General features: G+C 42.8%; 2 protein-coding genes and 2 long non-coding RNA genes across 6 annotated transcripts; 2 read left to right on the top strand and 2 right to left on the bottom strand.

Annotated features, from left to right (window-relative positions):
• Positions 1 to 12,746: 12,746 nt before the first annotated feature.
• On the bottom strand, positions 12,747 to 51,092 carry LOC138759325 (E3 ubiquitin/ISG15 ligase TRIM25-like). 2 transcript variants are annotated; one of them, XM_069929544.1, is made up of 13 exons: positions 51,019 to 51,092; positions 47,774 to 48,357; positions 42,878 to 42,973; positions 42,548 to 42,778; positions 40,804 to 40,975; positions 38,254 to 38,316; positions 35,687 to 35,791; positions 27,281 to 27,382; positions 25,959 to 26,069; positions 22,823 to 22,908; positions 21,346 to 21,412; positions 17,805 to 17,935; positions 12,747 to 15,557 (listed from the first exon to the last, which is right to left on the bottom strand). In XM_069929544.1, the coding sequence occupies exons 2-13, from the start codon at positions 48,347 to 48,349 to the stop codon at positions 15,459 to 15,461; spliced, it is 1,839 nt and encodes a 612-aa protein (XP_069785645.1). In that variant the 5' UTR covers positions 48,350 to 48,357; positions 51,019 to 51,092; the 3' UTR covers positions 12,747 to 15,458. The 2 variants fall into 2 exon arrangements, with proteins under 2 accessions (XP_069785645.1, XP_069785646.1); XM_069929545.1 differs by lacking the exon at positions 51,019 to 51,092 and adding an exon at positions 48,786 to 48,816.
• A 61-nt stretch (positions 51,093 to 51,153) lies between these two features.
• Positions 51,154 to 57,161, top strand: LOC138759326 (uncharacterized). The gene is made up of 2 exons (XR_011354731.1): positions 51,154 to 51,345; positions 56,957 to 57,161. It is a non-coding gene; the product is annotated as an uncharacterized lncRNA (long non-coding RNA).
• A 1,896-nt stretch (positions 57,162 to 59,057) lies between these two features.
• On the bottom strand, positions 59,058 to 77,512 carry LOC138759324 (tripartite motif-containing protein 16-like protein). 2 transcript variants are annotated; one of them, XM_069929542.1, is made up of 6 exons: positions 76,726 to 77,512; positions 70,262 to 70,357; positions 68,585 to 68,818; positions 66,568 to 66,739; positions 64,821 to 64,916; positions 59,058 to 59,639 (listed from the first exon to the last, which is right to left on the bottom strand). In XM_069929542.1, the coding sequence occupies exons 1-6, from the start codon at positions 77,476 to 77,478 to the stop codon at positions 59,077 to 59,079; spliced, it is 1,914 nt and encodes a 637-aa protein (XP_069785643.1). In that variant the 5' UTR covers positions 77,479 to 77,512; the 3' UTR covers positions 59,058 to 59,076. The 2 variants fall into 2 exon arrangements, with proteins under 2 accessions (XP_069785643.1, XP_069785644.1); XM_069929543.1 differs by lacking the exon at positions 68,585 to 68,818.
• LOC138759327 (uncharacterized) lies at positions 76,744 to 104,601 on the top strand. The gene is made up of 4 exons (XR_011354732.1): positions 76,744 to 76,851; positions 80,375 to 80,449; positions 99,411 to 99,492; positions 104,484 to 104,601. It is a non-coding gene; the product is annotated as an uncharacterized lncRNA (long non-coding RNA).
• Positions 104,602 to 121,896: the final 17,295 nt, after the last annotated feature.

Genomic DNA, 121,896 nt, shown 5'->3' with positions numbered 1-121,896 from the left:
ATTACACAGATGGGCTGGCCAGTTCAGATTGAGATAGAAACGCAAGTTGAGCTTAGTCTAATTCAGTGGGCATGTGTTGTACAGATAGTCCGACAAGTTCAAATACAGAACGGTACAGTTAAACAAGAGTGAATTCACTCAAATATAAACCAAGCAAGATTAACACAGTCTGTTCTGCTGTACATGCCTTAGAGCATTACATTTCATAACTTTTACTTGTGTTCTTGATTTTTAAATGTTCTAATTTCTCATTCACTTTTTTTTAACTTCTGGTTGGATATGAATTACATTTCATGGGCTTTGTATCTAATCTAATCTAATCCTTTGATATTCCTTCACTCAATTTGTTTTTTTTTAAATCTCTCTTCCCCAAATCTGATGAAGAGTCTTTGAACAGAAACTTACTGGTCAATACAGTCCCTTTGACCAGAAAATACCTGTTTCTCTTTCCACAGATGCTATCAAACTTTCTGTTTATAGAATTTCTAACAGGTTAACTTAAAGAAGGAGCAAGAGGTTTAGAGGCAGAGTGTTCCAGGTAGAGAATTCCATTGGTTAGATCCTATAGATGAGGAGCAAACATAATCATGATGGTCAAAATGGCTAGAATTGGATGAATCTAGATATCAGGCTTTACGAGGTTACAAAAATGGGGAGCGATGAAGTAACTTGTAGGATCTGAAGAGAATATTAAACTCAGTTTGTTGCTAAGCCTGCAGACCGTTTGAGTGAGTGAGTACAGGGATGAAAGAGTATTACACTCAATATTTATGCATATGTTTGTAAGTCTTTCAAAACTTGTGGACAGCGTAATGATTGCATCCAACATAATCACAACACGGAACCATGGAAAGGTAAAGAAAGTCTTCTGTTTAAAGACTCTTAATCAGCATTAGGAAAGAGACAAAAATCATATTAAATACTCTCTTCCAGTATCATCTTAAAGTTCAGGATATCAACTGGATCTCTTCTATTTATTACATTTATCTTTTGTTGAACTGCAAAGATAATTAATCCTTCTCTGAAATATGCATGATGCATCTCAGAAGTTCATTGTGTGAATATATCATTCAGGGTGAAGCAGCCCAGAATTAGACTGTGGTTCTATCCCTGAATTGTTTCCGACTGAGGTTCCACAATCGCCTTTAGTACCTGTCGGTTAAGAAACAAAGATGAGTAATCCCATTAGGTCAGTGCATGGACTAGATGGGAGCAGGACCCAGGGTGCACCTCGGATACTGCACTGATTGAAAAGTGCATAAGGGCTGCATTTTGGTGCAAGACAAGCGACTGCAAATGCCAGAATCTGAAACAACGAAGCAGGATGCTGGAAGAACTCAGCAAGCCAATTAGCATCTACGGAAGCAGAAGGTGTAAGTCAACATTTTGGGCTGAGACTTTTCAGGGAAGAAGAAAAAGATGGCTAGTACAGAACAGAGACAGGTGGGGCAGGTGAAGGGTGGAATCAGATGGGGATGAGAAAATAGGCAGATGGTCCCAAATAGGGAAGAGACTAGGAAAGGTGATCTAAGGGAAAGATGGCTCAGGTGCATGATGTTGATGTTGATGAAAGTTTATTGTCATATTTATAAGTATAACAAACTTCTTACTTGCTGCAGCCAAATACATCAACTACAGTATTAATCAAATTACCACAAGATGCCAAGACAGAAAAAGGGATGATAAATATAAAAAGATAGGTAAATAGTGCAGACAGATCTTTTGGTGGTCCCAAAGGAGTTTAGAGTTAGGGTAGTACAGGAAGGTTCAAGAGCCTGGCAGATGTTGGAAAAAAGCTGTCCTTGAATCTAGAGGTGCTAGGCCTAAGGCTTCTGTACCTTCTGCCTGAAAGGAGCAGAGAGAAGAGGTTGTGGCCAGGATGATGGCGAACCTTTATGACATTGCTTTGCCTTCTTGAGGCAGAGCCTCACATAGGCCCATTCAATGAATGGGAGATTGGTGGCAGCGATGCAGCCCCTGCACACATTTTCACATCCACCAGAGTGCACGATGTTCAGAGGGCTACCTTTTGATTTTACTCCAAGGATTTACAAGTTCTTAAAATATTTGCATCAGTCAATCAGGAATGAAAGCATAGATGTGTTCTTAACCATTTCAATATTTTTCAGATGTGAAAACACCTGTTGGAATATAACCATATAAAAAGAGGAACTATATCCACACGATAACTTCCATTTTATACACTGATTATAGAATTTGTACTTGAAAGGACCCCATGAGTTTAAACAGCCCACCTCTGTCCCTCACCTCTAGACTGGTCTGGTTTTCCTAGCAATAAATCACACCAATTTTCTTAAAGAAAATAACATTTAGTCCAATAGATTGCAGCCAGGACATAAAAGACACCTCAGCGATTTATTATATAATAAATACACATCATAAAAAATGAGAATTGTTGGGAATGTTGTTGCTTTATTTATTGTCTCATTAGGTTTGGCTGCCTTTGTTCTTGGCATTACCCTGTGGCCCTTGTGGAAACCTGATACTTCTCTAACATCACTTCACTGTATGAATGCCTTTAAATAGAGCAGGTGTCACTCGCTGTGCAGGGGGTGATTTTAGTTATCAATTCAATGTGTTGGTTGTGTTCACTGCACAAGGTATGTCCATTTAAAGTCTGCATACAAATGGTATTGCATATATCAAGAAAACAATCAGTTCTATGGACTTCAAAGTTGGCATTAGGAGCTGCCCTGGTTCTTGTTTCCTGAGAGTCCTGAAATTGCCCCACCTGTCTCTGTTCTGTACTAGCCATCTTTCTCTTCTTCCCTGAAAAGTCTCAGCCCAAAATTGTAGCAACAAAGAAATGTTTTAGGAGTCTGGAGAAGCTTCTTCCATCATATTGAAGGCACCGACAGGAGTGGTTGCCTCCCTAAAAACGAATAGGCTTCCCTGCCTGGCTCTAGTGGTAACCTGCCACTTCTATGTCCAAGGGAATAGGTCCTTCTAGATCTCCCATCAGTATGGTCAGTCACAGTATCTACATTCATCAGCCAGATCCACTTAAAAACAAGCCTGCTTCTGACTCAGGCAGCTGCAGATCTCTTTAACTCACATTAAAGCAAGACAAGCAAAGAAAATTAGTGGTGGACCTATGAACACATTGGTGGGGTCCCAACCATCCCAAACATTCATCCTCAGTATATACAGCACTTGTCCACTATACTTACCAAGTATAAAGCGTGGGGCTAGGATCAGGCAGTATCACTGCAGCACCAGGAAGCTACTGCCAACAAGGCACATTGGAAAGCCTAAGTGAAAGGAAAGCCAAAGGTATACAATCCAGTGATTATTGGGGGATCAGAGGTGGAGAGGGTGAGAATTTTTAAGTTCTTAGCAGTCACTATCTGGGAGGATCTTTCCTGGATCCAACACACCAGTGGCATTGTGAAGAAAGCCAGTCAGCACCTCTACTTCCTCAGGAGTTCGCAGAGGTTTGGTATTACACCAGAAACCCTGGCAAATTTCTACAGAAGTGTGGTGGAAAGTGTGCTGACCGGCTGCATCATGGTCTGGTATGGGAACACCAGTACCCCTGAGCGTAAAGCGCTCCAAAAAATAGTGGACACAGCACAGGCAAAATCCTCCCCACTATTGAGTACATATACAGGGAGCGCTGCCGTCGGAGAGCAGCAGCAATCATCAAAGACCCTCACCACCCAGCACACGCTCTGTTCTCTCTGCTGCCAGTAGGAAAGAAGTCTAGGGGCCACCAGGTTCAGGAACAGCTGCCAACCCTCCACCATCAGACTCCTCAATGACAGACTCAATCAGAAACTTTTTAAGGACTCTTATTTGTACACTTTATTGATTTTCATTTTGTTCTCTCTGTATTGCACTGTCAGTTTGTTTACATGTTATCTGTTTACAGTTCTTTGTTTGTTCACATGTTTACATTGTGTCTTTTTTTTGCACTACCAATTATTTGTAATTCTGCGTTGCCCAAAGGAAAAAGGAATGTCGGGGTTATATGTGATGTCATGTATGTACGGTGACAATAAATCTGAAATCTGTTCTTTTGGACTGGATAACTGTAGCTCAATTCCACAAAGAGATTTAGTCATCGTCCACTAAATTTGGATTTACTTTTACTAAACAGAAACTGACATTTGCAGCAAGCCTTAATACCTAGACATGGACCATCATACGAGCATACACAGTCAATCTCGAGGTCAAGGTGACAGCAGATGTTGGAGTGAAGAATGAAATACAGAACTCAGCAGGCCAAGCGGCACCTTTAGATGCAAAACCATATGCCTCCACGGACGCTGATTGACCTGCTGAGTGCTTTCAGTTTTTTTGCTATTAATCTCACGGCAGCCCACTAATGTGAATTTGACATAAACCTTTAGAATGATGTTAAATCACTCTCCCAATGGGTTACTTCTTCATTGTCCCAGTCAAGGGGGTATCCATTTCTCAGTTTGCTTAAATTCTGTCAATTTACAACAATGAATGGGATACACATGCAGCTGAATTAACGTCAGGGTACTCAAGACATCAGGATCCTATTGGAGAATAGAGTAAGAAACAGATGGTTTCATAAACTCAAAGAGTAAAGCCAATTACTAAGTCACCCAGGCCTTGAGACTGGATTAAATTCAAACCCGATAGGGACTTTGATACGGTTTATATCTTTGGAGCTCAGCTCTTTCATTACCACTGCTAATCACTACCATTATGCTCGATATGTTATTTTAAGCAGTTGTGTGGTAGCTGGAAATAACGAAGTTGGAGTGTAACAAATAGGGTCAGGTGCCAACAAGAATGTGGGGGCGGTGGGAGGGGGGAGGTGGGCCTTCCTGAAAAATAATTAACTTTGCTCCAAAGGTCATTACAATGTGCATAATCCTGAAGCCAGGCAGGGATTCAAACAAACCATATTGTTTATGTTTTTAATCAATGTAGATCCACAATTTTCCTTTCCTTTTCTACCTCAAAAGTTAAAAAGAAAAGTAGATTTTAACCATGATACTAACTTCTGTAAATACAGTTGTAGTGATTATAAAAGGTAACTTAATGACAGAGCAGCTCAGAAGATCTGATAGCTATTAAAATATCTGGAGGTGTTACAGGCAACTAAACCCTGCGGTGTTGCCCAAGTGCTGACGACAATGAACTCCACATGGGGAGATTGTGCCACCTGCAGGCTATAGCTTTGAAGGACAATGGAAATGTCACAAGAACCTGGAAAGAACACAAAAGGGCTGGAGAAAACAGCAGGACCAGCAGTGTCCATAGGAGGTGATGATATATAACCGATATTTTGGGCCTGAGCTTTTCATCTCGGTATGAGCTAAAAGCAGCCAGGTGCCTGAAATAAAAAGCAGAGGGAGGGAGGAGGAAAGAAAGGGCAACGGGCAAGGATGGTCATGGATAGATGGGCAGGAGGGAAAAGGTGAGAATTGATCAGGGGAGCTCTGTGAAGGAAAGGAGACAGAGGAAGAGGGAATGAGAGAGGGGGGTGGGGCACTAATAGAAACAGTTGATGCTGATGCCATCTGGTTAGAGAGCATCTTGTTTCACAACACAATTTATAATGGAAGATGCTGGATGGAAGAAACAAGGATAAATGTAAAAAGAATGAAAAATGAAAAACAATGGCTGTATCTAAAAGATAATGGATACATTTAGAAGTGGAAAACATCATTGGTACATCAGAACCCTGGATCAGAACGTTTCAGATATTCTAGTGAGTACTTTGTTTTTGTGGATTATGTATTTAAACTTTATCAAATACGATCATGTTACTCAGTGTGCAGGTAAAACAAATCAGGATTGTGTTTCAGGTGCAGTGTATTTTCAATCTGCACTCAGATACTGTTAGACATACATTTTTTTTTTTTTTTCTTTGGCTTGGCTTCGCGGACGAAGATTTATGGAGGGGGTAAAAAGTCCACGTCAGCTGCAGGCTCGTTTGTGGCTGACCAGTCCGATGCGGGACAGGCAGACACGATTGCAGCGGTTGCAAGGGAAAATTGGTTGGTTGGGGTTGGGTGTTGGGTTTTTCCTCCTTTGCCTTTTGTCAGTGAGGTGGGCTCTGCGGTCTTCTTCAAAGGAGGCTGCTGCCCGCCAAACTGTGAGGCGCCAAGATGCACGGTTTGAGGCGTTATCAGCCCACTGGCGGTGGTCAATGTGGCAGGCACCAAGAGATTTCTTTAGGCAGTCCTTGTACCTTTTCTTTGGTGCACCTCTGTCACGGTGGCCAGTGGAGAGCTTGCCATATAATACGATCTTGGGAAGGCGATGGTCCTCCATTCTGGAGACGTGACCCATCCAGCGCAGCTGGATCTTCAGCAGCGTGGACTCGATGCTGTCGACCTCTGCCATCTCGAGTACCTCGACGTTAGGGGTGTGAGCGCTCCAATGGATGTTGAGGATGGAGCGGAGACAACGCTGGTGGAAGCGTTCTAGGAGCCGTAGGTGGTGCCGGTAGAGGACCCATGATTCGGAGCCGAACAGGAGTGTGGGTATGACAACGGCTCTGTATACGCTTATCTTTGTGAGGTTTTTCAGTTGGTTGTTTTTCCAGACTCTTTTGTGTAGTCTTCCAAAGGCGCTATTTGCCTTGGCGAGTCTGTTGTCTATCTCATTGTCGATCCTTGCATCTGATGAAATGGTGCAGCCGAGATAGGTAAACTGGTTGACCGTTTTGAGTTTTGTGTGCCCGATGGAGATGTGGGGGGGCTGGTAGTCATGGTGGGGAGCTGGCTGATGGAGGACCTCAGTTTTCTTCAGGCTGACTTCCAGGCCAAACATTTTGGCAGTTTCCGCAAAGCAGGACGTCAAGCGCTGAAGAGCTGGCTCTGAATGGGCAACTAAAGCGGCCCCGGTCCGGGCGAAGGGTAGACGGCGGCGGCCCCGATACGGGCAGGAGCAAGGGGGAGGCGGCGGCCCCAGTCCGGGCACAGGGAGAGCAGCGGCGGCCCCGGCCCCGGTCCGGGCGAAGGGTAGACGGCGGCGGCCCCGATACGGGCAGGAGCAAGGGGGAGACGGCGGCCCCGGCCTCGGTCGAGTGAGGCAGACGGAGGCCCCGGTCCGGACAGGGAGTGGGAGGCGGCGGCCCCAGTCCTAGACATACATAATAATGTCAAAAACCTCTGTGTATCTGAGCCACAATGGTGTGAACCACACAGAGCTGATATGTAAAAGGTGGTTTTATAATTAGACAACCTTATTTGGTCTGCTGAGACATTTATTGTCCAGGTAAGTTCTTTTCTTGGCTTACTCAGTTCACTGTTAAATACCCCTCAACACGAATGCCCCTTGACAACATTCCCATCCAGACAGCCTTCCCAGTCAATTCCTCCCACTGTTCTGGACCCAGAACCCAGATTCTGCACAACCCAAACCACCCCTGACCCCCAAATGAACTCCAACTTCTGACTGGAGTTTCATCTCCAAGAAACACAACCCTTTCCTATTTCTCCCAATTAGGTCTCCATCAATTCCGCCCCCCCCCCCCCCCCAGCCAACTCCAAACCTCTCAGATCCAATCCCTCCGCTCTGCTTTACCCCTCCCCACCCCATTGCACCCACAACTGATATGAAACCTAATTTATATCCTCCTTTGGTTTGGATTGGCAGAGCTGGTGGAAGAAAGGCCTTTGTAAGCACAACCGCTGGAGCGCCCATGCTTTCACATCTAATTTTATTTCAGCCTTGTGTGTGATTGAGCCTCAAACAAAATGACTCAGAACCCCTTACCTACATGTGCTTTAGGTCATGTACAGTTTTCAGCCTGAAAAAAAATCTACTTTGTGTTTCTGACCATGGAAGGATAAAAATATTAAACAAACCTAAAGAGATCATGGTATCAGGGGAAAGTTATTAACAATTGGTTATCACATCGATGACTCAGAATAAAGAGGGTTTTTTTTTCCCAGACACTGAAAAGGTGTACCCAGTGAAATGCCTCAGGATTCAGTTTGTGGTTTTAAACTATTTGTTAACCATATTAATAAGTTGGAAGAGGAACCAATGTCCAAGTTGTTGATGATACCATTACAATGAAGATTTGTGGCTTATGCAATGGGAGAGAGATAGGTTGAGTGAGCAAATCATGGTACATTGGTGTTTATAGTTAGAAGGCTGTTACAATGACAGTGTGCATTGGCATGGTTACATCTGGAGTTTGTGAGGAAGGATATGCTAATATTGTAGACATTTCCAAAGAAATCCTGAAGGCTGAGTACAGGGTTAATGGCCATATGCTTAACAGTATGGAAGAACAGAGGGACCTTGGGGGTCCTAATCCATTCATCTCTCAAGGTTGATAGGATACTTAAGAAGGCCTATGAGATGCTGGGCTTCCTAAATCGGGGCTCAGGAGTTGCAGTGATATTGCAACTCTACAAATCTCTGGTGTCACCACACTTTGAATATTGGGTTCTGCCCAGCCACATATGCAGCTCTGGAGCTTGTGACCTGCTGCTACTGTTGCGGCCTCGGGTATGCTGATCATCCAACTCATTGTCTGTTCCATTCCTGTGTCAGTTACGGGTTATCTGTCGATGAGTCATCTTCAGTGACTCAGGGGGTATCTTCTTCTCACAAGTTTTCAGAGCCAAGAGTGGATCCCCTTTCGTGCTGGATCTTGTTTCCACAGGAAGCTAGCCTGCAGAAGCCCCAATGAAACAATGTTTACCCTCGTGAAACATAAACAATTCCAATGACTGATGTTACATTGGTTCCATTGGTGAAAATGTCTCAAATCAAAGGAATCTTGATATATACATGGTCCACAAAGAAAATCCACGAGTCATTGAAAAAAGCATAGGACTTTTTTTCTTGCAAAGGATAGTGAATCTTTGAAGGTTTCTGCACCACTGGGTTGCAGGGTCTCAGTTTATTTTAAAGATATGGGAATTCAAAATTTCATCCAACTGGCACAAGACTGGCACCTGGGGCTATCAGCCACTATTGAAGGCAGGGCAGGCTGGAGAAGCAAGGTGGCCTGCTGCTGCTTCCATGTTTTGTGTGGGTCTAGCAGAACAAAGAGGCCAGAAATTTCCAGCAGTTAAACTGGTGAAGCTGCTCTTTGTGTCTCTGCCAGATTGGGTCTGGGGCAGGAATTAAGATCCCATTTATTTTCTAGCCATTTTATATTCTCATTGATTTCCTTACATGGCTGGGAATTTATCACTGCTATCTTGGCCAATGAATAAACCCAGCTAATCACCTACCCCATTATCGGGTTGTTACTAGTAGTGGAAGCTTTCTATGTAGCAACTGCCCTTTTGCATTCCTACTCTACAATAGTTCCCACAATTCCAAGCAGTGATGCCATTTTCCACAGGGCATTTAGGGGTGACGTGATAGGGATGTGAACAGTGATCAATAAATACATGACTCTCCAACCTCCATCGTTCCTCGTCATCTTTCTGTGTTTGCTAAACAAGCAAACATCTCTCAGGCATTGAATTGACCCCTAATTTGTCAGCCCATGGGTTGAATTTGACATAGAGTTTAAAAAGAAACCAAGATGAGATCGTTACATTCTCAGCAACGATTAACCCTTTGGCTTTTTCGAATAATGTTTTCTGAAAGTAGTTGGGATACAAAAGGTGGGAGGATTGTTCAAATACAGAATCATTGGTCTAAGTGATGGGCTTGAAACCATCAGCAGAAAAAAAAATCACTGCTCTTTGAAGACAATGCTGTATTTTCACTATTTAATATTTATAAATTCTGCATTTACTTTCAATTAATTTATCAAAGAGTTTAATGTCTCTACCTTGGATACGGCAGAAACCAAGGATTGTGGGTTTCTAGCCATCTTCTCTGAGCGAGTTGCCTGTTCTTGATAATCAAGCCAAGTTCTAAAGTCATCGTGCAAGAAAGCTGAATGCTATTACCACAACCTGTTGGATAGAAACTGTGTTACGTATTTGGTTTAAAGTTAAAAAAATATATATTGAACGGTATTCACTTGAAATATGAAGCGGATTGGTCTGATTGAATATAAATAAGCGTACAAGTAATTTACCATATCAAACTAAGACTATAAACTGTCACTATCTGCTCGGTCTGACTGTCTGCACTCTGATTTATACCATGAGTGGTTACAACATGTGTTAAGTACTTATCCCAAATAAATCATCTGTATTTACAGGCTGCACCTAAAACTGCAATATATTTTTTTACCTGTAAGCAGCCAAGATGTTTTTTTTGGTAATTTGGTGGTTTGTCATTCTGTTGACATTTTGTGTGACCAAGGAGAGAACTTCAAGTGAAGTCCACATTCAGCTTTTCAGTCTTCAACAGCGCTGAGGTTGCAACGACAAAGTTTAACTTCATGGATCTAAAACCTTGAGTGCCTTCAGGTGGCGAAGAATGGCTTTGAGGATCTCTGTGGATGATTTATTTCAAGTCACCAGAAGTCCTGATGAGCAATGATAGATCAGGGGAGTGACGTGTGGCAGTTCAGACAGCCATGGAATTGTTGATGAAATTCAACAAGGCTAGTTTGGCTGTGTCAGACTCGTGTCGAACACACAACTGCAGAGTATACGAAGACCACCAACAGTATCCAAAGCTGATACTCCCCTGCTTTTGCTCTCAGTTCTGGAGTAGGTTCATCCCTGTGTTGATCCTGGCAAGAATATGCAGAGTCTCTATTTTGAAGGGTCTTTTGATATATTTTATTCAGAAATAGCTAGATTTTATGCACAGAACATGGAACAACAGTAGTTGGCCTCATCAGCAACGATGAGTTGGCAGTACTGAGAACAAGTGGAAAACCTTTTGATATGGTGCAAAAGTAACAACCTAAATCTCAATGTGGACAAGACAAAGGAGATGATTGTCCACTTTAGGAGGACAAAGAATGACCATCCTCCATTACACATCAAATCTGTAGTGGAGAGAGTGGAGAGCCCCCAAGTTCTTTGGAATTCCTTGGACCTATTGTGGACAGACATCTCCTCACTGACAGGAAGGCGAAACAGCGACTGTACTGCCTGAGATGACTGAAGTTGCTAAGGCTACCAGCCACCATTATGTCAACCTTCTACAGGAGCTCTATCGAGTGTCCTGGCTGGTTGCAGTGAAATGGATTGGAGGTCAATCTACAGGACCCTAAGAGTGGCAGAGAGGATCACTGAAGTCTCCTTCCCCCATCGACATGATCCACCAAAATCATTGCCTGAGGAGGACATGCAGAATCACTGAGAACCCTTTCCACCCTGCACACAGCATCTTTCAGATGCTCCCGTCGTGGGAGATACAGGAGGATCAGAGGCAGCCCCGCCAGGCTGAGGAACAGCTTTCACCAGTAATAGGTTTGAGAGATTGTTCCTCAATGTCTAGTAATGTCTAGTAATGTGAGGGCCTTTCCTCATAGAGGCTTTATGCCACCTGTACAAAGCTTCAATGTACCTCTCAGAATATGGTTCTGTGCCTTGGAAGGTACCATTCAGCAGCATTCCATTGTGCTAGGCTTCTTGCTGTGGAAGGCCAAGTTTCAGGCAGACCAACCTTATTTTCCACCAAGGTGATGATCTGCCCTAGAGCAGACGGATGTTTGTCCTAATTTGCATCCCTGCTAATAGCCCACAGTGTGAAGAGTCTGGAGTTAAACAGCTGCTCGGGATGAACCTCAGCTCTGCAAGGCGTTGGTGTGGCACGGTCAAACTGAATGGAATATTCTGTGAGATGGGCATCGGCATGTAGGACCATTTAGTGTTCATGTACTCAGGTTCTATACACAGGTCTTTATAAAGACAAAGTGGCCAGCAGGATGAAGTGACCTTAGATACATTCTTCTTTTCTCCATGATCCCATGTTAAGGACAGGGATTGGACACTTACAAATCAAATCAAAGGCCCTTTCTAGTTAGAAGTAGGAGAGCACCTTGAACACCATTGCACACACGTACAACATGGGTGCACTGTCCAAAATGGGCTTTGGGGACAGGAATCCTTTGGACACAACCATTCTACATAGTCATCAATTGCACATAATGAATGGCTGGGAAATGGAAAACTTCTCAATCGAGTCTGAAGCCTGGCAAGGTTGTCCTCTCTCCTCCGTCTTGTTTGCATGCGCACTCAAAGCATTTGTCAAATCTATCAGCTGGACACGACCATCAGGCGTGATGGTGGGAATGAATCCTGGCCCTCGATTTCAGGAAACATTCCTCCATGAAGTTTAGTATTCCATTCATTGAGGAAGTGCCATAAGTAGCCTTTTTCCAACACTAATCAGCTTTGAAGAAATGTACCCTCTTAGGGATGTTGAAAAGTGGGACAAATACCCATTATTACAATAAACCGATCAAAGAATTTGTAGAGGAGCACCTTACACACCCCTTAAGGCATAAACCTGCACTGAGGCTGTGCCAAAAGAAGACCTGTGTTTGATGTCTTTATTAATAACCACCAAGAGTTTATTAGTTTTATTAATAAGTCCATTCCCCCAATAGTGAGAATCAAGCTGGGTGAAGTGAAGCTCCACAGTCTTGATGCATCTCAGAGTAAGGTGCACAGACCCAAAAAAAAGTGAAGCATTATTAAAAATCACCAATTAGTTGGGGTCCATTCACCACCTGGAATGCAGTGGTACGAAAAGGTGGCTCAATTCAATCTTCCAACCTTTCCGAGGAGATTAATATTAACCAGAGATATAGCAATGATGAAATCCTCACAATAGCTGGAGTAGGGAGGGAGTGGTGAATTGACATTCCTCAATATTGGTGATTCTCCTACCCAATAATGCATTTGACATTTTAAAATACAGATTTAATTTGAAAAAAAAATTCATGTAAACACTCCACAATGAACAACTTACAATAACATGAGCAGAGTCTGCTATACAGGTAAACTCCGCTTTACAAAAATTCACTTATATGAAGAAACCCATGTTTGCTTTTACCAAGAAATTATAATGGGTTTATAACAAGTTTTCGCTTTTATGAAAATTGCCTCCAATAGTCGTCTTCACTTCACGAATTTTCAGTTTCTGAATGGTTTCTCAAGAACACTCTGCTTTCATAAAGCGGGGTATATTACCTATATTCCCTTTCATTTCTATTGGCCTTTTGATTCACCACAACAAACTTTCATGGTTCATCTTGACCACCAAAGCTTGTGTTTTCCAGAAAGATTTGGTCTGATATTTTCTGAAGACTAACTCATAAATTAAAATAAAACACACTGTTAAGGGTTACAATTATTCATATCAAACTTTTTAAATATCTGTTCAAGGCATATAAAGACAATAAATGGTAGCTTTTTTATTTAAAATTGTAGAGTGTCAAGTCAATTATCAATTTGCACATCCTAGTTACCCAAAGTAATCAATGGAATGATCAGGCCATCTTATTTGGGACTCAGGAAGTCAGGACCAAATGGGTAAAACAGTTCAGAATTACAAAGTGAACTGATTATCATACACAATGGGACAGAACTTGGGCAGGTGAAGAACAGCAATTAGGGAAAGAAAATGACAGACATTCTTTTTACACGGTTATCAAAATAGCTAAAGATCACTCAAAATCCATTTTAATGTATAGTGAACCAAATCCTCAAGACCTTTCACTGCACAGCCACATATAACAAAGAATTTTTTTTTAAATGTCTGGAATCAAACAAGTATAAGGCATTAATAAAAATTGAAAACATTGGAAATACTCAGGAGATTGGGGAATACACAGATTTAATGCTTCAGGCAAGTAGGAGTAAATTAAACCTCTGTGTGGACAGATGAAGCACAAATAATAATTCTTCACATCCCATGACAGTACCATTACTTTTGTGTCTTTCAATATCCCTTTGTATCTACCCTATCACATACATTCTGTTTTCCCTCTGCCCCTCTGAAGATGTATTCTTTGTTCTAAAAATGAACAGAAATGTTAACACCTTCTTTCTCCACTGACGCTGCAGGATCTACTGAAAACTTTCAGCATTGTTTTGATTTCAGATTTCAGCACCTGATTTTTTTTTTTTTTTTTTTGCTTTTCAATCCAGTTCCAGTGACATAGATTCGATCCCCCAAAAGACTGAAACAAAAATATGTTCTGTGACAGCTGATACCATGACTCTTTATTGATTGGAGTCTTGTGGCAATCATGTATCTAATGCTTTCTCCAAATTCACTGAGGGATCAAACCTGCTCTCTCTTTCTCTCTGCAAAATATTCACCTTGTGTCAGGTTTAGCCAAGAAGTTCTTTTGACTTTTAGACTGATTTTAACACCCAATATTTTTCTGTTTGTTTCCATGAATAACTAATGTATAGCTTTGTCTTGGTTGTTTTCAAAGAGATTGGATTCTGATGTTATAAACCTGGACATCCAGCACATGGCACAGAAAATTTCCAGCGTATTGTCTGGTTTAAAATAAAATTCTTCATCCTGTGTACATAATTACAAATGACTTCAAGCAATTAAGCAGACTGTTGGCAGTACATGGGTAGTGAATATTGCCCAATAAAAAAGTGAAATTGGCCAAGAAGATATTTTAAATAAATGTCTAAGTCATGCTAGTCATATTTGGTAAAACAGGACCTAACTTGCCTCTTCTGAGAGGGTTACTAGCTGTGGTGCCAGCGATGTCACTACAAAAGGAACCCATGGAAAAAGTGACTCAGCAACTTAATTCAAGTATCCTTGAAATCGTTAGCAAACACTGAGGACTGGGGACAGCGAATAAGCAGTCTTTGGTGATCTGTGAAGATCATCAAGTCAGGCTTCTCCAATATTAGCATAATCTTGTTTTAAATAGAGGTGAACACAGGATGTGCTCCAAATTGCACAGAGATTGGTCCATGACATTTAAAGGCTCTATCTTGGTGCTCCAATTTTCATCAGTGGGAAAGGAAATGGGAATGTTATGAATAGTAGCATTATGGGTGCATCTGAATGCTGGAAAAATAAACCAGTACATTTTACACTGATTTTTTTTTGTGAAGTTTGTGCATAAAAACTAATACTGATCAAACCATTTTCTAAGCTTGTATGTACTGGAGAGTGAAGCAATCACCATCAATGGTTTAAAATACAACTTGTACATAAAACTAGAGGTGCAATATATTTCAGATATCTTCATTCAATTCCCACACTGTTTTTATGGTCTAAATGTAAATGGATTTTTTTTTAAAAACCCATCTCTAAGCCTCAGAAATGCCCCAAAATTACTGGACTCAGAAAACAAACTCTTTCTAGTGCATCAGGGCAAGAATTCCATGAGTCATCCTCTCAGCTTTTCTCATTATGATTGAGAATTCTGCACTAACCAGAGCTATGGGCAGCTGATGTGTGGTGTGCTGGCAATTATCTTCTATATTGGTTTTTAAATTCTATCCCAGCTTTAAAATACAAAAGTGACCACCCATTCTTTAGCCCAGGCTCCTACTATAAACTAACCACATGACAGCTGTTTGATACAATCTGTGCTGCTATAAATGGCAATGAAGGTCCTGTCTGCTTGCTGCTTCTTAAGTCTTCCATTTAGAGGTAGCTGTAACCATGTTTGTTCTCTGAAGCAAGTCCTTCTGAGCCTGATGCCTCTGTAGAACCTCAACAGCTTCATTGACCTATTCAGAACCACAGATCAGATATGGTAAACAAGGAGAGCACTGTTAACAACTGAACATATTTTTCACTCTTAACCTGTTAATTAAATAACTAATGTAACCATATACTATATATAAAAATCTGAGTACTGCAATTATGTCACCAAACATGCAAAGTGTAAATAACTGTTGCAAATCTTAATGAATATTTACCGTATTTGACAACATACAAGACCCCCCCTACTCATTTAAGCAGGGAATAGTATGATTTTTTTTAGTGTACTTACAGGTAAGCAGAATTTTTTTAATTCAGTTCTCACTCACTTCGCTGTGCGACTTCTCCTCAGCAGGCCGCCCAGCCCCAGGACCCGGCTGTTGGCGATGTTGGCGAACGGGTTGGGCTTCTCACCAACGGAAGTGAGAGGAAAACATGGCCCCACCAAGGGAAAGTGGCCCCCGAAGCTGCGGGCCCACATCCTGGACAGACGCAGCGCCTCTGCGGTTTTCTTGAAGCTGGGCGCATAGCCAACGACCTGCTCAGCAGCCATCACAGCAATGCTGAATGGACAGCGGGGCATCCCTCCCTCCCTGATACCAGGGACAGGTGACAATACCGGGTGGCGGGGAGGAGAACAGCAGGGGGAATCCCTCCCTCCCTGATACTGAGCCATGCAGTGACGGCAATCACCATCAACGTTACTCACCATTATCACCCGAATTTCAACTTTACATACAAGACCCGAGAGATATTTTTGAGCTAATTTTCGGGGAAAATAGTGGGTCTTATATTCCATCAAATACAATAACAACCTTTTATAGGAGCACAAGTGAGAGAGTCCTGGCTGGCTGCATCATTGTGTGGTACAGTAGCTGCAAAGCATCAGTACGGAAGCTCAGTACAGAGGATCATCAAAGCAGCCAAAAGGATGGGGTCTCCCTTTCCTTTATAAGACAACATTTACTGGAAGTGTTGTCTAAAGTGAGCTCAAAGAACTATAGACGGCCCTTTCCATCCAGCGCACAATATCTTTAACCCACTACCATCAAGAAGAAGATACTGGAGCTTCGAGATCACGACAGCAAGGCTGGGAATAACTTCTTCCCATAGGCTGTGAGACAGATGAATAATATCCTGTAACTGTGTAAATCATCCCAAATATTTAGAAATCTTTATTTTAATTATTTATGTGATCGTTATGGTCTGGAGAGATGAGGTTTTGTCAGGTTGTAAATGTACAATCGGTTGATAATAAACTTGAACTTGAAGACAAATTGAAGAAACCTGTGTTCGCTATCCAAAATAAATTTGAATGGGTCTTCGCTTTTACAAAAATAGCCTTCAATAGCAGTAAATGGGTCTTCGCTTTACACCATTTCAGCTTACGAAAGGTTTCATCGGAACACTCTACTTTCGTAAAGCAGGGTCTACCCGTCTAACATCAACACATAGCACATTCTTTCTCTCTGCCTCTTGGTCCAAGCTCCGGACATCACTGGGCGGGTAAGATGTGCACTACACAAGCTGAGCCATAGTACTGTGATAGATCAGTGTTTGCAGAGAGCCACATCCCCATTGGTACAGGGAGCCAGGAGTGTGTGTGAAAGATCCTGTCGATAAGGGTATGTACATTTGTGTAAGCTTGTAGAGAATAGGTGGTCACTGGTATTGGAGTCCAACCTGGGTCCGATGTGAATGTCTATATGGTTGTTTAGTAATACAGTAATTGAGTATTGTTTGACATTCTCCCATTTGTCTCCTGTGTGTTCATTAGTTACCTGTGATTGTAACCCTTGTGTCCAGACTCGCCTCTCTGTGAACCCACCAAATCTGATACTCTTCCAAACACAACTACCAGTTCATCAATCAAGTAATGAGATTTTAAATTTTTTAAAAATTAAATTTAGACATACAGCATGGTAACAAGCCCTTTCAGCCCTCAAACCTGTGCTGCCCAAGCACCCCAATTAACCTACAAATCCTCCCCACCCCGTACATTTTGAAAGGTGGGAGGAAACCCATGCAGACACGAGAAGAATTCGAATTGGAACCCGACTCACCAGCGCCGTAACTGCTCTATGCTAACTGTGCATTAATAAATTTATCTTGAAGAAAATAAACAATTTTGACCAATTTTGTTGAAATGTATCAGAAGTTAAAAAAAAATGGCAATTCTTTTTTTAAGCTAGCACTATCCTGATCCCAGATTCTAAATGCAAAGGATTTCACCCTTTAAGTTATTTTAATTTAATTTAGATTATTCCAGTTACCTTTGAGCAAAGGGACTCTGAACACTCCAAGTATTGCAGCAGTTCTGAGTTTTCCAGCTCCAACAGCATACCAGTGATCTTGCCCGCCAAGGAAGGATACAAAATTTGTATCAACTTGAAAAGTCGTTCACCTAAAAATAGGTAAGACAGAAAATAGTTCTGGAGGATGTCATCTTCAATAAGTAAGCCTGTCCAAACAGCTGAATAACTTGCTCTATCCTTCACACAAGGTGACCATTAGCTTCGAAATAACTGGAAATGATTACTGGCTGACATTCACGGTGCAAGAGAGTTTTGCCACTCGTTAGCCTCTGCATGAATGTTGTCTCGGTCTCACAGCATGAAGGCATGCATTGCTTCATTTCCCAAAAGATGCGAAAGGAACAAATCATCTGCAAATTATAACACATTCCAACCCATAATTGCAGGAAACAGGTGGGTGTAAACACAAAGTTAAATTCAATGAGCTTGTATAGTATAGAACAGTGGTTTTCAAGCTTTTTCTTTCCACTCACATACCACCTTAAGTAATCCCTAATCCATAGATGCTCTGCGATGGCAGTGTTACTGCTGAGGAGGACACGGGAAGCAGAGAACAGTGCTAATCCGCAGGGTCCAACTTCCCGGTCTCAATGTCGATGGTTCTGTACGGGCTTTAAACAGCTGGCAAAAGGAGCTGATGGTGTTTTAATTAAAATCCTGCAACTGAGGGGTCCGTACCCAGAGGGTGGCGTCTGTTCTCGACAGTGGCTATGAGGTGTTGCATACTCTGAGGGAGCAGCAGACCGGTGCAGGACACCAGAAATGGGGACATTGCTTCTCGTTGAGAAGGAGAAATGTAGATGATCCTATAGGCCGGTGAACACAGCAGTGGACCAGTGAGGGGTTCAGCAACTGAAGGACCCACCAAGGTTACAGCAAAAAGCTCACATAGGCTGGCTCATGGGAACCAGGTTTCAGAACCGAGATTCGAGAGAATGCAGAGGGAAAGAAGGGCTCCCGAAGGGGCTCTAGCATTAAAGGCTTCCCGATCGTATTGGAGGTCTGGATCTGGAGCTCGGGTTACTAATGGAGCCAACAGCTACAGAGGCTGCAGGAGCACTGGAGCTCTTTTGCTTCTCTTTCTCCTACAGTAAGGGGTACTGGGTAATACTAATGGTGACTCTTTGTCTGCCTTTCTGCAGGCAGAAAGAAAATGTGCATAATATTACATGACTTCTTCTTCAGCATGATGCTGAACCAAGCCATGAAAGACCTCAACAATGAAGACACTGTTTACATCCGGTACCGCACGGATGGTAGTCTCTTCAATCTGAGGCGCCTGCAGGCTCACACCAAGACACAAGAGCAACTTGTCCGTGAACTACTCTTTGCAGACGATGCCGCTTTAGTTGCCCATTCAGAGCCAGCTCTTCAGCGTTTGACGTCCTGTTTTGCGGAAACTGCCAAAATGTTTGGCCTGGAAGTCAGCCTGAAGAAAACTGAAGTCCTCCATCAGCCAGCTCCCCACCATGACTACCAGCCCCCCCACATCTCCATCGGGCACACAAAACTCAAAACGGTCAACCAGTTTACCTTTCTTGGCTGCACCATTTCATCGGATGCAAGGATCGACAACGAGATAGACAACACACTCGCCAAGGCAAATAGCGCCTTTGGAAGACTACATAAAAGAGTCTGGAAAAACAACCAACTGAAAAACCTCACAAAGATAAGCGTATACAGAGCCGTTGTCATACCCACACTCCTGTTCGGCTCCGAATCATGGGTCCTTTACCGGCATCACCTACGGCTCCTAGAACGCTTCCACCAGCGTTGTCTCCGCTCCATCCTCAACATTCATTGGAGCGACTTCATCTCCAACATCGAAGTACTCGAGATGGCAGAGGCCGACAGCATCGAATCCACGCTGCTGAATATCAAACTGCGCAGGGTTGGTCACGTCTCCAGAATGGAGGACCATCGCCTTCCCAAGATCGTGTTATATGGCGAGCTCTCCAATGGCCACCGAGACAGAGGTGCACCAAAGAAGAGGTACAAGGACTGCCTACAGAAAGCTCTTGGTGCCTGCCACATTGACCATCGCCAGTGTGCTGATATCGCCTCAAACCATGCATCTTGGCGCCTCACAGTTCGGCGGGCAGCAACCTCCTTTGAAGAAGACCGCAGAGCCCACCTCACTGTCAAAAGACAAAGGAGGAAAAACCCAACACCCAACCCCATCCCACCAATTTTCCCTTGCAACCGCTGCACCGTGTCTGCCTGTCCCGCATCGGACTTGTCAGCCACAAATGAGCCTGCAGCTGACGTGGACATTACCCCTCCATAAATCTTTGTCCGCGAAGCCAAGCCAAAGAAAGAAGAAGATGACTCTTGAATCCTGACTCGAATAATTCTTGACATTCCCAATCGCCCTCTGCCTTTGGACGATCAATAGAGTGGAGTTTAGTATAGAGGTTCATGCAAGTTTGGAGGATATGGCATGGAGGAGTATTTATAATCTTAGAGTGATGCAAATTGTAAAACTGGGTGGCCAAAACATTTTGGAGTCACAGGCCAAATAATATTAAATCCAGCAGTTTTCAACTAGTTACACTGCAAAAGAAACAGGGACTTTCGACCAGAAAACACCTGTGCCATTGAAGTTTAATTTTCTATCAAAGTAACTATATCACCCCACTGAATAGTGTAACTGTTGACATTATAGTAGTTTATTGAAGTGCTCACCTATTACAGTTGGTATTTCTGTATCTGCAGCTATTAAATTTAATTTAAATGAATAGAATAAAACTCTTTAAAAATCTCATTCAAAAAGCAATGTAAAATAAAAAAGACGGCTGCAAAATAAGAAGAGGAGAAAAGATCAAGAAAGGGACAAGGCCATCCCCAACATTCCTCCACAACTCTCAGTGAATACAGTTCATGGCCCAAGTGTCCACCTTAATGATTATAATGCAATGTGTAAATCTGTAGATAGGCTATTAATGACAAGCTATTAAATTAACAGATTCCTTGCAAATCAAACAAACTCCCCCTTGACTGCTGTGAAAAAGTATTCTTTTTCCCCACCGTGTCTGAATATTTTCCATCCTTTTGGTTCTGCCTCATTTAATCAACTGAGAAAACATTTTTAAAAAAAAACTGAGGTAAATATTTTAATCGACGAATAACATTGCAACAGTTGGTCAACTGCTCATAAGAAAATGGCAGCGACATCTCGTGTTGAAACTAAGAAGTGCAACGTACAATTTCTTCTTAGAGACTATGTTCTAATGGCCATATTCCATTTTATTTTCTAAAATTCACCCTGGGCCTCTTAAAGATGGGCAACAGGCTGCAGTTAGCCTGGAGTTGTAGTTTGGCCACCCCTGATTTAAGGTTTAGTAAATACTGGAGAATATAATGCAAAGTTGAGAGCATAAACATAACAATTTACTCTAGCACACTGGACAGCTTCTATCCAAATGATTTTTTTTTCTTTCTACCACATCACTTACTGTAAATGCAAGGCTTAATCCATGATTAACTGAATTTCACATACCTAAGATTTGTTTCTGTTCCTGGGGGCGGAGTCCTGAGAGCACCATGGCTGTGAGAGGCTCCTGCTCCTGTTGTGACAATACAGTGAGAAAGGTAAAGGAACAGTAACCGGTTGTTACATGGCCCATTGCACTCTTGAAAACTTCCCTTTAGCAAATGTCCTTTTCATGACCCTAACTTTTCATTGAAAAAAACAACTTTTATCCCTACTAGATTACTAGTAGAGATTTTTTTTTTTTTCTTTTCATTATTAAGACAAACAAGTAAAGGAGGGTTAAACTACAGATTATGGATCATATCATAAGGCAAAGGAGGAAAAACCCAACCCCAACCAACCAATTTTCCCCTGCAACCGCTGCAATCGTGTCTGCCTGTCCCGCATCGGACTTGTCAGCCACAAACGAGCATGCAGCTGACGTGGACTTTTTACCCCCTCCATAAATCTTCGTCCGCGAAGCCAAGCCAAAGAGAGATGGATCATATCATGATGATCACATCAGAAATGTTTAAAATATCTTATATAAGGGAATTTTACATGTATTATTTGCATAATTTTTGTATTCAATGTTATTTTTGGACATAGTAGGAGTTATGATTTAATTGTTTAATTATTATAATGATAGAATTTGATGTCCTGAATGAAATAAGTTATGTAATAATCATGATCATGCTTCTAATTTGTAATTGATACGTGATATGGCATATATGATTTAATTTACATTATCATTAATAAACCTTGTGTAAAGTGTTTTTGTTAAACTCAATAAAAATATTTTAAAAAGAAAAAACAACTTCTTCAATTAATGTTTTTTTTAATATACTTGACTACAGGTGATAATTCTCATCATTTTCAAAAAATATCCTCATATTAAGATTCCTCTATCGTTACAGACATTTTTTATCTACTTTTTTTTTAAAACAAAGGTTCCCTTACAGTTATATTTCTCTAAACCTCTACACGGGTTTACAGTGGAGATTACTGTAACGTGGGTTATGCAGTAATTCACCCTCTGCCAGAATTGATCCTGCACACCTCAATTTGTTTACCACTGTAGCTCTTCAGACCATATCTAATAATGCAAATGATAACAAATTAATTGTAGTGATTATTACGTGCAGGTAAAACACTAAAATAAGGGTTTCATGAAGCAATTTTTAACGGTACTGGAATCACATATGCAAACCCTGCACAGCATGGTTGATTACGACTCTGTCGGACAAAGCACATGATCCACCACACATGGGAGATAGAGGTCTGATCCATTACTGGCACACTCAACAATTATTTGTCCCTTCACAGGGATCCAAGGTGGTATCGCAATATTTTAGCGGCATAAATCCAAGCGACATGATTCATGTGCTAGATTTAAAGCTAAGGCAATTGGGAGCGCACAAGGACTACAGTTCCAAGAGACCAAGTTAGTAAATATTGAGGCAATAAAAGAACAATAACATGCTTAAAAAAATATTGTTCATACCTGATGCCTAATTCGAGTTAGTGCCTGTATTGAAGGTAGGACAGGTGTCTTATATGGAGCAATGGTACATCGGCCACTCATCATATCTGAGGTACAAAATGTTCACACTAAGTGTGTGCGATAAAATTGAAATTAAAATATTTTTGACTTATGAAATAAAGTATTTCTGCAAGTTATTAATGTTATTGGCTTCAATTTATATACTGTGTCATTAAATATGGGATGCACTTCACTCAAACATTTTCGGAAATCTATCATAATTGAAAATAGTAAAGTAGGGGTGGGCAACCTGTGGCCTGCGTGCCGGATCCAAATTTATCTGGCCTGGTTCGTGCCCCACCTCCCCGCTCTCGGTGAGTTGGAGAACTCTCCCTTCCCTCTGCTGTGAATACACACCCACCCTCTGCGCTGGAGAACCCCACCCTCTGCACAAGACTCCCCCCCCACCCCGACATCTGCACTGGAGACACCCCTGCCCTCTGTGCGAGATTCCCCCTTGACCTCTGCACTGGAGACTGCCCCTCCCCACCCTCTGAGCATGACTTCCCCCACCCTCTGCCCTGGAGACTCTCCCCCCTGCCCTCTGCGCTGGAGACCCCTCCCCCACCCGCTGCGCTGGAGACCCATTCCCCCGCCTGCTGCACTAGAGGGAATATCATGTCAGGCCCTGGGTATTTATCTACCTTGGTTCCCTAATTAAGTGATTAAACTAATTGGTATGGATTTCTCCCATTCATTTGAATTAAGGTTGTGACATTTAAGCTGGATTTAACTGCGGGCTCTGACAGCATCTATGGAGAGCGGCTAACAGATAAGATTCTAGTTTAGGCCTCTTCAGTTCTGATAAAGGGACTCATTCCCAAAATGTTAATGGTTTCTCTTCACACGTATGTTATCTGACCTGCTGAGATTTTCCAGCAATTATAGTTTGTGTTTTATTTTCAGTGCCCATTGTACCCTTGCCATATTTTCTTCATTAGACATTTATCCAATTCTATTTTAATAGTTTCTATTTAACATGAATCCATCATCCTATCATACTATAGACTTAAACTTTCATCCAAACTGTGCATGAAAACAAATCAATTCTTCATTTTGACTGGTTCTTTGCCAATCACCTTAAATCTATGCTTTCTAGTTATCAGCCCAACAGCTTTAGTTATTATAATACCACAATTCTCACTCTGAAATATAAGGCTCCTTCATGCTTGAATGCAATTATCAAGATTGTATATTATAGTGACAGATAGTGAGAAATTTCATGAGCTTTTAAGGTTTACCTAATGGTAAAAAATAAATTGGGCTTATTCGCAAATGCAAATAATCAGGTACAGTTTTTACCATGAATTAGCTCTGCAAAAAAAATGTACATAAACTCATGAAACAATGCAGCACCAAAGACCAATCTCAGACAACTGCTCTATGTGGGAACTACCCAACAAGATCGTTCAACTCCCATGTTCCCAAGTTCTCACATCCTTTTCCATCAGAGTGGTCATCTTACAATTTAACATTAAAAGTGAATGCATTACTCAATTGGGCAGATAAAAACAACCTTTTACCAAAAAGGTTTCTCCTTATAAGGCCACCATATGCTAAATATGTTCCCTCTTTCATTAGATCCTTCTGCCTATTGAACTCTAAGCTCAGCATTTGTTTTTCATTTTAAATATTCTTTATTAGAATTTCTCGTTTTATCCTCAAGGACAGTATGGCAAAGTGCACCTAGCTTAGAGATGATCTATGTGCCTCAAAGTTTTAGGATGTAAATCCAAAGGCTTAAAGACACAAATGATCTAGCATGATACTGAAAAGGTTCTCTCCTGTTGAAGGCACTGGATTTTAGATGGAATATTAAATCAAAGCTGTGTCTCTCTTTTCAAGTGCATATAAAAGAACTCAGGGCACCCATCCTCTAACATTACATCCACACCCTTTGCAATGACAGGGTGTTGATGCTGAACCAAGCCATGAAAGACCTCAACAATGAAGACGCTGTTTACATTTGGTACCGCACGGATGGCAGTCTCTTCAATCTGAGGCGCCTGCAAGCTCACACCAAGACACAAGAGCAACTTGTCCGTGAACTACTCTTTGCAGACGATGCCGCTTTAGTTGCCCATTCAGAGCCAGCTCTTCAGCGCTTGACATCCTGTTTTGTGGAAACTGCCAAAATGTTTGGCCTGGAAGTCACCCTGAAGAAAACTGAGGTCCTCCATCAGCCAGCTCCCCACCATGACTACCAGCCCCCCCACATCTCCATCAGGCACACAAAACTCAAAACGGTCAACCAGTTTCTCGGCTGCACCATTTCATCAGATGCAAGGATCGACAACGAGATAGACAACACACTCGCCAAGGCAAATAGCACCTTTGGAAGACTACACAAAAGAGTCTGGAAAAACAACCAAATGAAAAACCTCACAAAGATAGGCGTTTACAGAGCTGTTGTCATACCCACACTCCTGTTCGGCTCCGAATCATGGGTCCTCTACCGGCATCACCTACGGCTCCTAGAACGCTTCCACCAGCGTTGTCTCCGCTCCATCCTCAACATTCATTGGAGCGACTTCATCCCTAACATCGAAGTACTCGAGATGGCAGAGGCCGACAGCATCGAATCCACGCTGTTGAAGATCCAACTGCGCTGGGTAGGTCACGTCTCCAGAATGGAGGACCATCGCCTTCCCAAGATCGTGTTATATGGCGAGCTCTCCACTGGCCATCGTGTCAGAGGTGCACCAAAGAAGAGGAACAAGGACTGCCTAAAGAAATCTCTTTGTGCCTGCCACATTGACCACCACCAGTGGGCTGATATCACCTCAAACCGTGCATCTTGGCGCCTCACAGTTTGGCGGGCAGCAACCTCCATTGAAGAAGACCGCAGAGCCCACCTCACTGACAAAAGACAAAGGAGGAAAAACCCAACACCCAACCCCAACCAACAAATTTTCCCCTGCAACCGTGTCTGCCTTGTCCCGCATCGGACTTGTCAGCCACAAACGAGCCTGCAGCTGACGTGGACATTTACCCCTCCATAAATCTTCGTCCACGAAGCCAAGCCAAAGAGAAGAAGAAAAGATACAAATATAAATCTTTCTATGTGTATTTGTGCTGCTTTGCTTTCCAGCCTTACCCTTTAGATGATTGGCTGGAGGTCCTCTAAGACCATGAGCATTTGCAACTGAGACTGGTGGAGGCCATGACATGATCCTGTAAGCGTCGTTTGGCAAAGACTGGAAAGGTGCTGAAAAGCAAAATAAAACCAGCATTATACCAATGTTTCCTTTCGGTATGTCGCACAAAAATAGGGAAACAAAATAACTTTTTTAACCATTGGCTTCCTCAGGAAAAGTATAGTTATTTAAGAAAAATATCTGCCAAGGCCATGTGAAATACCCATAAATGACAAAGGTGACTTGGGCTGTTTAGGCAGCTTCAACAAAATTTAAACCAGAATGCTTCACTTCTCATTTAAACAAGAGAAGGAGAATCTCCTATATTTCTATGAGGCAATGATAGATTTTACACACAAAATTGTGAACCTGAAACCCATTTCTGGTATTTCAGAGACTAAACTTGTACTTCCTTTTATCTCTCTTTATTAAGACCTGTGCTGTACCTTTTGTATTCTTGAATCCATGTATGGCATCAAAATACACATTGTATTCTAAGATGCATTAATGTCCAAATCATTCTTACACATAAAATACTTAACAATTGAAAATGTACCCTAAAAACACACAAATCTCCAATTTCAAAGAGCTTAGTTTCAAAAGTATAACTCTCCTGTGGGTATTTTCCTATGCTACATATTCTTGAGTTCAACAATGGGCAGAATTTATTTTACTCATTCCAAGGATGAGGATTTTGCAGACCGAGTCTCCCCATCCATAATCGTGATGGTGGTAATACTACAGTCTAAGGTGTGGGACTACCCACAAGGCAAATAGGGAGGGAGAGCTAGGATGTTAGTCCAGTGATGAAGAGAAAAGTAATACATTTGCGTATCAGGAGAGGGTTTATCTTGGAGGCTAATAAATTGAGCCTATTTATGTTCTTCCATACATCTTACTGCTTTGACACAACTTTCTGTCTTTATTTCTGAGTACATTTCATGCTCTCAAAGTAAAGCTAAATGCCAATTTAACATCTTTCATTTCTCATTCCATAACAATGAGTTAATTTAATGTGGAAATAACAGCATTTGTTGCATGAATTTTCTACCCATGAAGGACAAAACCCAAATGACTGAAATTCACTTTTATCTGGAGTTGTTGAGATGCAATCAATCCTTGTATGCATCAAGGCACACTGGATTCAAAACCAGCTTCCATGAGACAAATGCTAACATCTTGCTGTTAACATGACCTACGATCATCCAACACTTGTGCTGTAACCTTGACAATATGCTACATGCATTTAATCACTTACAATCGTAACTGAAGACCTTCTTACCATTTAGCTGGGGAGTGACCACTGCCCAAAGACCTGATGATTCCATTATTGACTGTTGATGGGCATCTTGGTGAGGAAGATTTGGTAAGGATTGGAAATCACCTGCAACATTTTTAAAAATTATAGCCAATTACTTCATGCAATTACAGTAAAATCCCTGTTAATTGGAATTCAAGCAACCGGCAAAAAAATAGGAAATAAATAAATAATATCTCAGCTCGAAAGGTACATAAAAATAAACCAGAATTTTCTGATAGGTGTTTTAGGCATGGTATAGATGTTGGTACCTCTTTACAGGCCATCTGGTTATGCACAAAATCAAGACCCTTTTGGATAGAATTAAGGGAGGTGTTGACAAAAATTTTGGGGATGAATGTCCCTCTAGACCTGGAATTGGTTCTTCTGGGGAATTTGGCAGTTATAAAAGTTAACTTCTCTGGAAGTAAATCTAAATTTATTAAAATTGGTGTTGTCAATAGCCTGGAAATGTATTAGCAGTAACATGGAAATCCCATTCCCTCCTTCACATTGTTCGTTGGAACAGGGATATGCAAAATTGTATTCCCATTGAGATTACTTATAGTTTTAAGAATAGATAGTGTTTGTCAAAATTTGGCAACCTTGTTTAGATTACATAAATGCTCAGATTGTACAATTTATTTTGATATTTGTCAATTAGTATACTCCCATTTATAAATTTAATAATTTTTAAATGATGTTACTCTGAGATGTCGAACTTTGTTCCTGTTGCTTTTTCTTTTCTATTTTCTTTCTTTTTATCTCCTTCTGTTCCCTGCTGTCTGTCACCTTTTCTTTTGAATCTGGGGAGGGGCGCAGGGAAAAGAGGAACTCTCCTGTCCTTTTTGTTTTCTTTCTCGGACCTTATGAATGTTTTTCTATGATTTTATTATATTATTGAGTCCTATATTTGATATTTTCTTAAAACTTAAATATAATAGTCTACAAAAAAAAAGATAAATAAATAAAGATTAAAATCAATAAGAACAAATAAAAGTTTAAAATTGTAAGAGTTAATTTTCCCCAAAGCAACACAACCTGGTGGTGAAGATGGAAGTAAACATTCACCCATTGGAGCGCCCTGATCGTGCCTCACTCACAGCAGCTGTTTAAATAAGGTTTCAATAAAGTTGTGCTTGAATAAAATGGCGGTGCCCAAGATGAAGAACTGTCCAATACCACTTGCCACTGGGGTGACTCCCACAAAGTGCCTCCCTATCCCTGATTCTTTATCTTTATTAGTATACAGGTGCCTAACCTTTTATCCAGGATCGGGCACCTGCCATTGTTTGGAATCATTTTGATTTCCATCCATTTAAGCCCGACCGAGCCGCACTCCTGCATCCACCCCCCACCCCTTCCCGAGTCGCGCTGCCGTCTTTCTCCTCCACCCCTTGCCCGCCCAAGTCACGCAGCTGTCTCTCTCCAAGCTGCTTGGGGAATGATGGGTAGCAATGATGGCCATTCATCCATCGCCAGGCCAACTGAAAGCACCGTGATGCTGGACGGGTATCAGTATAGCCAACTCAGAGGCACTTATAAAGTAGCAGAACACGATGGGATACACAGCAGTTGAGCTAGGGTCTCATCCGGTCATATTTGATGTCAAACTCCACCTTTGATAAGCAGATGTCACCTACCAAAAACAGTGCTGGTTTTTGGAATTACGGATAAAAAGTTAGGCACCTGTATTATTAAGTATATTAGTAAGGCTTTACCTATCTCGGCTGCACCATTTCATCAGATGCAAGGATCAACAATGAGATAGACAACAGTCTCGCCAAGGCAAATAGCGCCTTTGGAAGACTACACAAAAGAGTCTGGAAAAACAACCAACTGAAAAACCTCACAAAGATAAGCATATACAGAGCCGTTGTCATACCCACACTCCTGTTCGGCTCCGAATCATGGGTCCTCTACCGGCACCACCTACGGCTCCTAGAACGCTTCCACCAGCGTTGTCTCCGCTCCATCCTCAACATCCATTGGAGCGCTTTCATCCCTAACGTCGAAGTACTCGAGATGGCAGAGGTCGACAGCATCGAGTCCACGCTGTTGAAGATCCAGCTGCGCTGGATGGGTCACGTCTCCAGAATGGAGGACCATCGCCTTCCCAAGATCGTGTTATATGGCGAGCTCTCCACTGGCCACCGTGACAGAGGTGCACCAAAGAAAAGGTACAAGGACTGCCTAAAGAAATCTCTTGGTGCCTGCCACATTGACCACCGCCAGTGGGCTGATAACGCCTCAAACCGTGCATCTTGGCGTATCACAGTTTGGCGGGCAGCAACCTCCTTTGAAGAAGACCGCAGAGCCCACCTCACTGACAAAAGGCAAAGGAGGAAAAACCCAACACCCAACCCCAACCCACCAATTTTCCCCTGCAACCGCTGCAACCGTGTCTGCCTGTCCCGCATCGGACTTGTCAGCCACAAACGAGCCTGCAGCTGACGTGGACTTTTTACCCCCTCCATAAATCTTCGTCCGCGAAGCCAAGCCAAAGAAAGAAAGAAAGAAAGAAGGCTTTATCTGTAAACTTGTGGGAGGGGATTCATTTATGATGGTGGCATGGTTAGTGTAGAGGTTAGCACAGTGCCAGTGACTGGGGTTCGAATTTAAATTTAAATAAGTTACACAAATTAACAGATTACATAATTAAGGACCACAATACTGATTTTTTTTTTCAAATTACTTTACATTTTGCACTGTCTTTTTAACTGTTTCTTCTTAATACTGGTGTATTAGTTAGTCATTTTAAGTGTGATTCTCAAGCAACCGGAACATTTGCGTATCTGGCATCTACCAATCCCCTGTAGGTGCCAGAGGATACTGGGGGAGGGGGGAGGCTTTAACTGTTTAACTTCTGAGCAACAGGTGATGCAGCAGTTCTTCTCACCAAGCTCTGACCTATTATCAAGGTATTTGCTATTGACCTTTCTGTCCTACCCTAAATGAACATCGAAGTTCTATTTGTCACGAGCCCAGAGGTCCCCAAAACCCGGCAGCAATAGAAATTCATCAAGACAAATAGTTACTGAAACAAAAGTTGCTTTTAATTTTCTTTAAACATAAAAACAGGATCAAACTTTAACTTATTACTATTAACTTCACTTAACCCCCTTTTAATTCTAAGCGCACATGTATGTAATGTGTATTTGTTCGGAAAAGTTCTTTGATTCACAGTCCAATCTCACTTCTCACGCTTCCAAGTTCACCGGTATCAGGCATTTCTTCTACTGCACACAGAATTGAACATTTATGAATTTTCACCAAGCTCTGGTGCCTAAAGTTAAATGGTTACCACTCAGGAAGGTTCTTGTTAGTTTCAGAGAGAGATTCGTTGCCCGTTGGACACACACAAGCTGATTTACTTCCATCAGTCACTTCAGCATCGCTCGGTCCCCCCTCCCCCTCCCCCTCGGTCCCCCCCCCCTCCCTCCCTCAGTCTCTCCCACCCTCAGTCTCTCCCACCCTCAGTCTCTCCCACCCTCAGTCTCTCCCACCCTCAGTCTCTCCCACCCTCAGTCTCTCCCACCCTCAGTCTCTCCCACCCTCAGTCTCTCCCACCCTCAGTCTCTCCCACCCTCAGTCTCTCCCACCCTCAGTCTCTCCCACCCTCAGTCTCTCCCACCCTCAGTCTCTCCCTCCCTCAGTCTCTCCCTCCCTCAGTCTCTCCCTCCCTCAGTCTCTCCCTCCCTCAGTCTCTCCCTCCCTCAGTCTCTCCCTCCCTCAGTCTCTCCCTCCCTCAGTCTCTCCCTCCCTCAGTCTCTCCCTCCCTCAGTCTCTCCCTCCCTCAGTCTCTCCCTCCCTCAGTCTCTCCCTCCCTCAGTCTCTCCCTCCCTCAGTCTCTCCCTCCCTCAGTCTCTCCCTCCCTCAGTCTCTCCCTCCCTCAGTCTCTCCCTCCCTCAGTCTCTCCCTCCCTCAGTCTCTCCCTCCCTCAGTCTCTCCCTCCCTCAGTCTCTCCCTCCCTCAGTCTCTCCCTCCCTCAGTCTCTCCCTCCCTCAGTCTCTCCCTCCCTCAGTCTCTCCCTCCCTCAGTCTCTCCCTCCCTCAGTCTCTCCCTCCCTCAGTCTCTCCCTCCCTCAGTCTCTCCCTCCCTCAGTCTCTCCCTCCCTCAGTCTCTCCCTCCCTCAGTCTCTCCCTCCCTCAGTCTCTCCCTCCCTCAGTCTCTCCCTCCCTCAGTCTCTCCCTCCCTCAGTCTCTCCCTCCCTCAGTCTCTCCCTCCCTCAGTCTCTCCCTCCCTCAGTCTCTCCCTCCCTCAGTCTCTCCCTCCCTCAGTCTCTCCCTCCCTCAGTCTCTCCCTCCCTCAGTCTCTCCCTCCCTCAGTCTCTCCCTCCCTCAGTCTCTCCCTCCCTCAGTCTCTCCCTCCCTCAGTCTCTCCCTCCCTCAGTCTCTCCCTCCCTCAGTCTCTCCCTCCCTCAGTCTCTCCCTCCCTCAGTCTCTCCCTCCCTCAGTCTCTCCCTCCCTCAGTCTCTCCCTCCCTCAGTCTCTCCCTCCCTCAGTCTCTCCCTCCCTCAGTCTCTCCCTCCCTCAGTCTCTCCCTCCCTCAGTCTCTCCCTCCCTCAGTCTCTCCCTCCCTCAGTCTCTCCCTCCCTCAGTCTCTCCCTCCCTCAGTCTCTCCCTCCCTCAGTCTCTCCCTCCCTCAGTCTCTCCCTCCCTCAGTCTCTCCCTCCCTCAGTCTCTCCCTCCCTCAGTCTCTCCCTCCCTCAGTCTCTCCCTCCCTCAGTCTCTCCCTCCCTCAGTCTCTCCCTCCCTCAGTCTCTCCCTCCCTCAGTCTCTCCCTCCCTCAGTCTCTCCCTCCCTCAGTCTCTCCCTCCCTCAGTCTCTCCCTCCCTCAGTCTCTCCCTCCCTCAGTCTCTCCCTCCCTCAGTCTCTCCCTCCCTCAGTCTCTCCCTCCCTCAGTCTCTCCCTCCCTCAGTCTCTCCCTCCCTCAGTCTCTCCCTCCCTCAGTCTCTCCCTCCCTCAGTCTCTCCCTCCCTCAGTCTCTCCCTCCCTCAGTCTCTCCCTCCCTCAGTCTCTCCCTCCCTCAGTCTCTCCCTCCCTCAGTCTCTCCCTCCCTCAGTCTCTCCCTCCCTCAGTCTCTCCCTCCCTCAGTCTCTCCCTCCCTCAGTCTCTCCCTCCCTCAGTCTCTCCCTCCCTCAGTCTCTCCCTCCCTCAGTCTCTCCCTCCCTCAGTCTCTCCCTCCCTCAGTCTCTCCCTCCCTCAGTCTCTCCCTCCCTCAGTCTCTCCCTCCCTCAGTCTCTCCCTCCCTCAGTCTCTCCCTCCCTCAGTCTCTCCCTCCCTCAGTCTCTCCCTCCCTCAGTCTCTCCCTCCCTCAGTCTCTCCCTCCCTCAGTCTCTCCCTCCCTCAGTCTCTCCCTCCCTCAGTCTCTCCCTCCCTCAGTCTCTCCCTCCCTCAGTCTCTCCCTCCCTCAGTCTCTCCCTCCCTCAGTCTCTCCCTCCCTCAGTCTCTCCCTCCCTCAGTCTCTCCCTCCCTCAGTCTCTCCCTCCCTCAGTCTCTCCCTCCCTCAGTCTCTCCCTCCCTCAGTCTCTCCCTCCCTCAGTCTCTCCCTCCCTCAGTCTCTCCCTCCCTCAGTCTCTCCCTCCCTCAGTCTCTCCCTCCCTCAGTCTCTCCCTCCCTCAGTCTCTCCCTCCCTCAGTCTCTCCCTCCCTCAGTCTCTCCCTCCCTCAGTCTCTCCCTCCCTCAGTCTCTCCCTCCCTCAGTCTCTCTCTCTCTCACAGTCTCTCTCTCTCTCACAGTCTCTCTCTCTCACAGTCTCTCTCTCTCACAGTCTCTCTCTCTCACAGTCTCTCTCTCTCACAGTCTCTCTCTCTCACAGTCTCTCTCTCTCACAGTCTCTCTCTCTCACAGTCTCTCTCTCTCACAGTCTCTCTCTCTCACAGTCTCTCTCTCTCACAGTCTCTCTCTCTCACAGTCTCTCTCTCTCACAGTCTCTCTCTCTCACAGTCTCTCTCTCTCACAGTCTCTCTCTCTCACAGTCTCTCTCTCTCTCAGTCTCTCTCTCTCTCAGTCTCTCTCTCTCTCAGTCTCTCTCTCTCAGTCTCTCTCTCTCAGTCTCTCTCTCTCTCAGTCTCTCTCTCTCTCAGTCTCTCTCTCTCTCAGTCTCTCTCTCTCTCAGTCTCTCTCTCTCTCAGTCTCTCTCTCTCTCAGTCTCTCTCTCTCTCAGTCTCTCTCTCTCCCAGTCTCTCTCTCTCCCAGTCTCTCTCTCTCCCAGTCTCTCTCTCTCCCAGTCTCTCTCTCTCCCAGTCTCTCTCTCTCCCAGTCTCTCTCTCTCCCAGTCTCTCTCTCTCCCAGTCTCTCTCTCTCCCAGTCTCTCTCTCTCCCAGTCTCTCTCTCTCCCAGTCTCTCTCTCTCTCCCAGTCTCTCTCTCTCTCCCAGTCTCTCTCTCTCTCTCAGTCTCTCTCTCTCTCTCAGTCTCTCTCTCTCAGTCTCTCTCTCTCTCAGTCTCTCTCTCTCTCAGTCTCTCTCTCTCCCAGTCTCTCTCTCTCCCAGTCTCTCTCTCTCCCAGTCTCTCTCTCTCCCAGTCTCTCTCTCTCCCAGTCTCTCTCTCTCCCAGTCTCTCTCTCTCCCAGTCTCTCTCTCTCCCAGTCTCTCTCTCTCCCAGTCTCTCTCTCTCCCAGTCTCTCTCTCTCCCAGTCTCTCTCTCTCCCAGTCTCTCTCTCTCCCAGTCTCTCTCTCTCCCAGTCTCTCTCTCTCCCAGTCTCTCTCTCTCTCAGTCTCTCTCTCTCTCAGTCTCTCTCTCTCTCAGTCTCTCTCTCTCTCAGTCTCTCTCTCTCTCAGTCTCTCTCTCTCTCAGTCTCTCTCTCTCTCAGTCTCTCTCTCTCTCAGTCTCTCTCTCTCTCAGTCTCTCTCTCTCTCAGTCTCTCTCTCTCTCAGTCTCTCTCTCTCTCAGTCTCTCTCTCTCTCAGTCTCTCTCTCTCTCAGTCTCTCTCTCTCTCAGTCTCTCTCTCTCTCAGTCTCTCTCTCTCTCAGTCTCTCTCTCTCTCAGTCTCTCTCTCTCTCAGTCTCTCTCTCTCTCAGTCTCTCTCTCTCTCAGTCTCTCTCTCTCAGTCTCTCTCTCTCTCAGTCTCTCTCTCTCTCAGTCTCTCTCTCTCTCAGTCTCTCTCTCTCTCAGTCTCTCTCTCTCTCAGTCTCTCTCTCTCTCAGTCTCTCTCTCTCTCAGTCTCTCTCTCTCTCAGTCTCTCTCTCTCTCAGTCTCTCTCTCTCTCAGTCTCTCTCTCTCTCAGTCTCTCTCTCTCTCAGTCTCTCTCTCTCTCAGTCTCTCTCTCTCTCAGTCTCTCTCTCTCTCAGTCTCTCTCTCTCTCAGTCTCTCTCTCTCTCAGTCTCTCTCTCTCTCAGTCTCTCTCTCTCTCAGTCTCTCTCTCTCTCAGTCTCTCTCTCTCTCAGTCTCTCTCTCTCTCAGTCTCTCTCTCTCTCAGTCTCTCTCTCTCTCAGTCTCTCTCTCTCTCAGTCTCTCTCTCTCTCAGTCTCTCTCTCTCTCAGTCTCTCTCTCTCTCAGTCTCTCTCTCTCTCAGTCTCTCTCTCTCTCAGTCTCTCTCTCTCTCAGTCTCTCTCTCTCTCAGTCTCTCTCTCTCTCAGTCTCTCTCTCTCTCAGTCTCTCTCTCTCTCAGTCTCTCTCTCTCTCAGTCTCTCTCTCTCTCAGTCTCTCTCTCTCTCAGTCTCTCTCTCTCTCAGTCTCTCTCTCTCTCAGTCTCTCTCTCTCTCAGTCTCTCTCTCTCTCAGTCTCTCTCTCTCTCAGTCTCTCTCTCTCTCAGTCTCTCTCTCTCTCAGTCTCTCTCTCTCTCAGTCTCTCTCTCTCTCAGTCTCTCTCTCTCTCAGTCTCTCTCTCTCAGTCTCTCTCTCTCTCAGTCTCTCTCTCTCTCTCTCTCTGCTTGCAAAACCACACAGAAGGATGAGTGCAAGCCTTTTTTATATACACATGACTATTGTGCTTTCCAACCACCTGAGTTGTTTCATATTCCTTGAATGTTGGCAGACCTACAAGTCCTTCAATCATTTTCCATTTTATCTCCTTACAATATTAGATCTGCAAGTCAATGGAAGGATAAGGGGGCTATGAGATTGAAAGAGATGAAAACTTAATAAAATGTGAAGAAAGTGGTTTGAGAATTTTACAAGCTGAGAAGTTCTGAAAAATAAATTAATTTAATCGTACAGAACCATATTGCAGGGAGACCATTAGCATGGGTGAGAAGTGTGTGTGTGTGTGTGTGTGTGTGGATCAACTCAGAGGTAGGCAAAATCAAGTACTGTTGAAGAACTGTTGAAATAAAGCAAACTCCATCTGCACAAATTTTGTGCTCAGTAATGCACAAGTGAAAACAATTCACTTCAAGAAACGGCATCATAATATTCATGCCACATATTCGATAATTTGCAAGCATCTCACCAGTTATTGAAGAATTTGGAACTGGCCAAAGGTCTTGAGGATAGGATGACATGAGAGGCTGAGGAATGCTGCAGAGATTAGTTGCCGGAATGGATTGAAAATCAACTGTAAAGACGTTAAATGGGAAATCGCCACATTAATGAAAATGCTCCAGAAACCTTTCAATATCTAGTATTCTACTTACAGTAGACATTCAAAAATCCAGGTACCAAAATTCTGAAAACTATCACTTTTTAAATTTACCAGTCTTTTACGTGCATGTGTAAGCACCACAGAGGCAATAAAAGTGTTGACTTCATTTTACTTTAAAACTGCTCACTTTGATCAATGAAGCCTGCGGTATTTGCTGAAGAATAAATGTATCTAAATGTACCTGTTCATCTCTTCTTTGTTCCTCCTTAAATTTAAATTTTAAAAGTACTGCCCAAGAATCCAGCTGATCAGTTCGGATTTTGGGTCTTCTGCTGCATTTATGTTTCAAGACTTTTTTATTACTCTTGGCTCCTCAATAGGTAGGCCCAAGAAGTCACTTAACTTGGTGCTTGAAATGAATGATATTTGGCATGTATGAAAGACCCCAAGATGCAGATTATCAATTGGTGGTGAAAGGAAGCAGCTGCAGCTTTGCTCTGAACACCAATAATCACAAGATCAACATGGATAAGGAAAACTAATTTGCCCAATTTCATTTAATGAAATAACCAGAAATAAAAGACAAATTTCAGTGGCTGTGATCATGAAAATAATAAAAAATTGTCTTAAAATCCTATCTGGTTCAACAATCTTTTACAAAATAAACTGCCATCTTTACCTGTTTTGTTTCCTGTATTATTCCAGGCCAACAGCAACTTGGCTAATTTCTGACTGCCCTCTGATATGACCAAGCAAGCCAATCAATCCGTTGAAACAAATCAACAAGGCCTTTACCACAAGGACAATAGCAGCAGTTCACACCCACCTTCTCAAAGTCCAATAAGAGATATGTAATAAATTTAAAATAACACTGTTCATTAAATTACAGTTCTGTATTTCACCAATTCAATATGTAAATTATTTGATATCAAAGTTTTGCCTGTACTGTGACAGAGTATATAGAAATGTTTTTGGGAGATAAATTGGGAAAGGTTTGTTAGAGTAGGTCACATGCAAACACTTTAAAAAAGATCTTATTTGAAATACTGCTTTATTCTGGCCTATTATTTTGAAATTTTTTTTAAAACCTGCAGATGCTGGTACCTAAAATAAAATCTATTTTTAATCCATATAAACTTTACATTTTCATGTCTCAATGTGAACCACGAATATGAGCTTTCAAATTTTAAATTGCTTATTAAAACTGACTTCCTCTTTTGATTTAATGTAACATTCAGTTTATACTTTCTCCAAACTAGCTCTCAGCCACCAGCCATGAGTCCTACCAGCCCAAATTGTGAGTCAGTTCCTGTTCTTGATGCATAACCATCATTTATTTGTTTACGCGCTAATTTGATTGGGGCAGAAACCAATTTTTAACGTGCTGATTTTGGAGGGTTGTAATTGGTGAAATTCATGTTCTGTTGATCACTCAAAAAGATCATCTAAGGCATTTAAAAAAAACACCAGTGTCTTCCTTCCACCTCACTTACTTTAAATCACACTTCCAGATCAGGAAAAAAAAAGTTTTTCTTCATAACCTATCAACTACAAAATACATCATTCCCTCTGGAAAGCAGATTTTTTTATTTAATCCTCCTTATACACAAGTACCTTTTATCCTTCCTTGTGAATATTCAAGATTTCTTATTTTAAAACTACTTCTAAACTCATTTGTTATCATACATATCATTCACTGTAGAAGAAACCTCATTTCCCTTTCCCCAACTCATCCTGTGCACAAACCATATAATCCCTTTTTCTGCAACCATAACTGGATCTGGTAATTAAGGTGTAGCCTAACCTCACTATTAGAGCTTAATCTCTCCAATAAATAGAACAGCATTTCTAGATCAATAGCCTTGGCCTTACAGATTTTGACCAAAAACTCATTTTTTTTCTAATTAGATAATGAATTAAATGAATTTGGTCATTATAAACGCCAATGGGTTCAACGGAGAGACATGTTAGTGAATTATAAACGTGCCAAGAATTACAAAACAGACAATCAAAATGCTTCGATCTTTTAATAGTTTAAGGTAAAACTAAAACATTCACTTTCCAAAAGCCTCTTCAGTACATTGTAACCCTCGGTGTTAACCTCTTTGCTGTTATAGGTAATAAAAGAACACTATGTCACTGTATTTTATATAATTGGATTGAAAGAGGAACATTGGACAGCATATTAAGAGAATTCCATTACCCGACAAATATTTTATATCCAAATGTGGAACTAAATGAGCTTTGAGCCTAATCACACTGGGAATGTGTCTCATTGGACAATGCAACACTCACTCAGCTAACTCATCACTATGCCAGGATAAAGTAAGCAATCAGCTCTTGAAAAGCGCTTTTAATCTACTTATAACTCAAGAACATGAATACTTACAATTCAGCAAAGCTACAGTTAAAAATGGTAACTGAAAGGAACTTACCCTTCTGCTGAGGTGTTGAAGAGTCCTGATGCAATTTGGGATACTGATTACCAGTCCAAGATCCTGAAATACAAACACTTTTATTTTTATTTAAGTGAAAAGCCAACCATCTCGGTGAGATTTTGAAAAACTGAATGGGATATTATAATTGACATGAATTGATAGAAAATTACATTCCCATCCTCAGAATGATAATTGGACAATATCCATTTTCAAAGATTGTGCTGAACTCAAAAGAAATACAAACTTGAATACAAATTACAATCTGTTTTGTGCCAGCATACTGCTTTTTGCAAAAGATTGACATCAATAAGAAAATTGAAAAATGAATTACATCATAATCCAAATGAATTTGCTTCTTGTGCAAATTAAATGTAATAAAGCAAAGTTCGAAAATCCCGCACCATTCAATATTTAAAGAATTCTAAACATAAAACATTTCTTTAACTTTCTGACTGTCAAACACTTTTACTTGGGATTTTAAAACTTGAGTCACACTAAAAAGTTATAATAGACACTAGAAAAATTCCTATCTGTATACTGTTACCTAGAGTCAAAGACAGGTGTTAAAAGGCTGAAGAAAGCAGCACATTTAGCATGGCCATTAGTGCAATGCAATTACAGTTTCAACGACTTGGGTTACAATCTGGCACTGTCTGTAAGGAGTTTGCACATTCTCCCTGGGTCTGCATAGGTTTCCCCAGGTGCTCCTTCTTCCCACCCCACCCTCCAAAAATATAAGGGGTTTCTAGGTTAATTGGTGTATGTGGGTGGCATGGGCTCATGGGGTGGAAGAACCTGTTACCATGCTGTCTCACTAAAATTACAAAAAGCTTCAATAACTTTATTTTTAAATAGGGACACACACACACACACACACACACGCACACACATATACATTAAATATATATTTTTGTTTGTCCATTTATTTATTTATGATCACATGCCATTTTCACAAGTGCCTGTTTCCTGCTCTAGCTCTCTATCCAAACAACGGTCTTTGATGTTCCACCCCCAAATGGACCCCGATTGACATTACTCATGCTCAAAATTGGGTCTAAAGGATCAAACAGCACGTAATGTAGGTCTGTGACCACTGGCATTCTGTAGGGATCAGTGTTGGAACCCCTGTTGTTTGTGATGTAAATAAATGACTTGAATGAAAAAGTAGTGGGTTAGTGAGTTTGAAGATGACATAAAATGGGTGGAGCTGTGCACAAGGTAGAGCACGATCAAAGAATACAACAGGACATAGATCAATTACAGATATGAACAGAGAAATGGCAGATGGAGTTTAATCCAGAAAACTGTTAGGGGAAAGTACACAGGTATTAGCAGGTACCTTTTTAAAGCACTGATGTCCAAGGGATCTGGAGTCCAGATCGAAATTGACCAACGCAACAAGATAAAAGCATATTTGGCATGTTTGAGTAGAACGTTAAGGAGTGATGTTGCAGGTGCATTAGCATTTTGGAATTTTGTGTGCAATTTTGGTCTCCCAATTAAAGGAAGAATATGGGCTCTTCGGAAGAGATTATACCTAGATTAGGGGGTATGAGCTATGGGGAGATGTTGGACAAACTGGGGTTACTTACTCTGAAGCATCAGAGTCTGAGGGAAGACTTGATAAAAGTTTATAAAATTATGAGAGGCATATATAGAGTGTCAGAATATTTATTTCTGAGTTAAAAAAATTGTCACATACTAGATACATGCATTAAAAGTGAGTGGGAAAAGATTAAAGAAGTGCAGAATAAGTCCTGTTTTTCTTCCCATAGAAAGAGGGACAGGCCGGCTCGGCTAATGATCGAAGCAGATACAATAGAAGCATTAAAGAGGGTTGTTAGGTCTGCTTTGTTCATGAATGAGTGAGACAAACACCAGACTGAGTCGAAATCAGGGTTCTTTGTTCTTTATTACCGGATTGTAACACTTGCAACTAACAATGTTAGTTGGAGAATGCATTCTCCGACTAACATGGTTAGTCGCAAGTGTTACAATCCGGTAATAAAGAACAAAGAACCCTGATTTCGACTCAGTCTGGTGTTTGTCTCACTCATTCATGAACAAAGCAGACCTAACAGGGTTCTCTATGGAAACATGGCCATGCAGGAAATAGAGGGATATCATGTTAGGGCAGCAGAATTCAGTTCAATTTGGGCATCACGTATGGCACAAAAATCCTGTGCTCTATAGTTCTATTTTCTATGATGAATGATAATTCATGTGCTTTTCCCAGCCGGCTGAAACTATTTCCTAAAGAGGATATGTGTATAGCTAAAATATGGTCATGTCCCACCATATTGACACCATCATAAAGCATCCTTTTGGATCCAACTGGATTTCTCGATAAATACTTTCAAGAATATTATGCAAGAGCAACAGGTCAACTTAAAGTGTGAGAGGACAGGGAGAGTTAAAGCACCAATGGGTGAAGTTTGTCTGTAATTAACTAGTACTCAACATCATGGTTCGCACAGGATTGACCATCTGAACTAACAGCTTCAGAACTGAGGAAGAATGGGAAAATATACAGTAAAACGGCAGTACCATTTTCTTTAATTGAGGGCAGCTTCTCCCGACAGGCTACACGCAGTTGCTCTGTAATATCTTTAGTTAGTTCGATAATAATGCACTTTAAATCCGAGAGCTGTTTATCAATATCAGTGTCTAATACGGGTAAAACCTGAGCTGTCTCCATCTTTTCCAGAGTTTGAAATTCCTACAAAGCAAAACATCACAAGATTAACTTCCTTGAATGACTTGCTCTCATGTAAATTGCACACTACATCTCTGAACAATGCTTCTTTTGATTCACTGCTAACCTATGGGTGTGAATGACAAGTTTACTGGCTTGTCTTGTTCCCTCGCCCACCTCCACTTCGTTGACATTAAAAGGGGTACTTTCCATGGATGACAGTGTGGCCACCGGTGCAATAATTGAGCAGTGTTACGATTGCAAGTGTTGTCTGCACAGAAATATACATAAAGCTTTATGATTTCAGAAAAATTCTACATTTTCCAACAGTCTGGAAGAACTGGTGAGTAGCAAAACCGAATTGATTAAATTTAAAATTTAAACATACAGCATGGTAACAGGCCTTATTGGCCCACAAACCCATGCCACCCAAGTACCCCAATTAACCTGCAACCCCCATCTGTTTTGAAGGGTGGGTGGAAAAACTGGAGCACCCATAGGAAATCCACACAGATACGGGGAGTACATACATACTTCTTAAAGACAGTGGCAGATTTGAATCTGGGTCGCTGATCCTGTAATAGCATTGAACTGACACTACAGTAACCATGCTGCCCTCTTCTTTGACATTGCAACGTTTGCAGGGACATCGCAAACTATGATCCGATCTTGAGCTTCCAAAGACATTAATTAAACTTAGATAGCAGGCAAAGCCACAAGTTCAAAATCAAAAACATTCCCATTCTCATGACTTGGGGCAAAATTTAGAGGCCTGCAGCAGAGGTTAATGATGTGATTGGAAAACCAGCCTAATCACTCTTGACATTAATAAAGTGCATTGATGCAGATCTATGTACAATCCGGCACTGACTATAAGGAGTTTGTATGCTCTCCCCGTTACTGCGTGGGTTTCCTCCCAACCTTCAAAATGTACTGGGGATGTAGGTTAATTGGTGTATTGTGGGCTGTTACCATGCTGTACATTTAAATTAAACTATAAATTATATGTACTAACATTTTGTCAAGAAAGGCATAGAGGCAAGTCTTCATCCCAAGAACAAGAGTTAAAATAAATGTGTGAACAAAGGTCTGTCTGGTGCAGTTTGGCCATTTCAAAGCTATTCCTGTGGATAATACTGTTTATCCAGAAACATCTGCATCCTAAACATTTGATAGCACAAGATCAAACCAATCAAATTCCCTATTAGATCTCCAAGAGTAACTGTGAGAGAAGAAATCTAAGGAAGTTTCTGCCAATCTTTTAAATTAAGGCTAATGAGGCAAGGTATCCAAGTTTCTATCTTCCCATTCTGTCAAACCAAGAATGAATAGAATATCAGAATTCCTAGGCACCTGTAAAGATAGCAACTTGTCCCCTGTTAAGCAGTCTTTATTCAAATATGTGCTCTTGAGAAACCATCTGCCTCCTCATGCAACCCTTAATTCAGTTAAGTCACTGAACATTTATAATGAAATTTGTCGTTTAATAAAGTAACAAATTCTCATTTCTGATCATTGTACGAACGAAATCCTCCAATGCCAATGGCAAAAAGACGAGAGTTTCAACAAAAGCTTTGTCCAGTCAGTCTTGCCTACCTTTAAGAGCTGAATGCTGTCAGATTTTAAGAGCTGCTCTATGTCGTCAGTCTTCCTCTTTAGTCCAGTGCACCTCTGGTTCAGCCAGCTCTGGATGCTGTCAGCTTGCGCCAAGGCAACGGCCTCCTCACTCTCAATTATGCTTCTTACAATGCTCTGCGACTCTTTAATGCAGTTGATAAGATCGTCAAAGCGATTATCAATGTCAGATCTCACTTGACACGTTGTTTCCTGATGAATGAATCGAAGATTCCAGAATCACTCAGAATTCAAACAAAGAATGGAACAACTGCTATCTTTTAAAAAAGGTAAAGGCAGGGTGATACCCACTTTGATAGATGTGATGTTGTCCTTTAATTTAAGAATTGCTGCATTAATATCTTCAATTTGACTTTGCCTTCTTATTTTCTCTTCCTGAAGAAGGTTCTTCATCAAGGATATAACAACATTAAGAGTGTTTATTTAAATACAATGAATAAGTCAAATGATGTCAACAAATATATTAGTCTTAAATCACAGTAGACATTAAGGTGAGGCTGCAAATATTCTATATTGCTCCTTTGAATGCCGTCTTTTACCAACCTAATTGCCAGATCTCGCAGGGAAACTGAATGAAACCTCACATTAGCAGGAATCTTCACTCAGATTCCCTGTTGTACCAAGTTCAACCTTTGGCCCTCTGATGCTGCTTCCACTTGATGGATGTCTGAAAGTAACCGTGTACAATCAGTTTCAGGGATATGGAGCAAATAAACAAACTGCTGGAAGAAAACAGCCAGTCAAGCAGCATTTATGGAGGCAAAGAGATTGTGGATGCATAGGTCGAAACTCTGCTTTAGGACTGGGATTGCAGAGGGAAGACAGCCAGTATATAGAAATAAAAGGGAGGGAAGAGACCGATCATAGAAACGTGATAGATAGAACCAGAGAGGAAGATGTTGGTAGGTGGAGGAGGGGAAGGAAGACAGGGATGATGAGGAAGGGGTTATGAAAGGTGGTAGATGCTTTGCTGTGGCCTGGAGGAGATGAGTGCAAAGGTCAATACTCAGCAATTCACAAGATTAGCAGCTCAAATACATCAGAACCAAGAGTTTAGGAGGTGAAATTAATAGCGTTGACATTAGGAGAGATTCACTGGAGACTGACATTTCCACAGCAGAATTAGGAGACCTGTTCTCCTTAGAGAGGAGGGGGGATAGTGAAGGCTGCGGTGTGCACACCATCAAGGGTCATTCAATTTGGATTCAACAGTTAACCCTATGTATAGCTTTAGTTTTCCCACTCCATTGTTACACAGATGAGATAATGCTATTGCAGTATTGCCCAAAGACTATTGTTTCCATTACATGGGCCAAATTCTAGTCCAATGCTTCAAAAGGAACATTTTTCAGATTTATTGTCAGAGTACATACATGACATCACATACAACCCTGACATTCTTTTTCTTATGGACAAGGTAGAATTACCAGTTATTAATTGTGCAAAAAAAACTGTACACAATATACACATGTACATTAAGAACTGTAAACAGACAATGAATGTAAACAAATTGACTGAGCTATAAAGAGAGAATAAAAATAACCAATAAAGTACAAAAGAGTCCTGAAATTGGTCCTTGATTGAGTTTGTTGTTGAGGAGTCTGATGGTGGAGAGATAGCAATTGTTCCTGAACCTGGTGGTATGAGTCTTGTGGCACCTCTTCCATGATTACAGCGGCAAGAATAGAGCTTGTGCTGAGTGGTGTAGATCCTTGATGATTTCTGCTGCTCTCCAATGGTAGCGTTCCCTGTAGGTGTTCTCGATGGCGGGCAGGGTTTTACCCATGATGTCCTGGGAGATGACTGCCTGTGTCACTGAGCGCAATGTGCTTGATATATTCAATGTGTATTTTTGTACGGGTCTTCGACGTGGTTCAGAGATGGTGTCAAATGCCATCAGCAAATGTAAGAGGCATTTAGATGAGCAGTTGGAAAGTTGTTTTACAGGCAGCTGTGAGATGCTGCAGCTTGTGTGGCTGCTATAGACATAAATTTTGCAGGGCTTTACACTCAGGGGTATTGGTGTCTCCATTGTTGACCGTGATGCAGCCGGTCAACACACTTTCCACCACATTATCTGTGGAAATTTGCCAGAGTTTCTGATGTCATACCAAACCTCCACAAACTCCTGAAGATTGATGGTATCCCATACATGCTGACATGGACATGGTGCCAAAGACGCACACCAAAAAACACCTTTCATGTCATTTATCATACAAAGCAGATGGAGCATTCTAGATTTCAAACACCCTCTGGGTGGAAAGTAAGTTTTTCAAATCCCCTCTAAATCTCCTACCTCCTCGCTTGATTATAAGCGACTCTGCTAAAGGGAAAAGTTTATTTTCTACCCTTTCAATGTGCTTCATAATTTTATAACTTTCAATCAGAAGCTCTTTCTGCCTTCTCTGCTTCTGAGAAAACATGCCTATCTTATGCAGTTTCTCCATTTAGCTGAACGGCTCGAATGTTGCAACATTCAGGCAAGTCTCTATATGTGCAATCACATCTTCCCTGCAATGTGGCAAACAGAACTGTCTAACTTCAATGGCCGAACTTGCATACTGTAATAGTTGTACCAAAACCTCCCTGCTCGAATATCCTAATAAATGCAGCAACGTGTTTTGCACGCCTCCTTAAACACGTTATCTCTCGGTGCTCATTACTTCAGGAATCTTTGGGCATGTGCTGTATGCCTTCAGTATTTTCTCGTGTTTTGTATCCTAACCTTATTAATCCTCCTGGAATGCATACTCTCACATTTTGTTCATGAGTAAATTCCACCTGTTATTTCTTTGCACTTCCTGCCATCCGATCAATATCGCCTGTGGGTAAAGACTGCACTCCTTGACCAACATTATATGCTTCACATCCTTATAAAATAAAGGGTTGCACAGCTCATTATTGGTCACAGACTTGCAACTCTTAACCATTGAACTGCTTCTCATCACCATGCCAGTTTCAGATCCAATTTACCAAATTGCCTTTGATGCAAAAGTCAAGAGCTCGAGGGATCAATGTCTCAGGCAAGCACATTTCCTGATGACATAGTGGGCCATTCAGCCCATTAAAACTATACTGGATCTCAGAGTGATCTCATCAATCCCATTCTTCACTAATTATTCTGTATCCTATCCACTCACAAAAGAGCCCACGGATTCTCTGCTACTCACTTACCCTAAGAAGAATACACAGTAGCTAATTAACCTGATAAGCAGCACGTCTCTTGGGATAGGGGAGGGAATGAGAGTACCTGTGGGAACCCTACACAATCACAGAAAGGATGTCCTATAGACCACACTGCGGTCAGAATCGAACTATGTCTATGGCAGACACGCAAGCTGCAGCATCACACTGCTGCCTGCAAAACAACTTTCCAACTGCTCACCTAAATGCCTCTTACATTTTCTGATCATATTTGACGCCATCTCTGAACTATGTCCATGAACTGTATGAAAATACATGTTGAATATATCAACCACGTTGCGCTCAATGACACAGGCAGTCATCTCCTAGAAAATTCAACCAAATTATTCAGACAGGATCTCCCTCTAACAAAACCACATTAACTAATCTTGCCTTCCCAAATCCTGTCTGCCAGAATTTTCCCAACGGTTTCTCAATCAGGTTGGTAGGTTAATCAGATAGCATAATCTGGATGCAGTTGATGGAAGCATGGGAGAATAAAAAAATATAAATGGGTGTTTGATGATCAGCGCAGACTCTGTGGGCCAAAAGCCTCCTTTCTGTACTGTGCAACTCAATGACTATCTTCACATTAGACTGCAGCCCGTGTTTACCGAGACACCTCATTTGCTACCTCCTCCCCACCCCCACCCCCACCCTCCATTCTTTCTATGTGGCCTTGAAATGTTCTATCATAACCGCTGGACTCCCATAGCAACCGAGGAGGCATCTCGTCAGGGCCTGGGGATTTAAACTGCTGAGATACCTAATACCTCCTCCTTTTCAATGGAAATTTCTGCAATAATTCCATCATCTCTCTATCAGTATTCTCCAACTAGAATGTACCCTATAGTGAATTCATGACTGATCTCCGGACCTCAGGAAGATCCTACCCTTCCCCTGGTTACCCGCCTGACCTTAAAAAAGCTTGGAATTGCCCCCAATCTTGCCACCAAACACTCTTCACTCCTACTTTTTAAGATGCATCTCCCAACATGTTGAAAAGCCCTGGCGGGTTTCACCTGTTTGCACCCCTCTATACTTGCAACAAGCTACTTTTTATCCAATCCTCATTCATTGTCTCATGTACTAAGATGTAGTGATAAAGTTTTTTTTAAAAGAGTTACAGCCCGATAACAGGCTCTTCCAGCCCTTGAGCCTGTGCCACCAAACGTCCAGCTAGAAATTTTTGAAGTAAATTTACAGAAGGCGATCTGATGTACAGAGCAAAGGCAACTTTATATTGTGATGTTCATTCAGGAGTCTGTCAATGGCAAACCAGAAACTGTCCTTGAATCTGGCAGTGTGTGATCTTACACTGCTAGGCTACCAGCCCCCACTTTGACAACCTTTTAAAGGAGCACCATTGAATGTTTTGTCTGGCTGCATCACTATGTGATATGGTTGCTGCAAAACATCCAACAAAGTCTATACAGAGGATCATTAAAACAGTTGAGATCATTGGGATCTACCTTTCCTCTATTGAAGACACTTACTGGGAACACTATCCAAAGAGGGCTCAAGGAATTATAGATCATTTCCAATCTCCAACCAGTGCACAGCATCTTTAACCCACTACCATCAAGAAGGAGGTACAGGTGCATCAAAATCACGACTGCAAGCCTGGGTAGTAGCTTCTTGTCGCAGGGCGTGAGATTGATGAACAATATCCCGGAACTGTGTAAATCATCCAAAAATATTTATATACTGTACATTTAGTTTGATTATTTTTGTAACTGTATATTGTGCACTATGGTCCGAATGTTTCGTCAAATTCAATCAAACGATAATAAACTTGAACTTAAAATAAAGCAGTGGGGAGGATAGGAGTCAGTGGAGGTGAGGGTATGTGATAGATTGAGCCACATTCAATATCCCTTGAGGTCAACATGTGTTTCACTTGTCGACCTTAGCTTTCACCATTACAGGAACACTGGTCCTTAACACTTTCATTATTTCAGTTTTGACAGCATCCTTTATACATGGGGCACGAGTGCAGCTTACCTTTTTCTCATTGATCGCCTCTTCTGTGGTGATGACCTTGTGATCTCGATGTGTGTGCAAGATGCATAGACCACAGATACATATCTGATCTGACTTGCAGAAAAACTCAAGGAGCTTAGAGTGCACCTTGCATTTCCTCTTGTCCAAATCTCTGACCGGATCAGTGAGCTGGTGGTCTCGGAAGCCCTGATCTTCAAAATGTGGCCTGAGATGAACATCACAGAAGGTGGACAAGCAGACTAAACAGGACTTTGCTGCCTTGGTTCTGGTGAGGCAGGAATCGCACGGGATGTCCCCTGCCAATGTCAGCCTGGCTGCTGCATGGCCCATCCTGTGGAACTCCTCCACAATCCCACATAAGACAATGTTCTTCTGCAGAGTGGGCCTGGGGATGAAAGTAGCCCGGCATTGCGGGCACACATTGGCTAAGCCAAGAGGATTCTTATCCCAGCTTTCTTGGATGCAGTCATGGCAAAACGTATGTCCACAGGGGAGATTGACGGGATTGCTGAAGACCTCCAGGCAAATCGAGCAGGAGAGCTGCTGCTCCAGGGAGAAGAGGTCTGCCACAGCCATGGGGTGACCTGACAGAAGATGAGGCCAGAGATTCCTTAGTTTGGCTTCCAGCTCATCCTTGAGCTCAGACTGTTAACTCGAAAATGAGCACCTCTTCCCCTCACATCTCAAAACACTGGAATCTTTGGCCCTAGAACACTGAGATATGACCCTTTCGTACAGAGGGATCTGACTCCCTCACCGTCCCACACTCTGGGATCTGCCCCCCTCATTGTCCCACACTCCGAGATCTGCCCCCCTCATTGTTCCACACTCTGGGATCTGCCCCCCTCACCGTCCCAACCAGGATCTGAACCTCTCCATCCCACACTGGGATCTGCCCTCTGCAAGGTCTCACACTCCGGGATCTGCCCCCTCACAGCCCCACACTCCGGGATCTGTCGCCCCCTCCCCGCCCCCACACACTGTCCCACACCCTGGGATCACCCCCCTACACCGTCCCACACTCCGGGATCTTCCCCCTCACCGTCCCACACTCCGGGATCTTCCCCCTTACCGTCCCACACTCCGGGATCTTCCCCCTCACCGTCCCACACTCCGGGATCTTCCCCCACCCCACCACACAGTCCCACACTCCAGGATCTGACCCCACACCGTCCCACACACTGGGATCTTCCCCCATCACCCCCACAACGTCCCACACTCCGGGAACTTACCCCACACTGACCCACACTCTGGGATCTGCCCCCCCCCCCAACACACAGTCCCACACTCCGGGATCTTCCCCCTCACCGTCCCACACTCCGGGATCCCCCCCCCCTACACACACTGTCCCACACTCCGGGATCCCCCCCTCCCCCCCACACACACCGTCCCACACTCCGGGATCCCCCCCCCCTACACACACCGTCCTACACACACCGTCCCACACTCCGGGATCCCCCCCCCTACACACACCGTCCCACACTCCGGGATCCCCCCCCCCTACACACACTGTCCCACACTCCGGGATCCCCCCCTCCCCCCCACACACACCGTCCCACACTCCGGGATCCCCCCCCCCTACACACACCGTCCTACACACACCGTCCCACACTCCGGGATCCCCCCCCCTACACACACCGTCCCACACTCCGGGATCCCCCCTCCCCCACTACACACACCGTCCCACACTCCGGGATCCCCCCCCACTACACACACCATCCCACACTCCAGGATCCCCCCCCCTACACACACCGTCCCACACTCCGGGATCCCCCCCCCCCTACACACACTGTCCCACACTCCGGGATCCCCCCCTCCCCCCCACACACACCGTCCCACACTCCGGGATCCCCCCCCCCCTACACACACCGTCCTACACACACCGTCCCACACTCCGGGATCCCCCCCCCTACACACACCGTCCCACACTCCGGGATCCCCCCCCCCCTACACACACCGTCCCACACTCCGGGATCCCCCCCCACTACACACACCATCCCACACTCCAGGATCCCCCCCCCCTACACACACCGTCCCACACTCCGGGATCCCCCCCCCCCCTACACACACTGTCCCACACTCCGGGATCCCCCCCTCCCCCCCACACACACCGTCCCACACTCCGGGATCCCCCCCCCCTACACACACCGTCCTACACACACCGTCCCACACTCCGGGATCCCCCCCCCTACACACACCGTCCCACACTCCGGGATCCCCCCCCCCCTACACACACCGTCCCACACTCCGGGATCCCCCCCCCCCCTACACACACCGTCCCACACTCCGGGATACCCCCCCCCCCCACACACACCATCCCACACTCCGGGATCCCCCCCCACTACACACACCATCCCACACTCCAGGATCCCCCCCCTACACACACCGTCCCACACTCCGGGATCCCCCCCCCCCTACACACACTGTCCCACACTCCGGGATCCCCCCCCCCCCCCTACACACACCGTCCCACACTCCGGGATCCCCCCCCCCCCTCCCCCCCTCCCCCCCTACACACACCGTCCCACACTCCGGGATCCCCCCCCCCCACACACACCATCCCACACTCCGGGATCCCCCCCCACTACACACACCATCCCACACTCCAGGATCCCCCCCCTACACACACCGTCCCACACTCCGGGATCCCCCCCCCCCCCCTACACACACTGTCCCACACTCCGGGATCCCCCCCTCCCCCCCACACACACCGTCCCACACTCCGGGATCCCCCCCCCCCCTACACACACCGTCCCACACTCCGGGATCCCCCCTCCCCCCCTACACACACCGTCCCACACTCCGGGATCCCCCCCCCCCCCCTACACACACCGTCCCACACTCCGGGATCCCCCCTCCCCCCCTACACACACCGTCCCACACTCCGGGATCCCCCCCCCCCCCTACACACACCGTCCCACACTCCGGGATCCCCCCCTCCCCCCCACACACACCGTCCCACACTCCGGGATCCCCCCCCCCCCCTACACACACCGTCCCACACTCCGGGATCCCCCCTCCCCCCCTACACACACCGTCCCACACTCCGGGATCCCCCCCCCCCCCCCTACACACACCGTCCCACACTCCGGGATCCCCCCCCCCCCCTACACACACCGTCCCACACTCCGGGATCCCCCCCCCCTACACACACCGTCCTACACACACCGTCCCACACTCCGGGATCCCCCCCCCTACACACACCGTCCCACACTCCGGGATCCCCCCCCCCCCCCTACACACACCGTCCCACACTCCGGGATCGCCGCGGTCACAGTCTCTCTCTAGCTCCTTCCGTGTCCTCCCTCCGCAGGTTAAAAGCTGCCGCTACCGTGCCCTGCAACGACCAAAATCACACTCGACTTCAAAATGCGAAGCGGCGCATCCAAACTCCCCTCCGGATTCAATCCGGGCCCAGCTCATGTTGTGTGGAGATGATCGGTTGGTTCCCTCTCACCTGGTCTGACCTGAGTTCCTTTTATCACCTGCAGTTCATGAAAGGTGCTGGAGAAACTCCAGCTGTCACTGGGAAAAGAGAAAGCTGGAGATACTCAGCAGATCCATCCACCCAGGTTTGTGGTCCAGCTGACACTGGATGTATGTTATGTTGAACTGAATTGATTCGGGCAACACTTGGTTACTGATTGGAAAATCTCATGATGGAACCTTGATGGGATTTTTCTTTTAAAAGCGACCAAAATTCATATCGAACCCAGTAGCACCCACCACATAGGACTCCATCTCCTTGTACCTGATTTCACTTGGAATGTCAATTCTCTTGTCTTCAATGTCGATGCATTATCTGTCCATGAGACAAGATGTACCACACTTGTGTCTCTGTGATGTCTTTCTTTCCAAGAATCATAGTGTGGTCGAGTACAGAAGTTGGTGTCAATGTTAACTTTTTGATCAGCTACACCAGGGGTGTCAAACTCAAATTCACGGAGGGCCAAAATTAAAAACTTGGACTAAGTCCAGGGCCGAACTAAATATTTATTGAAAGTTTTCAACAACATCTGCATGTTTTGTCTTTCAACATATGTAATGTTTAACTTTAGGAGGATAATGTTACAGGTCAGGAGTAGGTAGCTCAAGTTCACCCTTTGCTTGACCTGAGGGAAACCTATTTGGTCCCTGTGGAGATGTAGTCAGCATTCACAGGCTGTGTCCATTTTGGCCTGCATCAGGACTCAGCATTTCCTGCTCACTCCTCAGGCTCTAGGCCTCTATTCACCCTCGACCCACCATCCCTCTACGTGACCAGTCCTTTACCCAACCTCTACTCACCCCTCACTCCACTCGCTCTGCCTCTACCCACCCCATCCTATACACGCCCCTCTACTGCCTCTCCCCTCAACCTGTTCCTCCCTCAACCCGTCTCTCACCCTCTAATCACCCCTCCCCTACTCGCCCTGCCTTTCCCCTTTTACCTCTTCCCTATCCACCCCTCCTTCTACTCATCCCTCCCTCTAACTGCCCCTCGCACCACCATAACTTCCCCTGCCCATTACTCCTCACCTACACCCTCTGCCCACCCCTGCTTACCCACCCACTCAGGCCCAGCGCGCAGCCGATCAGCCTTTGCGGACAGCCACCATCTCTCTCTTCACGTGCAGGGCCGAACCAGCCGTCCCTGGGGTCCACGCGGTTGCAAGCGCTGAAGGCCGTGGCGACCGGGAGAAGTGCGCTCGCGCTGTGGAAGGGCCGTCCGGTGCCAGTTGCGCAGGGCTCGTGCTGCCCAGGGGCCGTGCGCAGCCTGCCATGTCCGTCGCGCCGACAGGAAATCACAGGCGCTCGCCAATCCGCTGCACCGCTCGACAGGTGGGAGAAGTGACTGGTTGTGCGGAGAGCCTTCCAACTGGCTTGCCGGCTGATGACATCGACAGACTTCTCGTGTTACAATTTTGTTTTCCCCGTTCTCAAAGTTTGCACGGTCAACCTGCAACACTCTTGCTCCCTCCGCGTCCCGTGAATCTGATCCCCAGCAGAAGGTTTGTGGAACTTTACCATTCTGGATTCCTTTTTGAGAATATTCTGGCCATCTTTTAAGGAGGGTGGTTTTAGGGGGGAGGGGATAGTTAGGGGGTGGGGAAGGATGTGCAATGAAGGGGGAGGATGGTGGGGGTGACATTACCAAAAAATAGCATCGGCTCTCGCTGCAGGGCGGGCCACCTCTAATACATTTTTGAAATGATCTTGCGGGCCAAATATAATTATATCGGGCCAGAGTTTGACAGGTGTGATCTACACACTGCATATTCAAGTGTTTGTCTAAATGTCTCTTCAAACTCCTTCGTCTTTATAGTATGGAGGATTACGAGTGACACGTGATCCTTCTGACATGGGCACCTAGTCAGAAGTCATCTCTCCTGCCCATCAAGATCAAGCTCTCCTCACAGATAGGCAAACACTTTTAATCACCTAACCCAGACCTGGGCCGGACTTTCCAGTTGATTGCCCAATAAAACCCACCAGGTGTGGACCATATGCCTCTCTTTCCCCAGGACGAACCTTAGCCCCACTCCAGGTTGCAAACTGTGGGCAACGTGGGAGAATCATTGGTAGGGTGTGCACTGACAAAGGGTGGGGAGCTGCAGAGATCATAGTTCTTAAGTTTAAAGTTAGTAAAGAGCCGTACCTGCACTGCATCAAAGCGTGGCAGGTATTGTATTGTGTTTCTTGACTGTAAAACTATTTCTCCAGATGGGGTTGCAAGGATCAAGTTGCTGTTGCATCCGATGAGATTGTATTGTATAATCCTTGTGAGAGTGTGTTTGTTTATTATCCTTGTTGCCATTTCTCTGCTTGTGAATAGGGTGGTGAAATGTAATTACACCACTAGGTCACCAGGGGTCATCCTGGTGACCTTGTCTATAAAGCAGTCCAGAGCTACAGTCTAGCCTTCCAGGTTCATTTTGCACAGAGACAAGACCTCTTAGTGTACATATTAGTTTATTAAAGCTGTCTTATATTCGCACTGCTGGTGTGGTTATTGTCAGTACATAAAGATCACTGTTAAATAGCGTGTGTTCAGACTCTGCTCTTTCTCTCACATTACAGTCTTACCTTAACCTCATTCCCTTTTGTTTTATGATGCACATACCATGGCCAAATTATTCTGACTTCCCTATCTAGGCCTCAATCAACCCATCCCTCATCCCACTTCTTTCCAGGAAAAACAAGCCCAACCTATCCAATCCCTCCATAGAATTAAAGACCTCCAATCAGGAAACATATGAAGCACATGGTCAAATATCACCACATCCTAGTTAAAAACATGAAATTAAATATGCAGCACGGTTAGCGTAGCGGTTAGCTCAACGCTGTTACAGAGCCAGTGACCTGGGTTCTAATCCGGTGCTGTCTGTAAGTGGTTTGTCCATTCTCCCCATGTCTGTGTTGGTTTCTTCTCCTCCCACACTTCAAACATACCAGGGTTGTAGATTAATTGGGTGTAATTGGGCAGCATGGGCTCGTGTGCTGAAAGGGCCTGGGACCAGTTTGCACATCTAAATTTAAAGTTAAATTTGACAATATAATTTAATAAAAAATTATATTCCTCCTTGCTTTTGAATGCACAGGTCTATTTGAAATCTGTTGTTCAGAGATGGCGGGGTAGGGCTGAACTGGAGAAACATGAGGGAGGAGATTCTACACCATGAAGCTTCACTGCTGGACTGCATGCAGAACCCAGTGACAGACCACAGTGACCTACCTTCACTGCTGGACTGCATGCAGAACCCAGTGACAGACCACATTGTAAGAGATCAGCAACACTGATCATTGTGAGAGATCAGTATCACTGATCTAAAAGAAAAGTGAGAATTGTGAGAGATGAGTAAAACTGATATAAAAATATGAAGATGAGGAAACTAATATAGATATCTTCTTCTTTGGCTTGGCTTCGCGGACGAAGATTTATGGAGGGGTATGTCCACGTCAGCTACAGGCTCGTTTGTGGCTGACAAGTCCAATGCGGGACAGGCAGACACGGTTGCAGCGGTTGCAGGGGAAAATTGGTTGGTTGGGGTTGGGTGTTGTGTTTTTCCTCCTTTGCCTTGTGTCAGTGAGGTGGGCTCTGCGGTCTTCTTATATATGTGTAATGAATAAAGCCAGTATGAATAGGATAAGAATAGATATTAGAATGTAGGAAGTAAAGTTAGTCTGAGTAAGATAAGGGTCTTGCATATGTAATTAGTAAGGCCCACCTCACTGACAAAAGGCAAAGGAGGAAAAACCCAACACCCAACCCCAACCAACCAATTTTCCCTTGCAACCGCTGCAATCGTGTCTGCCTGTCCCGCATCGGACTGGTCAGCCACAAACGAGCCTGCAGCTGACGTGGACTTTTTACCCCCTCCATAAATCTTCGTCCGCGAAGCCAAGCCAAAGAAAAGAAAGAAGACAGTATTAGCAAGTTCTACATATGAAGAGGTTGTAGCCCTGAGAGTTAGGAAGGTGTAAATTAGAACAAAGACAGGTTTGTGAATAAGGACAATGAGGATAATGACATGATGAGACACCGACAGGATACCCCTGGTCCTCCAAGTTCACAGAAACAGCAGGTAGGCAGGATTGGGATTGCCTAATGCCAAACCTATCCAGGAGGCAGAAGAATGTAAGGGGGAGGGTATTCCTATACTGAAATAAACTGTATAAAAGTTGGGTGAGCCCCAGTGTATGTGTGTATTCCCAGGGTAAGGGGAAGCACCCAACTTTGCATTGTTGTATTATAAATGTTCTTTGTTTTCAATTTTTGTCTCCAGCAATTTCTGTGAAGGTACTTCTGTTTCTAACAACAGTGACCTGCCTTCACTGCTGGACTGCATGCAGAACCCAGTGACAGACCACAGTGCAGATGTTAGAAACAGAAGTACCTTCCTTTAATCCTGCTGATGCTGCTTGTTCCTCCAGCAGTTTGAAATCTATTTATTTTAAGTAAGTAAACAGCCCAAAGATAGTGAAAGAAGCAATTTTTACAATTTTTAAAATTTTAATTACAGAGATGCCCTAGTATTCTGCAGACTACAGGCACTCCCTGACATGCGACCTATGTGACTTCCATCCATTTGCAGATACCACCAAATTTTACAAAATATTTTTAAAATATATATCAAATTTACATGATTTATGTTGTATTTGACAAACTATAGTAGGGATATAGGGCATGCAATAGCCAAAATGTGTGTACATACTTTATATTAGTCGGTGTCCCGGGGTCTATAGACTGGGCGTGGCCATCTTGATTCCTGTACGCATGTGTAGGTCTTCAGTTGCCGCATGCACTGTGGGTTCGCGTATTGGGGTTTGGTTGCCAAACGCGCGAGAGTTAAAGGCACAAATTCAATATTATCAGGGCCCGTAACTCTCACGTGAGCGTGTCGGACTCTGGCTTTACCTTACTCTTAATTTAGTCTATGTGTGGTCTGAGTCCAGCGTGTTCTTTGAATGAAGTGATAGGAGAAGGTATTCGGTTCAACAGTCAATTTATTACGCAGCACAAGAATAAAACTTAACAGAGCTCTGGGTCAATCGTTAGTTCATAGGTCACCTGCACAGTGAGCTACTCCCCAAGACTGACCCCTATTGTCCAGTTGGCTCAGTTTATAAGATCAACCTTATCATACAGAACAAAAGTTGGCTTCCTTTGCTAGATTTCATTATCTAACAGAACAAAAGTTGTCTTCCTTTGCTAGATCTTTTTTCATAAGGGTTATCACAAGTCATCTCCTGTTTTGCAGATATCTGGGGTGTAGGGCTCCCATCTTAATCCTCCAGGCCAGACTATCCTGTTGTTTTGATCAGAAATTAATTCATCCCCAGATATTTCTAATCACCATTCTGTTCCTGTCTGGCCAATTTCTGCTGTACTCTTTAACACCTCCTCCTGCCTTAATCTTCCTCCTAGACTGGTTTTCCATTCCCTTTGTTTCTTGCAGGCCATTCTTTGTTCTGGTCTGGCCTGTGTCTCCTGTGCTACTCACCACCTCCTCCAGTTTGAGCATTCCTCCTAAATCGTTTTATGCATTTCCTCTCCCTGTATTTGGGAGCAGACCATTTTGCTCGGCCAACTTTGCTCCATGCTGTGATTGCCACTTAATCACATTCCTCTTTTCCCCTGAACCATGCAGTAAATATAAACTTATTAATTAATCATTTCTTTCATAATGTTTTAACCCCTAGATTCCAACAAGCGCCAACTGAACTCCAATATGTGAACCCACTGCGCATACACCAACCGAAGACTCGTGCATGTGCACAGGAATCAAGATGGCCACACCCAGCCAATGGACCCGGGACACCGACTAACAAAGTAAATATGCATATTTTGCCTCTTACATGCCCTGTATCTCTGTCATAGTTTGTCAAATAAAAGATTTGATTAAAAGAGTTTGCTTTAAAACTTCGGTACTTCACACACACAGGCAAGATTCCAACAGGTGCAGTTCAAGATGCAGTTCAAGACTGGGATCCTTCGGTCCCAATTATGGTCGTAAGTCGGGGAGCACCTGTATTTTAAATGCTGCTGAGTTTCAGTACTGACAATTCTATTGATTCAAAGACTGAATTTTTATTCAGAATATAAATCTGTTAATTACAAAGTGTTCCTTGATGATCAAATATTTGATCTGCCACAGTTCATTATTCAACCACTTTTTGACTATTTGTCGAAAAGAATAATTTATCAAAAATATCATTTCTTTCTGCCTCAGCAAATCCACACATGGTCTCAGTGGAAGATCAATGAGTTTGTCTCTTGAAGAACTCACTCCATGGTTTTGAAATTTGGAAGACTAATGAGAGGTTCACGGAGAGAGTGAGGAAATGAAAGCAGACTTGACGTCAATATCATTTAAGTTAGCATTCCCACGCCAGAACATGAATAAAATTAGCACAGCTTATTGAGACGTCTGTGAATTGCCCATTTTAGCAAAATTATTATGAAATGCTTTTAATGCCACTATCTGCATCAGAGTGATGATAAAATTTTCAGCAAGAATTCATTGACATGTAACACTGTCCACAATAAATTATTGCAGTGAATGGTTTGCACTGGACGTCGGGGCTGCCTGCTATGATAGGCCTCAATGCCATGTGCTGAATCCTGCTAGATTAGTGGCAAATTATGTACTAACAGGGTAGCTTGGTTTTGGAGCTTCTTACATTTGATAAATATACCAATGATGTGAATAACTATTTTTGGACCACAATATCACACCCCAACAGGAGAGGAGGTAGAGGAATACACCTTTTACACAGCCTTTAAAAGACGGGAATTAACTGCTTTTTAACCATTTCACTCACCTGTCTGAATGCAACAAACACAGCACGGGGAGGTCATTTTCATCCCGTGTATTACCTGCCAAGGTAGGTGGTATCAGAGCCGATGCGTTTCGCATCTTTTCCTGTCTAAAAGGCTTGCCCGCCTTCCCGGGTTCAGGATGGTTAAAGGCTGTGATGCACTGATGACGTTGAAAGTATGTGACTTACGAGATTCAAACTTGAAATGGCAGCAATGAGGTCCCTGCCCAGCACATCACACAGAACGCCAATGCTGTAATGCTGCAGGTCCCGTCTCCTTTTGCTCTAGGATGCCGGGTTGCTATGTAAAAGGTTGCACTGACCGGCTTTTCTTGGTCACTGTGAGCGACCCGACCTGGCTTTAAACACGGGTTGTTCATGCGTCAATTAAATGGGATCGCTGCGTAAAAGGGGGATAAGAGAGTTCTTTCCTTTCATTTGTCTACATTCAAGAGAGAAATGTTGGTAAGTAAAGAAAATTACATGATGCTGATGTTAGACTGTCCAACTGTTGCAAAATGATATCAATATACAGGAAGTGCTGAGCAAAGAAGGGAGCATGTTCCAGTAAATAAGATTTATACTATCTCTACTGCAGGTATTTGCACTAAATGTAAGATTAATTGAAAAATTGATTTCCTGAGTTTCAAGTTACTGTCAGTGCCATACAGTTGGCGTCAGAGCAGAATTGTAAGATGATATGTTGGATGGAATAGGCGGGGAGGTTGAGTGGCCCACTTCTGCTTCCATTTCACTTAATTTACATTCATAGAAACATAGAAAATTGATGCAGGAGTAGGAAACTCACTGAAATAGAAGTAGTTTAAAACAACATGGGCTTGAGTGTAATATCACTTAAAAAGTACATTTTCACACCTGTAATTTAGCTGTGATAACCTCTATTAATGACCTTTTACACTTCACCACCACTCTTCATACTGATTAGGTGAATCTTTCATGAATGGACACAACCAGGGTTGCATACAGGATCAGCTTTGATGTTATTTAGTTTCAAATTTCAATGCATTTTCTTCAAGTACAATCAGTGAAACAGATGCATCCTTCTTGGCGAGATAAAATGCAGGATATAGAGGTTCCGTGAACAAAGACTCAAACTTATGTATCAAGATCATGGTGTCTGCTATGCCATAAAATGAAAGAATCCTATTTTGATAGTCCAGGTATACTCCTATTCTGCTAAACCTTTCGACCTTCCCTGGCACTTCCACATCACCATGCCAAACCAAAAATTCCTTGCCTGTCCACTGTATGCACCAGGAGAAATCATTTCCTGTGATACAGCCATTGCTCTCAGTCCCTTTTCTGTCAATGCTTTTGTAAGTCATGCCAACATAAGCCCCTTCTCCATCGATTTCCACTTCCCAGTAGCATCGAACCATGTAAAAGCTCTCTGTGCACAACACCTGCCGCCAATGTTCAAACCTCTCAGGGTGCTCGGGGTAGAGGTGGAGCCATGGCGAAGTGTTGGAGACTTTACGGTTGTCACTTACCAAGCGAAGGTACCTGTGAGCTGTATTGGGGTCAAATTCCAGTGTGGCAGCATCTGGAAATTTAAACAGATTCTCACAAGGAGGTAGGGAAATGGCTTTCACCTGAAATGATTGTTACATCTCTAATTTAAAGTTAACCAGCACAAAGTAATGTATTTTCTTCTTCTGCTCTTTAAGTGGATGAAACACTGGATATCATCAGTATTAAACATTTTCTCATGTTGTGACATTTTGGTTCAGCCTTCTGAGCATTGAATCTAGGGATTTTGGGTCAAATCCCATCATCATAAGGTTTTTAAAAATGTATTTAATTATGAAGACTGTGGGTGTTGCTGGTAAACCTAACATTTTATTGTCCACCAGTAGTGCCCTTTTCATGAACCATGCAGTCACGTTGGGTTCGAAACTCCAAATTTTACAACCAATGATATGTTTCCAAGACTGAATGGCGTGCAACCTTGAAAGGGATCGGTGGGTTGTTGACACTCCTTGCACCTGTTTCTTCGTCCTTCATTGTTGTGGAAGTCGGGGTTGGGGATGTGCAGCCAAAGTAAACAAGGTGAGTCATGGCAGAACACTTTGTAGATGGTACGCACGATCTGTCTTCTTTGGTGGAGAGAACAAATGTTTAGGTTGGTGAATGGGCTACCAATCTAGCAGGCAGTTGGCCCTGAATGTTGTTGGAGATCCACTCATTCAATCAAGTGGAGAGTATTCCATAATGCTCCTGGTATATGCCTGGTTAAACTTTGGAGTGCAAGAATACAGGGTCAGGTGTAGTGAGTACACAACATTTAATTTGCACTTATAACCTCTGGGCTTATTCAGATCACCCATGATCTCACTGAATGGCAGAACAGGTTCAATGGGCCAGAAAACCTACTCTTGCTCCTTGTTCTTATCTGGCTGTTCCAGTTATGTGTGTGTTGCCCCCCACTAACTATTGGCAGAGTGACACTTAGGAATGGTATTGCCATTTAATGTCAAGGGTAGGCGATCAGTGCCTGACAGTTTTGTTGGAATTTTCCCTTTAGTGCATGGAATAAAAGCTCATTATTGGTTCGGGTGATGGATAAATTACCTGAATATTATTTTTTAAAAGTTAGATCACTCATATTCTTCAGGGAAATTGACCTGGTGTCCATAGGCAATATGGCTTCTATGAGTAAAAACCCAAAGCAATGCCATGGACCTACGAAATGGTCTATAAGGAAAGGACAATGTCGATGAGCAATAAATGTAACCCTAACCAAAGATATTCATATCTTGCAAATGGAACATAAAGCATTGATAAAGTTCAGAGTCAAATTCTCATTGAGCTCTTCAAAAATCCTTCACTCAAACTGTGTCACCATTTCCCATGTTTCTCTACCCCTCTTTACATGGCACAGAAACATTTCCAAAAGCAGCATTCTCAGAAAAAAAGATTAGCTTTTTGTCACAATACTCAGGTCCTAACATTGTTAAAATATTTGAAATGTTACTCGAGTTCAAGAACATTGATCTTGTAGCCAAATAAGGCTAACGACCTCACTCGCTAAGTATACAAAGAAATTAGTGTCCAATATCCTGCATCAAAAACCAAACTGTTTGATTCTTCTGGACTTGGTTGGCAGTACAAAAGAGAAATATAAAAATGACATGAGCATAAACAGCCTGTTTGATTTTTATCAAAGCACAGCATAAGTATTTAAAATAATTAATCTCATGTGGGACAACAACTAAATCCACCAATGTGAAACAGACCAGGAAAATCAAAGATGATGTGACAATGCTAAGAGGAATGGAATAATCTCTGACTGTGAATGGTCCTTCACTCTGCAGTATCCACAGATCCTCATTTCTCCCAATTGGTGGATCACATTTAAGTTCAGTTGCTGTTTGCTTTGTTCAAATTCCAAATATGCATCCACACCTCACAAAATTAATTTGTTTACGCTCAGACTGTGGTCAATAGTCAGATTGGAAGCTGACTCTCATTCAAAAGAGTAAAGAGATATTCAGTTGAAAACAAGATGGATTAAATTATACAAAGGACCCACCTGGCCCAGAGAGATGAACCAAACACATTTGTTTGATTCTTTGGCTTGGCTTTGCGGACGAAGATTTATGGAGGGGGTAAAAGTCCACGTCAGCTGCAGGCTCGATTGTGGCTGACAAGTCCGATGCGGGACAGGCAGACACGGTTGCAGGGGAAAATTGGTTGGTTGGGGTTGGGTGTTGGGTTTTTCCTTTGTCTTTTGTCAGTGAGGTGGGCTCTGCGGTCTTCTTCAAAGGAGGTTGCTGCCCGCCGAACTGTGAGGTGCCAAGATGCACAGTTTGAGGCGATATCAGCCCACTGGCGGTGGTCAATGTGGCAGGCACCAAGAGATTTCTTTAGGCAGTCCTTGTACCTCTTCTTTGGTGCACCTCTGTCACGGTGGCCAGTGGAGAGCTCGCCATATAACATACAATGATCACATACGTCCTGTGCAGCCACTGTATACTTTCCTCACAAGCAGGAGGAGCAATTCATCTTGGGTCACTGGCATCAAATGGATGAGAGCCTATTGTGCATTCTTTCTGCTCATTCTAACACCACTGAAGGAAAAGGGACATAATCTCCAGAAGAAAACACTCATCTGATGGTTGTTGGGGAATGTGCTATAGGAGGGGGCAGGGTTGGGTGGGGAGTAATAACCATTCCAGGCAGTCATGAAGAGAGCAGACACTGCAGAAAGAAGAAGGGAGAGGGGATCACATTGGACCTAGTGGAAAAGGCAAAGGATGACATGTTTGATGTGAAGGCTGGCAGGTGGAAAGGTGAGGACTAGAGAATCTCTGTTGCTGCTCTCCCTGTGGAAGGAAATGCTGGTGAGTGTTTCATCAGCTATGGCACTATGTTTCTGGGGGAGGTCATTTCAGAAAATTGAGAGAAGAAAGCTGCATTATGAGAACAGATGTGGCAGATACAGAAATTGATGAAAATGGATGGTGTCATTATATGACGCAGGGTGGGGGCGAGATAAGGGTCAAGGTATTTGTGGGAATTGATGAGGTTATGGAAGATATCAGTGGAAGTCTATCTCCTTAGATGGAGACAAAGAGATCCTGAATAGAAGTGTCTGACATTGAGCAGGTAAATTTAAGGAAAGTGTGTAAGTTGAGGGCAAAGATCATTAAATTGATAGGTTCAGCATGTATAGGAACCAGCACTGATGGAGTTGTTAATGTAGTGGAGAAAGAGTTGGAGGAAAATGCTGGAACTGGCTTGGAGGGAAATTCTGGAACTGGGTTGAATCAAAGACTGTTCCAGATAGCTAACAAAAAGACAAGTGTTGCGAAGCTGATGCGAACACCCATGGCTAATCCTTTGATTTGCATGAAGAGGGAGCAATTGAAAGAGAAGTTGTCAGGACAAGTTCTGCAAATGGAAGAGTACAAGTCGAGGGAAACTAGTCGGGTCATGTTTAAGAAAGAAATAGAATAATCTAATATGATCTTGATCCAAGGTAAAGCAGTAGCCAGTTAAGGCTAGGAAATTGGAGGATAATTGAGACGTTTATGGTATGGAAGTAAAAAGGGACTGCGCAAGATGGAATGGACGGTGTCCATGTATGAAGAAATAAGTTCAGTGGGGCATGAGCAGGAAAAAAAATGAGTCTGCCAGGGCAGTGTTAGGCAGATAGAGAAGTGGGCAGTGCAGTCTACAAAGTTAGAGGCTGTGAAGGGAAGATCTCTTGATGTGATGAGATAAGCAACAAACCCAGAGATGATGACCTGCACTTTGGCTGTTTTTTAGCGAGGCAGCATTTCAAACCATCAATTACAGTGGGGTCATGGACCAGAGAATTATATGAGGAGGTGTCATTACCTTACCAGCCTCCATCCCAAACCTGACCAACACTGGGCTCCATCTATCACCTACCAGCCTCCATCCCAAACCTGACCAACACTGGGCTCCATCTATCACCTACCAGCCTCCATCCCAAACCTGACCAACACTGGGCTCCATCTATCACCTACCAGCCTCCATCCCAAACCTGACCAACACTGGGCTCCATCTATCACCTACCAGCCTCCATCCCAAACCTGACCAACACTGGGCTCCATCTATCACCTACCAGCCTCCATCCCAAACCTGACCAACACTGGGCTCCATCTATCACCTTACCAGCCTCCATCCCAAACCTGACCAACACTGGGCTCCATCTATCACCTACCAGCCTCCATCCCAAACCTGACCAACACTGGGCTCCATCTATCACCTACCAGCCTCCATCCCAAACCTGACCAACACTGGGCTCCATCTATCACCTACCAGCCTCCATCCCAAACCTGACCAACACTGGGCTCCATCTATCACCTACCAGCCTCCATCCCAAACCTGACCAACACTGTGCTCCATCTATCACCTTACCAGCCTCCATCCCAAACCTGACCAACACTGGGCTCCATCTATCACCTACCAGCCTCCATCCCAAACCTGACCAACACTGGGCTCCATCTATCACCTACCAGCCTCCATCCCAAACCTGACCAACACTGGGCTCCATCTATCACCTACCAGCCTCCATCCCAAACCTGACCAACACTGGGCTCCATCTATCACCTACCAGCCTCCATCCCAAACCTGACCAACACTGGGCTCCATCTATCACCTACCAGCCTCCATCCCAAACCTGACCAACACTGGGCTCCATCTATCACCTACCAGCCTCCATCCCAAACCTGACCAACACTGGGCTCCATCTATCACCTACCAGCCTCCATCCCAAACCTGACCAACACTGGGCTCCATCTATCACCTTACCAGCCTCCATCCCAAACCTGACCAACACTGGGCTCCATCTATCACCTACCAGCCTCCATCCCAAACCTGACCAACACTGGGCTCCATCTATCACCTACCAGCCTCCATCCCAAACCTGACCAACACTGGGCTCCATCTATCACCTACCAGCCTCTATTGCCTCCCTCACCCTGTACCTCTGAACTGCTGCATACCAGTCACTTTTCTTTTTCCCTCCCAGTCTGAAGCCAAAACATTGTCATACATTTCTTGCCTCCACAGACACCGTTTTCCCCTGCTGCGTTTTTCTAGCGTTCTGCTTTATATTTGTTACAAAGTTCTGTATCTGTCACCTTTTTGTCTTCTGTGATGTTCTCCGTCAATCAGCATGGTGTTTAAGCAACTTTTTTTAAAAAAATCCAAGTATTGAATACAAAACTAAAGTTAAGTTTAAGCTTCTTACATTTCAGAAATTCATTTCTTGTCTTTGGCTGTTTTTTAGCAAGGCAGTATTTCAAACCATCAATCACAGCCACTGTTGTTCGGAATCCCAGTTTATCTAAAGGTACAAGAGAGTAACTACATTAAACTTTCTTGATTATTTAACATTTCCCAGTTGTGCAGCATTCAATTCCAAAATTTGGTCACGGTATTAAAAAGCACTATTGCTTTCAAAGCATGACCAAGACATTCCGACCCAAAACCAGCTGGGTGAGGGAATGAAAATTGATCTAAATAGCAATCTAGTCAAACATTTTTCTTCACAATATTTGAATGCATGACTCCAGATATAAACCCAAAATTTGACATTTGTTTGTATGAGAAAATATTGACCAGCAATATTTCATCAAAGAGATTAAAGTTTTGTGTGAACTTATTTGAACAAATTGTGCAAAAATGTTAACATGAAAATTGGCGGCAATTTTTCAAAATATGACTGAGTACTTGTTGACTCTGTAAAGCACTGAGAACTGCTTGGAAAAACTTGCAACCTATTGTTTGATATCACCACCTCAGAGTTCGATGCAAATACCAGTTATAATCCATCTGTTTCTCATTTCGTTCCTCTTAAAAAATATTAAGAACATTCCCTTCACTTTTTCTGCTTTTTTTTTTGTTGCCTGTTTGACATTTTGTTACTCTTGGAATGAGTTTGTAACTAAAAACCCAGTTTCAAACCATAGTCCAGGAGTTCAGTCTCTATATGAATCCATAAGGAAGAAAACATAAAGTGAAAATCTCCTCACTGGCGCTTCTTCCGGTCATACGCTCATTATAAAGATTACGGCACCACTATATAGAGCACTTCAGTCCATGGGGAAACACTGTGCCTCCTGTTACCTGTCATTTAAATTCTCCATCCCACTACCACCTTGACCAGTCTGTTAGCAGTCATCTGCAGTGTTGTAACAAACCCCAATGTAAGCACAGGGAACAGTCATCTTCTACCTGGGCATGTTCCAGTTTTCTGACTCAATATCAAATACAATTTTGATTTTTTTGTATCAAAACTGGGTTCTCTTGCAGTTGCTCTATTCTTTTTCTGGTTTTAGCAACACAACCTGACCCACTGGACTTTTCTGACCACTCTACATTTTCTGTTCCTTTGCTCGTGCGCGCTCTTTGTATCCGCCCTCAATATCCTACCAATCAGATAGTTTCATTGACAATTCACGGCCCCAGCCTATCAGAGAAATCCCCTCTCTTCCATTCTTCATCTCTCTTTTCCAGTACTTACAAAGGGTCTGAAATGTTTAACTTTTTCTCTTTCCATAAATGCTACTTGACCTGTTGAACATTTCCAGCATTATTATTTTTACTTGAAAATCCGGAACCGGCTTTGGGATGGAAAAGAGCGAGTGTCTTCAGGGTTGGCAAGTAATCTCCCACATTGGCCAACAAGAGGAGCCCAGGCATCATTAGTGTGAGACTCTGCCAATGTTTTGCCACAGCCAAAGCTGTAATAAGAGGCTAATAAATCAGGAGTTAGACACTCCCATCCAAAGATGCAAGGTAAAATCTCATTGTAAGATGCCAGGGCCAGCAATTTCCAGCCCACTGACAGTAAAAGTATTCTCTTACCCACTTGTTAGATAAATATTCAACTCTTCTTGATTGGGGGGCAGGGGAGAGGAATATTCGATAGATGGAGTAGCATTAGGCAAACACAATATTACATACAAACAATAGCCAAGGAAGTCATTACTGACCTTCTCTTGCAAATGCCTTTAGTTTCTCTTTGTAGGAGGTTTGTAGCAACTCCATGACATTCCATGTTGACTCTGAGACAGCCGCACTAATTCCAGCAAGTTTATCTATCAGCCCGATGTATACGCTGGGGATCTGATCATCCGGCATGCTTTTCTTCCATTCACAGAATTCCTAAATGAATTATTTGCATAATACACTGAAAAATCTTAAATATGCAAAATGCAAGAAATGTACATAAACTCTTGTCATCTGTTTTATCAAAGGATTTTGATGGCCTTGGACTGAAGAATCTTGGTTTTTATTCTGGATGTATTAATCTTCCTAAATCATGGTTTGCATCAATTAGGAAGAGATATTTTTCAGAAACCTGGATTTTGTATCCAGAGGTAAGTGACCACACCTGTTGCTGAATTGTAAGAAAACGCCACTCTAGTTTTTAAATATCGTATAAAAAAATGGCATATATTTTTGACCGAACACAAAGCTTCAGTTGCAAGATAAATCAAATATAAAATAAATAAAATTCATGTAATAATGGGCCTGTAAATTCAATAATGTTATTGTCCACTGGACACCACCCAGTTTCAAATAAGGCAACCTAGTTCAACAAACTTTGAGCTCATTCTCCTATCTTGGTGGAAGATCTTAGTAGCTAACAGCTGCTTTGAAACACACATGGTAGGTGAGTGATGACATCAGGTATATCGTATCTCCAGTATTCCAGTGTACCAGGTGACTCAGGCACACAAGACAGAATCATTATGGTCAGATTACCCAACAAAGAAAGTAGGACTTGTCTTTGAGAAGGAAGATGGCAAGACTATCCATGAAGAGTTTATGGAGTGTTTAACTCTTTTGAGTCCTTGAAAGTAGCTCTGTTGAGGGAAGCCCTTCTAATCATTCTGGAGCACATCTTAGTGGTTTAATTAGCGGATTCTGCAAAACCTGAGGGTCATGCCTTTTGCTATACACAAATCTAGAACATTGCAACAAGAATATCAAGCCTGCAAGGCTCCAGAAGTAGCTGTAAGCTTTGATACATAACTGTAGCAAGTGCTGACAATTTTTCCAACACTACACCTGCATGATATTTACATATTTGATGGCATATAGGACCACCCCCCCCACCACCATTTTTAGCGTGAAACCTCGAAAAATGTGTTTTAGTGCATTTACCTCTTTCAATTTGCTCGGGGGTCCCACTACTCACTCCCTCCCTCCCGTCGCTCGCTCCATCCCTCCCGTCAATCACTCCCTCCTGTTGCTTGCTCTCTCCTTTAGTGCTTTGAGAGTGCTGGGCCTCGATGATCAGCAAGGCACAGTGCTCCCCTCAAAGCACTGTGGGAGAGAGTGAACAATGGGGGGGGGGGAAGAGAGAGAGAGAGAGAGAGAGAGAGAGAGAGAGAGAGAGAAAGAGAGAGAGAGAGCGAGCTGGTGGATGGGAAGGAGGGAGAGTGTGAGCCTTCTTACTGGGGGAAATGAGCAGTGGCAATTCTGGAAAGCACAGGTGAGTAGTTTGAGCGCTTTCCTCCTGTCAGCATCTTGCAAAATGACGGCACCAAAGTGTCACCTTCACATATAGGACCCAGGGTAACTTTTGAGGCTGTTTTTTGGGGGAAAAAGGGGGTTCTTATATGCTGTCAAATACAGTAATAGCTTTGATCTTTTACTATCATTTAAGATTTTATATCATGAAGAACAAAAGAAAATAACAGCACAATAACAAGCCCCTCGGATCGAAATATCATCAGTGTTTAAGATCGACAAATTTATAAGCAAATATATTTTATTTTTAAATGCTGAGGCATTCACATTAATTTACAGATATCTTTTGTCTTTGTTAATAATTGACTCAAACTTGCTAAGTGATGATGAAACAACTGTTGACCATCTACTGAAATGTTGCTGAATGTCTCAGAGCACGAAGAGTTAGCTGTAAGTATTACCAGGTAATGAGTGCTCAGACCTGGTTCCCATTGTGAGTCCATGCTGGCTACCATCCTGACCCTCCCTCACCTGTAAAAACTGCACAGTGTTCCGCTGCTTTCCCAGAGCCTCCACCTGCTGCTTTGTCTTTTGCAGCTCTGCACACTTCTGTTCCAGGTGAATGCGAATTCCATCAGCCTGTTTCAGAGAAGCATGCTGTTCGTTCTCCAAAAACGTAAGCACCTCTTTCTGTGCATTTTGAACAGCTTCCATGAGGTCACTGAACTGCTTTACAATGTTGGGTTTCACCTCTGATACTGAATTCTAGAATAAATAATCCACTTAAACAAATAAAAAAGATCAAAGTGTTAACATCAAGTCATGTTAACTTGTCTCAGAGGAGATGTCCATTCTGCACCAGAACATCTTTGAAAGCTGGATGCCCATTATAAATTAACAATTATAAGTTAAAATGAAAGCTGCCAACTGTTCTATATCATGAAGAGAAATTACCCATTCACTATTAATCCAAAACAACATCTAATGGTGCTGGGAACCCTCAGCAGGTGGTCCATAACCTGACTATATTTGCCCTCAGCACAGATACTCATGGACGTGGTTTACTCTCACCATTAGCAGGCAGCTATTCTATTGATATTGACTGCAAATCGAGTAGCGTAAAACAATCTGCTGGAAGAACTCAGGGAGTCATCCAGCATCAGTGGGAGAAAAAGGAATTGGCAATGTTTCGGGGTGGAAACCTTCATAATGACTCAGATCTTGATTAAGGGTTCAGATCAGAAACATTGACTATTCTCTTCCTCCCACTGATACTGTTCAACCTGCTGAATCCTTCAGAAGGATGTTGATTTTTGTTTCAGATTTCAGTCTCCTAAGAGTCTCCAGAGTGCTGTCTCGAGCTTATTGTATAGTGGGAGGCATTGCAATTCATTAATATCATAGAATGAAACGGCAGAATCTTTATTGTAATGTCAGAAGCAGCGATCACCAGTACATCAGGATATGATTGAGAGAAGACGGATTCTTTTACTTCATAGAGTATAATGCTGTAAATGGCTGCAATCTTCCTAGATCAGAAAGGAAGACATGGAACCTTAGATGATGGAGAAACCAAACTGAGTTAATCTTCCCACATGCTGTTTGAAGTTCTCTGCTGGATGTATATAGATGAATGTTGAACATGGTTGAAATCAGGCTTGGCTTTGACTCTATTCAGTACTCATTTTTCCTATATGTGTAATTAATCAAAGGACAGGGATAAACTTGCATGAATGGCAAGTACCCCAGAATATCCCCCCGCTGGTCTCCAGGCTGCCCGCTGTCAGTCCCCGCGCTTGTCCAGTGCCACTGCAACCCCAACCCGGTGCAGCACCTCCGCAACCCCTTCACCCAGCACCACCTAAACACCCCTGCCAGGTGCCATTGATGCAACATCACCCCCCCAAACCCTGTCCAGAGACCCTTCTAGTTGGAGTGTATCTTTGTTTTGTGGAAATCTGAAATCAGCGCAATTACTTAACATACCGCCATTACTATTATTCTACTATCCGAAAAGTGTCTGGTCCCAAGGGTTCTGTATTGTAGCTGTTCTCTCTCACTGTGCATTTTTGATTATTCGGACAAACAACTAAACAAATAAAATGAACACCTCTCTGTAAATTTCAATCTCCTATTAGATAAACTTGGCTTCATTTGAGATAGATAAAGTTAATTACAAATGAGAGAGACTGAAGATTTTTTACTTACTAAGATGGAGGAGGAGTTATTCTGGAGTTTATCAATAGCATTCTTCGCAACGTTAATTTTCTTGTCAATTTTCAATTTTGTTTCCTGGAGTTCATTCTGGAATAACAGTGTGAAAAATGAGAATGCTCTGAGAACAAGAGGCAATAGAACACTTAAGACAAAGGACATCTTCAAAGGAACTTAAAGCATTACATTTTTGATCAATTTGTGATTGAATTGCATTATTATGTAGTGAAAACACAGAAATGCAAAACCAATGTTTTAGGCCTGAGCCCTTCTTCAAGGTACGAGTAAAAAGCAGGCAGGCACCAAAATTAAAAGGCTGGGGAGCAGTAAAGAAAGAACTGGGGAGGTGCACAGACCAACAGATAAAAGGTGATAATTGAACATGGATAGGACAGGAGGGGAAAGGTGAGAATTGATCAGGGGAAGGGGTGGCTCTGTGAATGCAATCTGGAGAAGAGGGGAAATAGGTAGATGAAAGGATAAATAGGGATAGATTTTGCTTAATGATAAACAGAGAAGTCGATATTAATCCCATTTGGTTGGAGGGTGTCCAGATGAAATAAGAGGTGCTGTTCCTCCAATTTGCGGGCGGTCTCAGTCTGGTAGTGCATGAGACCATAGACAAGCATGTCCACAAGGAAATTGAAATGGGTTTCCACCAGGAGATCCTTGCCATTGTGGCAGACAGATTCGAGGTGCTCTACAAAGTGATCTCCCACCCTGGATGCAGTTTCTCTAGAGGAGACTGCAGTAAGGGAACACGAGATGCAGATTCACAATTGAAATGTTCTTTTTATCTTTTGGACATCACCGTACTCTGCTGTGTAGATCTGGTGTGTCAGGGTATAAAATAGAAGGCAGCTTGTTATTGTGCAGCGGTATAAATTATTTGCATCTTTGGAGAGTGATGCTACCCATGGAGCAAGGGATGAAGTGGGATAAGGCTGAAGTTTGACAGGACAAAATGCGTCATCCTGAAGATCAGAACGGTCAACTATGTATGGAGCCATAAGAGATGAGTGAGACCTTAAATGATTTTTTAAATCTGTACTTACTCAAGAAACTGTCACAGATTCTAAGGAAGTGAGCCAAACGAGCAGTGAGGTCATGGAACTAGACAGATTAAAGAGGAGGAGGTGCTTGTTGTCTTAAAGCAAAGAAGGGTGGATAAATACCCAAGGCCTGGCAAGGTATTCACTCAGACCTTAAGGGATTCTAGTGCAGAAATTGCAGGGGCCCTGGCAGAAATATTTTAAATGTCCTTAGCTACAGGTGAGCTGCCAGAATATTGGAAGGTTCCTCATGTTGTTCTGTTGTTTAAACAAAAAATAACTTAGCATATTATAAGCCTGTGAGCCTGGTCAGTTATTGAAATGTGTTCTAAGAGATGTGATATACAAGTTTTTGGTTAGCCAGGTACTGATTGCGGATAGTCAACATGTCTTTGGGTGTAGTCAGGTGTGTTTAACAAATTTGATAGAGTTTTTCAAGGAGGTTACCAGAAAGGGCTGAGGATGTTGACTACAGTAAGGCCTTTGACAAGGGTCCTATGTGGGAGGTTAGTAAGGTAGGTTCAGTCACTCTAGAGAGTAAACCGGATTGGACATTGGCCTTTTGGGAGAAGCCAGAGAGTGGTAGTGGATGATCACCTCTCTGACTGGAGGCTGGTGACAGTGGTGTGCCTCAAGGATCAATGCTAGGTTCATTGTTGTTTGTCATCTGTTATCAATGATCTCAGTGATAAGTTGGACCAGTAAGTTTGCAGATGAGACAAAGATTGTAGTGGACGGCGAGGAAGGCTTTCAAAGTTTGCAGAGGGATCTGGCCCAGCAGGAAAAATGGGTTGCAAAATGGCAAATGGAATTCAATACAAACGAGTGTGAGCTGTTGCATTTTGGAAGGTCAAACTAGGGTAGGACATACACAGTAAAAGGTAGAGCATACAGGGTAAATACACTGAAAAGTGCAGTGGAGCAGAGGGATCTGGGATTACAGACAAACTGGTGTCACAGATAGATAGGGTTGTAAAGAAAACATTTGGCACATTGGCCTGCATAAATTAAAGTATTGAGTATTGGAATTCAGATGTCATTGTAAAGCCTGAAAAAGACTCTAACAAACCATTACCAACACGTTAACCACGAGACTAAAGGAGCCCAGACATTTGATTACTGCTATACCACCGTGAAGGATGCCCACCGATCCATCCCATTGCCGCACTTCAGCAAGTCTGATCACCTGGTTGTGCTTCTACTCTGGCGTACAACCAGAGTCTGAGGACTGCAGAACCAATGGTGAAGATGATGGAAGTATTGTCAAGAGAGGCAGAGGAGTGCCTATAGGACTGGTTTGAATCTGTGGACTGGACACAAAAAATCTGAATGAAAAATAAGTATCAAAACATCCAGTCCATTTGGTTTTTTTTTCCTTCTGCCTGACCTGCATTTTCAATTTTAATTTCAGATTTCCACCATCTCTAGCTTTCTCTTACATTTCAATTTCAAACTTGGTGCAGTTGGAGACCAAATTCTTCAGTTCACAGAGATTTCTATGATCTGTCGAAGCTGGGCTCTGTCCCAGTAGGATTAACGATGTGTTTCAAATCTCCTTATGATTTATCTTTGTTCTTGTCAATACCAATGTCTGTTTTATGTGACTTGAGACTATGAAGATATAGCTCAAATTCCCTTTGGGTTTTCTGAAGACTATAGGTTTCTCAAAACGTCAAGAAGAATTCCAATGCAGTGATCTTTCTCAAGCACTTTACAATTCTGTCAGTAAAATGTAGAACTGAGAAACAGCAGTTCAGAAAGTTAAGAATTCAGGTTTAAAACCCACTGCTTCTAAGATGGAAGTGATGAGTAGAAGGGCCTTTTTTTCAGTGATTCATTATCAGCAAAGCATTAACTGCCCTTCCTACTATATCCAACGTCAGAGATCAATTAAACACTTTCTTGTATTCTTCCTAGGCAATGTCTCAGGGTTGAGGATAACCTGCTTCTGCACTAGTTTTGAGGTAAATGATAATGACCATGTAGGAACCGTAGCTGGTTCATGGATGGGATAGGAAGTGGGTGTTGAGGTGACAGGTAGCAATGCAGTTTGTGAGGATGTGAGGCCTGCTGTTGCTTTGCTTTGGTTTAGATCTGGAATATTTGAGGACACTAAATGATCCAGCCCCCCTTCAGGCTGCTTGGTTCCCCTTCATTTCCAGTTGTCAAGGGGAATACTGCTTTTTTTTTCCAGGAGACTTTGCACCTTTTTATCTATTTCCCTGTCTGACTATTAACCTAAGATGGAGCAAAATTGATTGACCGTTTCCAGAATCTAAAGTTAGGTGTACAAAGCGACGTGGCCTTCCCAACAGAACTAACTGAGCGTGATTAAGGCCTCAATAGCTGAGACAGGGCACTAATGTTAATTCCCTTATCCTTCAAGTGAATTTGGAGGGTTTTATGAATGCAGTGGTGGTGGTGTCTTTCATGGCTTTGGTCCAGATCTGAAAAGCATATTGGAGTGTAGGTAACACTGCTGTTTGATAGGCTGTGACACTTGCCAATTGGGAAAATAAATTATCCAATCATGAGCTATTAAACTCCTGGGTCTGTGGACAACAATTCAGGTTGGTACATCCTTTGATCTCACCCAACCTTCAAAGCAAAGAAGAATCATCCTCAATTTATACCATCTTTGCCTTTATTCATGCTCAAGGGGATGTTGAAATCAGAAACTCTTGTATGGACTTGAGTGAGGTACAAGAAGAAACAGTTAATATTTTAAGTCCACAGCCTTCATTAGAGCAAGACAAAATAAATCTTCCCATTGCATTAAGTCAGTCATCCCTGAGCTCCCAGAAAAAGAAGTAATACTCTTTTATTTCAGTGAGCTTTCCTTCTGCAGGATATCCGAAAGTGTTTTTATGACAGAGATGGAGCGATCATTATTGCAATGCCTTTAGTAAAATATCATTGTTTGCACAAAGTTCTGTAAAGAGCAGTAAGAAAATAATGGACTGTGTTCAGGGGATTTGTGAGCCAGAGAAATTGTCTCTGAAATTGGCTGAAACAGCCTTTGGGTCTTTTTTTTTTAACCTCTGCCTGGTTTAGCAGTGATATAAATGGAGAAGTGCAAAGAGTAGTTCACGGACAAGTTTCTCTTGTGTCTTGGTGTGAGCTTGCAGGTGCCTCAGATTGAAGAGACTGCCATCCGTGCGGTACCGGATGTAAATAGCGTCTTCATTGTTGGGGTCTTTCATGGCTTGGTTCAGCATCATGCTGAAGAAGATTGAAAAGAGGGTTGGTGCGAGAACACAGCCTTGCTTCACGCCATTGTTAATGGAGAAGGGTTCAGAGAGCTCATTGCTGTATCTGACCCGACCTTGTTGGTTTTCGTGCAGTTGGATAATCATGTTGAGGAACTTTGGGGGACATCCGATGCGCTCTAGTATTTGCCAAAGCCCTTTCCTGCTCACAGTGTCGAAGGCTTTGGTGAGGTCAACAAAGGTGATGTAGAGTCCTTTGTTTTGTTCTCTGCACTTGTCCGTGAACTACTCTTTGCAGATGATGCCGCTTTAGTTGCCCATTCAGAGCCAGCTCTTCAGCGCTTGACGTCCTGCTTTGCGGAAACTGCCAAAATGTTTGGCCTGGAAGTCAGCCTGAAAAAAACTGAGGTCCTCCATCAGCCAGCTCCCCACCATGACTACCAGCCCCCCCACATCTCCATCGGGCACACAAAACTCAAAACGGTCAACCAGTTTACCTATCTCGGCTGCACCATTTCATCAGATGCAAGGATCGACAATGAGATAGACAACAGACTCGCCAAAGCAAATAGCGCCTTTGGAAGACTACACAAAAGAGTCTGGAAAAACAACCAACTGAAAAACCTCACAAAGATAAGCGTATACAGAGCTGTTGTCATACCCACACTCCTGTTCGGCTCCGAATCATGGGTCCTCTACCGGCATCACCTACGGCTCCTAGAACGCTTCCACCAGCGTTGTCTCCGCTCCATCCTCAACATCCATTGGAGCGCTTACACCCCTAACGTCGAAGTACTCGAGATGGCAGAGGTCGACAGCATCGAGTCCACGCTGCTGAAGATCCAGCTGCGCTGGATGGGTCACGTCTCCAGAATGGAGGACCATCGCCTTCCCAAGATCGTGTTATATGGCGAGCTCTCCACTGGCCACCGTGACAGAGGTGCACCAAAGAAAAGGTACAAGGACTGCCTAAAGAAATCTCTTGGTGCCTGCCACATTGACCACCGCCAGTGGGCTGATAACGCCTCAAACCGTGCATCTTGGCGCCTCACAGTTTGGCGGGCAGCAACCTCCTTTGAAGAAGACCGCAGAGCCCACCTCACTGACAAAAGGCAAAGGAGGAAAAACCCAACACCCAACCCCAACCAACCAATTTTCCCTTGCAACCGCTGCAATCGTGTCTGCCTGTCCCGCATCGGACTTGTCAGCCACAAACGAGCCTGCAGCTGACGTGGACTTTTTACCCCCTCCATAAATCTTCATCCGCGAAGCCAAGCCAAAGAGAAAATGGAGAAGTGAATACTTTGGGCATAAGCCTCCTCATGAAATTCATTGATGCCTTTTGCCTCACTCAAATCAAAAGTATTCAACACAAATCTGCCTTACTTCAGTCCCAATCATGCCCAAACAAATACCATAAAGGAGGAAGTATTAACAACAAAAAAGAACCATAACTGCTGCAGTCATTCCCAACTTCTGAATTACCATCAGAGAAGCCCATTGTTAACCTTGTGAATATTTTAAAGTTCTTTTGATTTTGATTCAATTTAGATTCAGATTTTAAGTCAAGCATTTATTTTACTTTTTTTTAAATCCAAAACTGCAACTGTTGAGTTTGTAATAAAAGCAAATATTAATTTCCACTCAAAGTGTGTGTAAAGAAGTTTACTGAGAATTGTAAAACATGAAAGTCTGTAGACACTGGTTGAATTAAAATCACAATGCTGGAGAAACTCACCTGGTCAAACAGTGTCCTTTATAAAGACAAGGACACATAACAAACATTTTGGGCTTGAACCTATCATCAAGGTATGAAAAAATGTAGGCAGACACCCAAACAAAATGGTGGGGAGAAACGAAGTGCCAAAGGGAGGAGGTAATAGATGAATAAGGGAGGGAGAGCAGGGCAGGGGAAGGAGGGATGGCTCTGTGAATGGAGAGGGAGGGGGGTGGAGAGTTGAAGGAAAGAAAAGAAAGAGAAAAGGAAGGGAGGGCGAATGGAGGATAGGCTAGCAGAAAGCGGAGGTCGATGTTTCTACAGCATTGTACTTTTACTGATAATTGGTTAGATTCTTGGGAGGAGCTACGTAAATCTTATTTATTGGGTTGTCAGTTTTCAGATGCCTGAAACTGAAGGGTTTGCTTTTCCCTGTTATTGACCCCAGCTCATTACCCATCGTGGGTTTCTCACACTGACCTCTTTTTCAGACTTTGCCCTTGCCACAGAGATGACCTCATGATACTTATGTTTCTCCACCACGCATTCTTGACAGATACAGCTCTGATCATTTTTACAGAAGAACTCCAGATACTGGTCATGCAGGTAACACTTTCCCCGTTCAATGTCTTTCATTGGGCCGATCAGTTTGTGGCTCTTGAAGGCGATGTTTTCGAGGTGAGGCCTCAGGTGAGCGTCGCAGTAGGAAACCATGCAGGTCAAGCAAGACTTTGCAGCTTTTAATTTCTTGTCAATGCAGGAGTCACAGGCGACTTCATCAGGATCTGTGACAAAATTGCCACTTTGTTCATCTTCGACGGACTCATTGTTCGCTTTCTGTTCTGTTTCCTCCTGCAACTTGCAAGTTGGCTCTTGTTCACACCCCTCGCTCGGTTCCAGCTCAACGTCCTTCTCCTCACATCCAGCCTGATTGCTTTCTTCCACCTCTCCTTCTTGTTCAGTTTCACATTCAAGCTCTTGTGATTCTGCGACGTCCCTTTTCCATTTTTCTACTAAGCCATTCAAAGCCACATTCTTCTGCAGTGGTAGATTTGGGTCAAACGTTTCCCTACACTGTGGGCAGCTGTGGAAATGGATCATTTCCCAGAAATGCTTCAGACAGTCTTTACAAAAGTTGTGTCCGCAAGATGTCGTTACCGGAGATCGGAACAAATCTAAACAGATTGAGCAGGTGAGCTGCTCTTCAAGGGTTGAAGAAGCCGAAGCAGCCATTGAAAATAAACAGGATTTGGGCACCGTCAGCTGTGTACATTACCTGAATCAAGCTTTCAAAGTGAATCACGCCTGAAATATGCAAGGAGTAGAATGCCTGGATGCAGTTAACTCTTCCCATTCTGTTCACTTCTTTTTAAATGCAAAGAAAATCTCTATCTGAATATTTCAAATAATAAGGAAGTATAAAAATATTAGTAATATAAAAAATAAAAATTAAACCCTCTCTCCAATTATGCTCAATATCCAATCAATGGATTAACAGAATTAAGTGAATTAGTAAGTTCCTTTTTCCTAAACACATTCACACAGTGCTGTGCATATATTTAATTTTTAAAATGTAAAACCACAAGAAACATTGTGGAATCCCTGAGATTCCACAATGGGGGAGGGGGGGGCGAGGGGGCACAGTTGGCCTATAGCGGTTTGCACAACGCCTTTACAGCAACAGCGATTGGGATCAGGGTTCGATTCTTGCATTGTCTATAAGGAGTTTGTACGTTCTCCCTGTGTCTGTGCAGGTTCTCCCCAGGGGGTCCAGTTTCCTCCCACCATTTGAATCTTATCGGAGGAGTTGGTTAATTGGGAGTAAATTGGACGGCACAGACTCATGGGCCAAAATGGCCTGTTACCGTGTTAGATCTCTAAATTTAGTAGCCTCCATCCCGATGGAGGTAACAAAATGCAAAGCCCCAGTCTTCTCTCTTTCACTTTTGTGACTGGCCCAACTTAGGTTTTCTTATTGATAATTGATCTTGCAATGAGGATCTGAATTCTATTTCCCCCTTCTCTCTCTACTCAAACATACTCTTCCTTTGCAGATATCTGGGGTGTAGCGCTCCCATCTTAATCCTCCAGGCCAGACTATCCTGTTGTTTTGATCAGAAATTAATTCATCCCCAGATATTTCTAATCACCATTCTGTTCCTGTCTGGCCAATTTCTGCTGTTCTCTTTAACACCTCCTCATGCCTTAATCTTCCTCCGAGACTGGTTTTCCATTCCCTTTGTTTCTTGCAGGCCATTCTTTGTTCTGGTCTGGCCTGTGTCTCCTGTGCTACTCACCACCTCCTCCAGTTTGAGCATTCCTCCTAAATCGTTTTATGCATTTCCTCTCCCTGTATTTGGGAGCAGACCATTTTGCTTGGCCAACTTTGCTCCATGCTGTGATTGCCACTTAATCACATTAAGTGCTCTAGGGAAATAGCATTAGAGTGGGACGAGCTGGATCACTCTTGCACAAGATGTGGTCTATTCCTCACTGAAATCAATGTAGATGAAATAATTTCTCTATGAATACAAAGCCTGGGTGATGTTTTTGATGGACTAGAGAACAACAAATTGGGAGATCTGCTTGGAAGGATCCTGTGGCAAGGAACTTGAGATTCATTATGATCTTGACCTCTATGGAGGCAGAGTCCAGGCATGAAAACATGGCTAAAGACCACTCTGCAGGGTGTCTCATATCTCAGGGTTGACAACCTTGGAAAACATGACCCTTTAATATTATCAGATGTGTGGCTAACCCCTCCATTAAAGGAGTGGGAATAGAGGAAAGGAACTTATACAATCTGTTCATTGTTTGATACTGAAACAATAAGCATCACATCAGGTGGAATCTTCCATCTGCTCTTCAATCAGTAGCAGACTCAATGAACCGAGCTTGAAAAATTACTCTCATTCAAATGAAGTTATCTTAATGTGTTACAATTCTAACAACGTGATTTGGTGTGAAATGTGAAGAGTATGTTTGAGCAGAGAGAGAAGGGGGAAATAGAATTCAGATCCTCATTGCAAGATCAATTATCAATAAGAAAACCTAAGTTGGGCCAGTCACAAAAGTGAAAGAGAGAAGACTGGGGCTTTGCATTTTGTTACCTCCATCGGGATGGAGGCTACTAAATTTAGAGATCTAACACGGTAACAGGCCATTTTGGCCCATGACTTGTGATAACCCTTATGCAAAAAGATCTAGCAAAGGAAGCCAACTTTTGTTCTGTATGATAAGGTTGATCTATATAAACTGAGCCAACTGGACAATAGGGGTCAGTCTTGGGGAGTAGCTCACTGTGCAGGTGACCTATGAACTAATGACTGAACCAGAGCTCTGTTAAGCTTTATTCTTGTGCTGTGTAATAAATTGACTGTTGAACCGAATACCTTCTCCTATCACTTCATTCAAAGAACACACTGGACTCAGACCACACATAGACTAAATTAAGAGTAAGGTAAAGCCAGAGTCCGACACAACCCAAACAACTCCATTCTCCATCCACATCACTTCCTTCTCTCACTCCTGGAATAATTTTAATAAATCTCTTTGGTACCCTCTCTAATGCTTTTACATAATTAATGAACACAATATAATTGTAAAAGCACACAGAAATGCTGGTGGAACTCAGCCAGACTTGCCACGTCCAAAGGAGGTATAGATATGTTACCGACGTTTTGGGCCTGAACCCTTCTTCAAGGAAAAAGCAAAGAACAGGAAAGCATCAGAATAAAGAGAAGACTGGCTGGGGAGGAGTCCAGGCCAACAAAAGGTGTTAATTAGGTAGAAGAGGAGAATTGAGAACTCTCATCTTATTGTATTCCAGGACTGCTCCCAGGATAAGGAGTTCCATTCTAGATCATCAGATATGTCCTCCTTCTACAAACAACGTGGGTTTCCCTCTACCACCATCAATTCGGCCCTCACCCACATTATCCACATATCTGTCCTGGCCCATTCCACCCCCACATAGCCCCCTCTGTCCCCATGTGAAACAAGGACAGGATTCCCCTTGTCCTCACCAGCCTCCACATTCAACACATCCTCCTTCCCATTTCAACCACCTACTACGTGATCCCACCACTAGACATATATTCCCCTCACCTCCCATCTCCACATTCTGTAGGGTCCACTCCCTCCAGTCGGGAGAGGAGAGGAGAGGAGAGAGGAGAAGGACAGAGAAGAAACGAGTCGGGGGCAGGTAAGAAAACTTTTTAAAAAGTCTCTTACCGGGGCCTGCGGAGAGGAGTCGTCGTCGGAGGCGGCCATTGGTCGGACGGGCCTACAGGAGAGCGTGTAGGGGTTAATTGGTAAAAGGCCAATAAATAAGAGGGACAGCGAGTGGCCCAGCGAGCGAGTGGCCCAGCGAAGGAGTGGGACTTCCAGGCTTTGGCTCATCAGGCTTCGGCGAAAGCAGGCGGAGCGAAAGGTTGGCTGTTTTTATTAGCACTTCCTAGGTGAGTGCACTGTACATTAAAAAGCTGAGCCATGCTCAAGTTGCCAGATGTGGGAGGCATGGGTGACCTCCACCCTCCCAAATGACCATATCTGTGCCAGGTGCAAAGAGGTGGGGTTCCTTAGGGGCCGAGTTGATGAACTGGAGCTCCAGCTTGATGACCTTAGGCTCGCAAGAGAGAGTGAGGAGGTAAGCGAAAGGACCTTAAATCTTCCCACAGGACATACCTGCAGGGGATGTAATGAGACACAAGCATTAAAAAATAAAATTAAAGAAATGGAGTTGCAGCTTGATGATCTGAGGCTTATCAGGGAGAGTGAAGAATTTATAGATACAACGCTCAGGGAAGTGCTTACCCCTGGATTGGGGGGGTCAGGTAAGTGGACTACTGTCAGGGGAGGGGGGAAAGTTGCTAGCTCTGTGGTGAGCACCCCGGTGGCTACTGCTCTTAGCAACAAATATAGTGTGTTGGATGTAGTTGGGGAAGATAACCTGCCAGAGGTTGCACCAAGGGAACCGGTGGTGCGGAAAGGAAGGAAGGGGAACAAGGTGGTCATTGGGGACTCCATTGTCAGGGGAACAGACAAAAGATTCTGCGAACCTGACAAGTGTTCCCATATGGTGTGTTGCCTCCCAGGAGCCAGGGTGCGAGACGTCTCGGATAGGGTTCAGAGTATCCTGGGGGGGGGGAAGGTGAACGGCCAGAAGTCCTGATACACGTGGGTACAAATGACGTGGATAAGATGAAGGAGGAGAACCTGAAGAGGGACTACCGTGAGCTCGGAAGGAGGTTAAGAAGCAGAACCTCCAGGATTGTAATTTCGGGGCTGCTACCTGTGCTGTACATGGGTGGGGGCAAAAATAATAAAATCAGGAGGTCAAATGTGTGGTGCAGAGTGCAGGGATTCGGGTTCATTGACCATTGGGATCTCTTCTGGGGAAGACAAGACCTCGACAGGAGGGATGGTTTACACCTGAATGCAATGGGGCCAATATACTGGCAGTTAGGTTTAAAAATGCTGTCAGATTTGATTTAAACTAATTTGGCAGGGGGAAGGGAACAGGACTGATAGGAGAGTGAATATAGGGGTGTTTCCGTTAGACGGTGAAACAATAAGGAAAAAGGGAACTAAAAAGAGTAGGAGAGTAGGGGCAAGTGCATCGAGAACAAAGGTGGAGGGAGAAAGGAGATATGGTATCAAGGTATTGTGTATGAATGCACGGAGTATAAGGAATAAAATGGATGAGCTTGAGGCACAAATGGCAGTGGGAGGTTATGATATTGTCGGAGTAACGGAGACATGGCTGCGGGAAGGGCAGGATTGAGAAATAAATGTTCCAGGGTACACATCCTATAGAAAAAACAGAAAGTTAGGAAGAGGAGGTGGGGTAGCTCTGTTGGTAAGAAATGAAATTCAGCGTTTGAAAGGAAAGACATTGAAACAGGTGGGTAGAGTCTGTTTGGATAGAATTAAGAAATTGTAAAGGCATGAGGACCATAATGGGGGTCATTTACAGGCCTCCGAAAAGTAGCTTAGATATCAGTAGAAGTATAAATCAGGAATTAAGAGTGGCATGTCAAAGTGGTAGCAATACAGTAGTTATGGGGGACTTTATCATGAAGGTGGACTGGGATAATCAGACGGGGGCAGGAGCACAAGAGACTGAGTTTATTGAATGTCTACGAGATACTTTCTTGGAGCAGCTAGTGGAGGAACCTACCAGGGGGAAGTCGATTCTGGACTTGGTGCTGTGCAGTGACGCAGAGTTAATAAGTGTCCTCGATGTAGGGGAGCCATTAGGGAATAGTGACCATGGTATGGTTGCTTTTGAGCTGCAATTAGAAAGGGAAAAAGAAAGGAAGTCGGAAGCATCTGTACTGCAGTTAAATAAAGGGGATTATGCAGCTATGAGGGAGGAGCTAGTCAAAATAAAATGGAAAGATACACTAGCTGGGAGGACAACTGGGGAAAAAATGGCAGGTATTTTTGGACATTTTTCACAGGTTTCAGGACAAATTTATTCCAAAGTGGAGGAAAGGCTCTAGGAGATGTAAATGGCAGCCGTGGCTAACTCATGAAATCAAGTGTAATATCAAATCCAAAGGGAGTAAGTATAGGATAGCGAAGCGGAGTGGGAAGTTAGAGGATTGGGAAACCTTCAAAGAACATTAGAGGGTAACTAAGAAAGTCATAAGAGAGGGGAAAATTAAGTACGAGAGGAAATTAGCAAATAATATAATGGAGGATAGCAAAAGCTTTTTTAAATATGTGAAGAGGAAGAAATTGGTTCGGTCCAAAATTGGTCCATTAAGAATGGAAAAGGGTGAAATTATTACCGGAAACAAGGAGATGGCTGAGGAATTTAACAAATACTTTGCAACTGTCTTCACCAAGGAGGATATTGGTTATGGTCAGTTAGGGGGTAATGGTCATGCGGTGTCAAGAGATTTGGGGAACTTTCCTGGGGATGTAGGGGATCTAATGGATATCCGGATCCAGAAACAGGAGGTTGTGAGTAAATTGTTGGGACTGAGGGCTGATAAATCCCCAGGGCCTGATGGGCTGCATCCCAGGGTGCTTAAAGAAGTTGCTATGGAAATTGTGGAAGCACTGGTCGACATTTTCCAAAGTTCCATAGATTCGGGGAGGTCTCTGAGGATTGGAGAGTGGCTGATGTGGTGCCGATTTTTAAGGAGGGAGAAAACGGGAAATTATAGACCGGTCAGCCTGACGTCGGTGGTGGGGAAGATATTGGAATCTATCATAAAAGGAGTAATAGCAGAACACTTAGGCAGAAATAATAGTATAAGGGCTAGTCAGCATGGATTCCTTAAGGGTAAGTCATGCTTGACTAACCTTCTGGAATTTTTCGAGGATGTGACAAAGAGGGTGGACTTGGGAGAGCCTGTGGATGTGGTGTATTTGGACTTCCAGAAGGCCTTTGATAAGGTACCGCACGGGAGACTAGTGGGCAAGATCAGGGAGCATGGTATTGGAGGTAAGGTGCTGACATGGATAGGAAATTGGTTAAGAAATAGGAAACAAAGGGTTGGGGTAAGCGGGTCTTTTTCAGGATGGCAGGATGTGACGAGTGGAGTGCCGCAGGGATCGGTATTGGGTCCTCAGTTGTTTGTAATTTATGTAAATGACTTGGATGAGGGGATTATTAATAATTTGAGCAAATTTGCAGATGACACGAAACTGGGTGGCGGTGTGGGGTGTGAGGAGGATGTCAGGAAAATGCAGAGGGACTTGGACAGGTTGGGGGAGTGGGCTGCTGAATGGAAGATGACGTTCAATGTAAGCAAATGTGAGGTTATCCATTTTTGGGGCAATAATAGGAAAGCTGAGTATTATTTAAATGGAGACAAGCTAGGGAGTGGGGAGGAGCAAATGGATCTGGGAGTATTTGTTCACTGGTCACTGAAGACTAGCATGCAGGTTCAGAAAGCTGTGAAGAAGGCCAATAGCATGTTGGCTTTCATAAAGAGGGGATTGGAGTATAGGAACAGAGACGCCCTTCTGCAGTTGTACAGGGCCCTGGTGAGACCCCACCTGGAGTATTGCGTCCAGTTCTGGTCTCCAATTTTGAGGAAGGACATACTAGCGATAGAGGGTGTGCAGCGCAGATTTACAAGGTTAGTTCCAGGGATGGCGGGGTTGACATATGCTGAAAGGCTAGAAAAGTGGACGTATCCGATGGTGCTTAGAAGGATGAGGGGGGACATGATTGAGGTATACAAAATTATCAGGGGGATAGACAGGGTGAAGTTGGATTACTTATTCCCAATGATGGGGGAGACGAGGACTAGAGGGCATAGTTTAAGAATACAGGGTAGGCCCTTTAGGAAGGAGATGAGAAAACATTTTTTTACCCAGAGAAGTGTGAATCTGTGGAATGCTCTGCCACAGAGGGTGGTAGAGGCAGATTCGCTGATTATGTTCAAAAGAGAGTTAGATAAGACTCTAGTGGGCAAAGGAGTTAAGGGTTATGGGGATAAGGCTGGAAAGGGGTACTGATGGTAGTGATCAGCCACGATCTGCAAAATGGCGGTGCTGGCTCGACGGGCCGAAGGGCCTACTCCAGCTCCTATTGTCTATTGTCTATTGTCCATTGTCCACTGCCCTCCTCACCAATCATCCCCTTGCATCTACCCTTATGATTGCAGGAGATGCTCCACTTGCACCCACACATCCTCCCTCAGCACCAATCGGGGCCCCAAACAGTCCTTCCAAGTGAAACGAGATTTCACTTGTGAATCTCCAGGGGTCATCTACTGCATCAGGTGCTCTTGTTGTGGTCTCATCTACTTGGGAGGGACTGGATGCAGACTGGAAGATTGCTTGGCTGAGCACCTTGGCTCTGAGCACCATGGATCTCCCCATGGCCACCCATTTCAATTCCCCATCCCTTTCGCTTGCTGACATGTCTGTCCATGGTCTCATGCTCTGCTTGACTGAGACCACCAGCAAATTGAAGGAACAACACCTTGTCTTCTGACTGGGTATCCTCCAACTAGATGGCATTTGCATCAACTTCTTCAGCTTCCATTAAATACATCCCCCCTACCTCTTCTCCCATCGTCTTTTTACCAGATCTGCTCTCTCTCTCTTTCTTTCTTTCTCTCTCTCTCTTCCCATTTCCTCTGTCTCCTCATAGAGTCAAAATTAATTCTCACCTCTCCTCTTATCAGATCCAATTAACACCTTTTGTTGGCCTGGCCTTCTCCCATAGCCAGTCTGATGCCTTCCTGTTCTTGCTTATTTCTTCAAGAAGGGCTCAGGCCACTATTCCCACCACTCTCTGCGTGTAAAATGTTCCCCTAAACTTCTTCCCTTTCACCCTTAACCCATGTCCTCTGACTTGTATCTCACCCAAACTTAGTGGAAAAAGCCTACTTATATTTACACTATCTTGTGGAAGTATCTCAATGCTAAAGCTTTTGCATTTAACATTTAGAGACAGACAAGACAAACCTTTAGTGTGTCCATTGCTTTGGCTTGGCTTCGCGGACGAAGATTTATGGAGGGGGTAAAAAGTCCACGTCAGCTGCAGGCTCGTTTGTGGCTGACCAGTCCGATGCGGGACAGGCAGACACGATTGCAGCGGTTGCAAGGGAAAATTGGTTGGTTGGGGTTGGGTGTTGGGTTTTTCCTCCTTTGCCTTTTGTCAGTGAGGTGGGCTCTGTGTCCATTAGAGAATTGTAAACAGCTAGGACCGCTGGAAATATGACCTTACAACATATTGTGAAAAATGGCACCCAATGAGCTTTACAAGGACAGATCAGAGGATGGCTTGCATAATCGCAATTAGAGGTTGAGATAAAGCTAACATAAACATCATTAATTTTGTATTTTTCGAGGCAACGGTAGAGCATAACACATTCTATTTTGTTTGTGAAAGATAAACACCAAAAACCCAAGCGTCAGGGTGGGGAAACTAATTTTTTGTATATATAGAATGATATAATATTAAGAGTGAGGGTAATTTTTCCCCTTACTCATTTGAAATTATATAAATATAGAAGCACACCTCTGATTTTTTGAAGTGAGAGCTGAAACTTCAGAAAGATGTCTGCTTGAGGCATTTGCTGACTAGTCATCCTCCCTTCCCGTATATGAATTGATTGTTTATAATAAAAATCTGCATGCTTTAAAGAGATATTTTTGCGGTATGTTCTTTTGCAGTCTGATTTCCTTTCAGAGGTGCGGGCTGACTTCCTCAAGCTATACCCACCATAAATTTGTACACTTCTATATCTCTCAATTCTTCTATGCTCCAGGGAATAAATCTCCTACCTATTTAATCTTTCCTAGGAAGTCAGTTCCTCGTGTCCTAGCAACATCCTACAAATCTTCTCTGCATTCTTGCAATTTTATTGATATCTTTCCTGCAGTTAGGTGACCAAAACTGCACACAATACTCTAAATTTGGCCCATTCATGTCTTATGCAACTTTACCATAGCATCCCAACTCCGATACTCTTTTCTTGAATTTATGAAGGCCAATGTGCCACAAGCTCTCTTGACAACCCTATCAACATGTGATGCCATTTCCAGGGAATTATGTATCTATATTCCTAGATCCCTCTGTTCTACCACACTTCTCAATGCCCTGCTATTTACAGTGCATGTGCTACCTTGCTCAATCCCAAAATGCAACATTTCACACTTGCATACATTAAATTTCATCAGCCATTTTGTAGCCCTTTTTTCCAGCTGGTTCAGACCCCTCTACAAGCATTTAAAGCCTTCCTTGCTGTCCACTACACCTCAAATCTTTTTGTCATCTGCAATCTTGCTGATCCAATTTATCTCATTATCATCTAGATCATTAATAATATTGGTAACCATCCATAAAGCCAATGTTGAATCTCGTTTACTCCCTCACCATGAATATCGGCAACTGCACCTTAATGACTAATCTCCCATGTGGAACCTTGTCAAAGGCCTTAATAAAGTTCATGTAGACAACATCTACAACCCTTCATCAACTTTCTTGTTAAGCTCCTCAAAAAACTTGATAAGATTTGTTAAAGCACAACCTACAACACACAAAGCCATGTTGACAATCCCTAATCAGCCCCTGACTATCCAAATACTTGTATATTTGATCTCCAAGAAACACCTTCCAATAACTTACCTACTACTAATGTCAGACTCACCAACCTATAATTTTATCCTCCAATCCTCCAGCACCTCATCTGTCGCTAAGGACCTTTTAAATATATCTGCCAGGCCCCCTCCAATTTCTGCACTGGCCTCCCTCAAAGTATGAGGAAATACTTTGTCAGGCCCTGTTGATTTATCAACCTTTAATCGCTTTAAGACAGGAAGCACCTCCTCCTCTTTAATCTGTACAGGTTCCATGACCGTACCACGTGCTTGCCTCACTTCCTCAGACTCAGTGTCAGTTTCCTGAGTAAATACAGATGCAAAAAAAAATTTAAGACCTTCCCACCTCTTCTGGCTCCATGCAGTCACTATGATCTTCAAGAGGACCCATTTTGCGAGGGAGGAGTCACGTGATGGAGTAGTGGCCGGACGGTGAACTCCAGCCCTCTCCAGAAAAGTCGGGAAAAACAAGAGAAAACACAAAGGCACAGAAATAAAAGTTACAGAAAAGTGAGTATAAAGGTGGAAAGAAGATGGCGACAAAAAAAGAAAAATCGAAAGCAACGGCAAGAAGAGAGGAAGAGAAGACAAAGGAGGAAAAAGGTGAAGGCCTTACCTGTCCGAAGAGGCCCGCTGCGGAGAGAGAAACCCGCTCCCTCAGGTCGGTAAATAATGGACTACAAAAATGGCTCGCTGAGCCGAGTAAAAGTGCGCAAAAAAACACACCGACGGGAGGGGGGACCAGCTGGGGAGTCGATCTCCACAGCCGGCAACGACAGCTGCAGAACACCTGCAGCAAGAAGAGACCACAGAAGACAATAGAAACAAGAAAGAAGAGGAGGAAAGGGCAACAAAGAAACAACAGATAGTCCACCCAGAGGAAGAAGAAGAGGAAGAGTATGGTGAAATAGAAGAAGAAAAGATAGGCAAGGTAAAGGATATACTTGCTCTTATTAAAGGATACATGGAGTCATTTAAAGAATGGCAAACACAGGAATTTAAGGATTTAAGAAAAAGAATAAACAACACAGAAGAGAAAATAAATAAAATGGAGATGACCTTAACAGAAATGGGAAAAAAAATGGACAAGATGGAAGAGCGGGCAGTAGCAGCAGAAATGGAGGTAGAAGACTTAAAAAAGAAATTGGAGAAATCTAATAAAAAAACTAAAGAGACACAAGAACTACTAGCTCAAAAAATAGATACAATGGAAAACCATAACAGAAGAAATAACATAAAGATAGTGGGCCTTAAGGAAGATGAAGAAGGCAAGAATATGAGGGAGTTTATAAAAGAGTGGATCCCTAAGACCCTAGGATGTCCAGAACTACAGCATGAAATGGAAATAGAAAGGGCACATAGAGTATTGGCCTCTAAACCACAACCACAACAAAAACCAAGATCTATTGTAGTAAAACTCCTAAGATATACTACAAGAGAAAAGGTACTGGAGAAGACAATGGAAAAAGTAAGAGAGGGCAACAAACCACTGGAGTATAAAGGACAAAAAATCTTCATTTATCCAGATATAAGTTTTGAACTCCTAAAGAAGAGAAAAGAGTTCAATACAGCAAAGGCGATTTTATGGAAGAAAGGGTATAAATTTATACTAAAGCATCCAGCGGTATTGAAAATATTTATTCCAGGACAACAAAACAGACTATTCTCGGATCCAGAAGAAGCACGAAAATTTGCAGAACAATTACAAAAATAGACTGAGGGAGGAAGACGGGTAATGAGAGTTAAAATGATCACGATTGATATGTATGTGGGTAAAGACAAAAATAGACTGAGGGATGAAGACGGGTAATGAGAGTAAAAATGATCACGATTGATATGTATGCGGGTAAAGAGGTATAAGAGTGAATAGAGACAATGAGCATACATGAATGTATCTGTACTTAGAGGAAAATATAGATAGTATAGACAAGAATTAATAAGGGAAGGTAATGGAATAGAGAGAATAAGGAGGGAATTAAAAGAGTGACCTTTGTGACATATGAAAAGTGAAATCTTTTCTGGGGGAGGCGGGGTGGGGGGAAATAGCGGTCACGGCAAAATCAGTTGACGCTTGCGAGTGGATTCGCAAATCCAAATGGAGAGGGCAGATGTGGTTGTCCGACAAGGGATAAAGGACAACTCAGGAGGTGAAGGGGAGATTGGGGATAAATAAGATAGAAATAGGAGAATAAGGAAAATGTTAGATGTTGTAGGAATGTTGTCTTATAAAGAGTTGAAAATAAGAAAACAGAAATGGAAAAGGAGGAAAGGTAATGATGGAAAAACGGAAAGAGAAGATAAACAAAATATAAAAGGGCTACGCTGAACTATATGTCTTTAAATATTAATGGAATACATAACCAAATTAAAAGGAAGAAACTACCAAATTTAAATGAATAAATGTATTCCATTAGAAAAAATAACATATTGGTTAAGAAATAATATTGAAATATTCGAACAAGTATAGGAGCCTTACATTAAATACAATAGCGAAAACCTACCGGGGACAAACATTACCTAAGTTGATGGAAGGAGAAGGAAAGAAAAGAATGGACTCAGTAGAATTTCTGGTGTAATTTTGTTGAATGACAACATTGTCTGACTGGCTTAATGCAACCTAGATTGTATACCTAAAATGGATGAGGGGGGGGGGGGTGGGGGGGTGGCTTGGGAGGAAAGGTGGGGGGAGAAAAAGTCACTGTATATGTGTGAAAAAGAAATAGTGTATATCATGGCTAATGTGATTTATGGTGTGAAAAAAAAAAAGAGGACCCATTTTGCCTCTTAATATAATTTTGCTCCTTATCCCTTAGGATTTTCCTTCACCTTCTCTGCCAAAGCAACCCCTTTTTTCAGTCCTCCTGATTTCATTTTGTTTTTTTATGTGCCCCCACCATGATTTTATAAGCCTCTACCATATCACCCCTCAGACTCCTACGATCCAGAACACCAGAACATACCCAACCTATGCAAGCTCCCCTTAAAATTAAATCACTCCATTCTTGGCAATATCCTGTTCAATTTCTTCTGCCCTCTCTCTCTCTTTTGCTACCATGTTAAGAAACAATTAGAAACAGCTAAAAAAAAATTAGAATTTGTATCAATTCAAAAATTAATAAAATTAATTTAAAGCAGATTTAACTAACAAAACAGACACCTTTTTATTGACTATCAGGAAACCCATTTCAATGAACATGTTTCTGCTATGTCTGCTATGGAATTAAGCTGAAGGACCAGATACAAAGTGGGTCATCTTAGTGAGTTCTTAGATGCCTCTGAACTCAATGCTAAATCCAGGGATTGGTGGGCAGGTCAGATTCATCTCAACCTGCAGTGCACAGCAATAGAAATGCTGGAATTCACCGATGTGTGCACAACAGCTCGCAAATGGTTTATTTGAATAGACTCTGCTGACCCACTCCACTCGCTGTCAGTACAATCTGACCCACTATCTCAAAGATTCTGGATACCTATCTCAGATGAATGTTCCAGAAATTCTGCATGGAAATTGGTTGGACATAGACCTTGACTTTGAGTAAACTTCTAACACAGCTGATAGCTTGTTGACAGCTTCTTTTATACCACTCATGTTTTGTTTTCCAAGTCAATAGGAAAAGAGTTCTAACATCAGCTGCTGCCCAATTGGACGATAAGGATCCACTCCCCATATGGGATGTTTCATTCAGAGTGAAACATATGAGCAATGGTTTTATTGTTGGGATATGCACATAGAAATTGGAAACAGTAGCAGAATCATCAACGATCGAGGGATTTCACAAACTATTGCAGCAAGGAAATCTCAACTGTGAAAAGAAGTACACTTTGAATTGATACACTACCTTCATAAACTTCCTTCAAGACAGCCTGAACTGCTGCAAAATAAAGTTGCAGAGTAATGAGATAGGTAAAGCCAGTCAGGACCAATGTTCCATGGGGGCACAGACTACATCATAATAATTCATCACTATGTCGATTTCAGCTGGATCTGTGAAGACCTTCCCACCCACTTTCCTGAGCCATTTATATCCTGATATATTTGGTAACAGAAGTTAAACAACTATCCACAATGAAGGGGAAGATTCACTTGGGGCTGAATGCTTCAGGTGACTCAATCATGGCGCCCACAAAAAGGCAGAAGGCATCAGAAAGTCATGACGATGTGCTGTTGGACAAAGGTATTAGATATGGTGTCTGCGCATACTTCATGATTCCTAAAAGGTTCGTCCTATTTGCCATGCCACATTCAAACAAAGTTCATTATCTGAACTATGTCAAATTGCCTCTTTCAGCTTCAGCACCTCAGATAAATCTTTAATTCTTAATACTGACATTTTGAAAAGACTTTCAAGATTATCAACCTGGTAGGTGGGTAAGGAGAATGTGGGGAGCATTTTGGGCAAGTTGAGCCGAAGGGCCTGTTTTCACACTATATAGCCCAATAACAAAATAGAAGCATATAAAAATCAGGCAATACTTCAGCCTTTTCCATTATGAGGTGAATATTTTTAAGGTGGGGCCATTCTATCCATCATCAACTGAGCCACGCATTTATTTGAGCATGGGTAACAGGCAAAACAGAACCACACAGTACAGGGAGAAGGTATCTGAGTGATGAAGGAAAGAAAGATACCAGACTATTTCTCATTGACTGTCCCTTAACAAAATAGTTGGTTGTCATAAAGCAGGTCAAGTACCATCAGTGCAAAATAAAACTGACAACATTATCAGTTGATGAGTCTTGAACTAAAGAACTTATCAGAACTAAAGGCTTGTCATTTGAAATTACTGAATTCATATCAAGTCTCAAGGGTAGCAATGTGTCTCTTTGGCAGATAAATGCTGCCCCTCTAGTGGTTCTCAACCTTTTTCTTTCCACTCACATACCACTTTAAGTAATCCCTATACCATAAGTACTCTGTAATTAGTAAGGGATTGCTTAAGGTGGGATGTGAGTGGGAAGGGAAGGTTGAGAATCACTGCTCTAGACCCAATTGTTACTGAAATATTTTGCTTGAGAAAAATTGTCATTGGCCCATTTCCTTTGGAGTTATGAAACCGTGCACATAATGAGTCATTTAAGTACAATTAAAACAGTGGTTTTCAAACTTTTTCTTTCCACCCACATACCATTCTCACACAGCTTACCACCTCTCCTTGAATACCTAGTGTCATAACCTTCTGAACTAACCTGCCATATGGGACCTTGTCAAAGGCTTTACTAAAGTCCATGTAGACAACATCCACAGCCTTTCATTCATCCACCTTCCTGGTAACCTCCTCAAAAAAACTTCACTAGATTTGTTCAACATGACCTATCGTGTACAAAGCCATGCTGGGTATCCTTAATCAGCCCATGACTGTCCCAGTACCTATATATCCTGTCTCTCAGTACTCCTTCCAATATTTAACCTGCTGCTGACATCAGGCTCACTGGCCTATAACTACCTGGTTTGTTTTTAGAGCCTTTTTTAAACAATGGGCTACCTCCCAATCCTCTGGCACCTCACCCATGGCTAAGGACATTTTGAATATATCAGCCAGGGCCCCTGAAATTTCTACACTTGTCTCCTGTGATGTTTCTTCTATTACAATGAAGAAACTTTTGGTTCTTTTTTAAAACAACTAGATTTATTAACTAAGCAAACAGCACAAAGGACAGAATATACACATGCCAGACCTCATGTGGAGGCATCCTATTTACCCAAGGTGCAACAGCATTCCCACGATGCAACATTCCTCAGATGCTGCACACTGAAAGAAACAATTGTACATAATTCAGATAATGAAAAGTCACTGTAAATGTGTGGAAAAGAAAAAGTGTATATCATGGCTATTGTGATTTATGGTGTGAAAAATAAAAAATTTAAAAAAAAAAAAAAATTCAGATAATGGACTTTGTTTGAATATGGCATGGCAAATAGGACGAACCTTTGTCCAACAGCACATCTTCATGACTTTTTGATGCCTTCTGCCTATGCTTTTTGTGGGCGCAATGATTGAGTCACCTGAAGGATTCAGCCCCAAGTGAATCTTCCCCTTCATTGTGGATAGTTGATTACCAAATATATCAGGATATAAATGACTCAGGAAAGTGGGTGGGAAGGTCTTCACAGATCCAGCTGAAATCGACATAGTGATGAATTATTATGATGTAGTCTGTGCCCCCATGGAACATTGGTCCTGACTGGCTTTACCTATCTCATTACTCTGCAACTTTATTTTGCAGCAGTTCAGGCTGTCTTGAAGGAAGTTTATGAAGGTAGTGTATCAATTCAAAGTGTACTTCTTTTCACAGTTGAGATTTCCTTGCTGTAATAGTTTGTGAAATCCCTTGATCGTTGATGATTCTGCTACTGTTTCCAATTTCTATGTGCATATCCCAACAATAAAACCATTGCTCATATGTTTCACTCTGAATGAAACATCCCATATGGGGAGTGGATCCTTATCATCCAATTGGGCAGCAGCTGATGTTAGAACTCTTGGAAAACAAAACATGAGTGGTATAAAAGAAGCTGTCAACAAGCTATCAGCTGTGTTAGAAGTTTACTCAAAGTCAAGGTCTATGTCCAACCAATTTCCATGCAGAATTTCTGGAACATTCATTTGAGATTCTTGGGTAAACTTATACCTCTCATTTTGTTCTTTTTAGATTGGTCACAGTGTTTGAGCTACCGAAAGAAAATAGACACACACACACCGAGAGCAGTTCAGTTTATATAAGGCTTTATTACTAAATCTAAAGCTGAATTCACACTAAAATATTCAAGCCCTTCCCAATTATACTTATCAATGCCTGGACTGGTCCCAACTGCCAAAGCGAGGCAACGACTACACACTTGTAGTTTGTAGTAGGTTGTCTGGGCGCCGGTAGCAGCTTCTCCACCTCCCCGGACCGGGACGTTGGTTGGAATCTTGAAGTTCTTCTTCTTGCTGAGAGATGTTGCCACCTCTTGGAGAGTCTCAAACTTCAGCAGTGCATAGTGGAAGTTAGGTAATGTCTACTGAGTCATATGCATCCCTGGGCCCCATAGTGTAATTAGATAATGTCTTCCTATTTAACTGCATCCTGGGCCTCATGGTGGAATTTAGATTATGTCTTCTGATGCAACTGCATCCCTTCTTGCATAAGCTGGTCTAAATCCTCCATAACATATAGGTATCCAGATTCTTTGAAATAATGGCTCAGATTGTACTGACAGCGAGTGGAGTGAGTCAGCGGAGTCTATTCAAATAAACTATTTGCGAGGTATTGTGCACACATCGGTCCATCTAGCATTTCTATTGCTGTGCACTACAGGTTGAGGTGAATCTGACCTACACACCAATCCCTGGATTTAGCATTGAGTTCAGAAGCATCTAAGAACTCACTAAGATGACTCCTCCTGCCAGTAGCACTCTATCACTACAGTCCCCCTCAAGGTCCGAGGGAATATCATATCTGTCCCAGGTGACCTACCTTCCTTTATTCGCTGTAAGGCAGCAAGCTCCTACCTCTTCCTCCTTGACCTCCATCTGCTCCACAGCTTTTCTGTTTTTTTCACTTCCTTCCTTATCCATTATGTCAGTTTGGTTTTGTTGAATACTTAACGGCAGGAAGGAATGGAAGAGCTAGATAAACACTAGAATGTTCTGCAATGTTAAAACTAAATGGTCCCTTGACATGGATTGTGAGGTAAATTGTCCCTGTTTCTTCATAATTATGGTTATTAAACATGCATCGTCCCCTTTCACCACCTCTACCAAAAGTAAACACAGAAGCAGCCTATTGTGGAATTACACATTCAAGCCTAACTTCATATGATTGAGGTCATTGGTCAGCAAGCTGGACCTTGAAGCAAATAAGAGCATATTTAAAATAAAGGGGATGGAGGTTGGCCTTGAGTCTGCTCTGCCATTAACTAAGATGATTGATCTGATTTTATTTTTTTCGCCCACCCTGCTCCTCATTACCCTTGGTTTCCTTGAAATCTAAAGTATGCATCTACTTCATCTTTGAAGCTACTTAATAACCAAAGCCTTTAAAGAAATTTTGGAAAATGAAAAGAGTGTAAGTCTGTAATGACTCGAGTGTGACACAAAGAAATGGATAAACATTTGAAACAAAAAAAAATCAGTTAATTGTTTTGGTTACTTTTGCCTTCGGCTGCAGGTTCCAATACACTCGGAGTTAAAGTCCCAATCTATCCAAGAAGAATGGAGACAAATTAGATTTATTTATCTTTCCAGCCACACTCTCCTTATTATTAGCTGGTTTTCATTCTTATCGAGTTTAGACATTTTTTTAAATTTAGACCTAGATACAGCTCAGAAACAGGCCTTTTTGGCCCACGAGCCTGTGCCGCCCAATTACACCCAATTGACCTACACGTTTTTAAGGGTGGGAGGAAATCAAAGCACCCAGAGGAAACTCACGCAGACACAGGGAAAACATACAATCTCCTGACAGACGGCGCAGGGTTCGAACCCTGGTCCCGGTCGCTAGCGCTGTAACGGCATTGCATTAACTGCTACGCTAAACGTGCTGCCCTCAGTTTTATCAATTAGGTGCAGACCACTTGGTTCAGGTCAAGTGCAGCTGCCAGCCTACTTCATTAAATTCTAAAGACTGCTCTTCTTTTAACAGTCTTCAAATTATATTTTTTTTTCCTGATCATTAAAGCAAATCACCTGACATTTCGTTCATTTGAACTTCCCAAGATTTCTTCTCCATTAAAGTATGATAAGTATAATTAGGTTCCCTCACCGAAACTGCCTTTGAAATAGAATAGAAAATTACCAATTATTTTCCAAGTGGTTTTACGTTATTGACAAACCAGCTTACCTTCAAGATGCAAAGCACCATGAGCAGATGTTGGAGAAAACTCACCAGGAACTGCTGCAGTCAAGTGAACTCAGCACCATCTTGTGGCAATCAACTGTCATTGAAGTAGAATCAGAATCCAGTTTATTGCCATGGAATTTGTTGTTTTGTTGCAGCAGTAGTATTGTGCAGAGCAAGATGCAAAATTACTATACCGTTCTATAAATACAAGATTTAAAAAAATAAATAGCCAATGCAAGAAAAGAGGAAAAGTGAGGTAGTGTCCGCACTTCATTGTCCATTCCTAAATCTGATGGCACAAGGGAAGCAGCTGTTTTTGTAATGGTGGATATGCATCTTCGGGCTCCCGTACCTCCTTCCTGATGGTAACAGTGAGAAAAGTGCCTGTCCTGGGTGGTGAGGGACCTTGATGATAGGAGCTGCTTTCTTAGACATTGCATCTTAAAGACGTCCTTAATGAAGTGAAGACGAATGCCCACGATGGCGCTGGGTGAGTTGGCAGCCTTCTGCAGCTTTTTCCTGTCCTGCTCATTGACACCCAATACCAGACGATGCAACCAGTCAGAATGCTCTGCAGGGTACACCTGTAGAAATTTGTGAGAGTCTTTAGTGACAGACCAAATCTCCTCAAACTCCCAATGTATTATAGCTGTTGGTGTGCCTTTTTTATGATTGTATCAATATGATGGTCCCAGGATGGGTATTCAGAAATGTTGACACCCAGAAATTTGAAGTTTCTTACTCTCTCCACTGCTGACCCCTCAGTGAGAACTGGTTTGTGTTCTCCTGGCTTCCCCTTCATGAAGTCCACAATCAAATACTGAGTGTTACTAATGTTGAGTGCAAGATTGTTGTTGTGACACCACTCAATTAGCTGATTTATCTCACTCCTGTATGCTTCCTCATTGCCCTCTGTGATTCATGGTGTCATTGACAAATTTGTAGATGGCCTTTAAATTGATCCCTGCCACAGGAGAGTAGAGCAATGGGAGAAGCATGCATCGCTGAGGTGCGTCTGTGTTGATTGTCAGTGTGGTAGAGACATTGTTACCAATCCGCACTGATTGTGGTCTTCCGATGAAAAAGTCAAGGATCCAGCTGCAGAGGGAGGTGGAGAGGCCCAGGTTTGGAAGCTTACTGACTCGAACTAAGGGGATGAAAAAGTTGAAAACTGCACTTTTATCGATGTAAATCAGCATGATGTATGTATTGCTGTTTTCCACGTGACCCAGGGTTGAGTGAAGTGCCAGTGAGATTGCATCTGCTGTGGAACAATTATGGTGATAGGCAAAATTGAAGTGGGTCCAAGTTTTTGCTTAGGTATGAGTTAATTCTATCTGCCATTCCTCTAAAAGATTTGGTCATCAGATAGAGGACTAATCTTTTAACCACTGGAGAGCAACAGAAACAAAAGCTAAATTAACCTGAACAACCCTGTTGAGCTTGATCATAAAATAATCCACTCCTTAAATGTCTCCACTCCATGAAAAGCAGGAGAATGAGGGGAGGTTTAATAGAGGTATTCAAAAATATAATGGGTATAGATTGAGTAAATTCAATCAGCCTTTTTCCACCGAGGTTAGGTGAGATAAAAGCAAGAGTTCATGGGTTAAAGGTGAAAGGGGAAAAGATTAGAGGGAACTTTAGGAGTGTGGAACAAGCTGTGAATTGAATTGGTAAATGCAGGCTTAATTTTGACATTTAAGAAAAAAATGGAGAGGAAGGGTATGGAGTGATATGGTCCAGTTGCAGGTCAGTGGGATCACGCAGAATAACAGTTTGGCACAGACTAAAATGGCTGAAGGGCCTGTTTCCATGCTGTAGTGTTCTATGAGAAATCTAGATGTTCATGATTTCCTGTCAGAACTTAAATTGAGCAACTTCCCACTTAATTCCATTTATCTAAAATATAAAATGTTTCCAAATGGCAAGTAAAGCTTAACTGTGGGTATTCCTTCCTTTGGTTTCCCAGAGGACAATTGTGTACTGGGGAAGAATCACAACTATAAACCATCCCAGGAGGTCTCCAACTACATCAGACAGACTTATTGAGGCCCAGCCTACTGGGTGTTATTTATAGCCTTGGGTCTAATTGCTATAATTTTTTTTCGTAAAACAGATTTAAACTTTTGTGTTTAACATCTGTGAATGTTAACACTCAATATGATCCTTGGCATCCATTTGTTGTGAGGTCTTGAGTAGTACACTCATGTGGCAGCCTATGCCAAGGGTGTTCAATCGAAGACTGCAGCAAAGACAGTGTGATGTGTTAAACTAAAACTTGTGCTAAGAGAAGTTATTTTACCTCAATGTGAGGGGCTGTAATTAAAACAAATGAAAGCTGGACATTGTGTACCAATAACATAATCATTCACACACATAGCAGGAACATATCTAGGATATTAGTTCTATTACAAGCCATTAGCAAGCATCATATTTAATATAGTGAACTCTAAGAGTGTTAAGTATTAATGATTGAATTGATTTTGGATTTGTTTCTGTATTCAATGTTGAAATAGCATAAACTAATTTTAAAGATTTCTATACCATCAGTTGCTGAGTCAAAACTTCACTTTGGACTATTTCAATAATTTTTGCTCCTGTCGGTGCTTTCATGTATATTGCCAGGTGGTGGGTGGATCCTGGCAAGACACACCTAAACATGGATGCAAAGCATTCGTGACAAGCGTTGTCTTTAACTTTTCCACTGTTTATAAAATGACTAACGGAACGCCAACTTGGCTGAAATCTCTGCTGATTCGAGAGAACATCTTCAACACACGCATCAGAATGTTACTGACCCTCACTGTCTTCGCACTTTCCAATGTAATCAACTATTTCATGATATCACATGAATGAAAAGTACTGAAGACTGGCTTCCCTGATGGAGAGGACCCTTGGAGGAGACCAAGATAGATTGTCCACTCCTGCACATCTGGCATAAAGCATTTCACCTGTATCAATGGCACGATGAGCTGGGGCTCTGTAATCAATGGTTAGAAGATTGCTCATGGAGCCTTCTCCATTCTTTAGCTGTTTGATCGTGAATGATTATGGGATCTCTTTGCTCTGTCTAAAACTTGTTGCTTCCACTCTTCAGTCTATAAATGGACCATGTTATAGATTTACCAGTTTAGCAATTCAATGTAACTATAACTTGTGCTGCCCCTCTAATCCTGACTATATTGCTTGTGCGTTTTTGATTTGTTTATCTTTATTTAAAGTGGTCCTGTTTATATTGTATCCCTGTTTATTGTATCCACAGGGACACAAGAAATTGAGCAAGAGCAGCCCACTTGACCTCCAGTGGTGGATTAACTACTACCCAGGACCTAGGCTGAGTTTTAGTAAGACCCTCACTGATCTTCCCCCACCCCCCCCCCCACACTAACCTTGCCCCCCTGCCCTACGGCCCCCACCATTCATTGAACAGAATAAAATGAAATTGTTCCATATATTAGACTTTGGGTGTGATGCCCTCACATATTCTAAATTTATCCACCGGGTCTGTGCTGGGAATACACCAGTTGGTGTTTGGTTGGAGGAGGGGAGAAAAAACATAATATTAAAGTCAAACAAAACTTTCCCTTGCAGAAGCCATCTGCTAGCCCCGAATAATTTGAAAAGTCTGTTAGTTACAAAAGGATGAATAAAATCAGTTCTTAAAAAAAAGTATCGATACAAAATAACACAGGAGGGAGAAGGGAGAGCCTTTTTTCAAAAAGTAAACCTCCTGTGACTGACGCAGCATGAGCCCGAGCATTGATTGACAGGTAGCATTGGGACTGGCGGCGCCCAAATTAATTAGTAGACGGGACTGAGATCCCACTGCTGATTGACATGTGATTGGCGGGTGGACCCAGGTCTAACACGAGCCCATATTGGCCAAGTGGATACATTGGTGTACCAGTGGTTGTGACGGGCCCCCTTACCTTCCTGGTCCCTGGGCTTAAGGTTACTCAGCCTAATGGTTAATCTGCCGCTGCTGGACTCTCAAGCTGGCTCTGCTACTTCATGTGATCACAGCTGATCCACCTCAGGCTTTAGCTCCTCTTCTACACTAGTTCCCCATAGCTCCCAATTTCCTAGCTTTCAAAAATGTATCCATCTCATCTTTAAATATCTCCAGTGTTCTGGCTTCCACAACCCTCTAGGGTCCTGAATTCCAAAGATTCAATGACCTCTGTTCAAATCCGGTTCCATTTTCAGCTGTGAATTAACAATGCCATGTGCACAAAACCCTGTAACTTCAGAACAAAATTCAGCCTAATATTTTAGTACAGTTATGAAGGGGTGCTGCACTGTTGAAGCATTCATATTGAAAATGAAGTGTTAAACCACCTCTTGAATAAATAAAAACAGCTGCATATGTTAAGGTGGAATGAAGAGCAAATCTAGAGACCTTATCTCCCCACTCCTGGTATTAACATCAGTGAGTCCACCTGTCAACATCCTGGGGGCCACCAACCAGAAACTCATCTGAACAGTCGTATAAAGGCTCTGTTTACAAACAAAGGTCAAAGTTTGGGTGTCCTGTAATAAGAAGCTCAGCTCCTGAGTGCAGCTTCACCAATACTTATTTAAATGTAGACATTTAAATAACAAGCCCTTCCAACCCATGAGCCCCTGCTGCGCTATTAGTCTCAACTGACTTACAACCCCCGTATCTTTTGAACGGTGGGAGGAAACCAGAGCACCCGGTGGAAACCCACACAGACATGGGGAGAACTTACAAACTCCTTACAGACAAAGCTGGATTCGAACCCGGATCACTGGCACTGTAACAGCGTTGTACTAACCGTACAAGGGTTGTAGATTAATTGGGGTAAATGTCAGGTACCCGAGACTCCCCTACTCCATCCAAAACTGGAAATGTAATGATCCTTCTCCAGTAACATTTGGTTAAAGTTCTGGACCAGGTTCCATAACAGTATTGTCAGCACAGCTTCAACGTCAGGACTGCAACCATTCAAGACGTCACCTTTTCACACATAATTAGGGTTGGGTATCATATACTAGCCTTATTGGTGATGTCATACCTGACGATGGATAAATAAAGACATCATATTTTCTGGCTATTATCATTATCACTTAGCTGTGTTCTGACTGCCTGCAGCAATCCCTTTATTATAACATGGTCTGCATTTCAAAAGTATTGTAGTTCCTTGGCTGTAAAGCAGATTGACCTGAGGCAATGACTGACACTCTATCAATCTTCTTGTCTAATTGTTTCCTTGTCCCATTACCCTGGTTCTGCGTTTGTTCCAGTCCTGATGTTGAACATAAACTGACAATAATGTGACGAAATATGCTCCACAGGTTTGACTTAATGTTCAGTGGGAATGGTCATTAGATTAAACATATGCATTTAAAAATTCCCCACAAAGCTTTAAAATCCCTCTGTGGCCTCAAAGGTCCAGAATTTTATAACGTCCTTACAAGCTGTAGCGTGAATAAAAGCTCTCATGACTGGAAGGAGAACATACGCTTTTATAACTGAGGGTAGGGTCTTACAGTGGTCTCAGGGTTTAGGCAGGGAAACCAGGGTTATATATAAGTAGATGGAGGTGTCCAGGACTGTAGCCATTTTGTACCTGCACTTCTTGGCTAGAGTCTACAGGTCCAGCAGGTAGTCAATGGTGGTCTCTCCTGGCCATTGGCGACGTAGAGTGAGTCGTGCCTCACTAGGTCCCCGTTTTGCGACTTCAGGTACTGAGCCTTCAAAGCCTCCATGGCAGCATCATATGTAGCGCAGTCCCTGATGACTGCATACCCTTTCGTTCCTACCTTCGAAATGAGTGCGGACCTCCTGAGTTCATCGGTGTGGAAGACATCTCTGGTCACGTTCAGGTAGGCCTGGAAGCAGTCTATTCAGTACATGGACCCCTCAGCCACGTCGGGGGACAGAGGGTCCGTCAGCAGCGTACCTGGCTTAAGGAGCGCTTCCATCTTCAAGGGAATAAGCTAACAAAATTGTAGTGTGAATAAATACTCTCACAACTGGAAGGAGACATATGCTTTGATTAGCTTATAACTGAGGATAGGGTCTTACAGTGGACTTCAGAAGCGCTCAGGGTTTAGGCGGGAAACCAGGGTTATATATGGGTAGATGGGGGTAGAGTCAGGAGGCGGAGCCAGCCATCAGTGCAACATACCACCGGTGAATCTCAGTTCACTCTACAAGCCTGTCATCTCTGCCGCCTGCATTTCCAGACCCATGTATAGCCTTATGCTCCTATATGCAGGGATACTCCTAACTGCCCAAATTCTGATACTTCTTCCATAATTGTTTGCATCTCTAACTCTTTGAGGACATGTCATAAAAACCAACTTTGTTCCTATCCTAATGTCTTCAAATACAAGAGATGTAAAACCTACTCTTTTATCTCATGTTTTTTTCTACCATCAAGGAGTCCAAGCAGTCCTTTCAGATGAAGTAATGACTTGATGCACTCAATGCTCACAATTTGTCTCCTCTCCCGATAGGGGAAAGAAAAAACAAATGCAGATTGGGTGATTTTTTTTTTGCAGAAAATTACTGAATGACATTGAGAATAGGCCTGATATGCATTTCAAAGTTTATATATTTCCCATCAGTTCTCTCTCTCTCTCTCTCTCTTAAACAGTAAAAACCTGGTCTCACCCCCAAGATATTCCTTTCTCCCTTCCTATCCCTCCATCATACCTTCTGCAACATAATTTGTTCTCCCCAATCTTTGACTTCAAATATTAACTCTGTATCTCTTTCCACATATTCTGCCTGGTGTGTGAACATTTCCAGCATTTACTGGTTTTATTTCTGATAACCTCGTGCCTGTACTTTTCTTTCATGTGTCAAATATTGCTCGACTTAGGAGAATTGAGCCATTTGGCTCAGCAAGTTTCATTGAATTCAACCATTCATATCATGGCCAACCCCTTTCTGCTGCCTTTTCCCCTTAAATTTTGATGCCCTTGCTAATCAAGAACATATCAGCCCCTGCTTTAAATATACCCAATGACGGCCTCCACAGCCATTATGCAATGACCCTGTGCAGATTCACCACCCCCTGGTTGAAGAGATTTCTCCTCATCTCTGTCCTACATCCTTTTATTCTGAGGCTGTGCCAGAATGTTTATGAGCTTATTAACTTACAGTATTTCCATTGAAGGGCTTTGGAATGTTTCTATTATGTTTAAAATTCTGTTTAAATCAATATAAACAGAGATTGTGCATATTTTATTTCCCTTTCTTTCTTTTTCAATATTTTTATTGAAATTGAGCTTCCACATTGAAAAGTACAGAGTACATAGATTACATATTAAAAGTCAAAAGATAGTACATTGGATCAAAACAATTCATCCAAGGTCCCTCGCATTCTCAACTGAACAAATTATATTACAGTAATAGTTTATTATTTTATTATAAAAAAGATCTATACCAACTACCAAAAACAAAGCTGGTTGGCAAAGAGCAGAAAAAAAGAATTCCTTATCAAAGTGATACATTACCTTATTAACCAGCACTTCTGCATTCATATTAAATCAGTTATTCTGAAAATAATTCATAAAAGGGTCCCCAGAGTGTTTAAAAATGTTAGATTCAAGTCGCAGATTGAGCATCTAATTATCTGATTTTAAACATGACATGACGTCAGGTAGCCATTAAGCATGGGCAGTCAGAGCAATGTCCCTCTATCTGAGCAACTCCACCCACCCAGCCATAAGAGAAATAAAAGCTAATACACACAAATCAGATGCCGTTAGAGTTATGCCACTCTCTCCAACAACATCAAACAAGGCAGGTAAAGGATTAGGCTTAACATTAACTTTAAAAAGTACAGAAAAATCGTGAGGAACTTCATTCCACTATTTCTCAAGGCTTTGCAATGACCAAAACATATGAATTAATCAACCAGCTCCATTGTTGCTTCTATCACAAGGAGAATTTATTTCCCTTTAAATCTTTCAAATTCTCGGGAGGACACTCTGTAAAGAATTACTTATTCATGATTACAAGAAGTTTATAACATTGAAATTATAAGCGGGTTTTACAAATACATTTAATTTGATATAGGATTACCCTGTTTTAGTTCTGCTACTGCACCATGTTAAAAATTTTGGCCAATATATACTAAGAATTGCTTTTCCAAATACACTATAGATGTTCTGCTCTGGAAATGTCAATGTTACCAGATTTCATCTTGAGAACTTTCTTGTTTGGTTAATTTGACTTTAATAGTCCATTTAATAGCTATTAAGAGTAAATGATTAAATAAACTATTCTGTGCATATCATATGTTTAACATTTTGCACTTTAGTCTGTGGAGATCAATAAAATGACTCTGTATCTTTAAAGGAAGGAAGGACACATAAGAAAGAAAACACAGCACCTGTGTTCTGCTACATATATGAAAATAATTCCTTGGAGATGCACACACCGTTCAAAGGAAGCCACACCAGATGGTAGGAAATACTTCTAAGCTAAATGAACAAAAGGTTATCTGTAATAAAGTGAAGTGTTTTGCCAATTTTGCACTTTTCTCTGAACCCATATATTTATTTTCATTAGTGCCCATGGGTGGGCAAAAATTCCTTCCAAGGATTCTGTAGCCACAGCACATTTATCCACATGTCTTGATTCCCAGTGTATAATATATTTGGCATTGTGTAGGCTGTAACCAATGTGCAAGCAGCAAGGGATGTATATGCAAATCTACAAGCCAAATGACTGCCTCCAAATCTTATTTTTAAGAAATGAATGTTTCCTTCGAGGACCCATGAGGCAGATTGTGATTAGTGCAGAGAGGGTATCAAAATTGGGCCAAAGAATCTGGCATTCGAGGCCCTGCTCACACAAACATAGAAGCGTACAATACCTGCACAAAATAATCAAGCAAACATTTCATGTTTAATTTTCACTCATTGACTGGCCTAGCTTTTTAATTCCCTTTTTTAAAAATCTTTTCATCGCAGCATATCATTGATCTAGGCGGAACAACCACCATCAAATCTCCTCTGGGTTGAAGAGTCTGATTTGTGAATTCATAATGATCTACCAGCCAATGAATACCAGTACTGCGCTGAATTCTCTCCAGGGTAAGGTCATGTGAGCCCACATGGCCAAAGATTATTTGCATTATGTCTGATCAAAGGTCTTTGAGACATTATAGGTTTAAACTTGATGAGTGCAAAGTTGAAAGCTGTGCAATCAATAATTTCACTAAATCCTTTCAGACCAGTCAGACGTCATCAGAATTAATAATTTATAATGGTGGCCTCTTCAACACATTGGACTTTCCAAAATAACAAAGAGCTCGCTGGGACTCAGTCATCTTATTGCATTCATGGTTGCAATGCACTCCTTTTATTTTGACATGTGGTAAGATTTCTGATCAGTATAAGTTCTCCTGCAGTTTTCTTTTACCGCATTCACTTGCTACAACTCATTATAGAATTGGAAACTATTTGCAATCTTACTACAATTAGATAGTTTAACTGTAGTGATTAGTTCCACACTACAACTATTTTCACAATTTGTTTTTAATTTTAGAGATACAGCTCAGTAGTTTGGCTGGGGTGGGGTGGTGGGAACCAGAATGAGAGAGCAGTGAATAGGGCAGATGCTACATAAGCAGATGCATTGTGTAGTGAGATTGTGAGGGAGGACTGGCAGTCAGCAGGGCAAAACTGCAACAGTAATATAAAGCATTTAACTTGTGGTACATTGGAAACAAAACTGAAAAGCATGATGAATGTAGCACTGAAGGTCTTGTATTTGAATGCCCGCACTATAAGAAATGAGGTTGATGATCTAGTAGCAGGTATGACATGGGCGTCATTGAGTCATGGCTGAAAGAAGATCACAGCTGGGCTCTAAACATCCAAGGATACACAGTGTATCAGAAAGAGGAGGTGGGGTAGTTTTGTTGGTATAAAATGGAATCAAACCTTTGGCAAGAGGAGATATTGGATTGGAAGATATAGAATCCCAGTGGGTAGAATTGAGAAACTGTAAAGATAAAAAGAGTGGTATACAGGGCCCCAAATAAGAGTCAGGATGTTTTGTACAAATTACAATGGCAAATAGAAAAGGCATGCAAAAAAGGGCAATGTTACATTGGTCACGGGGGATTTCAATATGCAAGTGGCTTGAGAATATCAAGTTGGTGCTGGAGTGGAAAAGAAGGAGGTTATAGAATGCCTTTGGGATGCCTTTTTAGAAAGACTGTGGCTGCGCTGACCAGAGAAACAGCAATTCTGGATGGGGTGTTGTGCAATGAACCAGAGTTGATAATGGAGCCAAAGCCAAAAGAATCCCTAGGAAGCAGTGATCTTAATATGATGGAATTCACCCTGCAGTTCGAGGGGGAGAAACTGAAATTAGAAGTGTTGGCATGCCAATGGAATAAAGGAGACTGCTGCGGTATGAGAGAGGAGCTGGCCAAAGTTGATTAGAAACAGACACTAGCAGGGGATGATGGCAGTAGCTGGAGTTTCTGAAATTAACACTAAAGGCACAGGACAAATTCATCCCAAGGATAAGGAAGTATTCTAAAGGGAGCATGAGGCAACCATGATTGATGAAAAGAGCATAAAAGCAAAAGCTGTCAAAACAGGGCAAAAGTTAGTAAGAAATAAAAGAACTTGGAAGCTTTTAAAAGCCGACAGAAGGCAACTAAATAAGCAATAAAGGAGAGAAATGCTGAAATAAAAAAAGATAAGCTAGCCAGCAACGTAAAAGAAGATGTGAAAAGTTTCTTAAGGTACGTAAAGAGCAAAAGAGAGGCGAGGGTGGACCTCAGACTGCTGGAAAATGACATTGAGGAGATTGTCATGGGGACAAAGATATGACAGATGAATTTAGTAAGTATTTTGCATCTGTCTTCACTGTGGAAGACACCAGTAGTGCACCAGAAGTTCAAGAGCGTCAAGGGACATAAGCACGTGCAGTTGTTTTTAATCAAGGACAAGGTGCTGAGAAAGTTGAAAAGGCTAAAGGTAGATAAATCACCTGGACCAGATGAACTACACCCCAGGATTTTAAAGAGGTAGCTGAAGAAATTGTGGAGGCATTAGCCACTTTTACGCAGGAAATATTGCACCACACCTTTCTGTGTAAAAGGTACATACATGGATTGGTGGGGGGGGGGGGGTGCAATGTAGACTTCCCATTAAGCCAGCAGTGGAGATAGTCACAGTGCCGAATTGAATTATGCTGGCTTTGTTTGGTTCAGTGCGAAAAAGAAGCCAATATCAATCCCATCCAGTTGGAGGGTGCCATGTCAGAAGATAAGGTGTTGTCTCAGTCTGGCAGTACACCAGCCCATGAACAGACATGTCAGCAAGAAAATGGGAGGGAGAATTGAAATGGGTGGCCAATGGGAGATCCACACTATTGTGGTGCTCAACAAAGTGATCTCCTAGTCTGCGGCCAGTCTCTCCGATGTAGAGGAGACCACAGCGGGAGCATTGGATGCAGTAGATGGCCTCTGCTTCCCTGGTCGCCTCTCCATTCCCTGTCTCCTTTCGCACAGACGTGATAAACTCTGCCTAGTCCCTTATCACATCCTTTTGTTGGTTCTGGATTCCTCTCCCATTGATTGAATTCTGAGACTTTCTGATATATCCTCTTTCTGCTTTTTCTGATTTTTGCTTGAAGAAGCGCCCAGGTCCGAAACGTCGGCAATGCATCTTTGTCTCCAGCTGTCGCTGAAAAGACCAACTGAGTTACTCCAGCATTTTGGTGTTCTTATTTGAGAAACATAGGAACACCACCCCACCAAGTTGATTCACAAGTCACATACTGTCCTGCTCTGGAAATATATTGCAGATCCTTCATTATGGCGAGGCAAATCATTGAAAGGACTTTCCCAAAACCATTGTGTGAGCAACTTCACGGAAAGAATACACGCGACTCAAAAAGGTAATTCACCACAAGCTTCTCAAGGGCAATAATAAGGGATATCTTGCACTGACCCCCACATTCTCGTCTTGACACCCACATGCCAGGGACACCCACATTCTGAAAGGTGAATAGCTAGAAAAAAAAAGTTAATAAACAATATGATTGCAATTTAAAGAGGTCTGTGGAGAAAAACATAGGGAACCAAAATGATTGCTGTCAATGGTGGAACAAGTAAACCTGAGAACGCACTAAGAGAGTTCAAGAAGAATAGAGATGAAAAGACGTCCAATGAACCATCAGCTTCACTTCTCTTTCAAATTCTGACTGGCCTCTTGGACATTTCCAACATCTTGAATTTTAAATAATAAAAGCCCAAAGCTGGCTTTTGATCTCCTACGTCGGAGAGTGGTTTCTGCTCTCCATTAATCACGGAAACCTTTAAGCTTCCTTTTTATTCCTCAATTGACTTACAATGCGAACATAGCCATAGCTGGTGATGGCAGTAGTGAGCAGTACGTTGCTCTGCACTCCCTTTCCGAATTTAAGATTAAGCTTATGACACTCTAAATACACCATTCAAAGGAAGAAGGGGAAAATAGTTTTTTCATTAAATATTCCAGCAGGACACACATAATCAAATAAACAGTTCAAGAAAGTTCCAAACCATGGATTATTAGTGAACACAACAGCATAGCTCCAGCTAGGCCAATTAGACACAGACCTTGATGCTAGCATTCAAGGGAAACTGAACCGAAGCTGGCAGGCTGAGGCAACAAGAATAGACGCATGAACTATGTTTATTCTTTGGAAATTAGAGAAATTTCCCAAGGATTGAAAGAGATTCATTATCCCTTTTCTCTACATGTTGTTCATATATTGCGCCAAGATTATGGGTCACTGCATTGATCAGACTTCGCCAAAGTTGTTTGCAAAGAGGGAAGGAAGTGAAAGAGAGAAACTTTAATGAAGCAAACTTGGTTTCTGGCCTCTGGCCATGAACAGCTTAGGCTTCACAGCTTGGATGGAATAAATGTTTCAAAATTCAAGTAAATCTCTGACAACGTCCATAGACTACTGTTGTCAGTCTTGCTCATGAAAGTCTATTTTCGTCTGAGTCAGCAGATGTGGATAGTAAACACCCAATTCTAGCAGTCAAGACTACTATTTCATTGCCATTGTGAAAGGGTGCTGTTTTGTCAGAACCAAAAACCTCAACAACAAGACGGCATCAAAAACGGCATTCCTATAATTCCTCTGGAGAGAAAGCCTTTAAAAGAGTTTTAATCCAAGGGATAACATGTAACAAAATCATTCCACACAAAAGATGTTTATAAAGCAGTATCAGCCTTATTTAATGAGATACCTAATGGATTTCTGGGTGTCAAAGAACTCAAGGCAAATTTAAACTGAAAGATTAGACATTATTAAAAATACACAGAACTGCTGGAGGAATTTAGCCAGTCTTTAGCAGTGTCTATCGGAGGTAAAATATATATTACCGACACTTTGGGCCTGAACCCTTCTTCAAGGTTGAAGAATGGGAGGAGGAGGAGTTCAGCCCAAAAGATGTTAAAATAGATACGATAGAAGGAAAGATGAGAGTGGATTTTGACTCTGGGAAAGGAGACAAAGGGAAAAGGGAAGAGAGGGAGACAGAGCTAGAGTAAAGATGACAGGGGGAAAAAGAAATGGGGGGGGGGGTGTTTAAACAGAAACCAGAGAAGTTGATGCTAATAACAGTCAGCTGGAGAGTGCCCAGATGGAATCTTATTAACTGGTTTTTAAAAATATTTTATTTTGTAGCATTCGTGCTACAGAGTGAATAATGAGACCAGCAGTCGACAGGTTTATTCGAAAACACACTGCTTTGTTTGCTCACGGAGCGTTCCCACCACTGGGAACCGGAAATTGTGTCGTTGACTGGCAGCTAAACATATTTCGCATGTGGAGGCGCTTTCCTTGAGGGGAAGGAGAAAATTCCCTGCGCCATCTTGGGGTAGGCTGCTCCAACCGCACGCGCATTACAATCAGAGCTGGTTCACCTGAACACCAACCATGTTGGTCACCACAATTTTTTTCCCAAGACTCATATAAATAGCATTTTAAAATTACAGAGTCTCATATGATTGTCCAAATCTCACCCCCCTTGCTAACATTAAAAAAAAGATTGTCTAAAACATTATTAACATTGTTGATAACATTATTAACATTAGAGTGGGATGACATGGCAAATCTTTGGATGCTGCCAATTCGTCTCATTTGATAAGTGTTAACATACGTGCTAACTTGGAAAATTTATGTACGAATCAAAGCAGTGAACTTTTCTTTTTTTATTGTCCAGGCTTGTCTTTCAAACATGGACATCTAAAGAGTTCATTGTTCACTTATAAGTAAGACTTTAACCTTGAGTACAATCATTATTGAAACAAATACTTTCCAAATACCTCACAGGGAAAAAAAAAATCACAGAAGTATTTTATTTCCTTTCACTTTCACTAAGCAAAAAAAGCTATGAAATTAACACAATGATCACCATAACAAGGGATAGGCAAGTAATCCAGAATTAAATTTGATTACATCTGATAAAATTATTCTTGTATTATACTGGAGAACTCAGGTATTAGTTTACAAGTGAAGGGAGGATAGGTGCAGGAAACTAATGATGGAATTGAAGTGTCAGTGGCTTCAGAGAGCTGAGGAGTCTTCCAGGCATCTCACCAACGGAGAGGCCTGTTGCATTGTTGCCTGGAATCCTCAGAAAGGCCCTGAGAAAGGGCCAGGATGGAAGTGTGATCAGGAGATTGTTGAAGAAATGTCAATTGTCTTAAGGGTTGTGAATGAACCAGAAGAATTATAAATAAATCCACATGAACTATTGGTTAAAATGCAGATGAATGAGAACATCATCTCTCACTTACCTCAAAGTCACAATATGATCTAAAAATGATCTCCAGTCCTTCATCAAATTTGGACTAAATCTTGGAACTCCCCACTGCTGGAGTACCTTCACCATAAGAATTTATTTTATGACCATTATTTTAAGAAAGTGGCTCATTGCTATAAATATGAGCCACTTTTTATTGGGATTAGTGTATAGGCCCAGGGTCAGAGTATTTAGAGGTCGTCTGGGAACGATTGTTCGAGAAATTGCACACAAACATTTTAAATTACAGAAAGCTTGCAGGACCTTTGCAGAAAGCAATAAAGTTGCAGAATACAGCTTGTCTTGGAGAGACAATAAATGAGCAATAAATGAGGTCCTTGCCAGCAATGCCCATATCCTTCAATTGAAAGAATCTATAAATAAATTCATCCAAATAAACTTCATTGTATTTAATTTAGACATACAGCATGGTAACAGGTCCTTTTGGCCCATGAGTCCAATTACACCCAATTGACCTACACCACCCCCTCCCCCCCCAGTATGTTTTGAAGGATGAGAAGAAACTGGAGCCCTCAGAGGAAACCTAAGCAGACATGGGGAGAACATGCAAATTCGTTGCATTGCACTAACCTCTATTCTGAATATCTCTCCCACCTTGACATAAACTTGATTCTTTGCTTATTCCTCGAAGAAGGGCTCAGGCAATATATCTTTATCTCCTATGGACTGGTTGAGTTTCTCCAGCATTTCGGTGTATTTTTACTACATTCACAGTGCCTGCCACACTTTTGTGCCTCACTCATAAACTTGAATTAATACTCCAAACAGAACCAAATACCAAGTGCATTAATTCGCATGGATTTTCCAAATAGTACTTTAAACACAACCCACAGGTTAAATTGTCAGTTCTCTGTCTTTCCTCTTCTGGTTTTCCTATTTTCATCTCTCTTCTTCCAGTCCCTTTATTTTAATCCTTCATCCACCTTATCCTATTCCAACTTCCAATGCATTGACCTTCCAACACAAGGGTATCCTTTCTGCCCAACTTAAGGTTGCTTTCTTTCAAAGATTGAACAAATTCAAATTAAAATGAGATTGAAAATCATTGATGAAGTTTCTCAGCATTGTACAATCAAAAGGTTGGCGTAAGAGCGATGCGGTTGATGTAATGGCGGCACGGTGGGCATAAGGGCAGTACAGTTGGCGTAGTGGTTAGTGAAACACCTTTGCAACACCAGCAATCAGGGTTCCAATCCTGTCCGTAAGGAGTTTGCACATTCTCCCTGTGTCTGTGTGGGTTTTCCCCGGGGGCTCTGGTTTCCTCTCACCAGTCAAAACATACGAGGGGTGTAGGTTAATGGGGTGTAAATTAGGAAGTGCAGACTCATGGGCCAAAATGGCCTGTTACCATATAAAAAGGCCAAGAAATATTGCCCTGGAACATTCAAAGATCAAATCCCCACAAGCTGCTGTGAGAAATTATCTCCAAAATCTCTCTGAGAATTTATTGTTCAGGGTCTCCTTAAATAAGATTAGAGTGACTGCCTCAGGCAGGCAGGAGGAGGAAGTGATATTGGTCAAGCGGGAAAATCAGAAAATGACATCTGTATCATGATTGACCCTAATTTGTGTTCACTCATGAGCCTCCTGCTTATTTCAGATAGAATCTCTGGTTATAAAGATTAATGGCCCTCATTAAATCTAACTGACTGCTCAATGACAGTGTGCAGGAGATCGCCTTTCTACCCAAAATAACAATGCACTTGTTTAGCATCTTCTGCATCTTTTCCAGAATATCTTAAAATGCTTTAGACCCAGTGAAGTACTTTTGAACGGCAGTCACTGAGTTAATGTTACAAATGCAGCATCAGGTGAGCAATTAATCCATTTTGATAATGCTGATTAAGAGACAAACATTGACTGAAACAGCTCCACTTAAAACAGGTCTGCAGAATCTTTTATCACCATTACATCCCTTTGTAGATTCCACTACAAAGCTTTCCTGACGATCTTGGTATTTCAGAGTATAGATGCCCTTTTTTGATGGTATTTAATTGGTAGGGGCATCGGGCGCAGCAGATCACATGTCAGTGATGTATTGTCACACCACTCTGGTCTGGCATTCCACAAGTTGTCTCCTTATTACCACAGAGGGTGCAGACTGATTCTAACCTTCAGTCTGGGGAAGTAAACAAGATCACAAATGTTTTCGCCATGGAGTAAGTTATAAAGGGAGAACAAATTAGAAAAAAAAGATCATCTAACTTCTGGACAAAGATATAATTAACCAAACTGCTCAAATGTATTTGACGTTTGTTTCAATCAAATAAATTCCAATGGTTGAAAGCATCATTAATTATGCACCATATAGGACCATCATAAAAATGCAGAAGAGAGACATGATAATGATTAGTTTCTCAGCATCTTTCAGTGCCTTAAATGATTTTATGATTCTAAGGAGAATAGGCCCCCAGAGGACACAGCCCAGGACATCACAGGCAAAACCTTCCCCACCATCGAGAATATCTACAGGGAACACTGCTGTCGGAGGGCAGCAGCAATTATCAAGGATGCACACCACCCAGCCAGGAAGGGGAAACGACAAGGCAAAAGCGGATGAAGGTGACCTGTGGACTACTGTTCATGTGGAAGATAAACGGAAGTAGCATCTGGTTAAACCCACCAGTCTGTTTGCAGTTATATATTATACCGCTTTACCCAAGATTTCTCTTCGTGCAAGACTTCTTATAAGGAGAATATTGGCCACAAACTGCAGACTGATTACAATATTTGCAATTAAAACTTTAAATTCTGGTGTTGATCTCATCCAGTTCTCACTGCTACCATCAGGAAAGAGGTATCGGTGCCACAAGACTCACACCACCAGGTTCAGGAACAGCAGCTATCCCTCCACTGTCGGACTCCTCAACAATAAATTCATTCAAGGACTCGTTTAAGAATTCTTAAGTTTGCACATTATTGATTTATTTTTCTGTGTATTGCAGTTTGTTTGTATTTCATTATTTGTTTACATGTGTACATATCTTCTTGAGTGCAGTTTTTTTTGCACTACCAATAAATAGAAATTCTGCCTCGCCCACAGGAAAAAGAATCTCAAGGTTGTATGCAATGTTATGTTCGTACACTGATAATAAATCTGTAATCTGAAAGAGGAGAAGACTGTGAAGGATGGAAGACTATCATTCCTCACTGGTGGGATATGGCCAAGTGAGGCTAACTTTGGTAGGCAATGTGGACAGCATAGTCAAGTTGAGAAAAAGGTTTGTTTCCATGCTGAATGGATCTAATGGTAGAATAGAAAATAAAGCGAGACTTTTCAAGGGAGAATAGTGAAATAAACCAGCATTCAAAAGCGTAAAGGAGATCTATGATTCTTTATAATTTATTATTGCCGATGGACCTCCAAATCCAATGCTGTTATCTATTATGTTACAATAATCTGAACAGTATATCATTTCTAGTAATGTTTAGATTCAATCATTCGCCGAGAAACAGAACTTTTGTCCGACTGAGACCACTCCAAACGTAACCACCCACTTACGTTGATCTCACACTAATCCCATTTCCTCTCATTCTTTTTAATTCCCTCCCCCTGACCCCCCCCCCCCACAAATTCCACCACTCACCTATGTACTAGTCAGCTAATCAAGTGACCCATATATTCCTGAAGGAATTCCCCAGAGTCACAGGAAAAAATGTGAAAATTCCACAGCATCTCGTCAGGTTTCAACTCAGGCCATTGGATCTATGAGGCAAAAACTTTATGAGTTATTCCTCTATGCAAATTGCTTGGCTTAGCTCCCCAGGTCTGAAATAAGATTTATTTAGAGCTCTGCACCTGTACTGACGCTCTGATGGTGAAGTTCCGCTACAAACATTCGAATATCTTCTGATAATTATGAGCAACCTTACCAAAGATTCTTAAAATACAGCTGTTGGAGACCCCAGTTTTTTTTTTTATTGCCTTTGTCTTTGTGAGCCCAGGAGAGGCAAGAGCTCTCTTCTTTGGTCCTCTAAATGTTTTTGGCCTGCTCCTGACACCGTCACATTTCCTCTTATTGATGGTTTCTGTCCAGCTCTATTTCGGAACCAGTCTCCCTACACAACTGGAGTGGCAGCCCATTTGGCATCCATGACTTGTCAACTGCATTTTGATGGTGTATGATGGCACATTCAGGCACGTGCACTCACTTAAGTCAAACCTCAGCCAAAGTAAAATATTAGCGGCACCTTAGAAAAATGGTTGTGCCTGAGAGAGTGACTCACCTTTGGCTGCTTGTATTAAACACGTACAAAAGCATTGAATGCAAATTGCACTCACCACCACCCCCCGCCCTATCCTTCATCTCAATTAACATCCTGGAACTGATATGATTAGCTGAGTTCAAATTGAAGTTATATTCGTGTGCACATTTAGAGCTTTTAAAGAGTTTAACTCCTCTACCCATTCTTCTTTTTTTGTCCTTCAAAGGTTTCCGTTTCATAAATCTTGGAATTTATCAGGCTAACATTGAACAGATGCTGCATTGTTGGTGTTAATGCCTTGGCCACATGCTCAGGCAATCTGACTTCATGAACTGCTTAACTGCTCACATTAAACACTTTGTGAGACCAGGTGACAATTGTTTGCAAATTCGCAAATACGTTTCTTTGTCTCAGTCTCAAGTTCACAGTAGAAACTGAACTGAACATCCTGATTTAAGAGTTATTCACCACAGAACAAGAAGCACGAAGAAGAAACAGGCAAACAAAAGTTAAATCAATGAACAAGAGACACAGTCACAAAAGTGAAAGACCTGTATTTGGAGGATCAAGTTGCCATGGTTAAGAACTCAATTAAAAGCAGCAGCCTCTAGTTGGGCCAATTTGTTTCCAATGGCTGAGGAATCCAGAGAGGAATGTTATAGATGTAATATTAAATAGAGGAGATGGAGAACAGTGAGTAGGGAAATCTATTTTGCACAGATAATTGTGAGGTAGAAGAATGCCATGACTCAAGGAGAGAAGAAAATGTCACCACTGAAGAATGTTGGAAACGATTCTGAAGGGAAGGGGAAAAGACAAGGCAAAAGCGGATGAAGGTGACCTGTGGACTACTATTCACGTGGAAGATAAACGGAAGTAGCATCTGGTTAAACCCAGCATTCTGTTTGCAGTTATATATTATACCGCTTTACCCAAGATTTCTCTTCGTGAAAGACTTCTTAAAAGGAGAATACTGGCCACAAACTGCAGACTGATTACAATATTTGCAATTAAAACTTTAAATTCTGGTGTTCCAAGCACAGTTTAGATGCTTCCAGCAGATGGCAGCAAGCACCTTAGCAACTGTAACATCCAAAGCAAATGACAAGGGTTGCAAAATTCAGTAGCCTCCGAAAATAGTCAAGAGGATTCTGCTGCAGAACCAACATTTGACCACTCCTCATGCAGGCCACATGAATTTATATGCACCCTGCCTGTAGACACATATAATAAAATAAATTTTATTCACAATAAATTGTTTACAAAAAATAAAACTATTCAGTAGCATTCATACCCTTAGTTCCTTGGCTTGGCTTCGCGGACGAAGATTTATGGAGGGGGTAAAAAGTCCACGTCAGCTGCAGGCTCGTTTGTGGCTGACAAGTCCGATGCGGGACAGGCAGACACGGTTGCAGCGGTTGCAGGGGAAAATTGGTTGGTTGGGGTTGGGTGTTGGGTTTTTCCTCCTTTGCCTTTTGTCAGAGAGGTGGGCTCTGCGGTCTTCTTCAAAGGAGGTTGCTGCCCGCCAAACTGTGAGGCGCCAAGATGCACGGTTTGAGGCGTTATCAGCCCACTGGCGGTGGTCAATGTGGCAGGCACCAAGAGATTTCTTTAGGCAGTCCTTGTACCTTTTCTTTGGTGCACCTCTGTCACGGTGGCCAGTGGAGAGCTCGCCATATAACACGATCTTGGGAAGGCGATGGTCCTCCATTCTGGAGACGTGACCCATCCAGCGCAGCTGGATCTTCAGCAGCGTGGACTCGATGCTGTCGACCTCTGCCATCTCGAGTACTTCGACGTTAGGGATGAAAGCGCTCCAATGGATATTGAGGATGGAGCGGAGACAACGCTGGTGGAAACGTTCTAGGAGCCGTAGGTGGTGCCGGTAGAGGACCCATGATTCGGAGCCGAACAGGAGTGTGTACCCTTAGTATCATCCATACAAATCCATCATTATTATATTGGTTCTCTTTTAGCACCATGTCCTCCATTGTGATAACGTTGTCACCCCCCCTCCCACCCCCGCCGTCTGTTATTTGAGGGACCTCCCCTCAGACTCAGCCCCAATGTCAATTAAGGGAAGGCCTCTAGACTGTGGTCCTTCCTGACATGGCCTTGCATTGCCAACGTTTTTGCAGCAGATGAGTGAGCCAATGAAGTTCAATTAATTTAAGTTTATCTGACATGGTTCTATTGGGTGACTCCATCTTCCAGCAAGTCCCTAAGCTGTGGGTGGCAAATAGCCTGCTCTTATTTAGTGCCTGTGACCCAGCATAATGGATCATCTATGTTGCCTCCATCTTTCTTTTCCATCTTTACCTGTTGTCTGTAAGATAGTGCAAAAGCTGCCTGTTGAGGAAGATCTGCTTGGCTTAAAAATAAGCAAAATCAAACCTGACTATATCCAATCCAAATCTGACCTAAGTAGGAGTACTTAATTCTTTATACCATACCCTACTCAACCAACACAATTTTATACACGAATCTCAGACAAGCCATTGGTCTTTCGAAGGATGAAACATCAATATCACTGGACCACAGATTATTTTTCTAAATAAAAAAACTGAATAAAAAAAACTTCAAGCTAAACACAATGATAATTTCAGATTTGTTGCATCACGTAGGAAGTTGGGCAAATATTTAATGAACTTTTATTGAATTTATCATGCTAATTGCTTAATGATGCTGAGACAAGCTTTCACATTGACTGCACATGTTGCACAACATATGTGAGGAGCCCAGGGTTTGTCTTAGTCACCAATTTTACAACCAAAGTGGAGCACATAGGTTTTATTAATAAGTGCAGTAATGCTGCATCCTTGAGCCTTAAGCGTTTACTCCCCACAAATGTAATAGTATGCATCGCAACATTAATGAGACATTTTTGCTGTACTGAATCTTCCTGAAGACAATAAATGCTGTTAAGTACACTCACTCAGCTATTGCCTGAAGAACATGTGCATCAACATGCGTTCAATTTATAATCAATGTAATGCACATCATCTGTATATGTGAGCTGCTTTTATAGCCCGTCTACATCCATTTCAACGAAGCATGGCCAGGCCTAAGACAAAACATTTGCATAGCACCTGCATTGAGTGCATGCCCAGGCATGCTTGGATTGACAAAAACAGCTTGCTTTGCAGGCTTAAAATACGACAGGAAATCACAAAAATAGGTTATATCTAAACACAGTACCTGATGGCAAAATCTTAAGGTGATTTTTTGGATCAGCAGCTTAAAATCCATGTAATATACACAGAATTGTTCAGAAGCAAAATCCTTGTTGTCCAGTGTAATTTATCAAGAGCAGAAGGCACACATGATAATACTGTGCCAATCTTTCTGACCTGGATAATGTGCTGAGTTAGGCTGCTACAGCATGGCAGGATATTAAAAAAAACTCCAACCTGTTGCATAATCATTCCAACGACCGGTAGAAGTAGCCAGTAACTCTGAAGTGGTTAAGTATCCCTTTCAAAAGCATCTGATGAAGTCACTCTTGGAGCTGAAAACATGCTCAGCAATATTTGATTAAGAAAGGGAGTTGCCTGGAGTGTTGCACACTAACTGATGCAATGCTCTGCATACATTGCAAGTTACTGGTTGGTATGAGCTGCTTAGGTGCCAAAGTCAATAGAGAACTCATGTCTTGCCACACAAGCGAGTGTCTGCATGTCAAAAACCATCGTTTTGAAAGTGAAGTAGCCCCAGTAGCAAACAAAAAATACCAGAAGCTAAATTGGCACTGAAAAGTATGCCAATTATGTTAAAACTATTCAGATAGGAAACAATGTACCTCTCCTCAATTAAAAGCACAAACCTCCACTTTCTTTCCTGCTGTGTCTTTGTCTTTATAGCTTGCAATCTTTAATTTACTCCCACACTTTGTACTTCACTTTTGTTTTATTATTGCAATACCTATTGTACTTAAGTACGAGTTGACTTCCCTGGATAGCATGCAATACAAAGGCTGTAGAGCTCATCGAAAGAACCAAAGACTTGTTGATCCAAACCAAGGCTTTTATTAGCAAAAGACAGGAGCTCTTCACAGGTGGCCGACCAGTCCGGAATGATCCGACCTGGCTAGGGACACAACCCTTTAAGGCCCAGACAGTAGGTGTGGCTAAGCTCTCAGCCAATCGCTGTAAGCACAGTCATTACACTCTAGATACTGTAACTATATACATTGGTGATAGGTCTGTACTATCACAAAGCCTTTTACTCTATTTTGGTTCATGTGACAATAAACAATTCAAATTTTAAAAAACTGAATTCAAATTCAGCTCTTTGGATACTTCAAATACGCCCTGGCTTTGTATTCATTGAAAAGAGCATGAAGCAAGCTGTGTTACAGTTCCTGTGACATTCATTGATTTGAATTTGAAAACCGTCCACCCAGGCACATTAGGTCATCCAACACATTCATCCAGGGAATCACTTAATCTTCATCTCATCCCAATCCAGAGACAATAAGCAACACTCACAAAGGAAAGGAAGTTTGGGCAATTTTGGCTGTGATCACTGAAGTCTATTCTACACCTTGACCTACTCTTCAGCAATGAAGACGCCCCTGACCTCTTGCCCTCTGTCAACGCTTTCATGTGTTTGTAAATGTTCCAAGCTGTCTGTGATTTCCAGCAGGCAATCAAAATCCATTAAAAATTGAATGTTGAATTTTAATTAAGTTGGTTATTGCCAAATGTACTGAAACTTTGTTTTGGGTGCTATCCAGGGAAGTCAACCTATTTGTGAGTACAAAAGGTGTGTATGTGATAGTACAGACCTATCACCAATGTATATAGTTACAGTATCTAGACTGTGCTTACAGCGATTGGCTGAGAGCTTAGCCACGCCTACTGTCTGGGCCTTAAAGGGTTGTGTCCCTAGCCAGGTCGGATCATTCCGGACTGGTCGGCCACCTGTGAAGAGCTCCTGTCTTTTGCTAATAAAAGCCTTGGTTTGGATCAAAGTTTTTGGTTCTTTCGACGAGCTCTACAGTGTAAAAAACACAAATTCACAGAGATAAGTGTTACAGAGAAAAGGTTTCACCAAAATAATGCAAAGTGGGATCATTTTATTGATAAGAGGTCAACTCAATGGATTGATAACACTGGACAACAAAGATTCTGCTTCCTGAACACTTTTGGGTGTATTTTATGGATTTTGGGATGCTGATCACGAAAATCACCTTAATATTTTCATATCGCATACCACTTTTTAGGTATGACCTAAGTTTGTGATTTCCTGTCATGTTTTGTCTACTTCAAGCCTACAAAACCACGGTGCAACACGCCTTTGAAAATTCATTTTCTGCATTCAGACTTGGACTTCTTCCCTGCTGATCTTGGTGCAGTCAGTGTCGAACATTATGAAAGGTTTCACCAGGACATTGCGACCATGGAAAAGTGGTATCGGGAAACTGGAATCCATTAAAGCTGGCCGACTATGTTGTTGGAGACTGACATAAGAGACATCAGAAGCTGAAACTCAGCAGCAAAACATTTTTAGGTCAGTTGGGTCAGCATCATTATGACATTAAGCATACTAAATTCAATAAAAGTCACTTTAATGCTTCTCCAACTTCCTATGTGATACAGCAAATCTGAAATTATCTTTGTGTTCAGCTATCATAATCCTCTTTTTTTTTAGGAAACAAACCTTTTGAAAAAAAATTTGCTGTCCAGCATAATTAAAAATTACAATGCAAAAAATAAATAATTAAATGTAATTTAAATAATTCAAAGCAAACACAGATAATTAAAATATTCAAATTACTGCATTCTTACTTCCTCATATAAAATTTCTATTGAAATCAATGGCCTGTGTGTCTTGCCTCTCTGCAAGTTTATGCTTCACCAGTAGAATGCCACGTAGAGTCCATGGACAGATTAATTGGCTGAGATCTGCCTTCTAATTGGAATTTCTACATTTAGATACACTTCCAGCAAGATTCAAGCTTTTAACTCTTTCCCTTTCCATAGATACTGCCTGATCTGCGAGGTGGTTCCAATAGTTTTCTGCTTTGATTTCAGATTTCCTGCAACAAAGCAATTTATTTTTGTCCCGATAGAGTTACAGAGCACGGAACCAGGCCATGCAGACCACTGTCTGTACAAGCCTGTGGTGCTTTGTCTACTCAAGTCTGGGGGAAAACCTCCCCCAGGCTGCTTCTGCTCTCCAGCAGGCGTGGGAGATCCTTCTCAATGTAATGACAGGACTGGTTAAAGATATTACTGATAGACGAAGAAGATCCCAAGGGAAATTGTTTAGATTTTTTTTTCTCTGGGTAGCAAGTCCATATTGCAGCATAACCCATCCTAGGGCTTATCTTATGAGGAGAAATTGGATAGCTTTGGGCAATACTCATTGGAGTTCAAAAGAATGAGGGGGGAGTCTTAGAGATACATACAGTAAAAGCCCTAAAATTCAGAATGGTCATGGATTGGGTTGATCCAGATTTTTGGATTTTCTGAATTCTCAGGTAGTACTTTTAAAATTCAAATTTAATGAGGAATAAAGAAGAGATGAACAGATAAATTTTGATAGTTTATTCATGAGCAAACACAGATTGCTAATATGAGAAAAATAAATTTATCAAATTGAGCAGTTTTAAAGAAAAATAATGTTCACACTTGACAAAAATTTAAACATTTTTTCACTACAAAAAAAGTGTGTAATGCTTGAAATTATGCTTAAAAATATACATTATAA

The sequence above is a fragment of the Narcine bancroftii genome, chromosome 3 (assembly GCF_036971445.1).
Source record: "Narcine bancroftii isolate sNarBan1 chromosome 3, sNarBan1.hap1, whole genome shotgun sequence".
NCBI lineage: Eukaryota > Metazoa > Chordata > Chondrichthyes > Torpediniformes > Narcinidae > Narcine > Narcine bancroftii.
The sequence above is the reverse complement of the archived record's forward strand: the minus strand, read 5'-3'. Positions and strand labels throughout refer to the sequence as shown.

What these genes read in the sequence shown, in the direction of transcription:
- LOC138759325 (XM_069929544.1), bottom strand. Translation starts at nt 48,349, where the DNA reads ATGGCTGTGGCAGACCTCTTCTCCCTGGAGCAGCAGCTCTCCTGCTCG. An exon ending in AGGCGATCAATGAGAAAAAG is followed by an intron (nt 42,974 to 47,773) that starts GTAAGCTGCACT and finishes TCCTTGATGAAG; the next exon opens with AACCTTCTTCAGGAAGAGAA. An exon ending in ACAACATCACATCTATCAAA is followed by an intron (nt 42,779 to 42,877) that starts GTGGGTATCACC and finishes TTCATTCATCAG; the next exon opens with GAAACAACGTGTCAAGTGAG.
- LOC138759324 (XM_069929542.1), bottom strand. Translation starts at nt 77,478, where the DNA reads ATGGCTGCTTCGGCTTCTTCAACCCTTGAAGAGCAGCTCACCTGCTCA. An exon ending in GGGCAAAGTCTGAAAAAGAG is followed by an intron (nt 70,358 to 76,725) that starts GTCAGTGTGAGA and finishes CTGTTATTCCAG; the next exon opens with AATGAACTCCAGGAAACAAA. An exon ending in ACACTGTGCAGTTTTTACAG is followed by an intron (nt 66,740 to 68,584) that starts GTGAGGGAGGGT and finishes TAATTCATTTAG; the next exon opens with GAATTCTGTGAATGGAAGAA.